This window comes from Tauraco erythrolophus, chromosome 6, assembly GCF_009769465.1.
Source record: "Tauraco erythrolophus isolate bTauEry1 chromosome 6, bTauEry1.pri, whole genome shotgun sequence".
NCBI classification, from domain to species: domain Eukaryota; kingdom Metazoa; phylum Chordata; class Aves; order Musophagiformes; family Musophagidae; genus Tauraco; species Tauraco erythrolophus.
Genome location: NC_141470.1, coordinates 12,889,139 through 13,033,317, shown reverse-complemented (window position 1 = coordinate 13,033,317; position 144,179 = coordinate 12,889,139). Strand labels below are relative to the sequence as shown.

Below are 144,179 nucleotides of genomic sequence, written 5' to 3'. Positions count from 1 at the left end.
TCTGCAAAGTGGGGAAAAGTTTCCCACTGTGAAACAAGCAGTATCTCTGCTGTTTCCACTGAAAAGTGAACCCACCTCCTCGCCGTCCTTCTGCAACTTGCCATATCATTTCTGCTGAACAATATTTCAAATCTCAAGTTGAAAAGAATTAGATGCAACTTCTATAGCTGCATTAAGGCCTCCCACAATTGCTAATATCTCTGAAGTGGGATAACGCTATTCCTATGTGGGTAGGAGAAAAATTTAGCTGTAAAAGAATGGTTACACAGTGGATTATTTGTGAAGTTTGTTTGTGCTTTAATAAAATTGCTTTACAAAACACTCTGTTTTCCATCTGGTGGCATTTTTAATCTAACAGTTTCATTGACATAAACATTTAGTATACCACCACCAAAAAAAAAACCACAACAGAAAACTAACATGCAAGGCGAACAGCAATGGACCAATTCAAATCCCCTTGGAATTTCCTTAGGAATCAAAAGCCACTTGGAGTAAACGTTTGCCAGCTCAACAATTTGAAATGTCCTATACACATCTCTCTAATAGCCTCTGTAATAATTGACAGAGCACAATAAATAGGGAAGATGCCAGCACATCACAAATTTGAGGCTGTTGAGAGGATTAAGCATAATCCTGTCTCACCAACAAATAAAGAAAATAAGAAATGGAACTGTGTTTTGTTGAATAGCACTGAGTCAAAGATACACTTATGACAAGCTTTTGAGGTTTTTTTGCTCCACAGAGCTTCACTGAGAAGGTCATGCATGAATTCTGAAAAAAAACGGCATTATTACTGAGGAATGCCAGGCAAAGCAGGAAATAATCTTTAATTAATTTGTGAGGAACTTTCATTTGGCAGACGCAGTCTGCCAAATAAAGACAGAACAGTAGCTTTCTTATTAAGCTGATAAAATCGACCAAAAGTGAAGAAATCCCATAGTTAAAAAGCATTAGAACAATGGATTTTTACTAGGAGACGTAATAGAAATCCACAGGGAATCCTGGCAACACTCATTGGGTTTTTTTTGTCCTGAAATCAAAGGTATTTCTGACAGAAATGTAAAGAAAGAATTTTAACATTTTCTGCTCTTCTAGACTTTGACTCAATATTTCATCTCAGACACTGTAAAACACAACTAGATTCAACTAATTATTCATTAATTCTACCAGTTCAAAGCACAATACTTTGCTTTTTCTTATTGGTATTATTGTCTTTGTCATTCTGTTTCCAGTTGCCACCTCTATCTCCCACCAGCTTGTACAGGCATTAAGAGATATTTTTGTCCTGCAAAAAACTTGAGATAATAGGCACTTCATAAATGTAATGTGTTATTTTAGTGAAACTGGGACAAATCGCACCGCTAGTTTCCAACATAATTGGCTACAATGGAAAAACTGGAGCATCCATAGAAAACTGGGACATGGTACGTGCGAGGTGCTAATATTTATTCTAAGGTGGCAGATTTGTCTCTGTTCATAGGAGCTCAGCCCTATATTTAGGGGTGTGAGCAAAAGAGCGTTAAAAGAATTTCATCTTTAATTGAAAATGTTACCTGGGAACAGGAAGCAATTCAGCAAATCAACGTTTGTTTTTCACATCCACAAGCCAAAATTTAAATCTAGTTTAAGCCTAAAGGGAAACAAGTTGGGCAATTTCAGCATAATCCCTTCAGAAATGTATTCTCTTCCCATGAATGCTGCTCAGCACAGTAGCAGCTCTGTGCAGGAGAAGCCGCACACTGAAACATAAGAACTGCTACAGTTTAGCTTAAGAAGGAGAGTCTTTATTGGCAGCCTTTATAATAATATCCTATATAAATTCATAAATAATCTTAGCATATTGACATCCTGTAAACAAAATGTGGAGAACTTGCCTAGGAGCTGCTTGCATTAATCTTCGTTCTATCCTGTACTGGCGTTTTTCCCAGTTTCCTATGCTCAAAGTTCACAATATCTCTTTTTTAAAGGAACACACTAACCCTTATAGAGCAGAGCCCAGAAAGACTGATTTGCTACCAGTTTTAATTTTTATATCCTCTTTCCCTATAACAAGTAGGTTTTGAAGGGAAGCTTCTAACGAGCCAATAGAAAATGATCTTTATGTGAAAAAACTTGGCATGCAAATCGGCTGACTAAAGAATGTGGATTTATTGCAGCACTGGGCCTTCTGGAGAGAGAATAATATAAAGTAGAGGTATGCAATGAAGCTAAAGCTTATGGTCCAGCCTCACTGATATGTATCAGCACTGGCCAACAGCTTTTTATTACGGGCTTTAAGCAACTGCCCAGGAGCTACTGTCCTAGTTAAAGTCACAGGACTGTTTTTGGCCACAGTCTGCAAACTCCTTGCCATGACCAACAGTAAATTTGCCTTCATGAAGCGGATTTGATACAGAGAGGAGACTCGTAGGACCTCCTCTGACGGAGAAAGGGAGAGGTGAGATCAGTGCCAGGCAGCTGATACCTGATGTGCAGTCATACTCATAAAAAAGTTCCTGGAAAAATAAAATATTGCATTCTGTGAGAGGAAGAGGCTCAAGGCCTTTGGTACAACAGAACCGCTTCATTCATCTAGGAATCTGTCACAGCAAAACACTTCTAGTCTGCATGCAGATCTACTGGCAAAATGGAACTCGTGCTGTCCTCAGAAAAACACCCTCCCTCTCAGTGAAACAAGCTGTCTAGGTAACAGCTCAAGTTCCCGGTGTACCTGTTCACAAGTGGACCTCCACCATCACTTTATGAGCCCATCAAAGTTCATCCCTCTCCACAACACAACACAAACACACCATCGAAGCTCGTTATATAGGTCTGACTTGTTTGCATCTACGAGCAGTCAGAGAGTCCTGGCACCTGGGTTTGGGGGGAGAAACTGCTCTGGGGTAGCTGTCCTGATGCCACTGAGAATAAAGTCCCCAGCTCTCCCTCTGCTGAAGTCTTCCACCTGTGCAGTACTGAGTTTTCTACCAGCACGTGCACGCCTTGCAAAGCTTAGTGCCTCACGTTTAAACAGACACTAGCGGGTTTGGAGGGTCGCTGGCTCCTCCAGTAAATGCTGCGGAAGGCAAGCAGGCAGACTGCATCTCCTTGAAACCCCTGGCAAAGGGAACAGGGCTTGCTGAGGTGTCCTGTTCAGAAGATGTCATTGTCATGTTCTCTAACTGAGCGACTGTGTCACCAAGTCAGAGGAAGAGGCAATACGAAGTCTGGTTTGGTGTGTGTATATAAAACTAGAGGGACGATCAACGGCGTGTCTGAGTAAGCCTATCCTAAAATGTCTCTCCAAGATCTTACTTTATACTTAATGGTGATGCTGTGAATTCATTTTGAGTTATCAGGCACCTTCTGAGATGAATACCTAGTTTCCATACTAATCAGCTCCAAGGTTAGAAAAGGATACTGCCTGCTGTTCTTGCTTATCCAAGCCAATTTACTGAAATTAAGTCAGTTTACCTGCTGGCCTACATGAGATACATTCAGTGTACTCTCTAACGATCCACAATACCAGACCCTGGGAAATTCTTAAACAGCAGGAGAAAAGACTAGTACTTTCTAAAGCTTTTCAAAGCAAAGTGCCCCTGTTGCAAGGCTGTTACCCTATAGCTCTTGTCATATGGAGCATTCAGATTACATACTGTGCTAATGGAGGCGCAACACTAGCAGATATTCTAGGTCAAGTTTCGTACGCTTTCAGCGCAGCTACCATGGCTTGAGTCTGGTAAATTTGAAAGAAGAGTTTATCCCTCACTGATACTGTGAGGATGTGAGGACAAGGCGAGATGACCACGTAAATTAAATACAATGCACCTTTTATGCACCAGAGATCAAGAATACCTTTGTTTCTAGCATTTTGAAGTTTTCCCTCTGATGCATGAACATAATTCCCACTGATATCTGTGATGTGATCCATGTCCCAATTCCCATTATCCTGGCACACCGCTCTCAGTGACAGGGGACACAGAGGACAAAGATAACAATAAAAGAGACATTATTAAGGCAGGTAAAACGTTCCACAAGAGTAAGTGTTAAAACATGTACGTTAGATGAATGAAAACAGAAACCATTTGCCTGAGGTTGCCTTTATTACTCGACTAAAAAGACATCTAGGAACAAAAAAAAAGATATTTCCACTGCCTTGGCATGACACACAGCCTGAACACACTCATTCACAGCTTTCTCTCATTTTTATACAAACACTATGGTTTGGTCTGGCCAAAGTTTCACCACCTAAGGCTCATGTAATTTGCAGTTTGGCTTTATCAGTTGTGCATGGGAAAGAAAAGATGCCAGAGCTAGGCTGCTCCTAACACCTCTCCTACTCCTTCTCCCACCTCACCTGGGCTTGCTGCACAAAGGATGAGCTGCTAAAACAGGTTCAGCGCCTGGTGGAGCACTTTGTGTCAAGGGCATTTACCAGCCAAGCCCAACATCTGCTTCACGTCCTCGGTGTTAGCACGAAATAAAGGGGTCACAGCCCTGCACACATCACTGGAACTGGGGCATGGTTTTGAGAACGGGATATACAACACAGTATTACCAACCTCGTATATTCAAACTTGGGTCAGTCCCTAAAAACAACAATAATAGTTTGGAAATCTTTTGATTTTTAAAAAAAAATTATCTGGGATTCTTTGTTTTCTGGGCTTTCTGTTTTCCAAGTTCACACTCCTGAGACCCCAACCACCCAGTGAGTACTTCATTTCATTTTCAGACAAAATCTGGCAGTCTGGCCTAATCACATGACTCGAGGCCGCCAAGAAAAAAAGAGGGACAAAAAAAGAAGAGTATGAAATACATAATAAAGCCTGAAAACTAGCAATATCCAATTCAGGATTATATTCTGCAAACCTAACAGCCAAAATTATCCTATTTCTAACACAGCAGAAAGCAAAGTTTAATAAAACCCCTGAGGTTTACATTTTACTTGGAGACAAAACCAACGAATTCTGGCAGGGTGAAAGGCCAGGCAGAGACCTTTACTTTATCTGTCACTTGTCATTTTTCAGAACATCTTTGTTTGTTAATGCAGCACTGAACTTTTGCAACAGTGAAATTTCAATGTATGGGAACGAGGACCAAGGGCAAAGAGAAGCACGTACAGAAGGGATCTCATGAAAGAGCTGCCAAACACACACAACGTAGCTTCAGAGTCTACTTCATTCTACTCTCATCCCAACCATGCAGTAAATACAAAAAACAGAGGAAGGATATCTTATGATTGAACACTGGCCTGGGGACATCTGAGTTCAGTTCCCAAATACTTCATAAACTTTCAGACTCGGTTGTCATCTTACAAATATACAAAGGAAAATAACATTTCCTTTCTTGCGCACTAGTTCTGTCCTTTTTCTTCATATTGGGAATCTACCTCTTAATTTATAAGAACTACTTAGCAAAAGGAAGCTCTGATCTCAGCAGGGGCCTGTAGCTGCTGTAATAGCAAACAATAAGTGGTGAAAAATCTGAACCGAAGCCCACCTCAAATCTTGGCAAAAGTTTGGATCTGGATCTGCCTTTAGGAGCAGGAACATTTCTGCTGTAAATGGACTTCTAGCTCTGAGCCAGCTGTGAGCAGACATCCCACAGCCCTTATTCTAGCAACCTCTAGCTTTTTGACTAAAATACTTAAAGAAATCTAAAAATACAGTAAGGAAAAAATCACGCTGCCTGAAATTCTACTTCCCCTCCTCTCAAATCCTATGCCTTTTATTCTGAAATGGACAAATGGCAAAAGCAACAACGAAAGGGTGATTATTAATCTTTGATCCTGAGTCACTTTCTCTCACAGAGCCCTATTCTTCGTCTCAGGAAGCGCGATACAAGAGCACTCCCGCAGCCTGATTAAAGGTCCAGGTATGGGGTCACACAATGCACAAAGAGAGCTGCAGAGTTTGAGAGAGCAATGTGTATTTAACGTCTGACTAAACGCAAGTACGACAAAGAACGAAATAATGAACATTCCTAATGATTGCCACAACTATGAAACTGCCACAGAACCTCTTGAGGTAATTGTGGTAAGAAATTGAGTTGCTTTTTAAGAACGAAATGACCAAATCTGTTTTGCAGAGCGTTAGCCCGGGTGATTACAAAACAGAACTCGCTGAGAATGCCAAATTGTTGGAAAATGGCAGCGTGCCCTTCTCAACAGAAAACAGCAAAACGGACCAAGGCTTTACTGGCTCACCCGAAAGCTAAGGAATTAGCACCGAAAACAACTTGAGTGAGGTAGCTAACAACTGGGATTTCAGGTTTGTCAGCAAAGAAATGCCTAGGAGAAGGGTCAGAGGTTACACCTGGAGGTAGGGAAGATAATGACAAAGTTCAGATAGGCATCAAACCCATCTGGTCCCTCAGAAAGCAAATCATCATTAAGTCCACTTTTGATGAGAGGAATTTGGCTTTAGATGCAAAATTCACTGCTTCCTAGGGAAGATGCTCAGTCCAGCTTTTATTTCTTCTTACCCTAACTGAAAAATAAGCAGAAATATTAAAAAAATATATCAAACTGTGCATTTTAAAAGACTCCACAAACAAACCAGCTGTTGCAGGAGCCTCACATGATCCTGGCTGACTAAAATAGCAACCCACCTGCCAGCTCTTATGACCCTTCCCTGTAAAATTGACTTTTATGACAACAACTTTTCTACAAGGGATTTGCAGTTCTCTGAAAAGCATTGAAATTGCAGATGACAAGAAAATCGTCTCCCTCCGAGAGCAGGCAGCGTGGGGAGAGCGGCAGTCTCGCAGCCAGCCCGCTTCGGGAATGGCATCCGTGTCCCGCCGCCCCGCGTTGGGCAGGAGCCTCTCTTTTCACCAAGACAAAGGAGGACGTGTGAGCATGAAATCCACTTTGAGCACTGTTCGCTCCACACAGTCTAAAGAAGTCTAAAGACTGCCTTGGCTTGGCCACCATGAGGAGCTGCATTTTGATGTTCAAACTGTCAGAAAATACCTTTCCCCCCCCTCCCTGTACCATTCATAGGATTTTTATGTTCTAAGTCACCTTATGAATCCAACTTAAGAACTTGATTCTCCCTATCAATAGAGTTTACAGAGTTTCCAAAAGGGAAACAGCTGTAAACATTATGGGAAATCGGTAGCTTTACTATATAAGTCCCTCCAGATTTCTGAATCCTTGGTCAGATATGAAAAAGCAACTTTCTTCTATAAACTCATCGTTTACACTCATACATAACACTACCAAATATTTAAAGTGATAATCAGGAAAGAACTGGCAAAACATTAGGACAAACTCAACATTTCATATGCATTTGACTAGATCTAACAGCGATTCAGGATGTATCAAGAACTCTGCTCAGCTTATCGGTCGATGAGCAACCTTCTAACTAATCTAAACATAAAGGCTTCATCTAAACGTAAACTCACATATTCTGTCAATAGGTTTTTTTAATCTCTTAAAGAAATTTTGATTAGATGGAATACAAAGGAGGAGTTTACAACTATTTCATAACAGAAACTAATAAAATAGCAAACGCTTTTAATTTAAACCTGGACTTAGTCAAGGGTATTCTGAGAAGTCCTAAAGTATGAAAATATATTGGCTACTAGATATTATAGGGACTGTTAATGCTGACGACTGTATATGAGTAGAGGAAAAAAGATTTTGTGACCTTGTTTCTGCATGTACCTGTGAAGAAAAAAAGCCCACAACCAAATCCCAAACAATCTCTGCTCGTGAGGGCTCATGAAAAGCCATAGATCTATAAAGCCCTGGCAATCCTTGGTCTCATCTTGCTCCATATTAGCATGTAGTTCACATTCAAATTTGACTTACAGCAATAAGTGGCCTGACCTCTTGTACTGAGGTACAGTTAGACAGTACAGATCATGTCCTGTGTGACTCACAGACCACAGTCAAATACTCTGTTTTACAAAAGGGGCGTCAAGGACACTCATCAGTGTGTCAGAAAAAAGCAGAACCATCATCCCTGATAATACAGACACTGTAAAATCCCTTTATACATTTTGTATAATCATTACTTAAAATAAGAACTGAACTAAAGACAGTAACAGCTACCAAAGATTAAGCTGAGGTATTTCAGTATGGTGGCTCTGCATTATGTTATTCTTAACCTTTTCCATTTTTTAGTTTCTAAAATAGCTGCTGCATCCATCTACTGTACTGGAAAATTCAGTAGGATGAATGGCTCTAAATTTAGGATGCAGGACACTGCAGCTGCGATAACATTTCGGAAGTGGAAGGCACAGTAGATACATGCCATATTTAGATAAGATAACTATTTTTAGTCAAAATGAAGCTTGGTTTTGGCTACTTTAGCAAGTGCACTAATTTGGCTAATCAGTTCAGATACATCTTATTCCAGCTCTCCTTCTCACCTACAAGATGCTGCATACTGTGACCCCTTCTCCCTATTTCTTTTCTGAAAACTATCAGGTAAAGCAGGAGAAAAGTAATCATAAACTTGTCACATTGCCTTTCTGCTACCCCTTCCTAAGCATCCAGTAGCAGATATTTGGAGACAGGCCAGCAGCCTGTCTAGTCCACTGTACCCTGACATAGTACAGCCACGCTCTCCCATAATTTTCTCTCACCCAACTGCTTTTGTTGGTCTCCTCCAAACGGATAAAATTATCTGCTGATCTATTTCTGCTAAGTTCAGCATTTTGTTGTACCACGAGATAATGCAGTCTACTGTATTTCTTCCACTTATTTCAAGCTTAAAACGTTGCTCCATGACCGGATCATTTGTCATCTTTTTTTTTTTTTTTTTCTCCCTGGCAACTTCTCCCCGTTTACATCCTTTCCTCCTTTAAACACATCTTGTCTTCAAAGTAATCTGTCCTGCTTGCTTAGGCCTTAGCCTGCCTTCTGCTGCATCTCGTTTTGACGCATACTTGCCTTGTCATTTTTAGATAGCAAGTTTTCTATCACATGGAAACAGATCATTGACGGCTTCAAGTGAAGTGGCAGTTTTAAAATCAAAGTCCAGGCTTTCAAGTGAGGAACTATCAGGCACATGCTCTAAAAATTTTAGTCGATAAAAAAAGATTTCTGTTACATTTCAGCGAAAATGAGACATTTTGATCAAGATCTGAATGCAGTTATTTTTTGTAATATTGAAACAGATTTTCATTAAAGAACCACACAGAAATTAGGGTTAATTACTTCCAAACCAAACCATACAAATTTCTCCAAATAAAGATTTATTTTTTTTTTAAGGGAAAATTGGCAATAATCTGTTTCAAGTACTGCTGTAGCTCTGGTCTCCAGCCAGGAAAGGGTAAGGAGCAGTGAGTCTGCCGGCACAGTCTTAATTTTCAGTATAATTGAGATTTGGGCATCTGCAGCAGAGCAGTAGTTTTAAGCTTCTCCAACAGCATGCAGTTCAGCAGAGTGAGTTACGTGTTTAAAAATGAAGAAACTCTGGGTGCTAATGAGCCTGATCCAGCACACAACATATCCACAGAGAACTATCAGTCTGTGACTCCACAGAACTTAAACTCAGCTCTGAAAAGTCTGGAGCAACCTCACCTTCCAGCGTGCTCCGTGGAAGCTGTGTTTCCTGAAGCTCTGAAGAACTGGCTGTAGCACACATGAATACACGAGCATCACCAAATTATACTCCCAGGTATAACAGTGAAACAGCACTGATTTCAACGGACTTATACTGGCAAATATGAGAACAAACATCTTTAGATTATCAGTAGTGTGATGAAATTTACATAAACTCCTTGAAATTTCACAAAGATTCCACAGTCACATCCGTTATGTCTCTATGAAACTTAAAACTCAATGCCTGAAATTAGGCACCATTCGTTATTTTTATCCCGTAATCCTGCTGAGCTCCCAGAAGATTTGTTGTACTGTATTTGAATTTCTCTTGCAGTACTTCCATGTACATTTTGATGGAAGAATTAAGCTACCAGAGGCACACTCTCCTGGCTTATTACACCAACACTGCTCTCTTGTGGCAGACACTTTAAAGTGAAATATCGATCTCCTGTACTCTACATACCACAACTTAGCTATAACACAATCCAGTTGGCAAAGGGGACATACGAAGCAAACCAGCAATAAAAACAGATGCTTAGATTTTTTTTGATAGATAAAAAAGACAAAAAGCAACAACAGATCATTAGATTTGCCTTCTCAGATATAAAATATTCAGGTGTTCATCCTCATGCCTATATGAACGCCAAGATTGCGTGCGGAAAGCACCGCTGTTGCAATTCGCTTTTCCAACCTGTTTTACCCAGACCAAACCTAACAGGCATTCTGTCCGTTTTCAAATGCGTTTCAGAAATTCAAATCTCACTCCTCAAAATGAAACATCATTATTTCCATCTTTTAATCCTCACAGTTTATTTGTAAGTCAGACACTTCCTTATTTTTCCTTCAAATCAGTAAAAATTGTTTCCCAAACATGATTCACATCAGCAAGCTAGTGAAGATAATTAAGTAAACAGCTTCAAGCATTAATTGTCTTGTGTGCCAACGAGGACACAAACTCAACGAACACGAGGACTAGAAAGTACATGTCTACAAATGGGAAATATTCCCAGTTTGCAGTTCATAGTTAGACATCTAAATCACCCTGTTTCTATGGTTTTTTATCTTTGTGGGCTCTGAAAATACCACCAATGCCCCGCTAGAAAACCTACTGGAGCAACTTTTCCCTAGATAAACATCAACCAGCAGGTTTGCTATTTTTTTCCTTTGCGCATTAAAAACACCAAAATAAATAATGTTTTTCTTCGTCATGGTTGGAAAAGAATGGATTGTGTATAGCATGCACAACACGCTGTACCATTAAAGAGCATAGGCACGCACAAGCACACGCAGCATAAAAGTCTGACGCTCGCATTCATACAGGTGTAATCACAAGACATTCATTTAAATCAGATGTAGAGTGTTAGTGACACTTCCCCAGAACAGACTCGTGGCACTAAAATGAATCAATAATAAAGGGCCTGACTGAAATCTGCAGAATTAAGACAATCCAAAATGGGGAAAAAAAGCTAAACATACATGCTCTGATGTGATAAATCATTGGATCATAATTTCTTTTTTTAATGCAATTCAATACGTTCCTGTAGTGATCAGAACTGAGTAGGTGGGATCACAGTGAAAGCAGGTGTTGGATTTTCACAAAGTAGTGACTCGCCTTTCCCATCCTCTGCTTTTTCCTTCCTTGACACATAATTTGACTTGCAGAACTCAAAGCTGCTTTACCTTTGTTAGTGGAAACCAGAGCCCTCTACACGCAAACCTCCCACTCTGGCCAATAGGTGTTTTGTCACTCCAGTCTCAGACACACCAGCTGCTCTTCCAACTTCCACCCGTTTTACAACCATGCCCTACCCGTAAAAAGGATTTGCATATGCTGCACCTTTCGTAAGCAAGTTAACGGAACAGTTTCCCCAGGGCAGCCCCTGGGAATCGAAACTTTCTGTTCACTCAGCTTTTTCAGAAAGGTCATGACATCAATGGCGATGCTTGTTTATCCTTCTTGTACCTTCTGCTCTGTACACGTGTACCACTGGACAAACAACACTCCCCTGCCAAGGCCAAGAACTGCACCTAAAATACTCAGCCCTTAGCAGCTACCATCGGGGAATTACGAGTTAGGGAACCCACTGGGCAAACACCCCCTGTAACTCCCCACGAGGGAAGACCAGCAGCACTACCGTTGCTCTGAAGCTCCAGGAGGGTGACCCAGAGTTGAAGGACAATGTCTCTCTTGGAAACCCTGCCCTGTAGGTGTAGACATGCGTGTTCAAGCACACGCAACTTTTTAAATTCACCACATAAAGACGCACGTCCTTAAAAAATGGTCCTGAGCTAAGACTGATTTTGCTTTGCCAGTGACAACCCGCCACACGATAGAACACGGGCATTTGATATTTCACTCAATTGTCATGTTTTGATTGCATCTGTCGCACACTGGTAGATCTTCAGGTTGAGGGATATGATGAGCTTTTAGATTTCTTTTCTTACAGCTTCATACTGTATGCCTCTACAGGAATGAACTTGTCAACTCAGATGCAAAATGAATGAATGGCTTTTAATCACTTTGATAATGTTAACGTTATTGCTTTGACAGGGCAGCAGCAGACACAGTTTGCTGATTCAGCCACTTGTATAACAATCTAATGGGCTTTTCTGACTAATGCCATGCTCTAAAAATATACACTGGACTAATAGATGAGCCTCCACTATACTGAAAAACAGGCTCATTAAGACAATTCCTCTGAAAAGTGGCATTTTTATGACAAGATACTGAAGCATTTAATTACCCTGTATCCTCACAGAGCTGAAAGAAATTAATTAGAGAGAAAAAAAAAAAAAACGTGCAGCAATGTAGCAGATCTGGAGGTAGGAAGAGATGCCAATAGTCAGTAGCGTAAAGGGGAATTTGAGAACTGCAAGACTGTTTCCCCAAAGGAAAGGCCACAGATTGCCTTCCATTTATGCAGAACAGAAGGCCAGTTTCTGAGGAGGCTTGTCATTACAGAGCAATTAATTTTCCCCGCTGTAGTCTGAGCCAGGAGACTATCAGCTGCTGTTAAAGGACAGCGCAGTCAGGTTTGGGAGGGCAGAAGAACCTTTAGTGACATTTGAGGTAAGGGACTTGTTTTCACTGTGGCGTTAGCTCGGATTATCCACCCTTAAGCTCATTCCCTGCTCTCCAAGTCAATGCGTAAGGAGAGTTCGAAACCCCGCTGGGGCCGCACCAGCCGGCAGGGCGGTTGGCACAGAGGGTTTAGCGGCGCTGCCGTACGTGGCTGCTGCGCCGGGACGCGGCTCCAGGCGACTCCAAGCGCAGCCCTGCAGCCAGCGGTGTTGGCATAACTGGGGCGACAGCACTGTGAGGTACCCGCGGATGGCACCGGTCTGCCATAGCTCGCCCTGCCCTCAGACGTGAAAACAAACCTCGTGCAACCCCCATCACTTTTTGGCCAGGGATTTGCTCCTGCCTTTGCTCCACTCTCTGACATAACTGTGCAGCAGGATGATAAACCAGACCAGAGAAGGCTGGTTTTAAAACATTTTAAATATTAAAAAAAAAAAAAAAAAAATCAACGAAAGTAACCCTTAATATGTTTTAGGATTTTTTTTTTTTTCTTCCCAAACCATATTGGTTCTGAGTCCAGCTTTCCACCCTGCTGCACCAGTAACCTTACTGACACGACAGAAAAGGGGGTGGAAGAGTAGGAAGAAGGGCCTGAGAAGGAGACTGCTAAATCCTGCTTAAGCAGGGCTGCCATCAAATGAGGAATCCCCAGCCTGTGCTGTCCGGGCTGCAGCATTAAGTGAGCCTCAAGGCACATTTCCTTACGGCGCTAACACTTCAACAGGCTAAAGACTTTTGCATGGGAGTGCAGGCTACCCTGGAGGCCAGGCTTTGAGCTGAACTCCAAGGTATGGTAGCGGTGAAGACAGGCCCACAGCCACCATGAGTGGAGCAGATGGAGGTTTTTTTTCCCCCCATGAAGAATGGCTTCACTGGCTACATACAATTCATCAGCTGTTCAGCACAGTGTGGTTTGGATCTCGCCTTTATAGCAAGTTTCAGCTTTAAAAGAACTATGGGCTGTGGCCTGCGTGTCACGCATGATTTGCCAGGGCAAAGCCTCCAGCCCGCAGCCGTTTCTAGCAGCTCTCTTTCCATCTATATCCCAGACACGTGTGGGCTGCGTGGCAGGGAGAAGAGTCTCACAGCATAGACGGCACCCTCAGCTGCCAGGACAGCCCGCGGCCGTTTGTCTAACCATGAAACAGGGCTGGTTTTTCTAGTCCTTTTCCTTTTGTCATTCCACCGTTTGATCCCTGTTCCGAGTCAGCTATGTATGCCTGTCTTCCAACCACGGTGACACAGCGCGACAGTTTCGGCGCCGGGACGGTCACACGGAGCAGCCCGCTGACATGAAGAAGCTGACAAGAAGAGCGCGCATCTCCCAGGGCGACAGGTTCGCTCTATCAAAAGCTGTGTAGCATTCGTTGATCTTTGCATTTAATGCTATATAAGTGCCTAAAAACTGGAGGTTTTTCATCGTTGGCACAAAAGCAGTGCCACGCACACCTGTTTATTTCAATTCTTTGGAGAATTTTCATTGGTTTTGATAACATGGTCCCAGAAAACACATGGATATCCAAGCACCCCTCTACTAGCTCTAAGCAAAAGCAGAACCTGAGCCACAGCGTTAGAGAGCACATGTAGGTATTGGTATCAACGGGAGATGTGTGGGGTAACAGGACACTGCAAATACCTCAGCCAAGGGCACTCCTACACGCCCCTGCCATCCCGCCAGATGCACCTGATCTGCACTCCCTGCTGGTGAAGCACATCTCTGCTGGTGAGGAACTTAAAAGTGGCCAATGAGGCATGGGGCACACGTCTGTGACTGACACACTCTGGGCAGACGGGTGGAGAACGGGTAATCAGCTCCGTGGGTAAATACGCTGTCTAAAAAGATTGGGAAGCAACGAACTAGATGGTTTCCCCTAGTGTTCCCTTACCTTTGGCTGTCATTGGGAAGTCGGCGTGCGAACGTCCCCGCTCGCTCTCATCCTACTGTCAGTGGAGCGAAGTAGCCCCGCATCTGCTGCGCATTACCGTCTGCATGGGAAAGGTGACCCTTTCCTGCAGCAGTTCCCTCTTTGCCAGAGCCGCTCTTCACTGGCACAGGCGACGTCTCCGTCTGAGGCGTACAACATTTTTATTACCTCAAACACAAAGAAGCAGCTGTTTAAACAATATACAGTGACAAGCGCTAAGAAACATATCTGACCACAAAACGATCAGCACCTCTCTTCCCTGCTTTGTAGAGGATAGGAGAAGGACTGAAAACAGCTGAGTGGACATAAAGAGCTCACAAATGCCTTATTAATAAGTGTGTTGGATCTAATGATCTGTGAAACTGAAATGAGATTATTTGGATTATCTCATTAAACAAGAATAATAGCAATAGTAACCAGGCAGTAATTAGGAGCGGGCCAATCCAAGGACAAACTAAATAATAGGGCCAAAAGACTCTTAATTAATACTCTGCAATTTTGTGCCTGTACTTCTACATCCAGAATTTATGTAGAAATCAAGAATCCTGGATAACCAAACAGCCTGATTTCAACAGCCAGAAATCAAGCCACTGGCTACCCACGCTTCTATGGATCACTTGGTCTAAAAAACAAACAATGATTAAACGAGGCTATTTTGGCAGAGCTGTCCTTGGGAAACAAAAACAACTAGCCAAAACGTAAAATTGTTTTCAAAGGCTCAGCAATTAACAACCAGCTCAAGGCAAACCTGCAAGGCAGGGGCAGAACAAGAATAATACTTAATCTCAGCCCTTCGTTTTAACTGCTGGCCATCACAATCTCTCAAAAAAAGCATGACTTTTCCTCAAAGTGTGAAAGTAATTCCTGAACGGTTTCGATGCGTAATTCAAGATGAAGCACCACATGGATGTCACCTTTTTGGTCTTATTTATATGTAAGTACTCAGAAGCTCTTTGGCTCAGGCCAAAGGATAGGACACTTCTGCAGCCTCCCAAGGACGGATGGGGCACGGGGGTTTAAATATGACAGATATGGTCTGAGTGGTAGTTAGGTCAAAAGGTCTCTATATTGAAGTCCAAAGTAATTACCATTGTGCAAAACCTGCTTCTCCTGTTGCCTTCCCTAAGTACTCTTTAATGAACGGGAAAAGCAGGCGATGTAATATACAGCGGAAGAGTAAAAGGCTTTTCCAGAGGATTGGATAAATGAATCTAAAAGTTAAGACAAACTGCTCGAAGGCCTGGCACCTGACACACAGCACTGTCCTCTCTTGGCTTTCCTAAGGCAGCATGATCTAGCTGCACTTAACGCTCCAGAGTTATTGAGGACACACCACAGCCCAACAACAAACCACGGATCGCATTTATCAAGGGAATTTAAACTTAAAAACGTCCATCTTATTGGTCAGGACACAAAATGTTTGTTTTCCTTTTAAGCCTTCACTTCCACATACTGAATTATTAACATTAGCAAAGAAAAAAAAAAGGGTAATTGAAGCTACTTCAAAGAAAGATGTTTTTGTTACTAGAGTTATTTTATTAAGAACAGAAACCGCAGCCCTGCCTAACACACTCATAGTTCTCCATGGAGTACAGAGCAATTTGGATCTTGCTTTTGTAGCAAGTCTGAACTATAAAATAACTATGTTTTTTAAAAATTAATTTTAAAGGTGACAATGGCTTGGTAGACATTTTAAAGATGAGAAGGGAAAAAATGAAAGCAAAACCAAGGGTGGCTCAATTGCCCTGAAGGATAAAGAGGCGGAGCTACCCCTGACACAAGAAAAACACTAGGAGCAATTCAAGATTGAGGGAGGAAACATTTGAATAGCCATAAAAAGCGAAAAATCACTGCACAAAAAAAAACCAAACTGCTTTGGGGTCCCTCTGAAAGGAACTATGACACTGGTATGTATAAAACTAATTATCCTAATTTCTTGGGTTTTGAACTGCCCCTCACAGGGCTGCAGTCTGCATGCCATGCTGGGCACACTAGGGCCACGTCTCTGGGCCACAGCGCGTTCCTCTTGGCTCTTCCCTCTTTATCACAGACCTGTGTGGGTCACAGCAGGGAGGGGAAAAATCCCAGAAAAGACATTGGTGGCAGCAGCCTCCTGCTAGTGGGACCACAAGAACTCATCTCACGCACGGGTTCCTGGATTTGTTGGGTCGATGACACCAACGCAGCATGGAGTGAAAGCCTGCTGATGTGTCGAGACTCCTCTGGCACGGAGCAAGCTGCGTGACCCATGCACCCACTCACTTCTGCGCTGCCTCGAGCCAGCTGTCAGGCAAAGCTGAACTCTGCAGTCAGCATGACAGCAAAGAGCATTTAACAGATAGCTGTGCACCAAAAGGGATCCTCTTCCGTCTCCCGCTCCTTCACTGCCTCTCTCCTTAGGTCAGATCTAGCGTCCGCAGGCTGAGCTGCAATAGTAACCACAGACCGGATGGCACTTTCAGCAGTAGCAGGATAACACACCAACATTGCTCTAACAGTAAACTGCACCCTACATGGCTAACGAGAGAACTTGGCGTCCTACTTGCATGGTGATAGCAAACGAGGGTGTCAAAGATGCCAGTGGCAGGAGGGGGGAAGACGATCCAGTAACAGAAAACAGCCCTGCACCTCATGGACAGGGAACATATCTAAATTGCACATATACGGAGACATTCTTCTTCACACGATCTTCATCCCTAGAGCAAGTTTAAGCCTGCATCAACATGTATGAGGTTGGCTCTTCTCAAGCCATGGAACTAGGGAAGGCTCCTGGCACCAGGAGCTAGCCTGGGTGCAGATGGCTGGAAGGCAGCTCAGCTCCCTGCTTTGGAATCTGAGGCAAAAAACTAGATGGCCAATCCGTTTCCCCTTCCTCCTCCAGAAAGACAGAGATGCTGCATTTAAACAGAATGCTGTGTGTATGAACTATGCAAGGGTCAGCGTGTGCCCACCAGACACGGGAAGTGCAGTCATCGGATGGGCCACATTTTGTGTCCTCTGGGGAGAGGTAATACAGAGCCAGGCACTACTTCTTCTGACAAAGACTTTTAACCTGGGAATGAGGTGTCTTTAGCAGATCACCAGGATGCATTAGCTTGGGAGGGAAGTGACAGAAGAATTGGCACTCAGACTACCCCCGCTACCTACCTGGCGCAGTTGAGAGAAAGCTCCAAATAATGCAGATCAGAACTCCAGGTGCTTTAAGGCACTGTCTGATGAAGTCTCTGCATTTTAAAAAGTGCAGGAGTACCCAGGGACTAGGGAGCAGAAAAAAAAAAAACCACTGTGCAATTGTCACTTTTTTGCGGACTTAAAAATGTGGAGTGATGCTGGTGCTGCAGACCTCCAGGACAACAGGGCACCTAACGCTTCCTCACAGCGGCCATATCTTCCCATCAAAAATATACAGCATGAGGGAATCTCCTACTATCTCCCAGCTCACATGAGAAGAAATATTAAGACTAAGAACATACTGATGGCCAGTTCTTTTCTTTTACACACATCAGGTGCTTGTAGCTACTCTGTCACCTGACGCTAACAGAGCTTGCTTTCCTTCACTGCAAACGTCTTTTTAACTCAAATGTTCAAGGATTAAAAGTCAGGATGCATGGAGGAAGGCTTATTAACAGGGTATTCTGACTAATAAAGGTTCTGCATTTTAAGACTGGCTGACGCACATGCAATATGTTCTAGTGGGTTTTTTTAAGCAAAAATTCTTGCAAATTTGCACGAGCCCAGGAGATTGTGCTTTCTGCAATCCACAAAGCATCTCTTGGTAAAGTTCCCATGCAGGCAGATGAACCAAATCCAGTCATATACCTCAAAGGTCTGTGTAAACACTCTTCCAATCAGTACTTCAGCAAATCTGCTTTATTGTCAGTGTTGACTCTTGCATGACTTTCACCACCACCACTGCAGCTTTCTGAAACTGCTGTTTAGCTTCTTGTGCTTCCCCAGGGCGAGCCATTGCAAGGAGCACAGACTGGAGTTCAATATATGTGCTGTTATAGCAAGTACTGTCAGGTAAACCTCAGGTTCATCATCCCAAGTGCTGTTCCACTCAACTTTCACTACGAAGTAAGCGACATGGGCAAAGTACTCCAGTTTAACGTGGTTGGTGACGATGTGGCACATTAGAGCAAAAAAGAAAAATATGAGCACGTATGTGACAGCAAAAGGAATACTTTCAACCTAAACTGCAAGCTACATAAACAGTACTAAACTGCTGTATGCCATGGGATTATCCATCATTGTGATGAACTGAAGCCAAAGCCTGTGTTTTGTTAAGCCATATCTATCATCGGTATCTGCAGGATGACATTTCCGATTACAGTTGCTTTCACACGAGCTTTTCAGTTTTGTTGAGGAGACAAATCTAATTGCTGTTTAATACCAAACAACACTGCAGCAGGACGTGATTGCTTTGCTTAAATAACATTGTTTCATTAAACTGCTCAGATTCTACCCTATTAGTTTGATCTTCGGATCAGACCAGAAGCAAGGCTGACAGCAATCCTTATCTGAAAAAGAATTTCTTACTAGACTAATTTGTGACCCTCAGAATTTTATTACACAGCTGCAGAAGGTACTGATATTTGCTAAGAGGGGAAGATAACAATTTCCAGAGATCACCAAAACATAGGCTTTACCTACGCTTTAAGGGGAATCCTGTGTATTAGACAGCTAAATCAAGGGGATTATTGTGCAGTATTTTATCACAGAACTCCTAAGTCAAGAAGCTTCAAAACCAAGAAGTGACAGTGTCTCAACTGTAGCTCATGGCCAAACTCCTAAATTTTCCTGCTTTTTAGATCTTCCTTTGCCACGTCCAAAGTTGCCATACATAGACAAGATAACAGTAAAAGACCACAACACAATCTGCTCTGAGCTGGTAGAAGTACAGAGTTCTGTGCCCCACAAGAGTACAAATAGGTAGACAAAGCTCCGAGACAGCCTGGCTCCACTTCCCTGATGCTCTATGGAGGAAGGCAGGCCCAGCCTACTCCCCACTCTGAACAGACAGAGTTTGAGGAATTGTTCCCTCCACTCTCAACTTTGCACATACATCAGTGCAAAAAGGGATTATCATAACAGCTCACTGTTGTCCACTAAGAATCACACTACGGTATCATGTGGCAGGAGCAAATGCCATGGTCCATGTCCCCAAACGCCTCTGTGAGCTGCCTCCATGCTCAGCCCTACACCACTCCCCACATATGCCATTTACATATAAACATCCATATTTGTTTAAAGTGTGACTGTATTACAGGCTCACAGGTAGGACACAGGGCTGGGATTTAGGACATCTGAGCTCCATGCCTACCCCTCCTGCTGCCCCAGGCAAGCTATTTCACTGCTTTATGCCTCTGTCTCCCTGGTAAGGGTGGGGGATAGCCTTCTCTATTCTTGCATAAACCACTGAGATTTATGCATCAAAAGTACTGTGTGAGAGCTAGACACGAGTGAAATGTTGTTTCTGCAGCATCAAAGTTGCAACACTCGCATCTGGTGAATTCCAGAAGACAAAACGCTTTCTCCAGCAACTGTCTATTCCTAGGTCATTACACAACACTCGCAAGTGTAAGAATAGTACTTGGAATTTGGGGCCACTGAAACACTGAGTCACCTCCCAGCACACCACAGAAATCTTATTTGTAAGGGCTTTATTTGCTTATCGCACATGTTTTTGAGATCCTAGCTTGACTGAACCTAAATGCTAGTTAAAAATATTTTTCTGGTATTGCTTTCCAGATACAGTGCAGCTTAACTGCAGAATGCTAAAGCAAAAGAGAACTCAGATCTGACTCTACCGCTGAAGAAAGTTATCAGGAATGACTACTGAAGTGAAGTCTAAGGAGGTATTTGTAGCATGAGTTTGAGCTGTAAATGGAACACCCAATACAAAAGATAGGTATTACTGCATCAGCAGTTTCTGAAAATTTATCAATTTAGAGTCCTAGTTTTGCCCAGACTGGCAGAGCTGCGCAAGATGGGATGGACTTTATTTTAAGAAAAGGAAGATGATGTTGTTTCTCTGTAAAAAACCCCCGACAATCAAAAAACCCAACAGAAATAACCTCACAAGGATATAAGCTCTTTTACAGCTTGTATTTCCCAACAGCTTTTGGTGTGTCCCAGTGTCCACTAACATGCATTATATTGAGAGACGTTTCCACTTCCTTTCTTGCAAATCTCGAATGCCTTCGCCATCAGAACTGATCCTCTGAGGTTTGGATCCTTCCCAAGTTCATTTAACCTGATTAATTTTTAATGGCTGTCACCGGTTATTTCACCCAGTCAGTCAACAGCTTCTACAGTTCAAAACACCAGCCACCCTCTTCCCACTCCGGCATAACACAGGGCTCAGGATCCACGGAAATTATTCATCTGCATCATAAAGAACTTGAAGGAGCTGTAAAAGAGATTGATCCCTGACAGCTGCACTAAACTTGAAAGCCCCTTCCTGGCTCTGAAGAAGGAGAATTCTGACCTGAAAAGGGGTCTTGAGTGAGCAGCCTCAAAGGGAATAAAATATTAGCCCGTAAAACCAGTGCTCACTGGGAAACTCAGGTGATCTTTTAATGTAGGTACACCTCTTGCCTCAGGCACAGCCAAGGTAATTACTTGCCACACAGCATCTCAAGCTCCAGGCTTGATGTAACAGGCTGTACTTCACCTCCTTTTGCAACTAAGCACCGAGCCAGCCTCCAGAAATTAACTGCTGGTACTTCTTCTCTAGTGACCAAGCCCTGTAGGACAATGCTACCTTTTACTGTCATATCCAGTACATACTGCTATGCCATTAACAGTGACCTTTTATATGGATTCAGCTCCAGTTACTGCATCTGTGCTGGTTAATGTCTTTAATAAACCCTGTGGTGACAGGAAAGAACCCACAGTACTCAGCAACGCTGTTTGTTACAAGGGTTACAGATTTCTAACCAGGAGTCAAATTTATCCCAAAAGCAGGAGGGGGTGGAGAGGAAAGACAGAAGCCTTCATTTAGCCAGCTGCAAGTATGTCCAGAAATCCTTGGGAAGCAAGAAAAGGACATTCACAGGCATCCCATTTGTGCAGCAAACATTGCTGAACCATCTCCTGTTGCCAAGGTATGTGCTGGCGGAGGGAGGTTACCAGGGCACGACGGCGTATTGTCATGCAAATGATGCAGAGTTATTGAAGGGACTCCCCAGCAACAGAGCACATTTTTTCCACTAGTTTGATCTCAGCATTGAAAAGGAAACAAAACAACTGCGTGAACGTGAAGCAGCGTTGGCCTAAGCCAGAAACACCAGCTATCCCAGAGCCGTGGGGTACCAAACCTGCCCCTGGTGAATTCCGTAGGCACTACTGCTCCTTATTTAAATGGCAACTGGGGAACGAAACCGGCCCTTGAGTTCCGAGAAACACGTGCAATGCTTTTTAACTACGTTGTTTTTCATGATCTGTAAGTAACACTGAAAACGGTGGAAGAAAATGACAAAAAAAAAAAAATCACAATACATGTTTCATTCATGTTTTGCTATTTGGAATTAACTCGCATGCAATGATTTTGAGTGGAAAACTGTAAAAAGCTTACTGGCAGAAAATGCAACTGAGAACACTTGTTGAGAAGCTCAGTTTTTAAAAAAAAAAACACAAAACAAAGCAGAGCATACACTTGCAGCCATATGTTTATAAACCAAACAAATTTCTCAACTTTTACAATTGTTTTTACTATAACTGGGTTGATAATTTTTTTCCCCTTTTCAGGTAAAGAAATCCATTCTTTTCAGCAGTGGTAATGACTTATCAGCAGAATAACTGGTGTTTAAGTTTACTTACTTGAGATAGATTATTACAAGTTACTTATTTTTCACAGAAGTACTTGTAAACAGGAACTGTATATTAGGAAAATTCACAGAGCTAAGAGATGGTTTATTTGCCTCAATGGAGGAACCAGTCACACGCCACAAAATACTTCAGAATGAACAGAGAGATCTAACACTCAGTGTCCTCTGGACATGACTCAAAGCTTTCCCTAAGCCCCTGTCAGGATTAATCTTTCCCCTCCCTTAGTCACCTCAAACCCTCTCCTGAAAACAAAGGTAGAAACTGTGCACGGCATCAATCACCTACTGATTTAAACATAGGACTAAAGACTCACCTTTCTGGACTTACCATTTCAGGATGAACTGCAGAAGTGAAGAAAACATGAAGTCATTTTCAAACAGTTGAAAGCTGCCCTAGCTATTCTCCACTGACTCAAGTCAGGGTAAGCTAAACTCATGTCTCCTAAAGGGAGGGAAGAAAATTGACTTGACTGATTTGCAAAAAAAGGGGGAATTTCCTTAATAGGAAGTCAAACACACAGCCAGAAGTGTCAGTGCAAACACCTAGAGCATGAAAACTTGGAACAAAGAAAAGCAGGTGCAGGTCAACGCCAAAGAAAGGCAACAGAGTGAAGAGCTTCATGCTCCCAAGAAAAAAGCCTGAGTAGAAAGGCCTGGGATCATGCATGGAGAACCCAACAAATATCCCAAAGAACGCCCTTGTCCCATCTCCCTATGCCATGCCCAGTGGAGATTTTGTTGCTTCAGATATGAAATAAGACAGTTCCCTCCTCACCATCCTCAGCGACCCAGCAGCGAGCGCAAGAATCACCATTCTCAGCGCTGTGCTTACTCTAGGACAAACCTTCCCAGGGAATGGCAGCCAACCCTGGCTACTGGAGGCTCTGCGAGAGGAAAGGGTGCCTCAGCAGCCAGCCTTCAAAAACGGTTCTTCAGCAGCCAAAGGGAAGCAGCCGCTGCCATACACCCCACGGCCCTGGAAGAGCTGCAGTGCTGGCAAGGGCTGAAGTCTAAGGGGAGGCTTTCGTGAGCCAAAGTCACCATGTGAACGAGCCTGGTACGGTGCAGCAAAGCATAGCGTGGCCACATGGCAAGCGAAGGGGCTCCCATGTATCATGGCTAGCTATGCAGGCAGAGGTCCTGTGCCTGCACCTCTCTGAAGAAGGAAGGGCAGGCTGTGCTGTGCTAGAGGGGCCAAGAGAGCTGGAAGCGGGGGAGGCTGTGTGCTCCTTTCTGCTATGTGCCCTGGCACCAAAGCATGAAAAAGCTCACACTGGGATAGTGGGGGAAAATAAAATTAAAAATAAAATTAAATTGAAAATAATCTGATTCGTGCCTGCTGAGATCGCAAAAAACACTTCAGGAGGAAAAAAGCAACACTGGAAATTCAGAAAAGGTTGCTGAGAGCGAGGCAGAAAGAGGAACATGGCTTCTGAAGGATAAGCCAAGGCAAAAGAAACCATAAAGAGACGAGATGCAGCAACAGGAGAAAGCAAGAGGGCAGCGTGGCCCAAAGCCTGCAGAACACCCCAGGCTGCTGGAGAGAGAGAAGCCAGGGTGGCACTTGGAGATAAACATGGGGCAGTGCTATTCATGTAAAGAATTAATTTGGGACAACTGTTTGCAGATCTGGATTTATTTCCATTATCACACCTCTCCAGCTAATGGAAGTTATAGTATCTTTACCCAAAGCAGCAGGAAAGACTCCACTAACTCTACTGGGCAGCCGTGACCTGTACTGCACCTGGGCAGCTGGATCACCAGCCCCAAGCTGCCCAGGGCAGTCTTGGTGCTCTGCTAACATGGCAGGAGACTCAGGAGACTGCCTGAGTCTCACTCTCACCCTGGCACAGTCCTGTACCACAGCCCCAAATGGCAAACTTACCTGATGCTTCCATGGGACCATGATCCTCCTGGTCCCACACTCCTCTCTTTAGACACACTCTGTAGGTCCGCATCCTCCATGACATTGCTTGACGTCAGGCTTTGCAGAGGTCCACTCCCCAAGGAGAATTTAGCCCTGCCAGTGCCTTGGTTCCACTGTTCCCACACCTGGCCAGGCACCCACTGCCCTGGGGCATACCAGTCACATGCCGTTGGGCAAACAGGTCCCACCGATGGTGTACTTCCGGTAATCAAAGGGGTAAGGGACTGACAATCTTGATGAGAATGGCAGCTTACTTAAGCTAGCCTGTATGACTTACAGGAAACACAGAACCTTTAGCAATGTAAGCAGTAGAAATATACGTGCATAACAGTACCATCACAACGCCATTACTGTTCTTCGACAAGAGATTGCCAAACTCTACAGGCAGTAAATATGGTGCACCTCTCTCTGTCTTCGCAAGTACCTTCAACACCTGGACCTGCCCTTACTGCAAGCTGAAGATGCGTCCCTGGTTAATTTCATTCCTCACAGCGCAGCACAAGACAGTTATTTACATGGCACACCCCCTCCCCTCTGAGACAGACCCCGCCACTGCAACAACCCCTGCCCTTCCCTTCTCTTCTGGCAAAAGCCAGCAGCTTCCAGCACCACTGAATGGGCGAGACGCCAGGAGTGCAGCACGGTCTGCCTTCAGCCCCACTAGCAAACCAGTGCCCGAAAAGACACAGAACAGATTGCTCAGACTGGAACACCTCAGCAGCACAAAAATGCCAGAATTGCATAAGCTTCGACACGACTGCACTGACAACCACTGCATCTGTTGACACCACGCGTACAGTACTGCAGTTCTAAATACCTGCTCACTGGCTTGGACCATCAGCCTTGACATTGGTGGCACTATTTGCAATATTTAACTTTTCACAGTAACGTTTCAAAGTGCCATCTGCTGGTGCTTCCGTTACTTACATATTGCTACTTCACAACAATTAGTAAAAGTGTCCATGTGCTTTTCAGTCAACAGTACCTCCAACTCCAGAGACTCGCAACTTTTTCTTTTTTTAATCATGAAAGTGGTTTATTCCATCTACATCCCAGAACACTTCATTATCATTGTGAGAGCCTGGCAAGTACTCACCAGAAGCTTTCGGAAATGAAAGCAAGTATTTTGACAGCATATGGAGGCTACTAATTTAAGATGGACCAGACATTAACTCTTCAGAGTTCAACGGAGTGCAGTGCTTTTCTTAAAAGGAAAAAGCTACCAGCCTGTTCTCCACATTTCTCAAGCAGAAAGATGACTCTTAAGGTGAAAGCTATTTAGAACCTGGAGACAGAACCTCAAGTGACTACACAATAGTTTCTGCCCTTTGGGTTTAGGGAAAACTACCTCAGTAAAGATGTAACCATCTGAGGAGAGCTAAACTATTGCCTGCATTTATCCAAATCTCAAATATTCTTCTTAAAATTACTTAAAAATGACAGCAACAGTTATTGTCAGGTACTGGTAGAGGTCTGCTTAAGCTTTCCGCACAAGGAACAGACCCGCATCACCTGCAATGAATTAATCAACCTCTCCGATTTTGTTTCCGTTTCCACCCCCCCTCCTCCTGCCTAATCCTTTCTGCATTTTCTACATTTCCAATTCTTCCTCCTGTCATTGTTTTCTTCCCCGGTTCTCCAGGCAGGACACACAGAGGCACAGCCCCACATGAATAAAACACATTTGCTGTAAATGACTAGGTCAACATGAGGCTATCAGATCAGAAGTCCAGTTTAAGCACAGACACAAATCATACAACTGGTCTAAACAGCAACAATCACTACCCAGGTTTCATACTGCAGGACAGCAACATGGAAACCATGGCCACACATCTGCTCCACCTTGAAAACTGCCCATTTACATGCAGCTTCCTGAACTGGGCAAACATTTGTATGACACCAACCATTTAGAGACAACACAAACTTAGTTAATGAAAATTTATTCTTTCAGTAAGTCATAGCCAGCTCTTATGCGACCAGGGCAGAAGCTGTCGATGATTCACTAAAAAGAGAGAAGAAAGAGAAATATTAATTGCAAAGGCAGTTTTTCAAACTAGTTTCCAAAAATACTGCTTCAGTTCAAAGCTTTAACTACCAGAACTGAGCTTAATCACTATCTATCTAAAATTTCTTATGGCACAAAGAAAGATTTCACCCTTCCTTTTAAAATACAAAGATAACAGCACAAACTCATATATTCAAAAACCTGGCTAGTCACACTTGAGTCTTTTCAGAAAAAGAGCAGCTCACCCTGACATCTGTGGGAATTTTACTATGTTGGCTAAATTTTCCTAGAGGAAAACTACAAATGACTTTCATTTTTGCCACAGCTACTAAGCCGCTTCTTGATACATTTTTAAAGTAACATGAACTATAAAAGCATCTGAGTGAGAGCAGAGACTGCATTTTGTATAAAGTACTACAGAAATTACCTACTAGTGACTTCACTTGTTGAGACAACGATGGTTTCCAAGTGTTGAGACAGTCATTTTACCCAGCAATAAGTTCCATTAATTTATCAGTTAATATTTATGAAAACAGCTATTTTCTTTGCTGCCTGGTTTACCTGTACGCCCGATCAAAATGCACTCTTCACCCCTGGAATAACAGCCTCAGCGTACTGTTTACAAAACCTACAACGCACCTCGGTGAAAACAGTAACAAAAGACTTACTACTTCCAGTTGGGCGGCAGCACTCTCTTGGTCTTGTAGTAGCGAGCCAACCTATGGATTCTGCTTTCGATCAGAATCAGGCGGAACTTGGCATCTTTATCCTTTAAAAGAAAGACACGTCACAAGCAAGCACTACTTTGATTTCTCGATGACGTACAATTCAGATGAGCTTTAATAAAATAAAAAAATCCACAGCTACTGACACAAACTCCGCATCCCCCTTGCCAAAGTCTCATGAGTCTAGCAAAATCAGAAGAGGACTAGAAACGTGGTTTAAGCAATGCTTTTAAGATCCTTTTCACAGACAATTATAAAGACCATTCTCCTTTGTCAAAATGTCTCCTCAAACCCTACATTTACTCAAAGGGGGTGGCTAACAGGAAGTGCACTAAGACTCTTTGTTTTGTCAAAAGATTGGCTCCTTATTCTTTTCCCAACTACAAGATAGAAAAATACCCAATTCCTCTATAAAATGAGTATCTTCAAGCAAAAACCCAGAATACTCTACTTCGCATTACATTTAAAGATTAGAAAATGTTCAAGCTGACAGTGACAGCAAATGAGGCAAGTATTTTCTAGGGCAGTGGGCAGGGTCCTCCCCATGTACACACAGCGTCCGAATCAGCTGCATAGTTTTAGAATTCGATCTAATAGAAGTCATAAAAAATGACTGTATTATTAAAAAAAAAAAACCACAACACAAAACCAAAACAAAAAATAAAACCAACAAAACCAAAACACAACCCCAAACCCAAATGTAGAGTACCTACTTAAATTATCACTCACCTTTCTGTTTCTCTCAAGATGTTTGCGAACAGCAACAGCTTTCTTGATCAAGTGATAAAGATCCTCTGGAAGATCTGGGGCCAGTCCCTTCGATTTAAGGATTCTCAAAATCTTGTTGCCAGTGACAAAGCGAACCTGGGCAACACCATGGGAATCCCTCAGGATCACACCTGAAACAAACATTTACATCTCACACTGAAAAGAAAAACCTTACGCAAACAGATCTTAAAACTGTAAGGTTTGTTTCACAAGATAACCAGAAAAGGTCTTCTCTGAATTAAAAACCTTTCTGGTGGAAACTGAGCAAACGGCAGATAATGAGTGAGCAAAATACAACTCACCAAAGTTGAAACACTTTATCAGGCAGTACTTAACAGACAACTAACCCATCCATCACATTTAGGCAGGTAACACACCAAGTGCTCCAATATTATTGGGAAATTTTCAACAAGACTCATTAAAGTTAGGTATTCGATCCTTGTTTACTCTAAAAAAAATCATACTGTACCATAGGGATCATTAATATTCTCAGGATTACCATAAAATAATAATTAAAAAAATCATTCACACAGCACATAATTACACCGCATAGCTCAAGACCACAGACTTAAGCAGAGGTCTAGAGTGGTCCAAACTACCGAGAACTAGTCGATTATGCAGCTACAGCGTCTGGCTCAGTAAGCTCCTGAACATGAGGCTGCCAACATGTTCAGGATGAGATGTCTTAGTCTTTTTCCAAGAAACTAGGCAGACTAAACTTCCCTGTAACACCTATCAGTGCCTGTTCCTAAGGACAGGATCTAAGATTAAACAGATGCTTCACATTTTCTGCTTGGGAAAAAAAAAAAAAAAAGAAAAATTGAACTCAACTACTTCACCAAATATGCTTTTTGCAAGAATGAGGCATACTACATTTTTAGCAGGATCCACACAGTGAATATACAGGTACACCAGAAATCCTGTATTTTCTTAGCATGTTATTTCTACAGGTTGAAGGAACAATTACGTTATTATAGTCAGAAAAACGTGTTTTGTCTCCAGTTAGAAGCAATTCGTAAACCGTACCGATTTGCGAGGGAGTCAGGCCCTTTTTAGCCAGCTTGTAGATCTGTTCCTTTACATCGTCAGAAGTAAGTTTCAGCCACTGAAAAAAATTAGAAAAAAAAAAAATCAAACAAAACAACAACTGATGAACGCTAATTAATACAGAGACATAGCCTAGCTCTATGAATGTTTTTTATAAAGGGCAGGAGTAGATGCTTTGTAAGGCTTGAAAAAACAATCAAGAACTGAAATTGCACTTCTAACAACACAGAAACTTTTGTTACATATTATGAACTTCTAGTTCTAGTAAATAAAGGTAGTGGAAGGCAGGGGTGAAGGAAGACAGCCTATGTTTGTTCAAAATACCCATATAGCATTCACCCGCTGCTTCATCATCACTTTACTTCAACTGCCATGCCAGAAGCATGAATACAAACTTAGAGGAAAAATAATCACTGCCATTGGGAAGGAACTCTTTAATTGGGCCTTTCACAGAAAGGTAAATTTAGCCATCTTTGACAGAAAGAATCATTTGGCCATCTCTTAGTAAAGCATCTACAAAGATTAGTGAAAATCAGACTTTAAGTACACAAATTAATTAAAAAAATTAAACAAATGGATCTACTGAGATAGGACTGTGCCTTTTCTATTACTTCCATGTTAAACTGTGCTGACAGAGCCATTGCTTCCGTGATTATTAAGGGGAAGAGGACACCATGAAGCTAGGTAATCCTCACTTTTTCAACAAGCTACAAAAGGCACTAATCGGTTTTTCTTCCTTTTTAATGCTGTAACATTACGAAATAGAAAAACACAGTGAAAAATATATTTGGCACTGCTCTACAGATTACAATTCAAAACAGAATACAAATAAAACTAAGGAAAAAACACAAGGTTTTTAAAAACAAGTATAGCATTTGAGCATCCTAATCATTATTAAACTGTTTAACTATCAGCAGTACCTCAAGCAGCTTCAAATTATCTTACTCTAAAACTTAGTCTTGTGCTTTAATTTGTTTCCATTTAACTTTTTCACTATGCACTTTTCCATACGCATCACAAATTGATCTTTCTGCCGACAAACAGATCCACCAAGACAGTCTTGCAAAGCAAGATGGATTAAGCAGGTGTTCATTTAGCTGACTGGTAAGCCTTTCAAGTGGAAGTACCCTGAATAAACGGAAAATTGCTGAAGTTAGTGCTCTGATCAGCAAGTTACTGTTGCAAATAGTTTGGAAAACAGTCAGTTCATTGCACAATGGCAAAGGTCAAATTTGAGTGCAGAGAGATTAATTTAATCTCTAAGAACTATCAACACAGAGACTAAGACCAGTTGAAGTAGCGCTTAAATACAGGGAGATACAAAGAAGAAAACAGACTTTTTCTACCTTTTCCTTTTTTTACTAGAAGTTCGTAATATGTAAAAAAATCACCTGGCCAGAAAAGGATACTTGGCTTTCTCAGTATCTTAAAGATCACAGGCTAAGGTAGTATTTTACCAGGTCATAATTTAAAAACGATGGCACAAAACACTACAGCCCTCTTCGTTTCGGTGCTTTTCCTAGACACTACGGGAACCGGACCCTGCACGGAACGCCGTGAGGCAGGAGCCCGGGCCTGCCGAAGCGCGCGCGGGGCAGGGAAGTCACTCACCGTGGGCACACTGCGTCTGTAGGGCAACGCTGACTGGGACAAGCCCTTTCTGTAGGAAGGAAGCAGATCACAGGCTGAGCGGGCCGCGGTTACGGAGCTACATCGCCGCCCCAACCCCACCACAAGGCCGCCTGCCGCAGGGCCGCCCCAGCCGGCGCGGCCGAGGCCTGCGCCTCTCCTCCTCGCGCAGCGACAGCGTCGCCCCCAGCAAGGCCGCACCGGAGGCAGCAGCCCGGGCACCACGAGCACGCACCTCCCGCTGCGGGCCGCGGAACCCGCGCCTCAGCAGCGGCCCGAGCTCTTTCCCACCCTGCCACCAGACCTCCGCAGCCGCCAGCCCGCCCCCCGCTCCCCACACACGCCGCGCTGCTCCCCCAGCAGTCTTTTTGCTCTCGCGTCCGCCCACGGCGCCCTTTTAGCACCCGCAACAGTCCCGCGCCGGCCCCATACCCCAGCCCCGGCCGCTTACCCGGGAGCGTGCATGCGACCCATGATGGCGGCGGCAGAGAAGAAGGAGCGGCGCGAGGCAGCGGCCCTTCCCTCCCCACTTCCGCAGGAAAGGGCGTCCCGGCCCCTAGCCCCGCCCCGCGCCCGCAAGCCAGCCAATCAGCGCGCACGCCGCCACCGGAAGGCGCAGGCAGCCGTGAGGCGGGGCGTTACCGGCGGCGGGCGGCGAACCACCCCCCGCCCCCCCACCGCGCAGTGAAGAACAGCACGCTTTTTTTTTTTTTTTTTTTCCCCTCAGAATAGTGTTTAATGTACGTACAGGATAGTTACGGAGTCACATTTAACCCGTTCGGGACGGGCCCGACCGAGGGCGAAACTGTACATCTTTATTACCGAGCTCGCTTGGTTAAAGTGTTTGGTTCTTGCAGAGATCGAGGCAAAGGCAGGCGAACGCTTTGCTCGCCCTACAGCACTCTCGGGGTCACAGTGTCCGGGGGGGCGGCGGCGCGGCCCGGGGGCGGGGGGGGGAAGGGGAGGGGGGTTCTACATCCCCCTCGCTGTGAAAATAGTGGAAAGAACTTCTAGGAAAGACCGCACGTGCTTCCAGAGACAGGCAGCTGCAGGTGGTAGAAAGGCAGAAATAGGTCTCAGTGCAAAGTCCCAGGTTAAGGGAGAAGGGAAGAGGTCTTCGCACGAGCTGTCAAGGTCTGCACAGACAACCGTATTTCTGGCTGCAGGTCACACGTTGCATAAAAGATTTTCTTACCATGAAACAGGATATAAAAAGCTGTTAAAACTACAGTTTCACACTATTCAGCATACTGGTAAATTCCATCCCCACTGAATGTTTTCCTCTTTCACATCCATATATATATATATTTTTTTTTTTTTTTGTACGCAGTACATTAAAGTCTTATTGCAACAATTACTTCTTTCTTAATTGAGAATAGTGCAAAGAGGTGCAAGCTCAGGGCTGTTCCTCTACGCGTGAGGAGAGGCCAAGGCCAGATCCCACAGACAAAATAAAACCCAAGACTATAACAAGCTTCAGCCAGTGACTATTTTCAAAAGGAAGGGAAAGGCACAAAATGAGCTGAGCTATGAAAATTAAATTAGAAGTCGGGACAAGTGCTAACAACAATACAGTACTATACATTTTTTTTTTCTTCAGAGTCCAGACAACTGTTAAAACTGCAAATCATTTTTTAAATGATTTTAGTTTATTTGTATTTTGTGCTGTAAGACACTGTGCTTTAATAGCAAACTGCAAAAAAGGCAGTACATATTGCTTTTGTTTTATTTCACAATGGAACGTTTCACAAAAACAGTAGTCTACTTTCCTGTGTTTAAGTGACTTGTGATTCTAATGATGGAATGGAGTAAGTCTCAAAAGCATCAAGTGAGCAGGAAATATATCTAGTTAGTTATATAGTTTACTATTTACAGGCTATATATATATGAAAAATATGCAGAAGATGCCTAATAAAACTGGGATCTGTTAGCGCCCCTTAGTATCAACCCAGTTTCTAACATTCAAGATATTCTTAGCTTTTTAATTGTATTAATTGCTACGAAATTGGACCGTGACTATTTTATTTTAGGCACCAGGAGATTCAAGTTTACTTCTCTCTTCTGTATTGAAGGGAGATTGGTCAGTAGCAGGGGAAGGAAAAATCAGATTATGAAATAGGTATATAGGGTAGATAGAAGGCTTTCCCTGTATTGTGTCTTTGTTCGTAGTTGCATATTTTACTTCAAAATTTCACTCTAGTCAGTCAGTGGTGATAGTCTGTCTTGCTTCAAGATTTAGTACTAAAAGAAAAGCGTGCAACTTTATTCTACAGCTTTGTTTAGAGAGGACACGATCATCCTAAACGCCAAGGTGAATAAAAAGGCTACACCTGTAGTGCATAAACACCTAATTAGGTAACCAGTGGTATTAACGGGAGACAGTAAGTGACATTTGTACTCCTCTGTCACAATATCGTTCAAATCTAATGTTCCTTGGAATTAAGTATTTCTGGTGGAATTAATTTCTTAGTGGGAGTGAGAAACAGTGTTGCTGTGATCTGTTAAAAAAAAAAAAAGTGACCAAGTTCCTCTCTCAAGGCTCAGTTAATGAAACTCATTTCTGGCCTGCAATTCACCCAGCAGTTGTGGTTTCCAACTAGAGGCCATCCTTTAACCTAGAGGTACAGGTACGTAATTTAGGTGCAATGGCCACTTTGGATTTAGTGTCTGAATCTGTTCCACATTTATTCACTGCAGTATTTAAAAGTTCTAGAAATTAAGACATTTCGAAACACTGAGAAGCTGGGCACATTTCCTACAGCACCAGATTCAGCCACTCTTCATTCAAATTTTGAAGATCAGGGGTAGAAAAATATAAGTTGCACTAACTGTGAAGATCGGAATAAGTGATGGGATTTGTAAATAACACATCTCAGGAAAAGACTTCCAGTAGGACCTGCAAGGTATCAAATATGAGAACACCCCCCCGTTCTAAGGAGCTGAAAGTTAATGTGTATATGTATTTAAATACCAGAAATGAGGTAAGAGAAGCATTTGAATTATAAGGCACCATTATTTACACCTTCCATTATTGGCACTCACTCCACTAAGTCTTAAAGAATCATGAATCCGGAATTAAAAGCAACACTAAGGAATTTTTCCAGCCCTTCAACCTTCATTTCTACAGGTGTTTGTGAAGCCACCAAAAGTTTACCCGTTGCTGCTTCTGTGATGTCTAGTTCGTAGCAGGAATGTAATCCTGAAAACATGTCGTCACTGCTTTGATGCTCTCCAGCATCATGCCATGGACGACAACAAAGGCAAGAAAAATGAAAAGCAAACCCACGCTATATCCACGGGCCTAATGATTAAGTTATGGTTAAACCAACCAGCATGGTCAAACTGTTCACCTCACTTTCATGGATGGTTTAAAAATCCCCTCCTTTACCCACAACTCAAACATTTACAATAATGCTTTGATAACATCGCATAAGCAAAAACCAGGTTTTATAGAAATCCTTCAAATTGGGCTACATGAACATTGGTCCAACATATCTGTTGAAATGCGGAGTCTCTTATTTTAAGATGTACAAGTTATCTTCAAGTAGGAAGATGCACAAAGCACAAGTGAATACAATTGTTCTGGTCTTACTCAGGTGCAGAAGCGAGTTCACAAATACGGTACAGCAGTTAGTCGATACCAGTTAACAGTCTCCTTGCTCAAGTTGAAGTCCTTTAGCGAGAGTGTAATTCCACCCAAGAAAAAGTTCTCGCGTAACGATTCTGCACTGAGCACACTTAACTGAAGTTCTCTCTGTTTCAAAGTCTCCATGCTATATCCACTGTACACAAGCTAGAAGGTAAGAAGTCAAGAATGTTTTGGTTATCCAAATGAAGTTAAACAGATTGCCCTTTCTTCTGACTGCCAAGCCACCAGTAAGATTGTCTTAACTGCACATTATCAACACTCAGTATGGGGCTGAAGTACAGTCGTTATTTTATTTTGTGCTCCTAATGTTAAGTGTCTTAAAAGGACCAGTATTTTTAGATGGAAGTACTGTTTACACGTCAAGACTTCTGAACTCATTCTTCTCCACATTATGAATCAGTGAACTTGGGCCAGGGGGATCTTTAGCTTTAAGATTCCTTTCCCTTTCACCATCACTCAGTCTGAGAAATTTCTGCTTACTTGTAACAGTATGTTTACCTACTCAGTTCCTTTGGGTTTTTTGATTTTTTTTGTTTGTTTGTTTTGTGTGTGTTTTTAAACAAGGCACAAAGTTTTTGAAACAAGTTCCTTTTCCATTACATATCTTCACAGGTTTTTTTTAGACAATATTTTAATTACTGCTTAGAGTAAGAGGCAATAGTAAACCACAGGGAATTACTAGATAAATTTTAACTTGCCATTTCATTGAAAGTTGGATTTCTTGTCTTCCGGGAGATTTTGGTTTTGCGTTTGGATGTTTTGTGCGTATCTGGAAGTAAGTATGTTTTTACGTAAGGATTTGGATCTGCACCATCTTCTGTAACCTACAACCCAAAACCAAGACAAGTTACAACACTAGTTAGTGCACACCCATTTGAATGTTCAAATACCTAGATTTTGCAAACCGAGCTAGACAAAAGCAGCAGTTAAGTTGGCGGCTGGAAAACCGGAAGGAAGAGAGATAGTCCCACTTGCATCAACCTAAGTCAAGAAGGTAATTAACAAAATGGAAACAGGTTTTGGCAGTCAGCTCAGTATCTCTACTCACCAGGTCCTTAATGTGCATCACCATGATAAACAGAGTGCTATTTCTATATGATATGGACAGCTTCACTTCTCCTCCCACTTTGCCTGAGGTAGGACTTGATAGACTTGCATCTGAAAAAAGATATACAATTATTTCCTCTGCAATTTTTATACATTTTCATCAGTATGACACTGACTGATTATATATGGGGGGAAAAATATAAGCCTTAGACCAAGTTCAGTTTCTGATTTTATTTTTCGTTCCCTAATAAAAGGTCAAAGCCACAGGGTTTAAAGATTTTTGCGTTCTCTTTTAAGAACCAACTTGGAGGTTTAGAGTGAAAAAGTAAAGACTAGAATAATTTAGTCAAGTCGTAAGCAAGCCCAAGCGATCACATATATCATTGGAATTTTTCATATGTCTTTATTTCCTTGAAAGTGTATGAAGGCACATTAAGACAGTGATGCAAAGTTTTCAATGAGAGAAAACTATGATTAATCAAAAAAGATTAAAAAAAATAAACCACATTGTTAAGGTGTCATACTATAGTCATCCAATTTATAAACACCCCCCAAAAACATTACCTACCTGTAGGTCTGGCTATTCCATCTATTCCTTCCACTTTGTCATCACGAAGTAATGGATGGAAAAAAGTATAAACAAGATCACACTAAATTTGGAAGAAATGTTACATATTAGTTTGAGCATTAACAGGCACCAAATCTGAAAACCTGCATTGGATATGCTTAAGTTATTTGAACTCACTTCTGCCACCTCTGGAGAGCTGTTCATCAGACTCTGTATGTAGCTGTTGAGCTCCACTTTTCTTTTAGCTGCTACATCTTTTATATGGGTTCTTCCCAGAACCATCTTATTAGGAAAGCTGTATACATGGGAAGGACAAGATAACAGTTTTAAGTTAATTTCTCTGACGTATGTAGAGTCAGATTTCATTGTTGTTTTTCCATCCTGAAGTGCTGACATCCATTTTTTTAATGTCAATCACAAGTGAAACACAGCGCACTGACAGGTAATGACATCATAGAAAGGCAAGGAAACATTTATAGGTAATTGTTCTAAGTGATACGACACACATATACACTAAAAGACACTGAGTTGCTCCTCTGGCTCTCCTCCATAAAACTTGGAGACAACAGTTTTCTCCCTTAATTGCCAACTTTGAGGTCCAGTTTGCCCCTCAGCAGTTTTGTCTCCAGTTCAAGCTATTTCTTCCTCCACCCTGCTGGGAGCAGTTTTGTTGCTTCCATTATAATAGTGAATAGTGAGTTAGGAACATACCCTGGTAACTTCCAAAGAGGAAAGAGAATGCCAAGTTTGTTGTGGAGCTCCTGGAACTCATCAAATGTTCGGAAGACAAATGTTGGCTCAACTTGTCCTTCTCTCAAAATTCTCACTACGTAGATCTGCCCAAAACACACAAAAAACCAAAAGATAAAAGTAGTAACAACGTTACAGAACTGACTTAATATCATTTTCTTGACAATTAACTCTATGGTAATCCTTCTCCTGCATACATATCCCAGTACCAGTATTTGCATTTTATAGTAGAATTATTATAAATAGCCCTACTGTAACGTAAAGTATCATCACATGATCTTCCTATAACATAGATCCGCACCTGACAGAGGGATAAAGGTAGTTACGGCTAAGCTGTCTGCATTCTCCCTTTTAAGCCTCATTGTAAGTTCATACCATATAACACACGTACCAAATTTTAACACATCAGTGCAGGATTACATCTAGACACGTATCTGTAGGGCCAGAACTACGACAAAGCTTTTCAGGTGTGGACTATGAAAGAAACTAATGCTTTTTTTTTTTAAAAAAAAATCTAATTCTCTCAAGATTCTAAAGGATTCCACTTTTAAAGTGATAATTTGGTGGGCAGATGCAGATGTACCACATTACACAAAAGGAATTTTTAAAAATACTGTGGGTACAGTCCCAGGATGCAGTTATTCACATCATTATGAAAGGGAAATGAAGGTTGAGAAATTGCACAGAAAAGTCAATTCAGTGGACACATTTTATGGGCAGACGAGTTAAATGTGTATCTAAAAAATATGGAACTGGGAAGATGTTTAAAAATCTAGCCAGAGGGAGTCTACATCATCTTAACAGTTTCCTGGAAGGTAAGAGGCTGTTTTGGCTTAGACCAGGAGTGATTCAGTACAAAGATCCTCTTCATTTCTAGCATTTTTCAGCTTTGTTCTACCCTCCCTAGCTGGTGTTTTACCAGATTTAAACATATACAGCAGATGCAACTTGGAAAGAGATGTACATTTGCATATATCAATATACATCACTTTTTAAACAACTTGAGGAAAACGTAACTGGAGCTGACTGTTTGGGGCCAAACAAACAGCAGTAGAGAAATAAAAAAATAAATAAATAAATTGAAGATAGTTGCACATCTGCCTAGGTATATGAATATTAATACAAGTCATGAAGTGTAACTCAGGTCTACCAAAATCCTGAGGGCAAGTTGTAACGCTGCCTCTAGTAAGACTGACGAGGGGTGTAGGTGCATTAATAAAGGAAATTATGTTTTTACTTAGGAGGAGCAAATATAACTTTAATGGAAGGTCAGAACAAACCCAAAGTGTTTGACTTAATGACTCGTATTCAGGAAGGAGCCATTTTACAGAAAATGGCTACAGAAGCACATAAATGTGACTCAAATCCTCATTTTTTATACATTATCTCCACCAACGCTACTTCTGTCCTTTCTGCTTCCTCCTAGATTCTTTTGAAGAAGTGTCTTAATTTTGAAGAATATTATTGAATGCCAATACCAACCTGTGCTCTAGCACTCCTGTGGTTGGTTTACCCTGGCCAGCAGCTAAGCACCCACACAGCTGCTTGCTCACTCCCACCCCCTCACCAACAGGACAGGGGAGAGAACAAAAGCAAAAGTGCGAAGACTTGTGGGTTGACATAAAGACAGTCCTTGGGAAGGGAGATGATGCAAAGAATCTCTCACCACCTCCCACAAGCAGACCCATGCCCAGCTAGTCCCCAAGCAACAGGCACCTTGGAAGACAACATCCTCCCACTCCCCTCTTTCTTCCTCTATCCCCAGTTTTTATTGCTGAGCATGACACTATGCGCTATGGAGTACCTCTTTGGCCAGTTTGGGTCAGCTGTCCCTGCTGTGTTCTTTCCCAGCTTCTTGCCCACCCACAGCCTACTCAGTGGAGCCGGGGCGAAGGGGCAAAGTGGAAGAGAAAGCCTTGACACTGCACAAGCACTGTTCAGCAACAGCCAAACCACTGGTGTGTTTTCAATATGGTATTAGTTAAACATCCAAAACACAGCACTGTGTGGGCTGACATGAAGAAAGGTAGCTCCATCCTAGCCAGACACAGTACAACTCTGGGCTTCTCCAGGAAGCAAGGAAGCAGGCCCATTCCCATCTAGAGTTCAATTACAGGTTTTCTTTTCACTTTCAAGTCATCCACAGTGAGGCTTAGTGTTGGGTGTCAACGCTGGTGTGAGTTTCTAGGCTGCCATCGTAGCCAAAGCGACCAGACTTCAGAAAATTCGTCAGCTCATCCTAAATCTGACATTAGTGCCCAAATGAACAATAAGTATCTATGGTTGAATTTAGTAAGTCTCTGTCAATAGAAGGAACCTAGTTGTCTACCACAAAGCTAGCTGCCTAAGGCTAAACAAGGCAGGTTTCCCCTGGACTAATTCTCTGTGATTAAGCACTGAACTTATGGCAACAAGGAGAACGTATCTTGCTGGAAGAAAATGCACAGTATCTTCACTGAGTGGAAACAGATTCCACATACTTACATAATGTTTATCTGGGTTATATCTCTTCTGATATGTAAACACAGACACTTGTTTGATTCGGCCATCTTGTTTAAGAGAATATGTTTTGGCAGAAAATGAGAGGATGGGTTCATCATTAGAAGGTAGACCTGAGAAACGCAGCTGAGCCAAATTGTGAATGAAGAAATTGAACTTTGTGGCAACACTTCCCAGACTGGATTCGATCAACCTAGAAAAGAAAAAAAATAAAAACCACAAAAGTAGTTCTGTCAATGAATCAGACTTAAGTCAAAGAAAAATAAAAACCAACTTCTTACTGTCAGAGAAACAGTTTTTAAACTAAGTGTGATCAATGGGCTATATAAATAGCATCATATCAGCATTTAATAGAAGATTCAATATCCAAACTTTGGAACAGGTTGTTATCCAAGAAGTGATTGCATGCATACTACTGCAGTTTGCCCCCTACATTTAAAACGAAACACTAACATATAACAATTCAGTTAACACTGAATATATACACACCTTCACTTGCTACACTGGAGCATCATCCCTCCCTCCCCAGTGTGCAAAAAACACTTCTTCAATGACAGAACTTCTTTGCATGCATTAAAAGGTTTCCATCATATACACTGCTATTAAGCAATCTAGGATGTATTCAAAATGCAAGTCTCAAACAGCCAGACAGAATTATCTTCTCACAGTATTTCAAACAAGTTTTTGCACAAGGTTTTGCTTAAACATGAGGAAGAACTTCTTCCCAGTAAGGGTAACAGAACACTGGAACAGGCTGCCCAGAGAGGTTGTGGAGTCTCCTTCTCTGGAGATGTTCAAAACCCGCCTGGACCTGTTCTTGTGTGATCTGATCTAGGTGGTCCTGCTCTGGCAGGGGGATTGGACTTGATGATCCTTTGAGGTCCCTTCCAATCCCTGACATTCTGTGATTCTGTGTTACTCTTAAAGGCAAAGTATTTTAGCACAAGCATTAATCTTACATGAAAGTGATCTTATTTATGTAGTTCACTGGTTAACTGATATTTTATGATTGCACAGGGTAACTATTCAACCTCTACAGACATGTTTGTGAACATCCATAGTGCATTTTTTCATAGCAGAAAGCTCCCATTAAGAGGATGATGCTGGCAAATATTTTAGTTTTCACTTATCCAGTACCTTGTAAAGAAAATGGTAGCTTCTGCATCTGTTGTTTGGGGCTGGAGAGCATCTTGGACATACTTCAAGTCCTGAACCCCACTTAGTTCTGGTAGCCCAGAAGAAAGCATCTGCAAGAAATTTAAATTTACAGTTTTAATGCAATAAAATCAATATGATTTTACATTGAAATGATTAAAACTTAGACCCTCAAATTCATTTGGAGCTGCACTAAATTGCTAAGTGCTAACAGCGGTAGCGAACAATTACTTATAATCAGCAGTTATTCACCATTTCTGCTGAATTAAAAGCAGTTTAAAAAAAACACTTTGCAGTGCAATTTATGTTGTCATCCTAGTTTTAAATTTTCAGGAAACAGGTAGATAGCAAAAACACTTAAAAAATGCCAAAGACAACCTTCCTAAAAAGTACAACTGATGTTTCTGGCTTTTAAAAGCAAGCATTAAGAGTTCCTGCAGCATAAAAAGCATAGCATTTAACACAACGCAACACGACAGATCTATCAAGTTTCAACTGAATTTAATAAAGTGATTACCAATGAAAGCAGGTTAAGGAAGAGGCTTGCATGTTTTCTTATCAAATTGTAAGCTTGGCAACAGAGATCCACAAACAACTGAAAGCGAATAGTGGGTTTTTCACCACCATTAATGACATAAGCCATATCTGATGTTAGCACAAAAGGAGCTCGATCCCTGTTCAAAAAGCACAGAATTCATAAGTCAATTATAAGGTCTATTCACTCTGTCACGTGCCTCCCCCTCCCCTCCATCCCCACCCCGAGGTAATCATATTAAATAATCCATTAATGCCGTTTTACTTTTTTGGGATGGTTCAGCTGCTTAGTGCTATCTCAGATTCCCAGCCCATTCACATGGTACTGGACCTACAGCAGATCTCCTGGAGCAATGCTTGGAGGCCAGATTACCTTACAATGCCTTCCATCCCTCATTTCTGGAAGCCATAACACACTAAAACAAATGGAATGACTATATTATCACCTGACTAAAACATAACTCCTCTATCCTGGATATAAATTATCTTCCCAACACAGAAGAATAGTAAATACAAACTCATTGTTCAGCCTTCTCCTATAATGTTGACATTCAGTACTGTTTTTAAGCCAGTCTTTTCTCATTTGTTTCACACACAGATATTCAGATGACCTAAAGGTTCTGGCACTTAGTTTCTCATTCATTGATAAAGTTTACCTAATAAGCATGCAATACATAATTGCATGAATAGCTAAAAGGTGAAACTACAGTACAGTTTTAACCAATACTTCTGGAAAAGCATGACACCAAGATTTGTGTTAGAGTTAAGGCTCCCAGACATAAATAAAAAATTATATTAATCTTTTCCTGGGCCAAAATACTTGGCTTTCATATCTATTGTAAAGAAATTCCCATCGAGATTTGCCAAGTGTGAATAGCACAAAGCTCTTAAGGAATGAATGCAGTTTGGAAGCACTGAAGTTTAACGATGTTTGGGAGACCAAATTCCTTATTTCAATCTACTAGTAGCTAGAACAGTAATTTTATTTGAAAATTATGCCTGTGTGCTTTCACTTAAAACAGTTCCAGATATCAGAATATAGAAATAGGAAGCTGGAGCTTTTTCAAAATTAATTCTAAACAGGTAAGTTCGAATGCATTCTGGAACCTCTATGGTTAAATTGGAAGATGTTGGCTTCATAACGAGAACAGTAGATAACAGGAATTCAAAAGTTAATGCTTAGAATTATAATGCTTATAGAAGTACACTAAAAATAACTTCATTCTCTACATTGTTTAGCTACAGAAAATACCTTTTAAAGCTGCCAAACATCTGTGCATGACCCAAAAATTTTCCAAAGTCAATGTGAAACATATGCCCTGTGTTTCGAAGCATTATGTTATCATTGTGGCGGTCACAAATTCCCAACACATAAGTAGCTACGCAACATCCTGCACAAGAGTAAATGAAGTTTTCTGAAGCCTGGGAGGGAGAGAAAAAAGTGAATTGAAATCAAATATCAGTGGGAAAACAGCATGCATGCATTCAACAGTCAGCCTAGACAAGGGTAAAATCCAAGCCAGACAAGACAGGACCTAAAAATTTGCTTTTTTTCCAAAAGCGTTTTCTTTAAACAGGTAGCTTTAAAAAAATCTTTAGATATCACACTTTCCAGCAAAAATGGTTGTGTTTTTTTTTTAATAAATGAAAGAAAAGAGGAGTTAAAGACAAATCACAAAAAAATAGACATGTTCGCAAAGAAAAGGGTACAAGACTTATTTTTTCAATGTGTTGTAACAGCATTGTGGCCAAAAGAAAATATTTTTTTTTTTAATTCAATGTGCTTGTATGAGAAGAGGCCACTGCTCCTAAACCACATAAAGAGCAGCTACCATTCCTGTCTATCTTAAATTTGAAGTACATTTTTTCTATGTCTAATAAAAACCTCTTGATGTGAATCCCGAGAATTCATCTGGCTCCTTTTTAGTTATATAAGGGATTTTCATTTGCTCTTTTTCAAGTATAGGAAAAAATTAAGTTTCCTAAAGATACAAACCAAATATTTCAATGGAAGATCTGAAATAAGGTTTTCATTCTTTCAGAAGACGGTATTTATCCCTTTTAAGAGATCTTCAAAAGAAGCACAGCACTGAAAAAAGTTACCTTTTCATATTCCTCCTCTGTAGGATTATACTTCCGCAGCCATTCTGCCAGAGGCTTGTCTTTAAAAGAACCTGTCACTCCATATTCCACTTGAATTTTCCTAAGTGTATCTGAAGCAGGAACAAGCTCTACCATGCCTTTATATAAAACATAACAAAGTGTATTTAACCATCTCCTTAAGTTATACTGCACTTTCATTATTCACCAGAAACTTTCTTGACAATGATGGATTTTATAATCTTAGAATAGCTTTTTTCAAAACCCAGTTAGGTGTAAAAATAGTGCTACTAGTCTACTAAGTGTTTCCACAGCCCATATTACAAAGCATACGATGAAACACACGTAGCAATCCAAGTCAGGCTTACCTTACTACAATTAGTTACAGTTGCTAGAATGCACATGTACATTATACTTTGAATAATTACTTTCAACTACATAAACTAGTTTTGGCGCCTAAGCAGTAACTGCTGAATATTTTCATGCTGATGTTTCTCATACACTGACGCTTAAGTCATCTAGTAACTTTAACTGCTGTCAAGTGCTGAAATAGACCAGATTGTTGCTCCAGAAATAAAGCAGTGGGCTTTACACGTGGCCTTATTTTGGAGATACCATTTACTAAAAATATTTGTACAGATAAATCATAGAAGGAAAACATTTATTTGATTAACAGAATTTTACTTCTGTCTTGGCAAGAGCCACTAAAGGCAAATCTGTAATTCACCTCCATTCTTCTTTTTCACTTTAATCCTTCAAATACTTTAGGAATACTACTATTAGCAGCAACAAAAAAGTGTAACATGATAAGCAATGAAGTCATCATTCAAAGTAGGAAGAAAAGCCATCTGTTTCTCTAAAAAGCAAGCCTTACACAAATAGAAGCTTTTTGCTTAGTTTTGCCAACCTAAATTTCCAATGTTTCCACGTATTTAAGTTTCCATCATGCTGTTCTAGCATCTGACTGAAAAAATATCTAAGTTATTGTTTAGCCTCTTAAAGATCTTGTGGTTCCTACTGGCTAGCTCTAGAGAACTAGTGAAAACCAGTAAAAAGCATGTTCAAGGTGCAGGGTGGTATTTGCACTCAGAGTTCTGCGACCTAGTTTCAAACTTAAAAGACAGCCTTATATTCCAAAGGAAATTTTACCAGCATATGACATGAATTCTCTGAGATAGTGTGTGTGTGGGTGGGGTGTTTCAAAGTTTTCTTCTTTTTGCACGTTTCAGTACATGAATCCTACTCCCTGACTCAACTACAGCAGATTCCAAACACTTCAGAATTCCAGTTTTGACTTGAATACTCTCTACACCGTAACTAAACTTTCAGAATCAGGACTGCTATGGCACCATTCTTTGCTTGTGTTGCAGTAAGGGCAACAAGAGAAACCATAGCTTTTATCATTATATTTACTTGTTTGCACCACTGTTCATTGACAACAGAAGGCATAAGAATCTCAGGATTCGAGAGAAGAAACACATTTAAATGCAACTCAGCAATCAGGAAATTCAGAACAATTTAACTTGCTATACTCTTCCTTGCATGGAAGGCTTCTGGCCTTCCGCTGTTTCTCGGGCCTGCCTGTCCACAGAAATTTTTCACTATCAGTGTGACAAGAAACTGAAGTGGTGGAGCAAAGATTATAGGCAGCATCTGGTTTTGCACCTCGGTCCTTTCCAGTTGAGAGACACTTGAAGATGACCATCCGTAGATCCAGTCCCTCCTGCAGCCAGATCTTATCCATAATCTTAATCATTTGTAAAGCCAACATATCTTGTCTCAGATCTTCTCCAACCTTAAATGGAAAAATAAGAGTTTAAACTAGAGGGATAATATGCTTTCAGCAAAACTGAACTTCAGATTAATTCCTTCACGTTTCTAGGAAGCGATATATTACGCTACTTACTTTTTCATAGCTATGCCCTTGAAAGGGGGAATAGGGTACATCTAAGCTTTCACATGCAGTAGACTGACTTTCACATTTTACAACCTGTTCAGACATTGGTTTCTAGAAAGACAGGAGCAAACTCTCAAAATAACTGAGCTTATTGTCTAAGCTAAAGTTAATTGAAATCAATGAAATACTGATTATCTTCAACTTTTTTCTCCACTGCATATTTAAGGCGTACCTTAAACATCACATTAATTTCTTCTCCCAGAGGGTCTGCATTTATCAGCGCAACTTTCAGTGGTACTGCATTGGAGCTGAAGAAAGAACAGGCCTACAAATAGATGTAGTGTTAATACTCAAAGCAGACTATTCCTGCTAGCCTAGAAAACAAGACATTCTGACAACAAGCAGGTCTGACACACAATGTGCCTATTCAGATGTCTAACACTGCAATTGTGGCGGATACGTGCTTCCTTTGAATAAAGAGCCCTTTGGCTCTTAATCAGTGAATTCTTGTACAGAAGCCAGTAGTTCTGCACAGCGATGTGTTATACTTTTTGAAGGGAAGAATGAATAAAACATGGCTAAATATTTTATCAGCAGCTTTTTTTGAAACCTAGAAGATATTATAAAGAAAAACGGCTATTTGCACATTTCACAGTATTTTCTTATTTATCTGCTTTCAAGTACACACTCATGATTTAATAGTTACAGAAGAGAAAGAAAGCAAGAGGAACAGTCTCTCCACTCAGGATTAAATCCAATGTTCACAGACCTTTAGGTTCTCAGTCATGCATGATGATACAATCAAGGTTGTGGTTGAGCAGATATTGTCGAACTCTGCAGAGTTCTGGAAAAATAATTTACCTGCTTCTCCTACATTACTTCTTGCTGGACCTTCACAGTAAGTTAAAGCTACTGTCTGCCTCCCTGGATTCAGTGCATCTCTTGGACACAAACAGTACCAGGTAGTTTCACTTACTTCATAGTATCCACTCACTGTTTGAGCTTTATAGCCTTGCTCAATTTTCTCTTTTGGTTACTACTGCAAACAGATTTTTTCATGCACTTTGAATAGAACCCTGCTTTACTATAACCAGGATTTCTGGTCTCCAAAGAGACATAGTCTGAAGAAATAGTAAGTTATTCCAGATACATTTGTTTTAAATACAAGTACCTTCATTGGTTTTACACAAGTATCTGTATAAACTTTATCTTTGCTCAGCTAATTTCTCTGCCTTGTTTAATCTGAATTTTTAAATAAACCCTTTGCCCTCAGCATAAAGAGCTTTCAAGCACCTCAACTGAGTTTTTTTATTTGTAAAAGCTTTGCCTACATGTAATTTTTACACAAAGGTTTTGAAACGCTGAATGTGTAGTACCTTAATATTTAGCTCTTTTGCCACAAGACTGGGATTGAGAGGCAAACGGCATTTGTTCTTCAAGAAAAATAACTGCACATGCTCCATACCGTTTTGCAAGGCAGCCTGTAGACAAAAAAAAAAAATTCAGCAATACTGTCCCAACTGAAGCATCTACAGAAAACTTCTGGACAAAGTTAACCTGAAACCAATGTTATAACTCCTCAGTGTCAAATGAATGCTAGAAATGGTAACTGCTATTTTAGCTATTAAAAATGCACAAGCATGCATAGGCATGACACAAGTTTGTGGGTGTTTTTTTTTGTTGTTTTTTTAACTGAACCAGATGATAGCATCCCACTTTATCAGATAAACTGTAAATTCATATTATTAGCATATAAACAGATATTCCATTCTTTTGCATAATGGGATCACTCTTCAGCAGTAATATCTTTAAATCCAGTCCCAGTTTATTGTACACAGAAATCATCCTACTTTCTTACCTTATCACCTCACACAATCTTATGTTGCAGATTACAATAAATTTGACAAAAATATCAACTTCATTAAGCCATTAATTTGTTAAAACAGAGCAATAGATTCACAGATCTTCCTATATATTACATATAGCATTTTACTAAACTCAGACTAAAAAAAGCAATTAAGTGGATTGTTTTGAGGGTATACTCAGCCTAATCTTACTGAAGAATATTAGAAATATATACACACCTGCCGAGCAGATCCACTTGTTTGCTTTACTCTTTCTGCTACCATTCCAAAAAGTTGCACTAGTCTGGTCTGCTTCTCCAGCTCTTCCCTCAGCCTTTTTCCACAGATTGAAAGAAAAGCTCCAAGAATTTGCTCATATCTTACACCAAACTTTGTATCATACAGTGTATCCTTAAGAAGCCTGAAATAAAGGATATAAGTTAGTTTTTCCTACGAAAAATACTGCAAACAATGCAATATTTAGACATTAAAACATTTTAATGAATCAATACTAGGTTTATCTCAAGTTACTGATACACAGGATATAAAAAGGCAAGAAGTTTGTGCCTCGTAGAGGAACTGTCTGTGTTTTCATGAAAAAAACAGGATCCACATTTTGTTTACTCTACATTCATAACACTCATTGTTATGAACTACAATATTAAGAAATAATATTTTTTGCTGGAAATAGTAATCTCATGGGAAACATATCACATGAACAATGGAACAAAGAACATCTTACCAATACAGGTAGTGTGCTATTTGAATGCTTCCCAGCGCCCGAGCCAAAAGAAATCTGACAAGAGCACTGTCAAGGTAAGTTTCATACTTCAATGCCTACACACAAAGAAAACAAAATAAATTGGGTCTGAATTTAATTCTAGATGAAGACTGAGATTTTATGACTAATGCACAGACAGAATCACGACAAATCCATAGGATGGTCACAGAGCGATTATTTACTCAAATTGTTTTCCCTACTACGCATTAAGGTTGTTAAGTATAGAGGAACATCGTTGCACTTCTGCTACTAGCAATCAGTAATTCCTTCGGGTTTTCAAGAGCAAAAAAATTCAAACTTCAGTGTAGGGAGAAAGTCTTACCTGCACGAATTGAGGGAGGAAATCTGTTAGCTCATCATCACTTAATGTGTCTATCCAATTCACAGCTGTATTTCGTACTTCCTGATCAGCAAACCTAGAAAGTCACCACAAATCCTTGTTAAGTTTATTCTGTTCACATAGAGGTGTTATTTTTTTTTCTTTTTTGAGATCAGCTAGATACAAAATAAAAAAAAAACAGTGACTTTAACAGGTCAATAAAGGACCTACAAGTTTGAGGCCCTTCATTACCTAAGATACAAACACATGAGCATGTTTGGGACAAGCACACTGATCTCTCAAAACCTCAATCTTGATAGCTTGGCTGTACAGCTTTGCTCTCCTTTTGCAAATTAGATTTCAGAATCCTAACCACACTTGCTATTCTTTCACTACATGACTTGGTAAAGGCTATAGGAATAAAGTAAGCACATGTTCTTGAATATTTAAAGAAAATTTAGCTTTTGGTACAAGAAATTCAGCAATATTTTCCACAAGAACGCCATTCAGAATCTTCTACTGAAGAAAAGTCACTTAATGCACAATGCACAGAGAGAACTTATTTACGTTGTTTTTCTTACTTTGAATCAAGTAGTTCCAGCGCAGCTAAGGGTGATAAAGGAGGCCACTGCTGAAGTAATGAATATATTTCTGGAAGACTTGCCCAGTCCCAGTGAGGAGCACTAACCAATATTTTTGGTAGGCTACTAGTATGACTATGGCAATAATGTCTCTTGTCCCACAAAAATTCTTTATCTTCTTTTGATAGCCTACAGATAAAAGCATTTTAGTTTATAACACATATTACAGACCATCACCTGAATAACCCTAATGCTACTGGTCATTGTATATGTACAGATAATTTAACACACAAAATGGAATGAAATCAAAACACGTATTTCCTCCACAAAAGTCAAAATGAGAAGCAAAATAAAGCCTCAAACATTATGGAAACAGTTGTTCAAAGTTATATTTTGTCCTGCCCAAATTATAAGTTTTAGCATATTCTGAAATAAACCAAAATGTTAATTTTAGCTGTAGATGAGTGTGAAAGCCTGCCAGAAAAGCTTTCATGGCTTATGAACAGCCACTGGTCCCTGTAACTGAAGAGCTGCCAAGCAGGAATGGCATATATAACAGGCAGCCAAAAGGGTAGCAATCTTGTAACAGGACAATATTATGACACCAGCCACGGAAAGCACAAGTAAATTCATTAAGTCAGCATCATTATTTCACAAGTTTAATTCAATCTCTTGTTCGAGTCTCAACAGGTCTTCAAAATATACTAGAACTACATTAAAGAAATTTAAGAATAAAGTAGGCCTTCCATACCCTAGCCAGAAATTATCACATAGAAAAGAGACCATAGCTAGAAGGAGATGAACATACCCTATAGTGCTGTCCTTCAAGAGAATGGCAAGGAGGCGTTCTCTTAATGGTTTTTCTAATGTTTCTATGGAATGATGCACAGTAGTCTTTGCAGCTTGAGGAATTTTATATTCAATATCAAAAGCATGGGATGGGAAGTCAATCTGAAAAAAAAGAAAACAACAACCAAAGAGATTAAAGTTTCCCCTTCCAGCAACCTCGGAAGTTTAGGCATCTGAAGTCTTTAGTTCTACACAGGTAACAGTTTTCAGATAGTTTCCTGAATATTTTTTTCTACCTCAATTCTTCTACATAACTATGATCTTTAAACATGTCAACTGTGTTGTTGCACGATCCAGTAGTTGGGAGTACTCAGACGTGAAGTGAGAATGCTTAGAGCGGAGACTAATCATGGAATTATTAAAATCTGCACCAGTGGTTTCAACTCAAGCAACCCTGACCACGTTTTGGGACTGCTAAGCCATGCCTAACAAGGTGCCTCTTCTTCCAAGAGAAATTTGGACTCTGAATTTAGAAGGAGAAGTGCTTATGTTCTTACAAGAAACTGGAATTGCTATTTTTTTGGGTCTAGACAACTCCCATCTCTGCATACACAGACTGCTTTTTGGAAAGATGTTCTCTCCCAGTACTGATAGCATGTACTACCAAGGCATCTTCAATTTCTCTTACTTCAAGATAGTGATTCAATAACTGACTTGTATATACTTAAAGCAGCTTTCCACTCTTTGCCTTAATGTTTAGTAACTCTATTCTAGAACAGCTTTCAAATATCACTTGGTAATATTTATCCTCTTTCCAAAATATTAATTGATCTATTACCACTCATGTAAGAGTTACAAGTCACAATATTCAAACAAAACACAGTCAGATCAAGTCAGAATTATATATAACCTGCAATACTATTCTGTCCATATTTCCTTTCTTACTGGCCATCCCTGATGTATGCGGATGTGGTGAGGTCCAGAGTTGCAAGAGCTTTGTCCCACAAGTTAACAATCTGAGAAAGAAAGCATTTACAGGTATTAGTGTCACAGTCTGTTTACTTCAACAGAATATTAGCTATTAAAATACTATTTGGAGAAGATCAATGGTCACTACAAGAAAACAATCCCGAAATATTAGCATGGTATAGGAGGATAGTTCAAGACGAGTATGTGTTTCTACTGCAGAGATGAGAATTTATTTTATGACAAGTATTTCAACATCAATGTTCAGAAAAGAATACAGGAAATCAAACTGTCTCAGCCAATATAGTTTGGAGCTTAAAAAGGAAATTACAATCAAGTGTCAAATGAAACGATTTCTTTCACTGGATGTGTTCTGTACTTTAAAACACTTTATACAACTTTTAGGTGGAAGAGGCAGAGCAAAAAGTTCAGTGCTGACGCAGTTGATCCAGCTAAATTAAGTGCTCCCTTATTTCTTAAGGGAGAAAAAGAATACTTTTGCCTCTGAGAAATAAACTGAACACAGGCAACTTCTTACCCTCTCAGAAAAAAAGGCATGTGAATATTATAGACATTGCCATTTGCCTAGACTTTCCACATTACCAGATTCTGCAAGCACATACCAGATGATGTTTGTATTTGCCAGTTTATTCCCAACATTAATACCGTTTCTTACTGTAGTAAGGCACAACTGAGGATACTTCATATACCAGCTAAGCGCTGAACGTTAGGCACAGAAAACGTCTGTCTTTCAAAACACAGTCTGTAAAGACTGCTTGCAGACCAAGCCTTTAGTATATTTTGAAAGATATTTTAGGGTTTACATTTGTTTCAAAGAAAGAACAGTTCTTTATATGCAAATATTGATTAACTTGGAGTTCATGATGCCAACAGAAATTACTAAATCATGTCACTAAAGCATAACTGAACAGCTGCTTGTTCTTAATAACTCTCCAGTTCAATATACTTGCTGCAGCCTTCTGTCTCATCCACAAGCAAAGATATTTTAAGGCACTCCACACACACACTTCATCTGGAGGGATTTTAACTTCACTATGGATTCTTCCAAAGCACATATATGACCTTTTATTCTTTTTATGTTTTAGTTAGTTACAAGCTTTAGCTCCTGCCTGCTATTCATGCTATTGTCAACTGTAACTGGACTATTTGGCTAGAATATTTAATTACCTAGGTCTGGATTTAATTTATGTAGACTGCAAGTGGATTAGACCACCAGCATCTCTACAGCTGCCACATACAGGCCATTCAGTAAAGCCTGGTGTAACGCAAATTCTATTGTCGTGCTCCACATAAACACAAAATACAGTTTCCTCCCCAGACTAACCACTATGAGAACACCACGCAGCATGAAGATAAGATAAATTTGCAATTCAAGTTAAAAGAAAAGCTGTGTTTTCAATCAAATCCTGTGAAATGTGGTATTTAGATAGGAGACTGAAATGCAACACAGAAGGCTGAAGTAAGTATCATTTATGAAAAGAAATCCAAGTTTCAGTGGAGACTGAAAGCAGCTGCAGGCCATCTTTGCAATTCAGACTTTCCTGCACTCTAAAGCATCCCCAAGCTGTTGGAATCATCACCATACATCCCCCAAAAAGTGAAGTGGAACAAGCAGAGCCATATCTAGAACCAGAGGACAGAAATCACATGCAATAGACATAAGCAATATGTAGAAGTAACTGTCCAGGAAAGACTTGGCTGTCTTTCTGCAGCCTTGGTTGTCTTCAATAATTTAAGCTTCCAGAAAGACCTAGAAGTCAGAAGCACACGTAAATAGGAAATCTTAAGCATAAATCCTGAAGCTACTTCGCAATGGTGTGATCACTTCTGCAACATCATGCCTAATTCTGGTATCTGTGGTTCAAGTCTACTGGTTAATGTTTCATTGAAACATATCACCAAAGTGATAAGCATTTTGGAATACACTTCATAATGAAGGTTTCCAGGACAAGGCAACTTGAAGTCCAGTAATGCTTAACTGAGGAAAGTTATAGTAGGCTTTTCATTCTTAGTGAGAAAGGTGTAACAGGATCCAGCCGCCATACTTGAGGGAAGGCTGGTTCAAACTAGAAATATGTCATCAGTTTAACACAGTAGTTAATTATCCCATTGATTTAGTTTTAATTTAAGTAAATCCAGTTCTGAATCGAAAGGAATAATTTCAGAATATCCTGGGATCTCTATTACTCAGAAACATGTTGATGGAAGAAATGGCTTATTTTTCCTATCTATGAAAATACATCTGTATTTTAAATTATTTCTAAATTTTAAAACAGTATGTTGATTCTCTTGCTTGCTTATATATTACTACTCCATTATCAGATTTAGGATTCTTTAAAAGAATTTAAAAGAATTAAAGAAAAAAAAAGCACAATATATCAAAATTCTGCAGTCTGGCTCTTGCATATGTAAACTTACGACAGCGTTGAATATTTTGCAGCCAAGACAAAGATGCCTCTAAAGAAATACGTAGAAGTACTGTAGAACTTAAATTAAAGGTCATATTTCTAAAAGTTTAATCCATCACCATATTTTGCTATACAAACAGGAATGGGTGAAGATAAGAGCTACTGCTTTCCTATCTTAAGACAGTTTTAAGGCAAAAGCGCTTCTTTCCCAGTGACAGGATGGAAGCATAGCACATTGTTCACCTGCTGTCAGGATTCTGTTCCTATTTGTATTGCACTAGACACTATTCCTGCTGAAACCAAGGCTTGCTGCAAACTTTTTGCAAGTTGCATTCTTTCCCACCATGGCTCAAGAATTAGCTTAGAACCAGCTGTTTACACTTCATCTGCTAAAATATGTGACTACTGACTGAACTGCCTCTACACAATATAAGGTACATTTAGATCTTCTAATGAGATACTAGAACTCATGCAATGTCACCTACCAAGACCATACTCCTTCAGTAGAAGGGAGGGCATCAATTCAGTAGACAGCGACTCCCGCAGATACTTTACACATGACTTACAGGGCAACATCTGAATGTCAGTGGATTCCTCAAAGGACAACCTGAGTTACCCTTACATACTCTGCTGCATACTTAAAACCAGATGGTACTAACATGGCCTCTTTTGGCCCACATTACTATGAAGAACTCCTACAAATAAAACCACCTTCATCCAAACAATCCTCAACTTCCTCCAGCAGGTTTTTTCAGCCAGTTAGATGGAAATTCTGTAACACAGGACTGTGTCTTGTACCCTGTTTAATTGAAGGTATTATTTCTGTAACAATATAGTTTATGATTCTTACCTTTATCACAGCCTACTACATTCAGGGGCAGAGAAACAGTTTCTATAGTTAGGGGAGTGAAGTAAACTTTATATGGAGTAAATCATAATAATCTTACCCATATTTTGGATGCTTACCGCCTAAAATCAAAAAGAGGTAGAGAAACCTGACCCAAAATTTCTGGGCCCTTTCTCTGTTTATTTGAGTCAGGAGAACTCCCACTACTTTGATTTACGATTCCAAACAAAGTCAGACATAAGACTGATTCCAAAGGCAGCTGTGAAATCTGGATGGGGAAAATTATTCTGTAAAATAAAAGTATTAAAAGTAAGTCAGAGGAAAGACATTTGTTAGCAAGTTACAGGCTTATCCACATAATCCATTGATGCCTCTTGCTTTCAAAAAGTTAATTAACATTGAAGAGAAAAAGTGTTAAATTTCTATGCAATTATATTTCACTCCACTATCTCCTGTATGAGTACTTTGCAAAACCTGCTCAAGTACACTTCTGCATTGTAGCCAGATTTGTAACAGCCCTTTTTAATCTTTGTCTATTAAATCACATTCCTTACACAGAACCACACTGTCCAGCATAACCAGTCTTCCCACTCTACTCACTAGGAGGACACACACAACTCCATGTCAGCCACCTCCCAATCTCTCAGATTTAAAGAGTGAGCTGACAGTAGTTTCCTATCCAAATGAAGGAATCTATTAAAAGCTACTGAAAGCTAAATTCACATGGTACAAAAACAGCACTCCTAAAAGAAAGCAGTTGAGGGGTGTACACCTCACGGAGCAACTCAAACTCATTTTTTTTTTAAGCCTGTTTTTATTGCTTAAAACATTGTTTGATTTTTCCATAACATCAAAATATCACTCTAAAAGATATCATGGAGTATTACTAAGCCAGTTACACTATAAAACACTACAACTATATTAAGCAGCTTATAAGCAATCTAACATATCTTTCACTGTAATACACTAGTACTTGCCAGGAAAGATCTAACAATTAATCTCTTGCATCATTGGGGTAAAAAAAGGCAGCTGGAGTACTCTCTGAAGGCAGCAGCTATTCTAGAACCTGGAACTCTCATTCCTTGCCTGAAATAATTTGTCACTGTAGGCTTTCGGGGCATTCCTCAGGGTCTATCTCCAACCTTTAAAAACAGTCAGGAAAATTTATATAGGGCAACATGGAACTCACGTGATGCTCTAGTTATGACAAGCTGCCTGATAACTATTAAGCGAAAAAGAGAAGGTGTGCATAGATAATAAAATATTTTCCCCTCTAAGTTGTCAGATATTACCAGCCAACCTTCCCCTATTTCTTCTCTGCAGGCCCTTCCTTCTTCCTTTCTACCCTCTTCTCCTGCTCCATAAAAAGAAACTGAAGTCTAGTAGCTCAAACCAGAAGACATTCTCATATGCTATAGACAGATACTCTTAAGCACTTACACATCTGCTCTTTTATAGAAATAATCCTAAATTTGATTTTTAAATTCAGATACAAAGTTGTTACAGTGTATTTGGAACAAAAAATGATTCAGCATTAACGTTAACAGAAGCGAGTTGCTTTTTCCTCCCCATTTACATAATTCCAGCACTTCTTCTAAGCAAGCTTTATTCATCCTTCTTTAAGCAGCACAAGCTGTTCCCATTATGAGGAATGCTATGACCTTCCTAACTCCTTATAACTGTGTACTACAAACACATTAGTTAGTACAGGGCACTTGTCCAGCATTTCCATTCCCACTTTTAAAATGAGTAGTGAAATAATGTTTGGAAAAATATTTATGACTGTGGTCAATATGTCTCACATTGTTCTTTCAACACTTCAAATGGAGTCAGAAGCAAGAGTTGCTTGAATAACTGTATTCAGCAGCTAGCTAGGTAGGTACTAGATAAAACAAGTATTTTAGTGAGTTTTACCATGCTGAAGTCACTTACAATTCATCCCATTTAATCAAGTAGAAGAAGTTCTTGTATGTGCCAACCTTCTTGGACTGAACAGGTTTAAACAGATCTTTTCCATTATGGGTCAGAGAACAAATCAAGTAGTATTTTTCATAACTGGACAAGGAAAAGAAAGTAAATTAAACAAACAAAAAAAACACCACTATAAAAAAGATGAATTTTACAATTATTAAATTACTCACTTTGATACCCAAACAGGGGAAATTCCATGAGCAGCAAATATTGTGAACTGGAGATGTTCTGTGGCAGTCCATGCTTCCTTGGTATTCTTACTGTCTTTTGGAGAAATTGCTGCAGAACTGCTACACGAATTCATGTGGAGTCGCAGGAGGGCCTCAACTGCTCTTGTCAACTGGTCCAAGCTCGCTTTCAGAGTGTTTTCAGGCTGTAGTGAACCTAAATTTTAATTTATCTTTAATTTGTATCTTCCTAAAATAGCCACCTGAAAGCAGTTTTTAAACAAAATTGAAGAACTTTACTCACCAGATGAGCTCTTGCTAGAGTCATTGCCACTTTTTAAGGATACCTACACAGTAAAGATAAGAACAAATTTCAATACCAAGGATCCACATCTGAATTAGGCTCATCTTTGGGGTTATCTAATGTTTTTTACTGAAAGCTCCTTAAGAGTTAACTGACAGCATTAGAATTCCCCTATCATCCAGCAACTATTCACCAAGTTCAAAAGCTCATGTTTTCTCAAGTCACAACTATTTTGATACTCTTTGTGAACTCTCAAAAGACACAATACATAGAGAAACCTGAGAAATATTCCAAACTTTTGAGTAGAGATAAAACTCAGGCAGAACTATTACAGTTGAAAGCAGAAACTGTCAGCTCTATTACCCAGTAATTTAAGCCTGAATAGCTGTTTTATGGCATTTGTTGAGGTATCTTTTGTATGCAGAGTTACTGTAAATTTACTGAATAAAAAAAAAGGTTAAACAACTGAGAAAACTGAACAGTAAGTACTGTCACTTTGTACTATCTGCTGTGTTTGCTCCTCGGTCTGTTGAAGTGGAAGTCTAAACATGATACAGGACTACAGCAATGTCTAGTCTCAACAAGGGCACCGTTGAAACCAACAGGTAACAAACAAATTTACTCCCTTCTAATAAGAAGGGTTTCATGCCAAATTCAACTTCTGATGAAACTAAAACTGTTAATGAAAACTAAGTTTCTAATTTAAAACCAAAACCCAGTGAATTCCTAATACTTCAGAGAAAGCCTAAGAAGTTTGCCACAACTGCTGCAGAAGAATGAAAGTTCTCCTTACGCTTTTAGTGTATTAATTGAGCATCTTGTCAACATTCAAGTTTTACCTACCAAAAAACTTCACATTCTTATAAAAACACGCAGAAACTTACGGGGGGGAAAAAAAAAATCACACATTTTTCCCCTTTTGGAAAAACTGCCATATGTTTCCACCATACTTATCAGGTAGTTCAAGTACTTTGGATGACAGGATGCAAACTGTTGAAACAGCACTACGCATGTAATTTTCTACTTGACAATTTACTGTACTCTTTTACTTTTTGGCCACTTCTTCCAACGACAAAACAGTTACTTAAAAATGTTTAAAAAAGTAAAAAAACCCAAATGATATCTTACATAAGGTTTAGATGCAACTAGCTCCAATCTTTACAGCAATTTCATTTCTGAAAGCAATTCTATATGCCTTCATACACATTACTGTTTAAGCCAGTGTTAATCACCAGAGATCTAGGCTTTTACTGAAAAAGTAGTACCTTTTTCAAATTCTACTGGGATAACGTTATTTTTAGAAGATATTTTTACACTGTAATCTGATTATTTCTACAGCTTTCTCCTATCAAAAAGCAAACATTGAAGAAATATTTGATATGCTGAATTTCACTAAGTTATCACCACTCAAACCATACCACCCAAATCACAGAGGATGTTGGTTGGGTCTGGGAGAGTGAAGAACCACCCAGGGTAGGAGTAGATCAGGTCCAGGAACACCTAGAGAACCTGAAGGTGCACAAGTCCATGGGACCTGATGAGACACATCCATGGGTCCTGAAGGAACTAGCGGCTCAAGTTGCTAGGCCACTAGCCATCACATTTGAGAGGTCCTGGCAGTCTGGTGAGGTTCCTACAGATTGGAAAAGGGCGAACATAACCCCCATCTTTAAAAAGGGACCAAGGACAACCCAGGAAACTACAGACCAGTCAGCCTTATCTCTGTGCCTGGTAAAATCATGGAACAGATTCTCCTGGTAGCTGTACTAAGGCACATAAAAAATAACCAAGTGGTTGGTGACAGCCAACATGGCTTCACTAGGGGCAAGTCGTGCCTGACTAATTTAGTGGCCTTCTACGACAAAGCTACAGCGCTGGCTGACGTGGGTAAAGCAACAGATGTTGTTTTCCTGGACTTGTGCAAGGCGTTTGACACTGTCCCACATGACATCCTTGTCTCTAAAACAGAGACACGGATTTGACAGATGGACCACTTGGTGGATAAAAAACTGGCTGGATGGTCGCACTCAAAGAGTTGTGGTCAATGGTTCAATGTCTACATGGAGACCCGTGTCAAGCGCTGTTCCTCAGGGGTCTGTTCTGGATTCAATGCTGTTCAACATCTTTATCAGCGACATGGATGATGGCATTGAGTGCACACTAAGTATGCCGATGACATCAAGTTGTGTGGTGCCATGGACTCACATGAGGGAAGAGATTCCATCCAGAGTGACCTTGATAGCCTTGAGAAATGGGCCAGTGCTAACTGCATGAGCTTCAACAAGTCAAAATGCAAGGTCCTTCACTTGGGTCGGGCCAATCCTAGGCACAAATACAAACTAGGCACAGAGTGGGTTGAGAGTAGCCCTGAAGAGAAGGATTTGGGGGTGTTTATAGATGAGAAGCTCAACATGAGCTGGCAGTGCGCTCATGCAGCTCAGAAGGCCAACCGCATCCTGGGATGTATCAAGAGAAGTGTGGTCAGTAGGTCAAAAGAGGTGATTCTCCTCCTTTACTCTGCTCTTGTGAGACCCCACCTCAAATACTGCGTCCAGTTCTGGTGTCCCCACCATAAGAGAGACATAGATCTGTTGGAGCGTGTTCAGAGGAGGGCCACAAAGATGATCCAGGGGCTGGAGCACCTCTGCTACGAGGACAGGTTGCGGGAGCTGGGATTGTTCAGCCTTGAAAAGAGAAGACTTCGGGGGGACCTAATAGCTGTCTTCCAATACCTGAAGGGAACCTACAGGAAGGCTGGGGAGGGACTTTTCTAACAAGAGTGTCCACTGATAGGATGTGGAGAAACCTTTTGGCTGCTGCAGCATCCTGTGAAAGTTCTTTCCCTATGCAGGCTAAGAAACACCTGTAGCTCGTTACACTGGGAAAGTTACCTTGAAACAGGTGCTGTAGCATTCAGCCAATCACTCTGGGAGATGGATGGTCAAGTGACCAATAGCCTTGACCCATCTAGCAAACCATGTGACTCCTGACTATTTAAGGCAGGGCGTTTACTCCTAAGGGCAAGGCATTTCCTCCTGAGCCTTGGAGGAGTGTGGGCCTTCCTTAGAGTAGAGCCTAAAGCCTTTGCATTAGAACATTGGTCTGCTTGGAGCCACCTGAAGCCTTCCAGCTGTGACAATAGGACAAGGGGAAATGGGTTTAAGTTGAAGGAGAACAGATTTAGATTAGATTTTAGGAAGAAATTCTTCAGTATGAGGGTGGTGAGACTTTGGAGTAAATTGCCCAGAGAAGTTGTGGATGTCCCCTCCCTGGAGGTGTTCAAGGCCAGGTTGGACGGAGCCTTGAGTAGCCTGATCTAGTTGAGAGGCATCCCTGCCCATGACAGGGAGGTTGGATTAGATGATCTCTAAGGTCCCTTCCAACCTATGCCATTCTATGATTCTATGAATTCTCCACAAGAATTTTAGTTCTTGTAACAACTATATTTATTTGGTCTGTGCATTTTGCAAGACTTCTGCTCAGCATTACAAATATATCACTGAACTGATAAAGCTGAAAGTGAACAGAGCAGCACATGAATTGCTGCTCTAATAAGGCAGCAAGACAACAGAAATAACATCACAAGACTTTAGCTTTTTTTATCTGCACACTTCTCCATTTAATGACTGTTTTTGACAACGTGACTGGACACCAGTTCTGCTCAAGTGAATTGCTAATTGTAAGGCAGTTTTATCATCAAAATCTGTGCTATTTGAGAGAGATTTTATTTTTGTTCACATGGTCAGAAATGCAGGAGCATGAACTGTTAAGATTTTTAAGATGCTACTGCTATTCACAATAAATACTGCACAGAAAATACAAGATGCGAATTCCTCCTTTAAGTATAACTGCACTGATTTTAAAGAGCATGAGCTAGCTGTCATTTTCCTTTGGACAGATTTAGTAGCAACCACTGTGACACAAGTCTGTAGTTATAGTGCCAGAAAATGGTATTTTAAACCCAGTTTTTAAAAAGTCACTATTTAAAACCAGGAAAGGATTTCAAGAGCAAACGATTAATGTATTCACAGCAAAGAGATGTTAAAATAAATGAAAGATATCAGGTAAAAAAACCCACACAAACAACATAACCCTGACTGAACTGCTACTGGTACTTGCAACTACCAAAGATTATGAAATAGTTTTTATCTATGTTAAAAGCATACCTTAGAATGCAATTTATGTTGTGAAAGTTTACCTCAGCATTTTTAGTCCTTGGAAGATTAACAGCCCTCCGTAGCTTCTTTACCGATTCCGTTATTGCAGAAGTCTCTACGCAATCCAGTGTAGAACAGATTTTTCTGACAGTCTTAATTACGTGATCTACTGCTTTATGCTGGTTCTAATAAGGAACGTATGAGAGAACAGATTGATCTGATTACAAATGTGAAACCCAGTACTGTTTTTTTAAAAAACTTTTTCGGAATTAATTGCCAAGAAAATTTCATTATGAGATGAATATCTCAATTATATTAAATTGTGGTGTGATTTGAATAAGCAAAAACCTCAGTATTGAGAACTTCCTTATAGCTCAGTTATCAACGCCAAAAACATAGGAGTAGTATGGATTCTAGAACGGTGTCTCAGGAAACGTTAGGTGGTTTCCAACCATAGGTTTTCTACCTAAGCTGTAGGCAGACAAGTATTTTCTAGTAAGATATTAAGCTCAAATTCCCTCATGGCATAAAACGAAAGTGTAGTTTTAAAAATTATATTCAATTAGTGTGAGGAAGGAAGGAATGCTAAAGAAGCAGCGTTTCAATTTCAGCCCTCTTAAAACAGAGGTTCAAATTACACTTACACTACAGCATAGCTTCCATAATGGAACATTATCTTTTTTACTTCACTTTAATATACTTCTGAAAAAAGTTTGTTGCAACTTTTGCCTTGCATGTTATTTAATTTAAATGGTTCTTCCAGATGAAGCGATTGCAAACTGTCATCTTGGAGAAGGAAAGGAAGGGAGACGGCACACTCAACAGGAATCTTTCTTGAAAGGAATAGATCAGCTTCTTATCAGAGACTGAAAATGCTAGTAGGCTGCTTAAGACAAAGTCAAAATGCTCCTAGTATTCCCATCCTTCTTCCCTTCAAATAGAAGAAAAGCCACTTAATTTAAATCTAAATTAATTTAAATCTAAATTATCCCAGGTTTCTTGGTTTTTATTTTTTAATATAAGCAAAGTCTTAACCCAATTTTAAAGAACACATGCAGAAAAAGAAAATATTTGCTTCAAAATAACTGTTTGCTGTTTAAGGGCTTAATGTACAGGTTTCTTTCACGATCACTTACAACTAAATAAGAGAGATTAGTGCAATATCCTCCTGGTAAGACAAACTGATTTCCCATCCCCACTCCTCCCCCAGACATACTCTCGTGACCGTCCTACAAATGCATAGCAAAGAACCATTTGCATAGAAAAGGTTTTGGATTGGGAGTTACCTGGCAACAATTAACTTTGTTCTGGTAATAAAGTAACCATGAAGTCGGAAGAGACTGTAAATATTTAAGCCATGTCTTCCAAGTGTTAGCTTTGAAAGTAACAGCTGTTTTGACCCACGAAAAGCAAAGTTCCCACTGCCGTTTTCCTCACAGACTCTCAAACTAATCTCAGTAAAAAGACAATAGATAACTTTTAAAGTGTCCAACGATGTGATATCAAAAGCTATGTACAAGTTATTTACGGATTACTTTACCTTGTTTCACTTTGATTAGCAAGCTTCAGCTACTGAGTATGTACAGGAATTCATTTCAGGAAGTAAAACATTTCAAATGCAACTACTGCAGATATTTGGACCTAATCATCATCACCTACAAGCTATATCTCCCATCCTCAAAAAGACTGTAGAAAGAGTAGAACGCAAGTCTGAATTGAGATGTTTTGCATTCTTCACCTCAGCCTGTGAAATCGCAGTTAAACAAGCAAGCTGAAGCAGCTGCAGAAGCAAAGCAACACAAACAGCACCATATCAAGGAGCAGCAACATCTCACTCTCCTCCAAAGAGACTGTGTGCAAAACTACCCTTGAGAACATGGTGAATAACCATCAAGTGAATTAAACAACATTAAGGGAACATGCAAATAGTGGACATCAGCTTGTTCAGACCTGCATTCCTGGAGAGGCAAACAAACAGCAGAAATGAAAAGTGGTGTAATTAAGTCATTTAAAGACTGTTCTTACAGAAACTGTTTAGGAAACATAGTTATCTAGTGTTTAAGAATTTAAGTCTCCAACTTATGCTACTATCAGGAGTTAAAATAAACTACTCCTTTTAGAAATAAGTAAAGCAAAGTAATCTTCAGCTAGCTCTTGCATCTGGGAAATCACTCCAAACAACGTCACATGCAAGCTGTTTTAAGCTACCTATCACACACTGAAATATAACATGTTTTTGACAGTGTATTTTAAATTAAACCAGTAGTGCAGAATAAGACGTTATTACACTTTTTGTAAAACTTACTTCTGTGTTCCAAACATGCTTCAGTTACAGCTCCCATTGCATGCAACTATTACTGCTCACTTTTGTGTGGATTTTTTTTGTCTGGATTTTTTCATGTTACCAGTATATTATTCATGGCTGACAACAACTGACATAGCTTGGATTCAGATCTTTTCCTTATTTCTCTAAATTAATCTCTTCCAGCATTTTTGAGGAAAAGGTTATTTTGCACCCCAGGTCTTGGAAGATACATTTCTAGTTGTGATGATTAGGTAATAACAAGTTTGCGAGAAAGGCTAGGAAGAAAAGAGGAAAAGCAACCTAAAAATCCACGATGCCAATGCCAAGTTTACATTTGACAGCTTCTTCAGATTCAGTTTCCCAAAGAACATCTGCAAGTCTTTTTTCCAACTGTCCAATATTATCAAGCTCTCTCATGCTACTTTTGGTTCAGCAATAACGTATGATGACCTTACCTCATTTTTAAGAGCTATGTTAACTTGCTTGTGATACGTATCGAGAAGCTCTTCAATGGAAGACCTGCAAGAAATAATAGTTATTGAGCACAAGTGCAAGAGCATAACATAACCTTGGCCAGAAATTCAGCAATGGGCTTGATTACTAAAATAATCACATAACATTACCTTATAATAGGTTCTCTGAAAGGCTTTTCTACTTTGTAGAGGTGTTTGGTTAGATGTATGGGTGTTCTGTCATCATCTTCCTGCAATGAAATATTAGATACCAAGTCCAGTTCTCGTCTTTATATAATTTGTAATACTGTTTCAGAAGTTTCATTACTAATACTTGTGGAGTAGAAGGGGGAGATACAAGGTGACCTCTTCAAAGGGGCAAAGAAATAACTAATTAATGAAGTGTGTACACATTGGACAGGGGGAAGAAACCGCAATCAAGTGCCTAGCTATGCAGATATCAAATATTCCTTCCTTCCTCTTTGATGGTCTGATGCATATCTAATTAAACTCAAAAACACTTCTTAACTTTTATTTAACTCTGAAATTTGCTGCTTCTCTTTCAGGCCTCAAGTTTAATCCAAATGCTCGCATGCTTTTTCCTGCTATAGTACTTGGTCTAATAAGAGAGATCATCCATATTTATATTATTTACCTTGTGAAAATTCAGTATGTATTTCACTTCCTCTTAGTATAAGAGAACATAACTCCCACCACCAAGCAAACATACTAATTTGTTAAACATACAAAATGGTTACACCTCAGATCTGTCTACTTTGATGCAAACTCCAAATCTTTTGAAGATTTATATTGCTACTGCGCTTTAGGAGGTACTTACTGTTCGTGCCAGATCTCTGCATATTCCACTATGGGTCAAGAGCTGCAGTTTGATTTCTGTGTCCCACTTCCGACAATTCTGAATGTATTCATGACTTCCTACGCAGTGCTTACTGTTAAACAAAAGAAAGCTATAGTTACACTAAAAACATGCGGTATTTTTCAAAAAATTCACATGGAATATTTAAGGCAACCTGTTGGCTCAAAATAAGGAAACGGTGAATCGACCCCACATCATACTTCTTGATCTGCCTTTTACTTCTGTGGAAGTTTTAGTATCCTATTACATACACCTATGCTTTTGCTTAAGCTCTTCACTGCTGTGGCTAACACTGAAACCAAATATTCTAACCCAGTAAACTAATGGCTATTTGTAAACCACTAGTTTTTGAAAGAAAAAACAGATTATTTCAGATTACTAGAAATCATAAAAGTACATTTTTTTCCCTTGTTGCTGGGATTTGAAAAGCAGCTGAAAACTACAACATCCATCTACAGAAATGCTCTAAAAATCTGCATCTGAAAATAACCTGTTTGTTTTCAACACAACAGAAAACAGATTTCTAGGAAGCTGTTGAGAACCTACTTTGCTGTATCCCAGAGCAACTCCAAAGACTTTTGATCTTTGTGCAAAGTGTGACTCTTCTACATTTAAGATTTCTGCTTTCACATATTTAATCATTACAGATATACTTTCCAGTAACTGTGTCATGAAAAAGCATGATGTTAATATTAACGAAAGAGTTTGCTTACTTCTGTAAAACTTCTTCTTGGCCACAGACTTTCAGGATATAGCTGTCAATGTCCACTTCGTTCAAGTCATCATGCACCCAGCAAAGCGCCTGCATTATTATAAGCTCAACAGGGGAACTCACTGTTTAAAGAGATTACATCTAAAAGTTAAATATACATCCACAGCAAGTGATATTAACCATTGTGCACTCACAAGTTGTATTTATTTAATGAAATTTATTTTTGTACTTGTAGGGAAGACTCTTACACTTCTACAATCTCCTAAATTTCATAGTTTGAGATCTTCGCTTTTTTCCACAAAGAAAGGTATCTTATAATACCTGTATGTAGTTTAAGAAATCAATAAATCCTCTTTAAATTAGGATACACTGTAGTCACTTGACTAAAAGTACAAAAACAGTCTGCAATCTGTTTTCCAGGATTTTTTTTTAAAATGAAATAGCTTTTTTGTTAGTTGTAAAATGGCCTTATTTAGCAAGGACTTCAATTAGCTAAGTGATCCCTGAGCTGCTTAAAGTTTAAAAATCATTCGTTATCTGAAGAGTTGGAGATGGGACTTCTCTATTTGTTCTGGTTTTGGGGAAGCAAGTATCAGCTGCAGCAGAGACAAATCCTTTTCCACAGTGTACAGATCAGATCTCAAGTAAGCCTTTGCAAAAAGCAACTCTTAACTACCAGTACTTTCACATCAGGCTCCAAGCGCTTTTTTGAAAAAAAGGTCTCTCTTCCATCCAGCAACTAGAGAGCAAAAGAAATAATTCCAGCAAAACCTAAAATCCATTCTCCCACAGTCAGCAGCTGTCACCGAGGAAAAATACATAGGCATGTTTTACCACAAATGTTTCAACTACAAAATGCTCTCTACACCTCCCTATTTTCTGATCTTCTCCTTTAGAACATTTGCATACAGTGTCACTAAGTGCCTCAAAATTCTGTAAAAAACACTATATAAAAACATTTTATTTTTTCATCAAGTGGGGTTTTTTTTGCCCTCCAGGGACTTTCCTAAATTTTCCTGAATCTTCTTTTTCTTAAGAAACATTGCTACTACAGTGGATACAGAGAGGTAATGCCACAACAATATTTTCCACAAGATAAATGCAAGTGCTTCATCTCATTAACAGACAAGTAATTATTAGAAGCACGGAGGTATTTGATAGCATATGAAGAATGAGCATATTGAATTCAAGAACAAGGAACAATAAATATGAATTCAGAAACACTATTTAACTCATTGTTAAGGTAATTGAACTTATTAATCTAGAGCAAAACTGCTGTACTATCATCAGCAGAGAATACGGTGTTTGATAGAGGCAAAAAAAACCCCCACACAGTAACAGTTAATGGGCTATGGTCCCAGGCTGCATTGGCAAAGGTCTGTGAGCCCTGCAAAGTCTAGTGGAGCAACACAAAGATAATGTTACCACCTTTTCCCCACCCTCTGTCTTAGTGAAAGACATTCATTTCTTCCTGGCACGCAATGACTGCTCAAGTACTTCCACTTAAAGTCTAATAAACCAATTCAAAACAAATAGGTATACCCAAGTAAGCTCTAAAGTTCATGTTTCCCTCCTGGGTCCTTTCTACACATTGAGTCATCACAACACTGAAAGGCTGAAGTTCCTTCTGAGCAGGACTGAAAGCTATACTGAAGTAGTTCCAGCATTAGGATGCTAAGGTATTAAACAATTTCACCAAGAACAGACGGAATTAAAAGGAAGAGAAGAACTATAAATACACCTACCACTAGTCACAGTATGAGCTACAGATACCTATCTTTCACTAGCTACAGAAGACAAGTAGTTTAACTGTGATTAGCTTCAGTATCAGGAATGAGGAAGCGAGCAGAAAGTGTGAAGAATAAGACATGTGGGGCTAGAATGCAAAACAAATTCCAAGGTATTCACAAAGCTTCTAGAAATAAAGGACTGAAGCCATAAGATTTTAGTTACGCTACTAAAGCCTTTTGTGGCATAACGTTTTAATTACACTACTAAAGCGTTTTGTAGGCAAGGATTAAGCCTGTAGTATTAGGAAAGTTTAATCTTAAGGATGAAGAGCAGAAACCCTTCCTAGGCTATACTTGCAGTCCACCTCATTTCTTAACAAGAGAGTATTAAATCACAGCAAAATAACAAGACCCAGCAAATTACTACTGAATGAAAACACGCATTGAGAGCTTGTTTTCCAAGCAACTTCATATCTTTTGAGAAAACACACCTCTAACATCTATACTGTTACAAATAGAGAACCAAATAAAAAAAACAACATACCACAGATTCACTACCAGGTGCTGGGAATGGGAACTCTCACAAGGGCTGAGACTACAGCAGCATAGAGGCTAAAAACTAAGTTGCTCAGTTATATTATCACCAAGAACTGCCAGAAGTTGACAGAATCCAGAATTGCAGCCTTTAGTCCAAACACGCTGTGTAGTCTTGACTGCACAGACAATATGAATTTATGTACAAGAACAAGTTAAACCTAAAGTTACACCCCAAATTAATACTCCTGGTTACCCATAAAAACAGGCCAGCTAGTTGTAGCACACTGTGACAGTATTATTTTAGTGTGTGTTCATAAGCATATATTGAAGTCAAGTGATAGATAATTTCAGTAGTTACTCTTATTTCCCAACAGCAATTTGTCTAAATATTTAGATAGCCTGCAAGAATTTATTTAAACATCTGTTAGAGTGCTGAAATAAAAAGTTTAAATTAAAGTTAAGAATTTCAGTCTTGGTGTCATCGTCCCCTCAATCACCATAAAGGAGGTCAAACCCTTGAAAAACTCTTTTAACATTCCCTCTATGGATAGAACAGCACTTCCGGTTCACTCGGTTTTCCCTTTTAAAAGCACGGTTAATTTTGTCAGCTTCTAAATATTTTATGATGGAGGCACTGACCCAGGCTTAGGTTCTTTCTTCAGTTACCTTTTCCAAGTTCCCACAAGCGATCCATGCATCTGAGACCCAGGGATTACAAAAACTGAAAGCCATTGGCCCAGACTGAGCACACAGTCTTAACCTCCCATTCGAGTCTTACAAGCAAACTCCAATTTAAAAAGCAGAAACATACCATCACACGTAAAAGTTACTGGTTGCTGGAATTCTTCGATTTCTATAGAAACCTTGATACTGGCAGTCTCCCCACTTATATTTCTTTGCAGCATGACTGGACTCAGCACAAAGCCTGGGTTTGTTTGCTGATTAGCATAAGGAAACTTGGTCCTCAATCTGAAAGTAGAGAAGGTTTATGAAACATTGCAATGAATAAGTCTAAGACTAAAGTAAAATAACACGGTAATAGCCACAAGCCAGAACAGTAAAGACTACCTTTTGCTCTTTATGTAAATTCTACGTACAAAACACCATTTAATTTTTCTACTTTCAACAGAACACTGCCCACAATAATTATACAAGTAGTACTTGGGGCGGGGGGGTGGGGGTGTGAATCTAGCTTATAATAAGACAGTTTTTCCACACAGCTTAAAAATTTTAATAGGTGAATGCTTACATGACATATCCAGCTTCTGTAGAAACTAAGCTCTAAAACAGTTTTAAAAAAGCTAATCCATGGCATTTGCTAAAAGTAAGTTTAAAAGGTGTAATTTCTTTTACGTACAAAACACCGCAAAATTCTTTACATGTTTTAATTTTTGGAAGTCTAATCTGAACTTAAGATATTATGTAGAAAGTAGTTACTTCAACTCATGAAAGTTGAGAAACAGGCCTAAATTAAAGGAAAAAGGTTTTTTTTAGGACACGAACAATATAAAATATTCACCTAGCAATAAACAGACAGTACTGTGATAGCTACTTTTTATTTTCTGCTATTTAACATAGACAAAATAATTTAACCTTAACCTTCTGCCAATATTAATGTAGTATTATAAGAGATTAAGAACAGAACTCATCTATAATGGTCATTTATTTCATCATTTTGATTCCTGACAATAGCATGAATGGGGAAGGAAAAAAAAAAAAAAGGAATCCCTCTAGCAAGAGTTGTCCAGTCAAAAGTCCATCAGTATTTTAAGCACTGGGTCTTGAAAGAAAGGGCAAAATTAGATTTAACCAGAAACTTTTGCAACAAGCCTGTTTTATGTGAGCTTTGTCTTAATGTTGTTCATCAGGAAGTTTCACAGGTACATGACTTCTCACTGGTTTTACGGAGTTTGCTTTTCATTTCATAAACATTCCTGTTTTTAAAAAGGATCTGTTATCCTTCAGATTCAAAGACCTTTATCTCCCCAGTTATTTCTTGGATTCTGATCTTGAGAGGAAAAAAGGCAAGACTCCTAATTTGTCTTCTCTGAGAGGAAAGCAAAAATAATCTCTCAATAAATTTGGCAGTAAGCAAAAAAACAGAAGGAGCATTCTGGGTTATCAAATCACATCTTCTTCGGTACGTCCTTTAAGAAACTTAACCACCTGATCAAAGCAGGAACAAGTTTGAAGGTTTTATTTGTTAAAAAATTCCAGTTGTGGAAGCAATAAAAATGAGAGCATTTAAGAGTTAGAAAGCCCATGAGTGACAGGATTTAGTGAGGTGCATCAACTAAGAAAAAAAGACTTCAAATTATTTCAAAAGAAATTGTATTTAAAAAGAGCCAGATGAAGGAGATACAGATATACGGAAATAGCAAAAACTAGTTTGAGGTTAAAAAAAGTACTATAAAAACAAGGAAAGTCACAGGATCAAAAGAACAAAGAGGAGATATGATAATCCAAAAACTTAGTACTGAGCACCTCAACAATTCTGTTGCACTCTTGAAAAACCAAGACAAAACCAAGAAAAACAGGGATAAGAAAAGGGAAAAGGACACATACTGAAATCTGCCCTATCAAGCAAAAAATGTAGCACTGGCCCTGTCAACCTAACCAAAAATTAGTTACTTAGCTTTTTTTTTTTTCATTCTGAAAGCTAGTTTGTGTTCAGTAATTTCTTACTTCGTAACTGCTTGAGAAAAAGCTGACAGTTCTTGATTCTGCCCTTCAATTTCTTGGAGAAGCACGTTTTCTGTCAGCATGCCAGTGGTCCCATTGTCTTTCTGCAACTCAAAGATAATACAGTATTTAAATAGCTGCAAACATATTCCTATAGCCAAAGCTATGTGTAGATAATAGATTTTTGAGCGTTTGAGGTTTACTATTAGTTTTATGTCTACTTCTATAAGGAGAAAAATGTATATCATTACTAAATTGAAAAGTAAAGATTCACTGGACCAGTGAGTGACTCCTTTACAGAAGGTAACTTAGCTGATGATGATGCTGTCAAATAAGATTAAGTTGAAACGATAACAGTTCCTGAGCTCTCAGCAGTGACCTGCATTAGAATTTGACTAAATTTTGCTGAACCAGAGGAGGAAGACAGACGAATGGTTTTTCCTCCACTTCTGTGATTCAGCCTTCAGTATAGTCCCAGAAAGAACCATTACACATCAGTTCTGCCCATGATTACCTTTTCCTACAGAGCAAGAAAAGATAAAATTGTACACTGGAAGGAAGTAGCATTCAGAACACTAAACTCAGAACTAATCTCGTGGTATCAAATCACTGCTTCTAAAACTACTGGTTTAATCCCTAATGCCATGTGCACCCACCAGCTCTCAGAAAACATAAACCACAATCTTTAAAGTATCCAATCTAAAAAATAATTGCTAAAAGAGAACTGCAGTTTCAAACAACAAAATCAAAAAAAAAAAAACAAAACAAAGAAACAAAAAACCAACATCCAACACAAAAAAAACTGCAGCAGTTTTTAATCCATATCTGTTTCTGATCCAATTAACAATACAGCCATAGAAATGCTAGTGTAAGCAAAAAGCTGAGAGCAGCTGGAAGAACCAGTGGGGTTGAGGTGGAACTCAATCATCTGTGGTCTAACAGCTACCAGCAGCCTGAAGCACTGGCAGAACTCCAGTCAGATACTCCCCGGAGCAAAGCTGATCTTGAAGAGTTTGCTCATGTCCAACCTAGGGTCATTGTGCACAGAGGATAAAGCCTTCTGACCAGTTACATTTTACATCCAGAGCTTTTACAATGCTTGTAGAAACCTTTAACCCACCCAGAAGTCCAGGCTTATTATTAGTTGACAAGGCTGGCTGAGCCAATTTCATTACAGCGTAACAGACAATATAGTCAAACTACACTGTCTCAGAAAAGGGGTCAAATGTGTAGCATGCAGAGCTAAGGACTGTCGGGTCTCATAGCACCACTTCTGCTAAACTTCTTTAAGCAGTATAGCATAAACTTGGAAAGGATAATACACACAACCCATAATTGTCACTTGATTCGCATTTAAACATAGTTATTTCAGCTAAAATATTGGTTTCATGAACACTCATCAGATCGAAAGGATAAATTCCATATAATTGGGGATTAGCTGTACCACAGGAGCTACCTTTTGAGCAGGAAGCTGCAAAGCCACAAAACCTGGAATGAGATGCAGGAGCACATATCACACCTTATGTTTAAAAAAGTTCTTCCATTCTAACATCTCAGATGAGTTCAACCACAAAAATCTTTCTGGGTGTCTGCACAAGACCTGCTGACAAGCCTGTGCAATTGTATCTAGTACCTATATTCTTTGAGCAATTACACCATAATAAAACAACCAAAAAATCCCACACGGAAACAGGAAGTTAACATGCCAAGTGAAAAGTAAACACCTTTGATAAAGATTCAAGGAACTGCTGGTCAGCACTCAACACAACTCATTTCAAATCAAGAAGCTGGCTATACAAATGTTATTTTCTCTGTTTAAGAACTCTTTTTGAGGAAGTTAACTAATACTACAATTGAGTACTCAGAGCACTTTGCAACTCTAAACAGAGTATAAAAGCCCTACACGGAGGATTACTTAAAACATTAAGTCGAACCAGTGACGCAACATTGCCACTTTATGCCACTATGTGACACTTTTGAATTATTAACAGCCAAATTTGCAGGTTATTCTGCTGTTAAAGAAGTTTAGGGAACTGCAAGGCATTTGTACATCTGCAAGCTTAGCCAGGGTAAACAATAAATTCTAATGTCATGAAGAAAGGAGAAAAAAAAAGTTTATTTGGTTACCCGTAGTTGATCTGAGGGTCACATTTGGCTATGGAGAGAAACTCGATGTTATTACAAATATGTATTGCTGGAAATTACCTCCTGGTGGCAAATTAAGAACATTAAATACCTCCTTGTTTTTTCAGTTGAATTTCAATACTAATCTTTGATCAGTTTTTGGAAAAGAATTCCAAGAGGACAAACTTTGACAAACTAAGAAATCTATTTAAAATCCACTGGACTCAGACAATTAGAGTTTTGAGCAACAAGCAGGATTTTAATTTCTTTAACTTACAGATGAGCAAATCTAAGAGGTGCAAAAGCTATCAAACAGGAAATAACTTGTAGGAAAAGACTTCAGGCCAAACTAGACAAGTAGTTCATATCAGCACAGCTTGCGAAAATAGAAGTGGTCTGCAAATACAATTACTCTTGACCATAAAAACCAAACCCAAAACCCAGTAAGTTACCAAAAGTCAAGTTAAATTAAATTCCACGGGTATATCAAGCCACAAAAACTCTTCAGCTCTGTGGAGAGGAAAGGTAGAGAAGACAACACCTAAAATAAGACAAAAATGAGGATTTTTTGCTTTCAGAAAGAAGAGTGACAAACACTGAGGTATCTAAGGGGGAATACTGAATATATAGATACTTCATCAAACAGAGCAAAACTCAAAGCAATCTATTGATTCGAGGGATTAAATACAAGATGGTAGAATCAAAATATATGACTAGAAATTTTTACTAATAATTTTGTTTAAAGTGGAAGTGAGACAGGTTTATTCAGGGGAAAAAAAATGATCCAGACTAGTTAGGATGCACGATTTCAGGATATAATTTGAAGGAAATACATACCTGGAGGTAAATGGGATAAAATACAAAAGAATTGCCAAACGTAGAGGCTAAATAGCTCAGCTTCCTACTGTACCAGATGGAAAATTATTTAAACTAGAAAATAAAGTAGTAGCACTAGATGGGCAAAAGAGAAAGTGAAAGCCACATGTTATATGAAAAGGATATCTGTTTGAGAGTCTTGCCTTTAGATCTATTTTATTATCTTCTTTAATAACTCAGCACAAGCAGCAGAAACATCCCTGCTGGTAATTTACAGTCTTGTATCATCAGCTAACTTTATAATACAGCCTAGAACTGGAGTATTATGCCAAAACTAGTTAACCACAGACTGGAGGAACACAAGTGGAAAGTAAATCTCAAATCTTCAATTGGGCATTCGCTGCAGGAATCTGCTATAAACGAAGAACTTGTTTGAAAAAGATAGTGACTTAAGAAAACCAAATACATTAATTGACTACATAATCCATATGTGCTGTTGTGACACCATCATGAACAAAGCAAATGCAGTAAATGTACCAAGCAGAATGCCTCTACCTGTAATGAGGGTTTACCCATGCCACTGTACAAGGCACATGGTACACTGGGCTCTCTCATATAGAGAGCTAAAATTCTCATAAGCCATCTTCTTTTTTTTTTTTTTTCCAAAGTGACAGGAAAGAGAAGTTATCACACAGAGCTTGCAATGAAAGCTGATGGAAAGTCACTGTCTCTTGTAACATGTTCAGGTAAACATCAAAATGGTTCTTTATCTTAAATACCTGCTGTTCCATCCTGATGATAAGAGTATTTGCTAAAAACTAGTTACGAATGCATTTCTGCTTAAAAATCAGATGACTGATGAGGACAGTGAGGGTCTGGAAGAGTCTTTGAATCAAAAGTAGCAGGAGGAAAAGACCACATGTAAAAGGGGAGCTTTAGCATTTTATGAACCAGTTAACATGTGATCCACAAATAGCATAGGATTGGACTTGATGAACAGGAAAGACCTTTTTAAATCCTACATTCTTGAAAAAAAACCCAAACACATCAGGAATTTATAAAAACGTATTTCATTCAGCAACAGTCAAATATGACTTTCTGCAGACAACTTCTCAGAAGCACTGACCCAATACAGCCTACTATTCCAGTCAAAACTTACATTACAGCCAACCAAACACCACTGGAAAACTGACAAACACATCACTAGATAACATGACAAACTGAAGAAGCAAGCTGCTGAAAAGCCCAAATTTACATGAGTGGAAAAAAAAAAAGAAATTAAGTTAGACCCAAGATCTTCACACATGTAACGTTAAAAACGTGATCCCTTGAAAACAGAGGTAAAGGGTTTTTTTGGGTTTAGGTTTTTTTCAGTCCTTCTACTAAACTTTTGCCAGAATACTGACAACTAGCCCAGAAAAACAGGAAATCCTTCAATGAAGGGCCAAAAATTTCACTTCAATGGAAATTCAGACAGTCCTTTAAGCCAAAGTCTAGTAAATCTTTCTTTTTCTGAGAAAAAAAAAAACTCCTCAGCTGGGGGAGGAGGGAAGAATTAAGGAGCAATTTGGAAAATATCCTTGACTGATAACAGCTGGTTTTTTACGGCATGTCCCTAGTCTATTAAAAACACCTAGAAAGACAATAAGACAAAGATTTAAAACAGCTGAAATCAAAGTCTCCAAGGCAAATAAAGCTTTTACTCCCCTCCCTCTAGCCAGTTTCTACAAATACAATTTTTCCTGCCATTATCACTATTGCCAGGATGTTGACTTTTCCACTGAAGACTTCTCCTTCAGCTTTTGCACTCTACCAAAAAATAAAAATACAGAAGTATTCTTATTCGCTTTCTAGGAGATGACTAATATTTATTATTTTTTTTTTTTTTAATAATGGAATTACTACAAAATTTAATTTAAAAGATAGGAAAGCTTGAATAATCTACAGTCATTTACTGGACTTGGAAAAGGGCAGGATGCACTTACAGGGGCATAATTAACCAAATGAGATTGCTACAGTATTGATCATCTGCTGTACAGTTTAGTTTGATACAAACTACGTGCATTCAATGTTCAAGACGATGAGTGTCAAGTAAAGCCTCTGTTGACATTTTTGTCTTGAAATTCTTATGAAAGTAATCCTGATCCTAAAGCAGAAGTCACCCTTTTGCTCTGTCTGATAAACGTAACCACACAAAGATGGTTTTCCTTCTTCCAGTACAGAAGTACAGAGTTTCTGACTTAGCCATTCTACTTTCCAGGACAGTATAACCTGGTTAAGATCTCCCTAGCATTCCTCCACAGAAGGAAAGATTGCTGCCTACGAAAGAGAATTATAGTGGTCCTATATTGAAAGACTGCAAGTGATACTGGGAGAGCAGAAGAGAGTTTTGACTATGCTGCTGTTTTATTCTACGTTTTACATTTAAAAAAAGCTGACAGGTTCAACTATAAGGTAAAATTTTTTTTTCAAAATCCAAGATAAAAGCTGCTCAAGATAAAGCTTTCAATGTCTAACTCATCATCTTTTTATTTCGTAGTATCATGTGAACTGCTCATTAAATATTTATCAATGTGATTTAAATACTTAACTGTTGTAAGTATTATTTCCATTTCTTTTAGTAGTGTGTTGAAAGACAGCAGTTTCCTCAGTAAATGTGGTAAGATTACACAAGGTCAGAGTTATTCTGGGATTTAGTTCAGTAGTAATGTTCAATTTTCTGAATATCACCAATACATATATACACCAGTAACATTACATTATTGGGAAACTGCTCAAGCCAAGTAATATTTAACTAACAAATCCAGGCCTTAAAGTGTCCTTAAAATACTGTGATTAATCTTTACTATTATACTGCAATTTAAAAATATTAATTTACAAACCTGTGATGTTTGGCCTTGCAACTTTGAAAGTTGAGTTGTTCGCATGTTTAAGGACTGGCTCCTTGTAACTGTTGCTCCAGAAGATTTCCCATTAACTTTTCTTTCCAGATGACAAGTTACTAACAACTTTTCTTCTAACAGCACAGCATCCCATGGATCTTCAGCAGTCATACTTGAAGCCCTCTCTCCATCATTCTCTGCTGTATTTAACGTCTCCACAGTATCCACTTTTGGTTTACTTAGGGGATCCAAATCCAACCAATCAAATTTACTAACATCCCTGCAGCTTTCTGAGGCTGGTAGGTTAGAAACTGCAGACTTTATAGCAGTCATTTCTAAGTCCGTGCTTGACTTCCCATTTTTCAGAAATTCCGAGGTGCTTGCAATTTTGTCAAACACTTTTGCCATTTCTGGTGTAAGTACTGGACGATACATAGGTAGGCTTCCTTGTGGATGGAAAGGTGTAGTAGCTGCCGATGGGTATGAAATGTATTGCGACTGTCTTGGAAGACCAAGATAAATAGGTTCTCTAGAGCGATAGGAGGACATACTTGGGTGGAATCCATTCTGAAATACACCAGTCTGTTTTGTGTAAGAAGCTGAGGGGTAAATAGGAGGTAAAGTGCATGTCACAGGTGCTGGTATCCCAGGTGCCCACTGTCTCCTCTGACCCGTAGGCCCAAGATAAAATTGTGAAGACACAGATGAGCTCAAAACAGGACTTACTGGTAACGTAGGTACTTTACTAGATTCAAAACTGTCATCCAGCAGCAGTTTCTCTAGTTCAGCGTGAGTAAGCTTCTCTATGTCAATGGTACTTAGTTTATCTTCCATGCTTTTGGTATCAGACTCTGGAAACACCATGAGATCATGGTCCTGTTTGTTATGAGTCTGTGCGTTTTGTCTGGTGCTGCTTAAAGAATGAAAAGTTTGTTTATTACCAGCTACACCTCTTTCTTTCTGCATCTTAGCTAATGCCTCAGCTTCCATCTGCAACGCCTCCTCCTTGTCCACATCTTTTGACCTTGCTGCTGCCAAAGAAGGTGATGAGCGCTGTTTAAATCCATTGCTACTGGATATCTGGGCCATACCGCAAGAACAGATGTCCATTTAAAGAAGCCACACTTCCCTTGTACTGGTTGTCTGCCCTCAGCTTCGGAATAGATTTAGCAGATCTGGAAAGGAAATAAAACATTAGAAACACATAAAAGAAATCATACATGGAGAACTACTAAGCCATACAATCACCAATTGACAAGGTTGCACATGTCCTTCAGAAATCCAGGACACTAAAATTTTAAAGAGATTGGTTTTCTTTTTTTTGGGGGGTGGGAGGGGGGCGGGGTGTCTTCTTGAAAAGAGAAGTCACACAATTAAATTCACAGCCTTTGAATTTTGAGAGACTCATTTACTTTTCTTACTAGTACTTACCAGTAGGTAGTGTCAGAACTTGTTTTTTTTTCCTCCACTAAACGTAAGACACAGAAAAGCTACATTCAAGTACCTGTTTTCAGATTTGAGCAATTCTGCACAGTGAGGTTCAATCTCAGAAGCAGAAATCATTGTAAAGACTATACAAATATCTAGCATTGATAAAGCACATTATCAAGAGGACTTCCACTTTACTTCAATATATTACAAAAACAACAGGCATATCAAACTGCTATACCATGATTATGATGGTCATAGTGATGCTGAAGGACCTCCTTTCCTTTGCAAACATTGTACTTTACACTCTTAACAAGAGAAATAATGCTTATGAAATGCTATTTCTTGGACAAGCAAAATAAGCTATTTAAGTGCAACTGCTCATTAAGTAATCCCTTTATCAGCCCCTTAAAGGAAGGGTCATTCACTACTAGGTAAGGGAGGAAACTCTGAAAGGTCACTTCTGCTTAAGGCCATCACCAAGAAAAGGACATCTTATAATTCTCCAATTCCAATCTTGTGCTCAGTACTATTACATAACGTCCCATATTCACCACGATATCTATGCCTCTCTATTAAAATTGTCTTACAAGAGATTACCACGAGAACTATGTTATTTTTCAATATTATTTCTACTTTATTCTACAGCTTTTACACACAGATAGGTTACAGTTGAGTCCAGGGAATTAAGTGTCTTCCAGCAACAGCTAGTATGCATACCAAGTAGCAAGATAAAAATCATGAATAATGAGTTTCTGCTGGGAGAGTTACATAAACAGCAGTCCTCATTAAAACACAGTTTCTCCGAACTAGATCAGCCCTTTAGATGTAAATCATCATGGATTTACGTCATGCAACAATCTACAAATTAAGAGTTCTCTACAGCAAATGTAGATAACGCAAAACTCTATGCTCCCTTGCTATTCACACCCATTAGAGGCTTAAGGTTTTCTTTTTTTCCTTGAATCAGACCAGAGATACATGCTTTTAAACAAACTGACTGTACTTCTGTGGACCTGCCACTAACAGCAAGATTCTTAACGGATTTCTAACAGATTCTTTAAATTTTTTTTGACTCTGGTCAAGATTGATTTATCTACTTCATTTCAGCAGCTTATATTGTGAAGGTCAGACATCTTTATAAGAGGTTCTATACATTTCAGCTAAGTCTGAAAACATAAATTCAGGTAAAACCCTTCACAAAGCAAGATTAAACCACAACTGATGTTAGAGAAACCAAGACAAGATTTAAATGAAAGCGATTGTCTTCAGAAAGACTGAACTTACACAGCTCTGAAAACCATACAACTAAAGTCCTGGGGTAATAAAGTCTTATGTAGGAGCTTTGGAGGTCAGTAGTATGTATCCATTCCATGAGATAATGATATTCAACACAGCTGCAGTGTTGAAAAAAAGCAGACACCAGATCCTCTTCCATGCAATAGATTAAGCTGCAGGGTTTGACATTCATTAAAGCCACAACTATTGCCATTAAAAAGAAGTCCTGTCCTATCTACTGCCTATTTGCACAGCTGAGTGTTGAACACGATTGGGGAATTGATAAAAAAAACAAACCTCAAACTTTTTTGCTGCATTCCTTTATAGCCAGTGCAGGTCTCTGGTCTCACTTAACAGCACCACAGTGGCCTTCAGTGACATTTGGTTATTCACCTACCTCCTGTGAGCACGACAGTCATTCTAAGCCTTCTCCTAAAGATGTACTGAACGTTTTGTAGATGATCTAAGCCTACTAGCCACAGACAACATCCTAACAAGAGGTCTAATAGACTTTACACCAGCTGCTCAGACTGCCTAGATATCCAAGGAGGCTTTAATCTCTTTATTAATTTATGACTGGTTAAAATTGCTATGTCAAATTTTCAGATGAAAGAATACTCTGACATAGGAAGTCCTCTCAATAATTCCTACTCATCTTTTCCAAGAAGGAGCAGCATGACATAAGTGCAGTTTTCGGAGTCTCGCTGTTGCCTAAGGATTCTATACAGCAGCAGGATTTCTTTCCTGAATTTTATTCAAAAAACTAAAATGGGATCATACTTTCTGAGACTATTCAGAACTGTTTGGGCTACAGCTTTGAGGAAGATTATCAATGCACTCTGGTGCTGCTTGATAACTACAGCAGAATGATTTTTCTCAAGGAAAAAATATTATGTGGTCTTCAAAGTAACTATATATAACAACTCTGGCTCCTTACAGAAGGAGAAAACCTTCTTTTTCTGCTGAAATTGACAGCTTTGATCTCCATGCTCACCAAGCAGTCTCCTACTCGCAAGAAGTCTCTGTTCCACAAAGTCACGACTGCAGATAAACATACATTCCTGAGAGCTCAACCATGGTAGACAGCTACTGCAACACATTCATTCATAACACCTAGATAATCCCAATCACTAAATAATTGTTTATTTTACAATTTCACATACAGTGCTGCATTTTTGTCAGTGTACGATTGCACACTTTCACTGACAAATCCAGTGACTTCTAGTATTCAGGACAGAAGAAGATTATTATTAGTGGTTATCTGAAAAGTTGAATTTTAATTTTTGCAAGACAGTCTCATCAGCATACATACACTTAATTTGACTGCTGTATTTCAGTCCTGTGCTTGAGGAGATTCTAAAATCAAATTTGTATAAATTTCTGTCAAATTTTACAATTTTACTGCAGTTTTCAAACAGTCTGAAGTATAAAACTGATTTTAAAAAAATCTGATAAAGTTGTAATAGTTTTAGCAAAACTTTATCCCGCATGCCAGTTTTAAACAGCAAATTCACATGATAAAACAGCAGAAGAAAAGCTCCCTAGGCATAAGTGTGATTAAAATAAAGACAGGCCTTCTTTTAAATGCTGACTACACAGCAGTTCGCACGTAAGAAGTTTAGATTTGCTTTGAGCTTCTGACTTTGTAGCCAACTAAGTTCAAAGGCAGAGAGGGAGCAGTTGTAAAACTTCAAGTTTTACAAACAGAAAGGCAAATTCCATTTGGACCATCCATCAGCAGGGAACTCCTCTCAAACACTCAGAAGAATGTTTCAATTCAGATCCCAGAAACAGGAAAAACAGATACCCGAACCATTACTTACCATACCGTAGGAATTCACGAGAAGTTTGCAACAACTGAAAGTCATCGAAAGACCGAGAAGTAATCCTTATACAGTCAGGATTGTTCTCATCTCAACTGCTGTACACTATTTTAAGTAACAGTAATCATCAGTTTCCAACTGTCAATCTGTTCGCCTTCAAGAGCACAACTCACTTTCCAAACACTTAAAGGATGGGTCAAATTATTTCCTTTTTTTTTTTTTTTAGGGAAAAAAAAGGAAAACTAGAAGCAGCTTGGAGAGATAACAGAAATTTGAAAGTGATAAAATAATTTCCTACAACGCTTATTTCTCCCCTAAATTTGAAATTAAATGGACACATTCACACTTTCACTGCCCTAGTAGCTTCAAGATTTGTTTAAAAGCAGTTCTAAAAATCTCAACCACACAATTTACCTACAGCCTTGATGACAGGTAATCTGTCTCTTGCAGTGCAGCTTAGTTCACTTGAAGCAATATTTTCTTTAAGTATTCTGTCAGATATGAATCTGCAGGCCTCCTTCTCTGGCCTCAAACTAGCAGAGTTTCCCTAAGAGCAATACTTCCTTGGTGGCAATTTTGAATAAATGTGTTTAGAGTCTAAAGTTAATTTCCTCAGTCAAATACTCCTGTATTGCGATGTAATTTTATTTAATTAGGTATTTCTCATTATTAATTATTTCAAAGGAGTAAAATGCTCTTTAGAAAAAACAATACAGCAACAAAACTCTATTAATAATCTCAAGAACCAGCAAGATGTCTGACGATCTTCTTCAGATCAAAGCCTCTACATGGTATGAAAATCAATTTCAAACCAGATTTTCAGTAACAGAGGCTTACATAAAAAAAACATATTTACGTATGCACTAATCTAGCAAATACATAAAACTGAACGCTGAAGATCTTTTTTCTGAGGAATTCATAGGTATTTGGTAAGAAACTTCAGGATCAATACAGGATACTACATCTCTACCAGGACAAAGACTCCCAAAAAATTAATTAGTTTCCTATCTTAATGAGCAAGGGATGAGATAAATCCTGTTACCTTAAGCAGAGGTAATCTCACCATCTGCTCATGTACATGTTAACATTCTTCTCTACTTAAGATGAGTTGCACAACAATTTTCTTTTCAAAAAACCCAAGGCTTTTAACACTCTATATACAATTTGTTCGAGTACTAAACAAGCACAGAACATATTATCCAGTAATTCATTCTTAAGAAATACTTTATAGTTATGACAAATCAGTGCACATAAATTCCCCGGAGTCCAAGCACTAAATACAGAAGCAAAGATAACAAGTCAGACCATTTCCTATATTCCTTATAAAGCAATGCCCTGACATACAGTAGCCAGAGATTCCTCATAAGTGTAATTTTCACAATAAATCCACGGTTATTTTGCCATTAATTAAAAAAAATACTTGAGGCATTTGCCTAACATTGAATGATAGTTAACTTAAACATTAACAAATCTTGCCTGCATATCAGAGACAGCAGCAGTTTTATGGCATAACAGGGAAAACTTAGCAAAATAAGACAGCAGTAATATACTATGGAAAGTACTAACCATCTGGAAATGAATTCATAGCAAGACATTTGACACAGCAGGAAAACTCCTTAGCAAGAAAAAACATAAGACCTTCAATGTTCAAAAGCCCTCTCTGCCAGATGAATTCAGATTGCTACAAATGGAGAAACAACTGCACAGGTACTTCAAGAAGTCACATCATGAGTAAGTCCAATATTTTTAAAAATACTGTTAGGCTTAAATTAAGTTTTCCAATAATGCATACATAACTAGTCCTGAAAGGCCAGTGTTCCTGGTATATAGTTCGATTACATTGTCTTTCCACTAAAAAATTAGTAGCTTCCTTAATCCAGTCATTTTAGCAAAATTAGGAAGTGCCCCCTTACAGATGAGATACTACAGGTAACCAAAACATTGAATCCATTTCATTTCCAGTCATAGTTACAGCATCTTCAAAGACAATTTCACTATCTTAAATACAGGTGCAATTTTTAATTGGGCACAAACTGAACCAGCGCTCATTTCTATTTTGCTCAAATCATTCAGCTTGTGAATACCTAAGCAGCTGTACCAAGACCAGCAACTGTACTTCTTAACTTTGATTCTGAAAATTCAGTTACATCTAAAAAGTACAATTTCATCACAAAAACTCTGATCTTGAGAGCTAGGTAAGAATAGGGCGTTTCCAGTACCGGAACAGGAAACCTCCAGGAACGCTTCAAGGTCTTTCAATATTGGCAACAGATCTCTCAAAAAATCCAGCCTTGGCTGTTTCAGTGCTTATAAGAACACTTATGAACTCTTCTACTTAAAACCAAGTTTCACCCATGACACCATGCAGAAGGCTTATTAGATAGGGCATACTTTGTAACTGCAGAATCTTGACATTTTTTGATCCATGTTTCAAGAGAGACAAAGGGTGCAAGCATCCGTCATGATGTTCCAGCCAAACCTTAGAGTAGGTAGCTACAGCTACCTATAGATCATAGGTTTTCCATTGCCACAAAGTACTCTTCCCCTCCTTGAACCAGTGGTTTGCATCATTAGCCACTGCAAGCCTCTTCACCAGTAGATGTGGATATATGTATATTCGGTACAGTATGTCTGCAAGCTTCTTCAGCACATTCGTGCTTTTATACTCCTCCCCTCAAATTCTGAGCCAAATCAGCATTTCATTTAAGTCTGTTGCAGAGATAGGGGTCTTAAAGGTAATTAAATTCCATATAAGTTTCATAAAAACAAGCAACGCGACACCACCAAGAACACTAGGTATCACAGCTAGAAGAAAGCAGTAGCACGAGCTCGTATTATTGGACACCATGGATGTATTACCAGGATAACCTTTATAAATGCTTGAATCATGGCAGGAAGTCCCTAAAGCAAATCAGTTGAAGACACAAATCAACAGGAAACCTGATATCGGTTTCATCAGCTGTAGAACTACCCACCAACTTTTTGTACCTCCGTATTTCTCTCTATTTTGTTCTCAGCTCTCTAACAGGTGTAACATACCTGCAATTCTGTTCCCGTCCAATGTTTTCTGGATGCATGCACCAGAAAAAGCAATAATGAATTCATTCTGATGCACTTGGCCAAGATTTTTTTTTCCATGCCTTACAGCCAAGCCTATTACTAGCATTGTTTGACAAAGGCTAAGAATTTTAGTTCTGTTGCAATGTTTCTCCTTACAGAATAATGCTTTTGTATCTACTCCTTCTGTTTCAGAAGTTTGCTTTTAAAAACTTTTTACTGGTTCTTTTGCCTTTCAGTCTCCTCTAAAGCTGTGCTATTCTCCATGTCACCCTTATGATTCACACTCTTTTCAAAGGGTACTGGAAAACACTCATACAATACAAAATATTCCACACAGAATCAGCATTAGCTACTGGTTTAAGATTTGGGTTTTTTTTATTTTTTAAGTAATGCCATTGCCCCAAATGTTTTGATTCCCCAGTTGAATAATTTGTGTGGTAATCCATGATTTGCAAAATAATTTTACTCTGGAATACCGCTTTCACTGAAGAATTAAGGCTGGAAGGGGCCTCAGTGGGTTCTCTAGTTCCATCACCTACTCAAAGCAGGGTCAGCTATGAGATGGTAACAAGGGTGCTCAGAGCTTTATCCAGGCAGCAATATTGTAAAGTTTTAGTTATTCATAAAGTGCAGGCCCGATCACAGGAGAGTGTGACAAATTACCTAAAGCATCTAACTATACTACTACTTCCACTGATCCCAAAACCAGCGGTACCAATCAGAAGGTAGGCAATGTTTTAAATCATATAACCAGATCAATCAAAAATACAGAAAGTATTTAGAGGGTGGTGAGGACAGAGAAAACAAATATTTGTACTATCTGCTTTAATTATCCAAATAAAGATGCCCAAACACCTTCCATATGGTTTTATAGCACTCTACAGCACAGACACCATGATAAAACTCAGATTTTCTTAAGTTACACGCCTGAAGTAAGCCCTGCAAATACCCTCCTAATGTAACAAAGCATTCAAAACACAGTAAAACGCAGGAAGTTCATGATGCAACATCCAGTGGCGAGTAGCACAGGGGCGTGAAAACAACCCTCCCTCACAAAGATCCTATTCTATTCCCTGTGCAGCAGCGCACAGTACACACCTTCGACAAAACACAACCACAACCATTAGTGGAGTAGGGAGATAAAACCATGTTACCACAGCTCTGCCCCAGATCTAGCTCTGTATTACTATATTAGTACCAACCTGCCAGCCTAACCAAATGCAACTCTGCTGCAGTAGCCAAATTACTTCCACTGCTTGCTTCAGTGCATGAGTTTCCCCTCGGGCAGGAAATTTGCACGGTTTCAGTTACAACCAGCAGACGCTTCTCAGTCACAAACCTAGTATTTATGAAAGTATTAAGCAGAATTGTTGATTATTAATTGGCAAGACAAATGCACTGTTCACATGTTCCTTTTTGCTTTATATATTAGAAAATACTAAATGCTTATTAGCTGCATTGATTCAATGATTACTTTTTTTTTTTTTTTTAAACACAACACTGGTAGAAAACCAAACAGGACGGCTATACTTAGTGAGACCAAAGTTTCATCTTGTCCTTGACTCGTCTCTAAGGCCGGCTTCAGAAATGCAAAGGAAAAAAAGTTTAACCAAGGGAAGCATGTAACGACACTTCCTGAAACACTTGGTCTCCGCTAATTTGCCACTCAAGGACTTCCTGAATCCTGAGGTAACTTCTCTGATATTAAAGACCTCTGATGGATTTTTCCTCCAGCAATTTGTCCAGCTGCATACTGAACTCATGTAAACTTTCAGCGCTCACCTTGCAACACTGCACTGTCACCACCCTCTGCTTTTCTGCTGTGACTACACTCTAAACAGACCGTATCAGTTATCAATGACCTGTTCCTGATGTGTCTCCTCTAACTATCAACATCAACTACAATGCTGAAACCGATGAGCTTCAAACCCTGCACGGACCAAATCACCCCATCTAGGTCATGCAGTAACCAACCTCTGGATCCGAACTAGCGACATACTCAACACAAATACCATCAGGCTCTCATGCACTACATACTGCAAGTTTCCAATTACGGGTGTTTTTTCTTAAGCGATGTTTTGTTTATACCTTTAATGCCACACACCTGAAAATTACAAGTTACACCAACTATGCAGGCATACCTTCTGTCTCTACTTCAATTTCATCAGTGAAAGCACTCTGAAGTGACCACCATTTGGAACAAGCCAAGCTTACTCTACGTAAATAATTTCAGGTTGCATTTCTACTAAGGTATACATCAAAATAATATTTCTCATAACTTATGGTTAAATGTGAGCTTTGAGGAAAATGCTTTCTTCTAAATCTTTTATAGATTAAGCGAGGTTTATCATTACTGGCATGCTCTGAAACATTTTCTCCTTCACTTGTGCACTTTGGAAACAGCTTCTGCATTCTTCTGCAAAACTGACATCACAGCAACCTTCCTGTGTACAAAGGGGCTGGATGAATGCTGTATTGGATGACTGATGTTATTGACCACTGCTGATAAAAACTGAACTCTGGTTCTGGTAAGTAACTACACATCCACATTTCCTACTTAAAAATAGAGAAGTATGTTTACAGTTACACTTCCATGAAGAAAACAATGTATATTTGTGCTATGCTCTCTCAAGTTTGTTGTACTACTGTAAAAATAAATAAATAACATACCACAGTAATTTCTGCACTAACTACAGACACTAAAAGGCAACACTTCTAAAATAAAAAAGGGAAGATCATTACCTGAATGCCATTAAGGCTGACCTTAAAACATATACAGTATTTTATGAATTCTAGTCATGTTAGTATTATGCTTATGCTGTCCTTCCTATCAATGTTAATTTATTGCAATTTTTAAAGCTTCCATAAAATACCCTTAAGATTGCTGAACAGCTTATAAAGACAAACAACATGCAACCCTGCTCTAATCTAGCATTTGTTTTCCTAGATAATCCCATACTGGTCTGGTTTCAGTCCCACATCAAAGCCTAACACAACAAAAAAAACCCCAAAACATTACCTCAACATTTTTATTTTTTAAGCAACTTTTTAATTCAATTTTCTTCAGCTAGGTAGCAGATATAATAGCAGCACTGGATACGAAACATCAGCAGTTTCAAGTTCACTTGGATTGAGAATTAAGAAACAGAAGAACACAAATTCAGAAAAGATTTTTTTACTTAACATTTTGAAATACATCAGTTGCTATCTAAGGTGTTCAATTTTCTTTGTTGCCACACAGAGAGCTACTCAAACAAGACAAAAATAACTAAACCATCAATTTATTTTTATATACACTGATTAACTATACTGATGAACCTCTGAGTTCTTAATGATGAAAATACTCCAAAAGGAAAGAGGATCAAGTTTCTAAATGAAGATTACTATTATATTGTAATTAAGTAGGGCAAATCTATTTTCTTAAATCAATCAGGATTTTAAATCTTTCTTGAGATCTCCTATGTATTTTTTATAAACAAGTATCTTTATGTAAAAGACTGTTCAAATACAGCACAACAGTTAAGACGACGGGACTTGAGGCAGTTTATTACTTTTTTGGAGCTGTTTCCCCCCACCCACCAAAAGGCCATTTAACTTCAAATTTTGCTACCTTACTTCTCCCTGTGCTTTCTCCCACTGCCTTTATCTTTCGTGCAACCTCTTTCACCGTCCATTTATTCTCATTAGTTTTGCTTCAACTTGGTTTCAGTCGGTTTCTTTTAAAAGATTAACTTGGTGGGTATTATAGTCCCACTTGCTCCTCACTCACTCCCATAAATGCAGTAAGTTAGCCCAATTTAAGCAACTTCTCTTCCTCCCAGATGCACAAATGAAGTTTTTTCCAGCCCCACTCTCAGTGATGACGGTATGAAGGACACAACTGCCTTCAAAGCTCACAAAACCAACCAACAAAATACTTTTGTCTGCCAAATTTCATTCCCTCTGCCCCATTTCTGCTTCCCCTTTGGATTCTTCATAAGTCATCCATCGTTACTACGCTTGAACAAAGTTTATATTCTAAGTAGCAATTGCACAACATCTTTTACAAACACCACACATTTTTTTCTTGAATTTTCAGTTCCTTCTGGAAAATGAATTGCATTAAACACGCAAGGTTGTTTCTTAAAAGCTCTGCGTCTCTCCCCTACCCCAGGTCAGCCTAACTGCACTATGCTCTAGGACCACGATTGCAATAATTAATACAATGATGAGAAACAGCATCAGAATCTTTCTTTTCTTCCAGGGTCTTTTATTCTTTTCAGTGTATCTTACTACCATATTCTCTCTCCCCCATAACAGCATAGCTGTTAGTGGGAGGTTACTTCTGCTACCAAAGATGCAAGTATACCTTCATTATTGCATTGAAGCAGAATAATAAACTCGATCGAGTTGTGAACAGTAAGCCAGTTACTAGTAGTAATACATGGAAGCGTGTATGTGAAAAGCTTCCGGAGGAAACAGTACAGCTGCTTAAGGATCAGCTCTGTAGGCAGCCAACTTGCGAGGAACCGCGGTACCGCACCAACCCGAGGTTACTTCACTCACTTAAAAAGCCAGCCAGAAGATGAATAAAGCCTTCCCGAGTGCCTCCTGCTCCGCGCCAGGCGACAGCTACCTGCCGCCCCCAAGACTTCACCCTCAGCTACAAGAAGCACTCAAACCCGGAGCGCTCTGGAGCGCCAACAGCTCCTCCGGACGCCTGGAATTACGGCTCCGTGTCAGAAGCAGCACCGCTCCGGCGCTCCGAACAACGCAGTTAGCTCATGAAGTACTTTTATCAGGCGGCGCCTCCGCCGCTGCCGCCGCCTCCCGGCTCGCAGGAGCCCGCACTGGCACGGAGCGGCGGGGACGAGCCGTGCGGGCGGCGCTGCCCCCGGCCCCGCTGCCCGGCCGCCGAGCCCCGGGCCCCCGCGGCTCGCAGGTGCCGCCCCGGCAGCGCGGGGGACACCGGCCACCGCCGCGCCCGGAGCCGCGCCGAGGCCGAGCTGGCAGCAGCCGGAGGCCGAGGGGCGCGGCGCGGAGACCCCTGAGGGAAAAGAGGGCGAAGCGCTGGAAAGGAGCGGGGGGGAGGGGAAGCAGAGGGCACCGGCAGGGAGAGACAGGACGGGGGTCGGGGAGGAGAGGAAGCGAAGCCCCGGCCTCATCCCCACGTCCAGCGGCAGGCTCCCCGCGCCTACCTCGGAGCGCCGCCGCCCCGCGGCAACGGCCATTTCCCTTCTTCCCTCCCGCGGAGGGAACGCGGCAGAGCTGGAAGCAAAACCCCCTCCCGCCGCTTAAACCGCCGCCGCCGTGCGCTCACTTCCGGCCTCGGCCTCGGCCCGCGGCGCTGGCGCGGGGGAGGGGGCGCGGGCGGCTCGGCGCGGCCCGGAGGAGATGGGCGGGAGCGGGGCGGGGCGCGGCGCCGGCTGCCTCGCTCGGACCCTGCCCCGGGCGCCCGCCCGGCCGCCACCTCACCTGCCGCCCTCGCCGCCTCCCTGGGGCCGGGGCCAGCGCCGTCTCCGGCGGGCGGCGCCGCAGGCTGCGGAGCCCGGCGGGCAGCGGGGGTCTGCCCCCGCCGGGGAAGCGGGCTGCTCGCGGCGGCGCGGCCGGCGGGGTCCGGCTGCAGCCGTCGCCGCTGCGACGGTCGGGCCCCTTCGGCCGCGGCGGCGGGGACTGGGTGGCTGTGAGGTGACTCTCCGTCATTTCCTCCCCTTATCGCCCGATCTTCCTAGGAATGCTCGGCATGACTGGAAGCTTGCACAACGGACCAGAAATGTCCGTCTGGGAGGCTGGAGCCGAGCCGCGGACACAAGGAGCTTCCTCTGCCGCTGGCCGCGGAGGAAGGGTCCTACCCGTGCCCGCCGGGAACGGAAAAGACCGCAGGAAGAGGTTGAGAAGTGGCGCTGGTGAAACGAGGGTGCTCCGTAGCACATGGGGTTTCGTGGTGAAAAGAAATACTTTCGTCACGTGCCAGCTGACGGCTCCAGCGGTTTGGAACAATATGTTCCACTAAACGGAATTTTGCTTAATTTAACTTCAGAAGCTGCTTCGCTGGCCCCGGCAGACCCCTCATGTCAGCTCCAGCCTTCCCGACATACCAACACGTTTCAGAAAGGCAGTATTTTGGTTTGACCTTCACAATGGCTTCAAAAGAACACAATGCTTTGAGTATGCTCAAAAGTATTGCATGTGGGATTTTATACAAAGTTTAGACAATGGGCCTTTCATAAGATCAAAGTAAAAGGTGTAACGAGCATTTAACAATACGATTTTTAATGTAGATGCAAAAGAATTCCAGAGGGAGTAATTTTATATTCCGTCCATTCAGGGGATACTAGTTAAAATAATCAAAGACTCCAGTTTATGCCTATTGGTATTTTATTCAGCCCTTTTAGCAGACTGAGGTTCCAAAAAATTCAAAAAGCTTAACAAAGCATAAAAAATAAACAAATCTTGAGCTAGCACCATTTGCAGTCAATAAAAGCCCTCACAGGTGACTTCAACAAGAGCAAAATGGAGACTTGGAAGACTGACAAGAAGTGTGCTCCTGTAGAAGCATCATAGGTGTGACACTTTAATTACACAGATCAAAAAAATTACCAGAGTTGTTATTACCCTTGTTATCTCAGCTATCAAGAATTTTTCAGGTTGTCAGTTATTAAGAGGAGAAATCTATCTTTCCTAATGCCATGCCAGTATTTACAATCAGTGAGCCAATTCTGTTCCAATTGTGAACACGGAATGGACCATCAGTAGGAAGACATCTACTTTGCTCTCAAGGTCCAGGTTCTTTCCAGACTGTCTGGCCAAATATGCGTTCTTTTTGGATTGAGTTTTACATTTTTTGTCCTGGCAATCATTCTTCCTGGCCACCTCTTCTGCTGGGCTCCTGTAGCGATCCTGCCCAGGAAAACGCTGTATGTGGAGGAGTCAGTGACCCACACAACAACTGGCCAGAGGCCTGTGCTGTGCTGCCCATACAGCTGTTGGCCTTCAGTCCTGTCTTGTGCTGTCCCTCGGCGGCAGGATAAACTTTGCGGCTCCTTGTAACGGGAGTGTGAAGGCAGCTCCCACTTGGTACGGGCGATTATACCACCTGCGTGTCCTTGCCTTTATCTCAACGTGCAGCAAGAGGTTCCCGTGTGAACTCCCTTTCTGTTTGGCAGTAGAAATGATGGACAGAATTGTTTTCCTGTGAGAAAATCCTATAACGGCAGACATGGGAAACCCTTTTCTACGCATGGGGTCTGCAGACCGTGCTGCACCTGTTTGATGCTGCACAACTGGAGGTTCCCAGCATCAGCAGGGGTGTAGGATTGTCTATGCTGCCCTCTCTTCTTTTATAGCGCTGGCTCAAATAAACAGCAGTTTAAATGGTACTTCACAGAAGCAGAGTGCCTTTCTTACTGGGATCCTAATGGACCAGCAGCTCCTGGTGCAAAACAGTTCCCACAGTGCTTGCACTGCTTTGTCCCTCACACACGGGTCACAGTAAACTGCTTTGGATTACACCTCCAAGCCACTGGCCACAGAGTTTAGTCCTGGGACAATGACTTTTCTATGTTTCAGCCATCACTAACCAAAGGAACATTAATCTACTTAGCCTCAATGAAATGCAGCTACCATATCCAACAATTTCAACTAGATCATGACTATTTGATTGACCAAATCCCATCATGTTATGTAATACATGACAGTAGAATGAGGTCAAATGAGTTGTAACAATCAAGATAGGAAAGATGATTTGGTTCATTCTATGGATTAGTGCAGAATTTAAGATTATTATTAACCCTATCAGTCTCATGATAACTGTAAGAACCTCCTGTGACTTTCCTTAAAATTATTTTCTTCTTGTCAAGAAATTTTCCTGCTATTTTGCATGTATTTTAACAACTTAAGCCCATCCTTTTTAGCAGCATCTCATTTTTGCAAAATATTCGAGGTTATGAAAGATTGCATAAAACCCAAATTGCACTTCACGTTAAATAGGTACTGATTTGCTTTTATCACACTAAATGACAAACTATAAGTATGCTCTTCCTTCCTTGGCTCTCACCCCTTTGCACTGAAGAGCAACTCCCAACACTGGTACTTTTGCCTCTGCTTTCATAGTTTCTCAGCTATGTTCAACACTAAATATATACCAATTATCAGGTGTGTTCTAGAAGCAGTACCAGCCAGTTTTAGAAATGGCATTTGTGTATCAGATGCCACGTAGCATTCTCCATAGCTTGACAGCCAAAATACTTCTGCTTTAAGAGAGATAACTCCTTGGCACTGGAAGCCCAGCTTCTAGGTGAAATGACACTATCCCCTAGATAGTCGAGTTAACGAAGGGAACAATGACATAGCCTGCAGACTTGCTTATGAATGGATAATTACAAGTTACACATTCCCGCATGAAAGCATTACGTCAGTTTTAAAGCATTTCTTACACAGGAAGTTATTAATATGTCCATGCAAATACAGTGCACAAGGTGTGTGTCTCAGCAGTCTCACTACCTTGCTACTATATATGTTGTCTGTGATATGTTGACCAAATGCCACAGTTGCCCCCAGAGTTTTCAGGAGACACATGGTAAAGCTATGCCTTTAAAATAAATAAAAAAAAAAGAATCATGTTGCAGATAGACAAGCGGTAAAAATCCATACCATTTTACTAAGTAACATTTTTATTTTTATTAAAATTTGAATTGCATACTACAGGCAGAATAAACATGAGAGAATTTGGTCAAATATTTGGAGAAAGCACGTGCTGCGCTCAGTACCCTGATATTCAAAACTTTGCAAAAGAATTCCAACACCATATGCGCAAAAATCAAATCAACCTGTGTAACTAACCATACTGACACTGGTGTTAACTGAAAATATGTCAAACTGCAGCTGGCAGATGCCCTTTAAAATGATACTTGGGATGCAAGGAAGCTTGATCAAAACCCAGATCAAAAGGATGGCTACATGTAACAAAGCATAACAAATATGTTTTGGTGAAGATAACATGTGGGAAGTTAAAAAAAAACAAAACCAACTAACAACCCCCCAAAAATCACTTTAAAAGCAAAACTGCCCTAATTTTCTTCTCAGCCTAAAATGCATTTATGTAAGCCCTCCAAATTTAACAGATGAACATCTTGAATTAACTTCTGGAATTGCTACTTGCCTTTAACTAATTGGAAGGAATAAACTAGATGTCTATTGTCACAGTATCCTTTTGTGAATGAGAAATCGTTAGTAGAAGCACAGGGATTATTAAAGGACAAACGTGTTTCCTCTGACAATAGGAAGAAGCATATCGTACCAAGGACAAAAACCCTCTTTGCAGAGACCATGACGTGTACCAGAACACAGTACTTTGTGCAGCACATGTGTTCCACGGAAATTCCCAAACATTTGTTCATTGGGCTGGGGATTGCAACACAAAGCTCACCACCATCCTGCTGAGGCACTCTCCTTGGCACAGACCACGTGTGGGTGTCTCTCTGCCTCCCGAAGCAGTCTGGGGGTACAGCACTGCAGGGGCTCATAGCTCGGCAGGGTGGGCAATGCTGCATTTTGGCCAGCTGTGAGCATCCATCCTGGAGCAGCCAGCCTCGACATCGCGGTCCCAGCGCAATTCAAAGAAACCCCATGCAGTTATAACTGGCGAGCTATGCTCAGCACTGTAGCTATTCCCATATGTGTGGCCTTCAAAAGCCTTATGGCCTGTGACTTATATTTATAGAGCAGTTTAGAAACTCATATTTGAAAGAAAAAAAGCTTAATTTGAATTATAAAGTACACAGACTATGCAGGAAAAGAAAATTATACATCTACATTTATGACTCCAACATTAGGCTGCTCTTCAGGATAGCTACAAGATTCACTGATGTTTGAATTAAAGGCTAAAAAGTTTAAATTTATCTTGTTATATTTTCTTAAAGATGTACATATGAAGAAATTACGTTAAATATACTGAGAAACTATTAGCTTAAACAGAGTAAATACTACAAAAATCTCAGTCCAGTCCTCAGCTAATCAAGACAGGTAGTTCTAATGCCCTCAAGATGACTCCTATGTATTTAAAGGCAACAAGTTTTAAGTCCTAATTCTGGAACATCTGGTAATTTGAATCAAAATTTCAAGTATGAGTTTTTAGTCTCTATAAACTTTTTTTTTCTCTGAAAACCAGCAGAGGGAGACAGGTTCTGTTTTACTCCTAAAGAAAGCAAAAGGTTGTATTACTTCCTCAAAAACGTACCTTTTTAAAATTCAGTATAATTTCCCAGATTAGTCTCACAATGCTTTTTCTTGGTAATTTTGAACTTTATTTAATACTTACTTTTGTTGTTCTGAGTGTTTATCCAAGCTTAAATTGCTCTTGCTTATATCTGCACGTTTATTCAACAGTATGTTACTACTAATATTTCATTGTGGATATCTTTCAGGGAGAAAGGAGATACCGGTGTTACTAATGAATGAAAGAGAAAAACAGGCCATGGTTATGTTTTTATTGTTTCACTATTATGCAACAGCTTGCATGTGTTTTCAGCATGTGTGAGGTCTGCATCCAGCTCTCAAAATCTATACAATCATTTCAGCTGATGAGTTACATGTTCAAAGTTCAAACATAAGAAAATTCTGCTCTGCAATCAGAAAATACTGCCAACGGTTTCAAGTGCAAGTAAAACCTTCTTTTGGGTTAATTTCTTAGGACTCAGGTCGTATTTCAGTAGATGGGAATTTAGGCACTAGAAGCCAAAATACTACTGCAGATCTTGGCACAGAAACTTAGGTATGTCCCACACAATTTAGGCAACATTCTCCACAAAATGGCATGACAGGGCATATATTTGAAATTCATAAAAGATTTTACATGTTTCCTCTTTTTTTCAAATAAATTATGTCTAGAAGAGCTATTAGAATAGGGAACTGAAGAACAGGAACAATTTAACACATTTCACTATTTGTGTCACTGTAAATACTTTGTGATAACTTTTTATCTATATTTTCATATAGCTTCCTTTTACAGATGGTTTATGGAACCAGAGAAGAATAATAAGAAATGTTTTTTGGATAAGATGTGTTCTATGTGATATGCTTGATTTCTATCATTTGAAGGCTTTAAATAACATGAAGCTTCTGAACATTCCTAAAAAGGAATGGAAGTAGAAGTTAGAAAATGCATGCAGAAACTGTGTCAGTGCTGCAATATACTCAGGAGGTACCGTGGGATAGTTGTTAAGTCTGTAGTATGCTTTGGTAAGGACTATTACTGTAAGAACAATGCCAGAAAAACCTGAGGGAGAAACCGTGGGCAACAGGATGCGTACCTGGAAATAGCAGTCATTCCTTGGGTAAAGGTAATTAAGGTAATTGGGAAGACTTCTGGTATTTAAAATCCCAATCACAGCAAGTCATGCTTAATCAGACATCCAAAGGCAGAGGATCATAAAACTTCATATTAACTACTCACCTGAATTATCCTGTATCAGAGAATTAAAATCAAACAAACAAATAAACAAAACAGAACCAGCATTACCAGTGGGAATCTTGGAGCAAGAGACTTCAACAGTGATCTCTTTAGCAGGCTGCTAAGAAAGAGGCTACAACGTCTTCTCCCAGCTGCCCAAATTCCTGAATCCCATGAAGATCCAAGCCCTCACCAACAAAATCTGATCTTTCCTTTCTGGTAAGAGCAAATTGCATAAAGCTTCTTGTAGTAACCCTGTGTTCATCAGTAACACAACTTCATAGTTCTTTAAGCATTGCAAGTCAATAGAAATATTCTACTGTTAAAAAAAAAGAACCATTTCTTATGTTATGCCTTTATTTGTAGTCACACAGGGTATATTGCTGAAAAGAAATTATCCTATCGAGTATATTCAGCAAGGTAGTTTTCACATCCCTGTCCAAGTCTAATTCTGTCATGGCTCTGGGCCTTAATCTTTGTATTTTGGGATACATTTTTTTTTTTTGTAGTGTTCATAGAGGAAGTTAAGCGCACAATGTGTTTCCTGGAGGACATCTGTAAAACTGGTTTTCAGGTTAAGGATCAATGATTCAAATTCAACAGATTTTATCTAATGGATGTTCTGGAAGCAGCAGAATTAATTTAAAATGCCTGAAATCCTTGCCAAGATGCTTTAATTAGAAAATAAGCATCTTCTACTTAGGAATGACGGTTATGTAAGAGTAGAGTATTGGCACATTATTCAAAGGGATTTATTGCTTGCCTTTGCTGCTTACATTCATAAGTAGAAAGACAGCCGTGCTTGAGGGACAAAACTGGATGTTGTTTTAATGAAAATGACCTCCCAGTTTGGTGGAAAACTTCTCTGATAGGATTGCAGCAGTCAATCTGCAGCAGAAAGAAGCCAACAGCATTAATACGTGTCACAACTCACTTAAAACAACTTGACACAGAGCCCATGTGAGTGGGAGGAAAAAAGTACCGTGTGTTCATATATGCATTGCTCACTTAGAAACTTCATGGAGGAGGAAGACAGCTAATCAGAATACCACACAGTTCTGGCCTCATTATGAACCCTTTCTTTGCGGATACTCCTCATCCATCAGAAGAATTCTATCGAGTGTATCAGGAACTCTATCAGGATCAAGCTTATGCACCCAAGTGTGGGTGTGCAGAACATGTTGGGAATGTCACTTCTTGTCTTCCAAGGTGTCAGAGAAATCACCTGTCAGCAAACCTTCTTGGGATCCACAGTCATCCTTCTGCAGTGAAGCAGTGACACATCAGTCCGTGAGAAATACACCACTCATCCAAATTAGGAGCAGAGCTCAGGCAGTATTGAAGCATTTGCAAACACAGTATTAATGTTAAGAAAATTACTTATTTTCCAAATATAAATGTAATATTAAGTTTTAAATAGTAATGGTCCTTTGGTTGAGAAATATACTCAAACATAGCTGAAGGATATGGAAGAGGATAGGATAAGGGAACGGCACTTCCATGTAGTGTCATCGGCTAATTCTGCCTGTGATACCACACCTCATTTGCCACAGTGCAGCGACTATTTAAGTTTATGCATATGTGTGGTGAAAGTATATAGTAGTCTAGTGACTCTTTAAAACTGCTTAATTAAATGTTTTTTAGCTACCTTATTTTAACTAAATTCCAAGGCTTTCGGAAAAAAAATGATTAAATTGTGTATATGTCACCTTCAAATAAATTGTGTATATGTCACCTTCAGATACTCCATTAGAGTACTGCATGGTCTTTTGGAAGAGCAGAAATCCATCATGCAAGCCAGGAATCATATCACAGTAGCATTAAGCACGATCTTTGCAACATCCCACTAAAACCAATGGATGAATCCACCTGCAATGTTCTGGCATCCCCCAAAGGTACCTGGCTGAATCCTTGACCTGTGGGAGACTATGTATTAAAATACCAAACTAATGAAAAGCTAGGTCCTCCAACTACTTTGTCATACCCTGTGAGCAAGGTCATCCTGTCCTTCTTTGTCTCACATTATTAAAAATAAGTTCAACTCTAACCTGGTCATTAGATTATGAAGTAAAACGCTCATCTCCTATCTAATATTAAAACCCTTTGAAAATCCACAAGGTTTAAGTCAGAAAAGCCAGAATTTTTCTAAAACCAAGTAGTCTTTAAGAGATTTAAAACCTGAATAAAGATTAACATTCAAATTGGATATTAGGAAAAAATTTTTTACCATGAGAGTTGTAGAACACTGGAACAGGTTGCCCAGAGAGGTGGTGGATGCTCCATCCCTGGAGACGTTCAAGGCCAGGTTGGATGAGGCCCTGAGCAACCTGATCTAGTTGGAGATATCCCTGTTCCTTGCAGGGGGGTTGGACTAGATGACCTTTGAAGGTCCCTTCCAGCCCTAACCATTCTATGATTCTATGATTAACATGATAGTCTTATAAAGTGACCCTACCACGCAGTGAAGTATTATAAATGTATTTCCTGGCTACTACATTTTCCTACAGCAGCAGAGAATATGCAGTACTGATCATCTCTGATCTCTCTCTTTGGTTGAGAGAGACTTTAATAGCTTGTTCTAAAGAGAGACAGAAGTGGACCTTTTTCAACTTAGAAAATGTAAGGAACATTCCCAGCCTTTTAGAGAATTCCCTGGGTATCTTTGAGTATGCATACAGCTTTCACTAAAGGGGGAAGATACAGATTTGAAACAGATGTTTCTTCCTTTCTTTCTACAATTATTGCTATCACAAATATTACAGTATGGAACAGTCAAGCTAAAAATCCTATTCTCAATTATTCCACTTCTACGTGCTTAGTTTTTCTCACACCAGAGTTTCATGAGCTTTGCAGTCATCACACAGTTTTCTAAGGAAAAGGACAGATAACCCAACAGCTGTAGAGGGCTTACACTGAAAGCATTTAAAGAATCTTTCTTTAATCTAATTTTAGTGGAAATTAAGTTTTACTCATTTTCTATTTGCACTGAAATTAACAGGGTTGATCTCACGGATAACTAAAACATTCCCCGGAAGTTTGGAACCTGTATGTGCCGTCTCAAAAGCTAGTATTATGTTTCATTCAGACAAAGAAAGAAAGACAGAATGAACAAATGACAGCAAAACGCTGAAACTATCTGTTTCTGTGACAGTGCGTACCATAGTTTGTTAAGACTCCACCTGACCCCTCCGTAAAGGGGATTGGCAGCAAACCCTGGAGTATATTCAGTCTCTGAAAACCAGGCCACATGGTGGCATGTGGCTAAGATCAGAACTCAGGCATCCAGCTCTTCCATAACTATTAGATTGCTTCCTGAAAGTCCCTTTTAACCCTAAATTACTTTAAAAATACTCATATTTTTTAAATCCCCTTTCAGATATCACAATTCTGAGAACTCACTGACCTTTTGGAGTGTAATCACCAATAACATTTTACCACTGCTGTATTTCTTTTCCTTGTTTCCCTTCTTAAATAAGCATAAAGATTAAGGAAGCTTAAATAAATACGCTAGGTTATTTCACCACCTAGCATTTTAGTGACCTAGCCCAAGTCATTTAGAGTCAAGTGAGGACCCTGCAACTCATTAGAAACCATTAGTTCATCAGTAGAGAGCAAATGTTGTATTAGGCTAAAGAGTACTAATAGAGCATGACTAGCACCTTTGTAAATAAAGGAATATAAAGATAAATACAGTTTGCCTAATGGCAAAAGGCCAACAGATGCAATGACAGAGGTAAGCTTGTATTTAAAGTTTTGGGTTTTTTTAAACCCATGCTTAAACTGTATATCCCTCTGTTCATTAAGCACTGACAATTAATGTTTTGGGCTGTTGTAAATGAGGATTTTAAAAAAATCTGATGCTCATGTTTTTACTGGCTTCAAAACCTCTTAAATTAGTAAATCACTTGATTGCAGTCTACTACTAATGCTTAGTGGTACAAAAGTCAGAATATTTTGATGCAAGACATCAATTCTTGCCCAAAATTTGATTCCTATGAGGGACTCTGTCTGCAGACCTTAATATGAAGTGAGTTTTGTCTTGACCAGATGACAAAGCGTTAAGATTGGATTTGAGTACTTAAAGTTTTGCGCAGTCACTTCTGTTCATAAAGTTCCTTAAAATCTCAGAAAATAGTATTAATTTTAAAATAACATGGCAAGCAGAATTTGTTTCCATCTCTGCAAGTACAGCAATTCCACTCAACACGGAGAGTGATTTGCTGGGTAGGTTGGAGAAGGATGACTCTTCAGGAAGTTTTGCAGGGGCTCCACATGTCCCTTTGCACAAGAAATTTTGGGGAGAGCCTCAGATGTGCCAGAGAAGGATGGATGAAAAGGATATGTTGTGAGACAGGCCTTCCAGTCCGCTGGTAATGTGGCAAGTGAACCTGCACCATTTCTTCGATTAAATTATACATCTGCAGCCTGAGGCTCACAGAAAGAGTTTGAGAACACTTTTACAACAGATACAGTTTGTTTAGGCAAACCAGTTTGTCTTGGCTTCAGTTCACCAGCCTGCAAAAGGGACGTTACCTAACTGCGGTTTTGTGAAACAAGAAACAATTGCAGAGTGCTTTCAGATAGACTGATGAAAGCTTTTACTTTGTACGTTACACATTTTTATTGGTGGAGGGAATAGAATATGGAAGGATGTGGGAGTGAGGCCAGAAGATGTGTCAACATAAGCAAAGAAAGTAAGGTCTAGCAGAAGAATCGTTGTTGTCCTAATCTATTTTATAGGTCAGTCTTTCTCTCAGACATTTCCATCTCCATTACCCTTCACAACTGTAAACACTTGCAGCAATTGCAACAAGTACACTAAAAAAAGGCAATATTAGCTACCTTTAATCCAATGCCAACACCAGAAAAGTAGGCAGCAGGCAGCTAACCAGTTCTAGGAAGCTCTTAGGTGTTGATTCACAGGGCAGTTTTTCCACTTCTGTGTTGTATCAGTTGATTCAGAATATAAGCTTCTGTGATTGCGGGTTGTTTTTTTGGGGGAGGGTCCCGTCCCTCCCCTCCTCCCCCCGCAATGTGTCAGTTGCTCCACAACACGGAATAACTTTTTTGCTTCACAATCTATGAAACCTTTGGCTTAACAGTTACCTATTTCACAGAATAAGTATAAACACTAACCCCTGTAAAACATTTCCTATTAAAACTGTTTGTAAGAAGAAACAGTGTTTAATTACAGTGCCACGGTCATTTAGTTGTGCAACTGATTTGATGTTTGTCTTCCAAAATTATTTTAAAGGTATTACTTTTATATTCATATCACTATTTAATTCCTGCTTCTGCAAAAACATATTCTTAAAAGCGTGTGTTAGTTGCAGGAGTGTGTAGCGATCTTGTTTTTCTTTCTCCACAAGGTTTTCTGTACCCTTTGCTTCAAACTGTCCTTCCCTTGCTTCTCCTCTGTGATGTCATTCAGGTCAATCACGTAACTCTTAATTCAAATTAGATACATTTGGTAAAATTACCAGTTAGATACCAAAGCAAATGTCTATATAGCACCTATCTTTTTAAATAAAGCTTAAGCTATGCAACAAAATGTTATACTGATCTGTGAGTTTTCCTGCTCCAGGATATGTAATTTCTTTTGAAAGAGCTTGCATTATGATTTATTTCCATTCCTCTGCAGTAGGTAGAAGCCTCTATTTCCATTTTCTAGACACATAGCTTGGCAGAGGCAAGAAAATTACAAACAGTGCTCTTCTTTCAAATATTCTCACCCAGTCTTATTTTTATGAATACTTTCGGAGGTGAGGAAAAATGTTTGCAATGCAGTATTAAACATGTATGAATTGACAAAGAATAAAGACCAACAGCTGACAAAGTACAAAGGGTGACAAAAACAGAGTGAAATAATTTTTAAGCTACTTTTATGTTTAACTAGGGTTTATGTAGGTCAATACAAAACATGCAAATTCCCCCCGGCACATCTTTTGTAAAAATCTCTTTCTAAAATTTCATCAAAGAAAGGAAAAGTCAGGATGATTTCCCTTTCTGTAACAAAGTCGCCCCTTGCCACAGATTATTTACACATCTTGCTTGGAATACTACTACTGAAGAGAAAGCGTTTCATCTCTGAAGTAGATAAAATGTTTCCTGATGGCCAGCGTCCAAAGCAAGGCAGGATGGAGCAGAACTGGCAACGATATCCTCCCATTCTTGTAACATTCAAATTACCTCAGCACGTTTTTCAGGAACAAGATAACGTTGGGGTCCAACAAGGACACCAACAATATTTTTTTGCTAAATATTGTTCTCTTTTTCAGTATGAGGAAACAAATGCATGTCCAGTTTATAACTCATTGTTCCAATTGGCACATAGATACATTTTTTTTGGTTTATTTTCAACTTCCAAAACTGTAAATATTATCAGCACTATTCTACAGATTTCCACAATCATGCACATTTCCTTTCAGCATGATCAGATGAAACAGTGGATGGAGAGTCTAGAAAGGCTGGCAAAACAGCTTCCAGACCAGAAATGCTCTTACTACCCTTTCACTGGAAGATTTGGCCTTCAGCACATTCCTCACAGAAGAGCAGCAGGCAAAAACAATAGCCACTAGACAGGTAAGGGACTGGGAAGCAAGAGCCACCTCTCCTCAAACATCTCTAGGGAGCACAAAAATGAAAGGTCACAAATTCTGGTTTAAATCCTCCACTTTTGTAATTCCTGAAAAACACTCAATACCCACATTCACCTGCATGCTTGCTCACGCTCCTGCACGCTCACGCCCGCTGGCACACTCACCAGTATCTATGCATCCTGATGCACATTTACATTCACTCCCACGCCCTGGCTCCTGCTCTGCCTCACGCCCGTGCTCACACATACTGACTCACGCTCACTTGGTCCTACAGCTGCACACTGTTGCACTCACGTGTGCTTCCCCCACCATCCTTTGAGATTTTTCTTGCCTGAACAACTAATCATTCATTCTTCGGCTATGAGTTTTGTACTTTCAACACCAAGTTCTGCTAATGACACTGATTATTATTTTCTCTGCAGTTAAAGACAAATTCTCACTAGGAACTAAGCATCGCAATTTTAAAACCTAAAGGAAAAGGAAGACCTTTGGTCCATACAATTCATAACAACACAAGGTAATAGCACTTCTCACCCACGAGGCCTAAAGATCAGAACTGTACTTTTCACAACATGCACAGGAAAGTGTAAATTGTGCTCTGAACTTCAATGTCTCAAAGATACACAAGATCCCACCTCATCTTCCTCCACAAAGCAGTTAAAAAACCAAGCTTTTTAATTCTGATTTGCAATCCAGCCCAAAAGGTGGGATAACTTCACAGAGACAGTTGAGAAATTGAAACAACAGGCTGAGAGAGTTGGGGCTGTTCAGCCTGGAGAAGAGAAGGCTCCGGGGTGATCTTACAGCAGCCTTCCAGTACTTAAAGGGGGCCTACAGGAAAGCTGGAGAGGGACTTTTTACAAGGGCATGTAGTGATAGGACAAGGGGCAATGGCTTTAAACTGAAAGAGGGCAGATTTAGATTGGATATAAGGAAGAAATTTTTCGCTCAGAGGGTGGTGAGGCACTGGAACAGGTTGCCCAGAGAAGTTGTGGATGCCCCATCCCTGGAAGTGTTCAAGGTCAGGTTGGATGAGTCTTTGGGCAACCTGGTGTAGTGGAGGGTTTCCCTGCCCATGGCAGGGGCGTTGGAACTAGATGATCTTTGAGGTCGCTTCCAACCCAAACCATTCTATGATTCTATGAAACACGCAATACCAAGGAAAGACAGGTAGCAATGTTCAGCATGTACCTTTGAATCTGCCACCTGATTTGATTGCTTTTTTCCTGTGTTATGAGAAATAGTGACCATTTCTATTTACCTCCAGCATGCCACTCATTACATTACAGGAGTAGACCTGCATGTCATCATTACAATACAGCTGTACAATGGATTTATGCAGCAATATACTAGTCATTTGCATTTTATGCTATCATTTTCCTAGCAATTCCATTATTCCTAATACTTGCTATTTTGACCACCACTGAGCATTGCACTGATGTTTTCAAAGAACCTTCTTATTACACATGCACAATCTGAGCAATAAGAGAGCTAGTCTAGAGCTTGCCATTTTGGATGAAAAAAAAAAAACAACACCCAAGATCATCTTTTCTTCAAGGCAAATCAGATCACATTACTAACATATCATTTGCTGCTTTATCACCCAGCTACTGGGTATCAGATCTAAAGTAAAAGGTCATCTTTTAATTTTATTACTCTAAGTAACTCCCTGTCATCGGCAAACTTCCTCACATCATTTTGTACCCTCTTTGGGATTATTTATGACAACACTGAAGCACAGAAGCCTGGTACAAATTACTGGGAAACATCACTGCTGACTTGCCCCCATTAGTCCAAGGTTTATAAAAAAAACCTAATAAATAAAACAGAAAACCTAAACACCACAAGAATAAAACCCCCGTGTTGACTCTCCCTTTTCTCCCCTACAGTAACTGAGTGATAATCACATACATATGACAGGACAGAAGTAGATGTAATTTTAAAAGACAGGCATTATTTTAAATTATCACCACAATTGTGTAAATATCTGGTAGATACTTTGCCTTAAGTTCAGATGCTACTCATTGGCTTTATGATGACAGTGGCATTATATAAACTGCCGATGACTTGAAAAAATATGTAATAAAATTCTGATTTACACAAGAAATCCAATCAAAAATTGCATCAGGAAGAAAGTGTGACATTTTCCTTTAATAAGACATTGATGGTACTGTTGGTTCCACATGACATTTTTGTGATATACATACACTGTATGTCCTTTAACACAAGCCTCTTTTTCTACTTTTTTTAATATTTCCATTAGTGGAAGAGAAGCCAAAAAAGTGTAGCGATACACTTGCTGCAACCACAGTACCCTACCTTTTACTTCTTGTTTTTCTTGCTGTTCATTATTACGTGGTTTCCAAGCCACTCTTTCAGTTCAGAGTACCAAAATAGATTGTATCAACTTAGATGTCTTATGTCCTTCCTTCTTAAGCAAAATATCGTTCCTCTTCTGTCTTCTCTTTGTGACTTTTCCATGTTGCTTCAAGTCTTAAATTATCCTCATGTCCTGTACCAGTATTCATATTTTTTTACACCTTTAAAATGGTGAAACCCAGGGGTTTTTGAAACTAGGCTTTCTTCCTCATTTTCCTCTCTTCTTTACTCTGAATCTATTATGGGTCTTGCCTCAGTTCTAACCAGAAGCATTTTGGAGACAAGATCACATCTGTTTCTCAGACCACACCTCCTTCTTTGTTTCTAAAGGACCTTGCATCTTTACCAGGTTTTGGTAAATGTGCATGTAAATAATCCTCCTCTACAGAATAAAAATTGTCTATTTCTTTTTTGTAATCAGTGTAGAGCTGAAATTTCCAAGGAAGCCTTCCTTCTCCGATTTCTAACCTGAAGTCCTGAGTCACTGGCTTGCTCATTTAGAAAAATATATTTTATAAAATCTTACAGAAATGTAAACAAACACTCAAAAGGAAGTAGGCACATACCTAAACATATGATTAAATATTTTGCTACACCAAGGCCTAAATATTCCTGTTTCCAAATAAAGTTATTTGGCCAATAAATTTCTGTTTTAAGAGTTGCCGAATTTAAATGCTGAATCTGATCAAGCATGTTTATCTTTAAAAAACATGTCCCATTGAAACACAACCCTCTTTGATCAGACTAAGAGTTATTATTTTTGTTCTAGAGTGGCCACGTTACTAAAATTCAGTAAATAAAATTTTATATTATGAAAACATTTATTTCTTCCCATCCTTTCCAACCCTTTCTAAGACCACAGCATATTTTATTTTTCCTTTCACTTACAATATACAGAAAAAATATTTTTCATAATTTAAAAATTAGAAAATCAGTCTGAAACAAATACATTAGCCTGAAATCTTCAGCAGAGAGCCAGCTAGGTACACGCCCAAAAAAGGATAAGTAGAAGATGACAGATAACATAGGATAGCTTTAGACTTACAAACTTTCATAGAAAAAGTGGACAAGAAGCTCAATATGAGCCGGCAATGTGCTCTTGCGGCCCAGAAGGCCAACCGCATCCTGGGCTGCATCAAGAGGAGCGTGGCCAGCAGGTCGAGGGAGGTGATTCTCCCCCTCTACTCTGCCCTCGTGAGACCTCACCTGGAGTACTGCGTCCAGTTCTGGAGCCCCCAGCATAAGAAGGACATGGACCAGTTGGAGAGGGTCCAGAGGAGGGCCACAAAGATGATAAGAGGGCTGGAGCACCTTTCCTATGAGGACAGGCTGAAAGAGTTGGGGCTGTTCAGCCTGGAGAAGAGGAGGCTCCAGGGTGACCTTATAGTGGTCTTCCAGTACCTCAAGGGGGCCTACAAGAAAGATGGGGAGAGGCTGTTCAGGAGGGCCTGTTGTGATAGGACAAGGGGTAATGGTTTTAAAATAGAGGGAGGTAGATTCAGATTGGATATTAGGAAAAAATTTTTTACTGTGAGAGTTGTAGAACACTGGAACAGGTTGCCCAGAGAGGTGGTGGATGCCCCGTCCCTGGAGACGTTCAAGGCCAGGTTGGACGAGGCCCTGAGCAACCTGATCTAGTTGGAGATATCCCTGTTCCTTGCAGGGGGGTTGGACTAGATGACCTTTGAAGGTCCCTTCCAGCCCTAACGATTCTATGATTCTATGATTCTAAGTGCTCTCTTGTGTCTGAGCTGTTCAATACGTCACAGAAATGGGACCTGGAGCAGTATAAATAGATGCAGTTACACTGGTAACTCATCTTTATTCTAGAATTTGGGTTTTGGTCAACATTAGAAGACAATGGATTTTTTTCCCTACCTCTCCAAATGAACTAGTGTAATGGAGTTATCCTCAAGAGTTGCAATAAACAGGTTCTTGTTATATGTCATTGAATAGATGACTATCACCACCAAAACAGGAATAAAAAGTCTCTAATAATTAACCAGAACAATCCATCTAGGTTTTTGTTCCAATTAATCACATGACATGACCAGAAGCAGATCCACCAAGGGACCAAACTGCAGACACTCCCAGTCACACACACACACACACACACACACACATTCCCACCTCATGGCTGTGGTCACACTGCCAGATGTACCTCAGATCATGGGAAGGGGCACTGGCATAGTCCCAGAAAGCCAGGGACCCACCCTACCCAGAGGTTCTCCACCCTTCAGTTAAAGCAGGTTCCAGCCTGACATGACATAGCCACACAGTATTTGGAGAGAGAAAAATAAGTAGCATAACTAACTAGGCTATAGTACTTATCAGCTTGTGATTGAGAGTGGGTGAAAACAATCTTGAAACAGTCAAAGCAATGATAGAAATCTCCACTCCAAGCAGCAGGCCTTACAACAGCATGGGACCTGCAAGAAGGGAAAAAAAAAAACCCAAAACCAAACAAAACAAAGATACTATCAACTTTCAGCTGTTGGTTATTTGCTTCTAAAACTACGAAATCTTGCTGCTTGTTTTTTCTGCTAAGGGGTGAGGTATCTCGAGTTTAGCATAGAACAGCTGCTATGCTCTAAGAGCATATCATGGTTTAATTCACAGCAAATTATTAACGAATTCATACTTTTAGCTTACGAAACAACACGTTAGAAACACTCCCTCCTCCCAGCCTGGAAGGGTTTCTTAAAAGTGACCGCAATTTTCAGCTCTGAATTGCAACATTTGGATTAGTGCTGTACAAAGTCTTTTGTTCTAAATTTCATTTCCTGGAAAGGGTTGTACTAGCTCAAAGTAATATACTTGCTACTGCAGTTCTACAACAGAGAGATGAATCTTCCCTCGGTAAACTCATCTCAGTTGTACAAGGAATAATATATCGGTCCCATATATCAGCTACTAGAGTAAGACCATCTATGGATGAGTTAACAAGAGAAGATCTGGCAAATTTTGAGGCAAATATTCTTCCCTACTTAAAAGACAGACTACGCAAATAAAAAATTGCTAAAATTAAAGCATAACTCCTCCACTCCCTTTTTACTCAGGATACTTGTACCAGGGCTTAAATGAAATAATTTTGTTGACATAAGACCTAATCTTCTTACAACAGGAGACGATGCCCACAAAATATGTTACTCTGGTGCAGAACAGTCTCCTGAAAGCCAGGATATGGCCAGAACTGCTAAGCTTGTGGAACCAATAACTATATTTGGATAAAGAGTTTCTGACTGCTTACATATAAAAAAAAAAAAAAAAAAAGGATAGTATTAATCGGGGAGGACATGAGTTGTACTTGTTCAAACTGGGGAAAGATTCCAGGCAGAGGTCTACAAAAGAAAGAAAACTTATGGGCCATACACTAAGCTAAGTAGAAACTCATGTAACTCCTCTGAAACCAATGCCTCCTCAAGGAGACATAAGCCACAGCAGAGTCTCATCAGTGAATTAATTGTACTCTGGCCTGCTACTTTCATACGAAGTCAACAGCCCTTCCACACCAGATAAATTAGGCACTTAACCATGACACTCTTAACTTTACAATGACTATTTTATTTCCATTTCAGGTCTGTGGTTATGCCTATTAACTCATTGCTGTTGGGAAACACAGTAGAAGACTTCAGTTCTGTGGCCAGCAGGTACCTGTACACATCACAGGAAACCACACGTTGTGCTAGTTGAGCATGAGTTTTTCAATACCAGAACTGCCACGGCCACAGAGGCATGGAGAATAAACTCTGTTCTCAATTCTAGGTGGTTTGTTCCTTACTTAAATGGAACAAGCTATAATATGGCTTCTTCTGTCACTACTGATTCTTCCAATGGACAGAATTGGGTGAGGAAGTACTTCAGCACCAGCCTTGAAGTTATCAGCTTACTCTATGGTTAAAACACAAACTAATGCTACAAAGTTAGCCTTTCTACCCACTTTTACTCTGAGAAAATGATGTCTGCTGCTGCCAATGACAAAATTAACATCTATCACTGTGTTTCCCAGAGCAGAGAGACAGAAAAGGGAGATTTAGGAGCCACAGACTCCTTCAGAGACATTTGACTACCTAACTCTTCATTCTGCTGATGGCAGTTTTAATATCAATAGCCTTCCACCAAATAAAAATAATAGCAAAAAGTATCAAAGGTACTCTGGTATATAGGAGCCCTCTTGAAATCCTACCCATTTTTACTAACGTACTGGAACAGCTTAACAAAATGGTAGCCAAAGACAATCCTTTCTTCTGCTCTGCCATTCTACGTCCAGCATTAAGAACAGTGTTTCTAAATTTCAGAGTGTCATGGTTTTAGGCCAATCCAGCAACTAAAACTCACACAGTCTCTCCTTCTCCAGTACAGTGGAGAGGAGAAAAATATAATAAAGGGACTGAGGGTTGAGACAAGAACAGAGGGAGCACCCACCAACCATGGTCCCCGGCAAAACAGACTGGGTTTTCTTAAAGCAAAACGGTTTATTAATGGTTACTTAAAAGGACAAAGGGAAACAAAACCGGTTACTTGAGAGGATAAAAAGAAACAAAGCCAGATCTTAAAACCGACACCTTCCTTCCCCCCACCCCTTCCTTTTCCTCCCGGCTCTACCTCCTCCCCCCAGTGGCGCAGGGGGCAGGGACTGGGGGAGTGCAGGTCAGTTCATTCCGTGCTGTTACTGCTGCTTCTTTCTTAAAGGAGGAGGAGTCCTTACACCCTTTTCCCCTGCTCCAGTGGATCCCCTACTCACGAGGAAAAATCCACAAACTTCTCCAGCGTGAGTCCAGCCCACAGGAAGCAATCCTTCCCCACGGATTGCCCCAGTGTGGGCTTTACCACAGTCTCGGATTCTTAGGGAGTTGCAGCCACTCGCTCCAGCGTGGGTCGTCACGCAGACTCCAGATGCCTCTCTGCCTTGTCGTGTGTTCCAACACGACCGTCCTCAGGCTCAGGCATCTCCTCTCCACAGGCTGCGAGTGGGTCTCTACTCCACCGAGGCCGTCCTGGTTGCAGGGGGGCCCGCCTGCCATCTCGCCACCAGCTGCAGGGGAAACTCAGCTCCGGCACCTCCTCCTGCTCCACCCTCACTGACCTGGTGTCGATGCAGCTGTTTCTCTCAGATCTCAGTCCTCTCCGGGTGAACTCAGCCCAGTGGGCACCTGGGGAGTGGGGTGCCCCCGAGTTCCCCAGCCAGCTCTGCCGCCACCATCCTCAGTGGGCAGCGCCGGCCCGACGCAGGCAGCTGCCCGGCCGGGAGCCAGGGAGCGGGGGCAGTGCCCTCCTCCCTTTTCTCCTCGCTCCTGGGCAAAGCACCTTTCCCGGTTCCTTTGTCCCAACTTAAATAGGGCAATTCGCAGAGGCGCTGATTGGCTCAAGCCTGAGGGGGATGGCAGTCCTATCTGGTGGCCAGAACCAAGTCTAACCCGGTTCCAAAACCAGGGAGGTCACAGGGAGCAAAGCCCCTCTCCTGCCACCAGAACCCTGCCCCCCCCATCAAACCATGACACAGAGTAAGGTAACTGCTTCCGTTGCAATACTAAAATCCTTAGCAGTTTTCAAATCTTGCGGCTTCCTGCATGTTGAAACTGCAGTAACGTTTAAGAATCCAAACAGCATCTTCTAAACCATCTAAACCAGCAATCAAACAGCTTTAGAAGCTGTGTGGCTAAAGCCAGGGGAGATCCAAGCTAAACGGACTCAAAAAACCAACATACAAACCCAGAAGGAATTTAAAAAAATATATAAAAAAAATATGCAAGAGCCAGAAAAAGGAGAATCAGTCTCAATAAGCCTTAACACCATCTTGTAACACGCAACACAAGAAAAATTGCTTTAGAAATTTAAATAGCAATATAGAAACTGATTTAGAAATAAAGCAGGAAATCATAACCGAGCAAATTTTGTCATTGCATTACAGTGAGTGCATTTTAATCTAGCGGCATACACCAAGATGAACTTTGATGCATTCAGACGTGCCAGAACTTCTCATGTACCTACCAGTGTCAGTACAGCAATTGCGCTACTGTCTGGGTGCTCTGTTGGTTTACGGGACGTTTGTATAAACTGGCCATGGACATTTTTACCATTGTATATTCTAGATCAGCCATTTGAGAGCTTGACATCATGCCTGACTGGGAAAAACAACGTTGGATATCCCATATTACCATTAGCATCAAGGGCACATCTCCACACAGCTTTTTTTCCTCCTGATGCCGATATTTGTTTAAAGAATTTCCACCTCTCCCATGCTTCCTTCTTCATTGTTGACAGTAAAAGCAGAAAAAAAAAATAAAGCATATATTTTAAATACCCAGCAGCAAACTGAGCTATCCTACAGCCCTGCAAACACCTGTTCAAATACAGAAGACAAAACAGTATGGCAGAGCAGCATGAGGTAGGCTATAATCTTATCTAAGCTGCAAAAGGTGAGGATGATTGTGTTCCCAGGAGGTCAACTAAGTCAGTTACGGCCAAACACCACCCAGAGCACAAGAGGTTTTCCTTCCTGCCTCAGCCTGTAACTGGCTCCTGACAATGCGTGGATGAGGATGCTGGGTCACTGCCACACAGGCAGAGCATGACCTCCCTGCCTCCAGCCAGCCCTGCTTGTGGAGCCTGTGACATGGCAAAAGGCCTGGTCCCAACCGGCTCTCCTTGTGCAACTTCATGGTTTACCCTGATAAAACGCAGAGCCACAAATTTAGAGGTTCTTTTTACACATATTTGTCACGTTTTCAACTGAACTTTTAGTGTCATTGTATGTTTGTTTCAACTGTTGCCATCAGAATGTTGCTATTTAGTTTTTTGCTCTAAGTTGTTTGTGATTACTGACATGTACATATGAATTTACACTTCATAAATTTCAGTGCTTTCAGGTCTCAAAAATTAGAGTTTACAAACTAGTAAAGGATGCTAACTGACCACAAAACTCTGTTTCTAAAGTGAAAAATACTGTAGAAAAATTATTTAAGAGTATGGAACGGTATTTCCTTGAGAGAAAGGTAAAGCTTCAAGTAGTACCCGCCTTACTACTTTAATAGTTTTCTATTACCACAGATGTCATTATAGACAGTTTACATCCCCATTATTCTTTCATGCGCATAACCCAGAAGCTACAATTTCAACCACCACTTTGGACTCCAATTCTCTTTATAATTAAGCATTCAAAACTCCATGATAGCTTTGAGTGTCTTGCCTGTCAGACCGCACAAATCCCTCAATAATTTATTTTTCCTCTCATTTGTCTGAACTATTGCAACAGTTTCTTAAACGAAACTTAAATAACTTGTAGAAGTTTATTATTATGTAAATTGGAATAACAGAAATACAACGCAGAGCAATAAAGCTTTTTCAAGAATGCACAGATGTCAGTACCTCTTTATTTAAATGTAAGCACAGGCTCACAGTATTGAAACATAACAGGTTACAACTAGAATTTGTGCTTATTTCAGAAATTATTACTTTTTACAGGAACTATAGAGTATTTGCTAATACAGCTCGTATTTACCTATCCACTAAAAAGAAATTTTCTGAATAATGTATAAGCACTTTTAGTGCCGAGAACACAGAGAAGATAGTTCAAAAATATAGGTACCACATTTCAAAACAGGGCGGGAAAGGAAATTCACAAATAAAATCCCGAGCTTACACCAAAGCATAAACAAATGTGCAGGCTGAAAAGCTTTCTAACTTGCTTAATCGGCATAGAAGACAAGATTTCCCCCCCCCCTCCTTTTTATCCTCGTTTCTAAGAAGGGAAAACCAAGTCTGAACGCATTAAGGTTCAAACGGGTGAAAAGAAGTAGCAAAAAGAAGAGGAGCAGTCATGGAAAAGGATACCTGAAAATACGTTTTCAAACTCTTACGTAACAGCTCACGACCGGACACGCAACAGCAACAATTTACTGCAACTAAGAGAAAGTTTGCACGAAACGCCATTCCCTGTAAGGGGAAAATTTTCTCCAGAGGTACCACAGGAAGCGACAGGGCTCCCAGAGAGGACATGGAGGGGAAACGAGCTACCAAGAAGTAGCTTCTGTCACCGGGAGCAGCAAACTTTCGACGCCCTCGCTGCTCCCCGCCGCAGACGCGCTCCCGCCGCAGAACAAACGCCTTTCCCTTCCGCAGGCGAGGCGGGGACCGGGGTGTTCGGAAGGCGGCACCGTACCCCCGGCCCGCGGGCCTGGCCCGCCTCCCCGCAGAACGAGGTCTCCCTCAGGACCTCCCGCCGCTAACCGCGGCGTTTCAAAGCGGCCCGGGGCCGGCAGCCGCGCGGGGCGGAGGCTGGGCTCGGGCAGACAGCGGCCCCGGGGCTGAAACTCCCCGGGGGCCGCCCAGAGGCCCCCCTCGGACTAACGTGCCCCCGGGGCTGCCCGCCCCGCCGTCGGCCGCGCCGCAGCCCGCCACCCCCCTCGCGCGGCGCAGGTACGTGCCCACGTCACCACCTCCCCCGTGACGCCGGAGGCGCGCGGCCGGGGCCCGCCCCCGCCGCTACCGCCACGTACCTTCTCGGCGCCGGCAGCCGCGGGGGCGGCGCGTCCTTTCGTGCAATCTCGCCTCGGCGCCCGGCGCTGCCCAATCAGAGTCATCCGCGACGCCCGGGCGGGGGTCAGGCGCGGCCAATCCCCGCGCCTTGAGGGGCGGGACCTGTCTCCATGGCAACACGAGCCGGGGCCGCTGGAGTGCCGCGGGGCTGTCGCGCCGCACCGTAGCGCGCTCTACCGTACCGTAACGTACCGTACTGTACCGCACCACACCACACCGCCCCGCGGTGCCGAGCCCCTCAGGAGGACGCCTGGCGGACGCCCCCTTCATCCCTGCGCGCAGAAGACACCTCGTCCTTAAGAAGCAGCGACTCGTCTCACGCCTCAGGGGGACCGAAAGGTAGCGCCGCCCGTCCCAGGCCGCCTTCGGGGCGGCGGTGCCCCGCGCTGTGGCGGAGGTGGGCGGCGGGAGGCGCGGCCTCGCGGCAGGGCAGCTCCTGTCAGGGAGAGCCGTTGGGCGCCGCGGGGGGAGGGGGCCGTCTCCCCGGCGGGGGTCTAACAACCCTCCTTCCTGTCAGATTGGAAAACGCGGAGTAACGGTAACGCGAGGGGAAGCGGCGCCGGGAGGAGGACGGGCGGGAGGAGCGCGGCGGGGCGAGGGGCTCTCTCCTGTGTGGGGAGGGGATGCGGCGGGGGAGGGAAGCAGCCGAAGTTCGGCCGGGAGTGTCCCGCCGCCCGCCAGGAAGGAGGCTCCCCGGGTCTGTCTCCCTCCCTCCAGCCTTTCTGCACCGGGGCCGTCGGGCAGAGGCGGTGGCTTCTCAGGAAGTAACACTTCCCAGCCCCGCTGATGGACACCTGAGCGGTTCGCTTTAAAGATCGGGAGAAATTAATGCACACCTGGCAGCGGCAGCTGGTAATTGCACAACGCCGGAAAACCTGCTTGATCCAGGAAAGTAGCCTGGTCTCACTAGAAAGGGTATAGCTTTTCGGCGTTGTGCTTACCTCAGCACCCCTGGAGGAGCGAGGTAAAATGCTCTAGTGTCAGGCTAGCCACTCTACTCAGGAAATATTCCAGAAAAGGAAAAAGTTGAAACATGGTTGTAGAGAGGTAACTGTTTTGTTTTTTTTTCTGAAAAGAAGATGGCTATGGTTTTCACAAGCGATTGCTTCTGGCAGCACTTTTTGGTAAGCCTGTAGGAGAAAAAGCCTCTGTTATTTGAGTTGTAAGTATTTGCTGTTGAGAAATAATGTCCAGCGTTTTCAAAACTAGACCATCATAGTAACAACGGTGAAGCACCAGTATACCACAGTATCAAGTTCAATGTGGAGGTTTGCTCCGGGTCTTGTTTGTCATCTTGTTTTCTCCCGCTCTAAAGAAAAGACCTGTAGTTGGTTCAGTATTGGTGCAGTTCTACCCTGAATTGTGTATTTTGACTCTCAACTAAACAGCAGCATGGGAGAAATTCCTACTCTAAAGACTGGATGGGAGATGACAAGCCACTCAAAAATTGTTTGAGACCAGGTTTTGTTGAAACCTTTATTGACCTTTGCTTAAGACTCACAAAAGGTTTATGGGAGAAGCCCGCAGTTCGGTGAGCACCGTAGATCCACTTCTATCTCTTACCGTTAGTTGGAACACAGTGATCTTGTACAGTCACAGTGTGACAGCCACAATGGGCTGCAAATTATTAACCTCATTACATACAGTAACTCCTAACTGTCATTATGTATTTTCTCTTTTACTTGCTACTGTAATCTTTTGGACAGTGGCAGTATTTTATTTCGGAATAAAAAAGATAATTATATATAAAAAGTAATAACATAAGTCTATCTTTAAAAAAATGTGTTATAGTAGAACAATGTGAATCTCATTCACTTCTAACCAAGCTAATTTGCATAGACAGAAAAGGGGGAAACAAAATCATAAATTAATATTGCTCATTGGGTCTGCTTAAAACTTCCATTAGCTATTGGATGCAAAGGTATCTAATGTGGGCATCTGATGTAAATTTCCTTGTGACTTGGGGCTATAATATGGCTTGACAGATCATTATTTAATATGTGAAATTACATTCCGAAAACTCCATCAAGCAAATAAAAACTAAGCAAGAACAAAAAAGATTATCATTGAATAAGATGAAGTTTCCATACCTTGGCTGTGTAGTAATAGTAGTATTGCTGAACATAAAATTTTCATTTGTATAAACCAAGTTAAAAGGTTTTGTGTCAAAAGCTGCCCCCAAGTGATATGTGTATAACTTAAATTGTAATTGTGGAAGGGGAGAGCAGTAGTTCTGTGAGATAAGACAAATGGTAAAATATTGTTATTGACTCAAATGTCAGAGGTGTGGAAATATTGACCCATGCTTCTAGTGATATACTGACTAAACAAATGCCGCTTTACAAAAGAAAGATAAAATCCTTCACTGTTAAGTTAAAAGCCCGTATCAGTGTTGCCTTGATTTGAACTCCTGTGCAACAAAGGCGTTTATCTAGTGAGGTATTGTGCTCTGTTCGATTGCTCAGTGAGCAGAAGAGATCTCCGTGAAGTTCCTGCTAGATACGCAGTAGACACCAACCTTCTGGATAGGGCTGTGTTTGTGCGTAGCTAAAAACATGGCCAGGTACTTAGGCCAAATGGAACGAAACCACAGGCAAAATTAATGTCAATTTCAACAGTTTTTACTCTTACTATGCAGGATTTGACAGTTGGAAAAACGAAAGACACTCTTTTATTTGAACCATTTTAATCATATTCAGTTGTAAATATTGTTCTTCATCATAGGTAATTCAGGAAATACATAGGCCCTTTTCATGATTACATTTCTCATGCTTTATATTCTTTATAAAGCAAGAGTGGGACATTTGTGTTTATTTGGATTACTAAGTAAGTAGAAATCAATGGAAATTAACAAATTATGGAAATAAATCTCCTTAGGCAGGTACAACTAAGTGCCTAAATATTTTTCTATCTGGCTCCATATCATTAGATCTAAATTTATTCTTGTTAGCTCTTTTGTGTTTTCTTTCCAAAGGGGAAAAAAAGTACCTTGAAATCCTGGGGCATTGAAGCTTTATTTTTGCCTCATCGTTTGTTGTTAAGTAAGCGCAAAATGCGTATTTGTAGAATAATTGAAATACTTTTTGATTTGAGATTAGGGTTTGAGCAAACACTTCGGTTGCCTCTGGTGGCATATTAGAAATGAAGCTGGTTTTTATGCCAGCACTCTCACAATTGCTGTTTGGATTTATACTTGTGAATTTGTGAGATTCCAGGTTTGCCGTTGTATTTTGTTCTGTATGGAAACTGAACTTATAATACAGGAAGCTATATTTGTACTGGTAATTTTTAAAAAAAAAATTCTTTTGACGTTGTTAAGAGTTTTATCAAGTATGCATTGAATTCAATACAAGTTCTTGCTTGAGTATTGGTTTCATAAATCTTTTCTTTTTGAGCCAACTTTATTGAAAAGAATTGATAAAATCATGCAAGTTCCTTTTAAAAACAAGACTGATATTTCAGCATTCTTCAGTTAGTAAGATAGCTTTGTATACACTGATATTATTTTTCTTAAACAATGACAGGGAAGTTCCCTGGAGGCAGGTAGTATATAAATATGTATGTGTAGTTGTGTGTGTGCACACCAGTTTTTAAATAATGAACCATTAACATTGCAAGAAGAAGAAAACATAGTTGTCTTTCAGACTTTACTTATGACAGAGCTAAGGACACGTAGCGGCAGGCCGTCTGTTGTGCTTCAATGCCATCTTTATTTCTGGCCATACGGTTGTGTTGTAAATAGTACTTCCTTCTTTCCCGCTTGAGCATTCATAGTTTGTGTTACCGTATCGTGTGCCTCAGCATTTGGGTGACTCATTCAATAAAACAGCTGAAGTGTATTTTTTGAAAAAAAAAAAAAAAAAAAAAAGGTTCTGTCAGCATATGTTGTACTACACACAGTTGAGGCATGCTGTCTTTTCTGAGATTCTGAAAAAAGAAGCTGTTTTATCAGCCAACTTTTAACTGTAAAGAGAACGAAGCAGGTCAGTGCGGTGAGAAAAATGTAACAAATACAAGTCACAAGAAAAGAATTCAACAAAGTAAACAGGATGAGAGGAAGGGATTCTGCTGCCTTTATGTACTTAAATAATACTGGTTTATATAAAACTATATTTGAAAAAATAAAGAATGTCTCCTGGTGCAGAGAACTGAGTGGGATGTACTCTAACAAAAGATTAGGACAGCGTGTCCAGGCTGAAACCTGTTGGATATTGGCTACAAAAAAAAGAAGCAATATCTGAATCATGGTGTCAGTGGACAACTTTGACACAGGAGAAAAAATACTTGAAGGATAGTGAAAGGAAAACTGTTGCTGCTTGTGTGAGTGGGGCATTTACTGAAAGAGAGGAGAGGGAAAAATGATGCTTGTATATTAACTTTTAAAAGCATGAATTCTCATTTGGGAAGAAAAGCATGCAAGTGTTTCTGTATTTTGAAAGATAACTTGTAGGGGGAACACTTGCAGGTTGTAGCCATTTCCCTTTTCAGGTCGTTTTCTGCTCATGTCTTCAATAAGACATCTATATCTAGAGGACCACTGACCTAGTGAAAAGACATCTGCACCACAACCAGAGGTTTAGATGCATTAACTGTAGATTCACCGACTTTCATTGTTGGCTAAGGTATTATAGCTTACAGTCTGTGCAGCAACTCCTCCTGAAAGAACAGGGAGGAACTAACACTGATATTTCGGGTGTTTCCAAACAGAAAATATGGCAGAAGAATAATCCATTTCTGCCTCATTTTAAGCATTTAATGTATATTTTTAAGATTTTATGAGCTAATCAATTTGTATCTTTGCAAATAATTTTAAAAGAAATGGAAAACTCAATGGAATTAAACATTCTCTATTTAAACTGTGATATATGGATGGGTATATCACTGTTTTAGAGAGGTGAAAACAGATTCAAGATGCTAGATGGCTAGCTCAAACTGCTGAAGGAGTACTTTACATAGTTCAGATATATTTGTAATATTCTCATTCTAGTTCTGAGGTTAGAATATTCTTAGAAGTTTGAAGATCAGTAGATGTATTTTATCTCTTTCCTGTGCTTTTTTTTTTGATTCAGCACTGCATGTGAAGATTGTTCACTTCTGCAATGTACAGCATTGAAATAGGAAGTCACACTGCAGTCATCACTATAGAGAATATTGCTATCATCCTGCACGTCTGCACTGACTCTCACACAAGTTTAATTATTTCTATATCAGATACGGCAGGCATATATGAAATTTTATGAATAGGCAGGCTTAGTTGTGTATTCTGTAAGTCTGGATTTGTGTTTACATTGCCCATCCTGGTACGCATGGGTTTGGTAAGTGCAAACGTGCAGTATGACATTTCCAGTGTTGTGCTTCATAACCATCTGCTGATCTTCTACATGTGCAGACACTACACACCATTCACTGATATCACGATATGTTTTTGCCCATCTCAGTTTTAGAAAATTTGACCTTGGGTGTTATTTCTTTAAAAGTATTTGTGCTTTGCTAGGAGGGTGATGGAGATACCAGTACCAGCATTATGCTGTTTTCTGGGCAATAGGCGTTAACTTAACAAAAACTAAATTTTCACGTTTATATTATAAACACCTGGCAGTTGTGTAAAATAGGTGTGCTAATGCCATGTTTAGCTGCTTGTGTTAATGTTGCTAGAACAAACTTTAGAAGCTGCATTTTGTACTTACCTTTCAAAGCCCATAGCTCTTTATAATTCAAATGTCCAATCCTGTTCCACTGAAGTTGATAGGAATTTGTGATTAATGGATCAAGATCAAGGTTGCTGGCAGACAGCCTGCTTCTTTTCTCTTCCAATTGTATTTTTCTGTTCATGCAAGTACATTGGTGGCTCCATTTTCTGCTGACTATCTCATTCTTTTAGCTCTTCCTCTCTTTTTTAAAAATACTTTATACTTTTTTATTTTTTGTTTTTATTTTTTTGTTTTCCCTGAAAGCTCAGGATATTGGCTTTGTTTATGAACTACAGTGTTTTTCGGTTCTAGAGCACTACTTTTATGATTAGTTCTCTCTATGTATTACAAGTAGAAATGTTTGTTTATCCCTCTAGGAAAGATTAGATTGGTTACTGATGCAAGCAGATTAGAGTTGTGCTACCTTTTCGTTTAGGTGGGCTACATACCTTTGACTAAAACCAATACATTTCCAGATGACAATTGTAACATTAGCTCTGTCTATCTGTTTTTAGGAAAGTAAGCAGTGAGCTGAGCAGATTCAGGACAATTTATATTTCTATTAAACTATATAGCAGTAGGAAGATTAGTAATACTAATAGGTTCAAGTGATGCACCCATGGCAGGACACGAGGATGTATGCTGTGCATTATGTGGCACTGATGACAATGATCAAATTGACACTGCGCCTCTTCTGCAGCACTGCGATTGTCTGATGACTTAGTGGCTCCTAGTCCTTACAGAAGATGCACCTTTGCTGATGACAGCAAGCTCTGTGTGGTCGACAATGCTGGAGGGAAGGGATGCCATCCAGAGGGACCTTCACAGGTTTGAGAGGTGGGCCTGTGTGAACCTCATGAAGTTCAACAAGGCCAAGTGCAAGGTCCTGCACATGGGTTGGGGCAATCCCATGCATAAATACAGGCTGGGCGAAGAATGGATCGAGGGCAGCCTTGAGGAGAAGGACCTGAGGGTGTTAGTTGATGAGCAGCTCAATCTGAGCCAGCAATGTGCACTTGGAGCCCAGAAAGTCAACCGTATCCTGGGTTGTATCAAAAGAAGCGTGGCCAGCAGGTTGAGGAAGGTGATTCTCTCCCTCTATCCTGCTCTCATGAAACTCCACCTGGAGTACTGTGTTCAGCTCTGAGGCCTCCAAGATAAGAAGGACACAGAGTTGGAGGGGGTCCAGAGGAGGCCCACAAAGATCAGAGGGCTGGAGCAACTGTGCTATGAAGACAGGCTGAAAGAGTTGGAGAGTTGTTCAGCCTGGAGAAAAGAAGGCTCCAGGGAGACCTTAATAACAACCTCCAGTACCTAAAGGAGGCCTACAAGAAAGGCGGAGAGGGACTTTTTGCAAGGGCATGTAGTGATAGGACAAGGGGCAATGGCTTTAAACTGAAAGAGGGGAGATTAATATTAGATACAAGGAAGAAATTCTTCACTCTGAGGGTGGTGAAGCACTGGAACAGGTTGCCCAGAGAAGTCGTGGTTGCCCCATCCCTGGAGGTGTTCAAAGTCAGGTTGGATGAGGCTTTGAGCAACTTGGTCTAGTGGAAGGTGGCCTTGCCTGTGACAGGGGGTTTGGAACTAGATGATCTTTAAGGTCCCTTCCAACCCAAACCATTCTGTGATTCCATGAAACCTCATCCCTGGGTCAGACACATAGATTCACCCTAAAGTGCATCCAGGAGTGGGTTTCTCAAAAGTCAGGAACTGTTGAAGCTAGCTGATAAGAGGCTGAGAGTGGAATGAACTCTTAATAATAAAGTGTTTAGTGGAACAAAAGCTGGAACCCTGTTTTTTCTGTCATTCTGCCTCTTGTCACTCTTCCCTCTAGTTGCTGATCTTGAGAATCATGCTGAGTTTTTTTCTTGCAGCTGATTAATTTTAGATTTTGCAATGGGCCTGGTTTCTGTCTTCTAATACATGTCAGAGTAGAATGTGCTCAGTGACTCAGTTGTGACTGTCACACTCTAAAGGTTGACACATGTCTTAGTCACCTGCTTTTATTGAGGGAATTTTGGTGAGTATAGTCTTGGACTTACAGAGACCTAACTACAGTAACTCTGTCTTCACTAAGTAATTATCTTTTATTCTAATATATAGTATTTCCAATTTACCTGTCATCTCACAGATTGTGTAAACAGTTGGGTTCCTCAAAATACTACTGGAAGTCCTGTGTTAAGCATAGTAGTCTACAAAGTCAGCTGCAGTGACAGATATTTTTTATTTATTCATTTTGGTCTTCTCTGCTTTTAATTCTTCCTGGTACTTGTGGATTTTTTAGTGTGTTTTTTCAAAAGGGCTACAATAAAACTACCCTATGCACAACCTGAAACAAAACTGCCTTATGGGCAGTAGATAGCCTTCTTTTCGGAGCAGCTTATTACATGAAATAGATGTGAAGAACATTGTGATATCATCCAGTCCTTCCCATTATGTATGACAGCCAGCGTGTAATTGCAAAGGTTGGCATTTCCAAGGGAACTCAAATTGCCCATGAGGACAAATCCCACAGAAAGTCAGCAGACACAATGGCACTTAGGTTTGATTAGGGCTTTTGATAAGATAAGCTTTGCTCACTTCTGCAGAGGTAGGTTAAGATTATGTGGCTCCAGTTACCCATCCCAAATTCGCTGGACATTACTGCTCCCCTGTCTGAGCTTTGGTAGACCAACATGATAGCTTATACCTCAGTTGTTTCATTTCAGCATGGACATTTTATGTATCAGTTTTCCTGAGTAGCAAGGGAAAAAGTCCTGAAAATTTAACAGTGTGCCCCACTTCGGCCTAAACTGACAATCTCCATTTGCACAATTTTTCATGTTACTAGAAGTTGTAGGTCAACAGCTTTAAAAAGATAATTTATGTCTTTAAAATGGATCAAAGACCAGGTGTCCTCAATGAAAGTGTTGGCTTCAGTACTTGCCAAGTAGGCAAAGAATGAATCAATGCCATAACTGTGGCTAGAGCTTGGGTTTCTGGCTTCTCTGCCATGGTTCAGCTCACTACCTGACCTGTTGGTCTTACATGAAATGAAGATGCTCAAGTAATAGCCACACAGGATTTTCAAAACCACTTGTTTACACACCTTACACAACTAGAGTGGCTTATGATAAATTAATTTTATTTTGTAATTTTGTATATATGAAAATATTTTGATTGGGAAAACATTTGTCCATCTATCAGGGGTCTAAATATTTAGCATTATCAGAAGCTACATTTTCTTTAAACAAATACTTGTTACATACATAACCTTTAAAAAAATAGCATTTCTAAAAATACTTATAGTTATTATACTTGTATACTTTATAAGTCTTTTGGGTTTTATTAGTTTTGTTTCATATCCATTGCATACTCGTGGTCTTTCACTTACCACTTTACTAGACTGCCCCATTCACGCTATGCTAGAATTTCAGCAAGGTGGATTTTTGTTATACCTGTACATTTTTTTTACTGTGATGCTCAGTGTTTAGAGAACTTATTGCCCTGGCTGTTTGCCAGAATCTTTCAAAGTAGATTTTGAGATTCAGTTCTCTCCTATTCATTTTTTAAATACACTTAATAGACAGATACTGAATTGTTTGCCTTACTTTTACTTTTTTTGCTGCTTCTTTCATCTGAAAAGAAAAGTACAATGGCTACCTTACAACTGTATCTCAATCTGCTTTGGAAGTGAACCACCACCTTGCAAATACTGTCAGTCCTACCTATAATATTTGTAAGCCTTTCTTGTTAAGAAACAATGCTCTGATAAAATACGTAGCATAGCCTAGGCCTCCTAAGGCTCTTCTATTTCAAATGGGATATTAAAGGACTGGAAAAGATTCAGGAAAGACTAACAAGCATGATCAAAGGTCTGGAAAAGCTTCCGTAAAAGGAATCCGAAGGTAAGCTGGCACTGTTTAGGCTAGGGAAGCAAGGACTGGTGTATTATCCCTGTTGGAGAGCTATAACATGGAAATGGTAGTTAGGAATAAATTGTTTACATCTCTTCAATGCAAGATCTCAGGGGGTCATTGAATGAGGTGAATGACAGGTTCAGAGCAGAGATGGTTCACACAGGTGTTATCTGTGGAACTACTTAGGACAGGGTGTTATAGATGATACAAACTTTTTATGGTTCAAAACTCAATTGAATAAAGTACTGAAATAAAACCCATTGAAGTAAAGAAAAGGTGCAACCTGAAGGTAAGAAAGGCAAAAAACCTCTGGCTGAGGCAGTCTAGGAGAGACAGTGAGTATCACTGTTCTCATGTCCTTCCCTAAGGACTTGCTGTTGCAGACAGGAGCCAGGGCTAGAGGGCCCTTTGCTCTTACGGAGCAGAGGTGTTGTTAGGCTCCTGGGGAAGCATATTGAATTATAAATGTGATGAGGTCTCGTCATGTTGTAGGTAGTCGGTTACAGAAACATTATTTTCTATTTCTGTCCAACCTGCTGCATAGGTTAAGCTACTTCCACTTTCCATTCGTTCTATTCAAGCCTACATGGTGATCTAGCTGTGTTCCTGTGTTGACAGGTATATCAAAATGCCTTGGTATGGATAAAATAACAAGCAACAGAGAATGACTCAACAGCAGACATGGTGATCTAGTTTGGGAAAAAGAGGACAAAATTAGGTGATCTTGTCCATGCAAGACAGAAAAAAGTTAAGCGATAGTAGGGTGATGGTTGTCTGCCAGCTAAAAGAACTGGTGGCCTGCATCACATATAGACTTATTGATGTTATCCATGCCACTGATACATAAAATGAGCTGTGCCACTAACAGATACAGACTCCACTGATAGCTCTAGGTCAGCACTTCCCAGCTGCAGTGTTGATCTGCCCTGGTAACCTAGCCTGGCCTGAGGATCCAGTAGGAAGACAGGAAGGGAAACGTCTGGGCAAGTCCATTAACTTGGTGTTCTGGTTTATAGAAGTCATCCCGTTAGTACTCAAAAATATTCAGTTTTGGCATCTACATTAAAGATAGGAGACTTGGAAACTTAGTATTTGTTAGTTATTTCATAAATCCTGTTGAAATTACAAACCTAGGCACAGCATTTATACAACAATATTCTGTAATTAAAAACATGTGAAGTACTGGAACTTCAGCATTTTTAAAAGTGATAGTGAATAACTAACTCCTTCATTCATCAGCTCTAGAAAGTCACTGCAAGCCAACAGCTTGTGTAGAAATTAATTTACTAGTTCCAACAAATCAATCTGGGTTTGGGTTTGTTTGTTTGTTTGCTTGCTTGTTTTAAAGGAGTGACCTAATCAGACTTGCTGTTGTGGATCTGACGGTAGTGCTGACATTGAATCTTAATGTGCTTGATATGGCAGCAACAATAGCTCCTGCTATCCCATCTAGCAATGATCAGATGTTAGTCATTTTTTAAATGAAAGGAACAGGTATTTGCCATAACTGAGCAGAATCCGTTTAGGCTCTTTTTGCTGAAGATGTGATTAAGAAAAGCCAGAGAATTCTTGTCATTCTTGAGCCTTTGACGTATAAAGCAAAAGGTGGATAAGTGGATATATTACCTCCAGCTATTCCCTCATCCCCAACAAAAGAAAGAATACCCCTGTATATCTTGTAGGCATTTCCCATTTTTTTTCTTAATAAGAGTGTTTTCTTTTACATAATATGTATTTGAATAAAGGGTGTCAACAATGCTTAATATTAAGTACGTACCATTATCTACATTTATTGCCTTAGTAAAGGGACAGCTTATCCGAGAAAAAATAATCCTTCACTGTCAAGTACCAGAGTATGGAGTGAGGAAAACTGGCACTGACACTGTAATTACAGTTTGTCCCTCCCACCCCCCCAAAAAAACCAGAGATTTGTTGCTGGTGGGTGTACGTACTTTTGATAGAATTACTTGCATGACTAGTTAAAACACTTGTACAAAAAATGTCCTTGTAGCAGATATACTTTTGATTGGTTTGACTGCACATTTCTTGAATATTATATCTTTTTCTTTGACATATCTAAGCTAATTTTAGACAGTATTTGACTGGCAACTTTCACTTTCCAGGAGGTGATTTATATTACAAATATAACATAGGAGTTTGCTCAAGCTTTTTACAGAATATCCAGAGACTGTGAACTGTCATAGGCTGAATTGGCTGAATTGTCTTGAGTTTGTCTTTGTTGTCAGATGCTGGATTACCATCATTACTTTTTTAGCTGGATTTCATGTACTCACATTGTTTAAGTATTCCATCTTACCAGTTTCTGAATGAATTGAGCTATTTTCAACCAAATTTTGGTAGAGGGGGAGAAGACAGAGCTTGGTGCTCATTAAACTATGTGTGAGTTAGCCCCATATAAGACACCAAAGAAAGTCTAGGGCATACTGGCTTAATAAAGCCCCAGCCTCAGCAACAATTTCAGGTGGTGTGAACACTTTTCTCAACAATCTCCGCCAAGTGAAATACAGATATAACATGGATTGTAAAATATTTTTCCTGCAAATGAATTTTGGAGGGGATCTTGACTCCAAATTAGGCAAACTATTCCATTGCTGAAACATAAGAACTACATTACTACAGTAAGATCTGATTCAGTGTCCATGATTATCTTTAGGAGTTTGCCAATAACTTCAGCAAAGACATGATCAGAGTAGGAATGTCAGTAGTTGTTGTGCAAGACTTGGCCATCCTAAACAAGCGTATGAGCATTGGATCTTCCCACCGGTTCCGCAGAGCCATTGATAATACCTCAACATGTTAAAAACTTCTCACTGTTTATAGTACAATTTAGGTTTGCCACACAGCTGGAAATAATCTGACGAAATCTGCTTGTGTAATAATGGCTTTTAAAAGTTAAAGCTGTATTTAATTCTTTGAGTTTCTGTGTTCCTTGAGAGCAGTAGAACCCGTGGGAAGTGGGTTATTACAGATATCTACGTAGGAATGTCAATAAATTCTAATGAGTACAGTATGATAACACCATTTATGTTAATTTTTGTGACTTGGTCTTATTTCAGATGAAGTGGCTATCTGTCCTGCCTCAACAGTGTATTTTGCTGATGACATGTCTCCTAATGGCCTTGGAAGCTGTACCTATAGACATAGATAAGACAAAAGTCAAAGGAGAAGGCCATGTAGAAGGGGAGAAGGTCGAAAATCCAGTAAGTGTAATGAAATTTATCTAATTTAAGTATTTTTTCCTAATTGTTAGTAATCTGGTTATAGAAAACTCCCTTCCTGAAATTTAGATGTTCTTTACTGGAGTTACTTGCAGGAAGGAAACTAATATTAGCCAGTATTGTCGTACAGTCTACCATCTACTATGATAAGGTTCATTTAAATTTGTTCTCTTTATTTTTTTCCCATAAGCTGCTAAAGGTGAGGTGGTGCATGGAAGGAATTCTTTAGCTTACAATAGGAACAAATGCTTACTGTTCCACAGAGGCTTCTTTCAAGTGATTGAGCAATGGCTTAGGAAATTCCACTCAGTGATTCCAGTTTAGTGTTTCAAATAGAACAGTAATGAATAAATTGCACTGTTTTGGAAAAACCCTAGAAACTATATTGTGGCAGATGCTTGTGTATGACGTGGATTCCTAAACACTTATCCTCTTCCTTATCAGTTACTGAAAACAAATGAATTCGTAAGAGTAAGTCGTTATGGGGCAATGATGCAAATCAGAAAAACTCAAGATATGTAAGAGAGTATAATGCCTGTGTTGCTGAGATTTGAGTTTCAGTTTAATCATTGTATTTAAAAAACGTTTGGTAGTATATTCTTTTCTCAATTTCACATTCTTTTTTTGAAGGATACAGGACTTTATTATGATGAATATCTCAGGCAAGTAATAGATGTCTTGGAAACAGATAAGCATTTCAGGGAGAAACTCCAGACAGCTGACATAGAGGAAATAAAGGTGAGTAAATCCATCATCATGAGCCATATGTCGTATTCTTTCTTCCTTTTCTTTCTTCATACTCCTCTCAATTTTGTGAGCTTAAATTTAATCTCATCTTTATTTACTTAAGTATTTAACTCTTATTAGATCTTTGTGTTTAGTCAATGGACAGGAGAAGTTCTGTTCATTAAAGAATATCCCATAGCATAAAAAAAATCCCCAACAACTTATGCTTGAATGCATAGTTGCTGTCTATCTCCTAAAAAGCCAGTTTCAGACTCCATACAGGTAGGTAAACCTTCATGTACATCAAGACAGCTGCAAGCGTAGCTCTCACTTGCTGTTGCCTGCCGAGTTACTGGGAACACTGTTTTGGACATACAGGTGTATCTGCCTTCTGAGATTAAGGCAGTGTCACAAATGAATATGATGACATGGAAAAGAATTACAAGAAAGTCAGATTTTAAAGACTGAGGAAATGTGAGGAGGAAAAGTCAGTGTATATAGGAATAAAATAGACCTCTGGCTTTCTCTGCTGCTGTCCTTTCCTTTGTGCCAGTCCACATATAACTCTCTCCAAAACCTCAACCACATTCTTGTCTTTTCTGCTTTAGTTACTGGCTCTAGGTGGTGGCTGTTCTCTATTCCCTTTTATGAGCTAGAAATTCAGCAAGGGACAGGTAGGAAATAGTCTAAAGTGATAGACATAAAGAGGAGATCCTGCCTTTTGCATTTGCTTTAATCCCTCATGTTGCCATTGGCAGCTTTTGTCTCCTTTTTCTTCTGTGGTACATCTAGTGTAACCCTTGAAGGTTACTATCCATTTCCAGATCCTGATAAACATTCTTGCAGTACAAATTGGTGGCAGTTGCTGTGCTTGTACCTTCTCTCAAGTCTTGCCGCCGTCATCAAGTGGATGAAGAACACAGCACTTTGTGTACATCTCAGTTCTTTTGAACTAATTCGAGAACGTTTGAGTAAGAAATTTGTCGCTTCTTAAACATTATAAGGTATTGCTGCTTTAAGGTCATGCTTTTGCTCTTGGAGGAGCAAGATACTTAGAAATTCTCTTTTCAGAAAGCTTTTAGGATTCCTCCCTGTTTCTATCACCCTAAGCTTAAAAATAATTTGAATCTGCTCTTTGAAAAAATGTTGAGATTCTTATAATGTGGGCTAGAGTATTGCAAAAGGCTGCAACTAGTCTCCTGTCTTTCAACCCATGTCTAATGGGAATCCTAAAGGCTACTTTCCTCTAGTTTTAACGCATAACTTTTGGTTTTTAACAGAGTGGAAAACTAAGCAGAGAGCTTGATTTAGTAAGCCACCATGTGAGAACACGGCTGGATGAACTAAAAAGACAAGAGGTGGCAAGATTAAGAATGTTAATTAAAGCTAAAATGGATTCTGTCCAAGGTAAGAATACAAAATTTAACTAGGTGAGTTAACAGATACAGATGGGATTGTGTTGGAGAGGTGTCCAAAATCCATCAGTTACGCTTTGTTTGTTGTCAACAGTAACAACTATAAGCTGAAAGTGAGTGTCATTTCCGAGCTGGCCTAGGACCAGTAAAGACCTGTCATTATAGGAAATTGGAGAGAAGAGAAAAGCCATCTGTATTTTATAAATAACTAAACTTGATTCTGGCAGTGGAATTTTCAGATACTTCTAATCTTTTTCAACTTTTTTTTTTTTTTGTAGCGCATCAATTTATAGATTACCTACTGAGAACTAGTAACGTAGTATAGGACTATGTTTAAGAATACAACATGACGTAGCATTTCATGTCTTTACAGGGTAGAAATTTTTTTTTTTTTTTTACAGTCAGTTAACACAAAAGTTTTCTTTTTTCTCTTTTTAAGCCCCCTTTCCACCAATTAAAGTTATTGTACAGATTCATAACAAACATTAAACATTTCAGTTCATAAGATTATTTTCCTTATTTGGGGGGCAGTTTTAAGCTTCTGAATAAAGAAAAAGATTTGGAGTAAAAAAAAGTCTCCATAGCATTTTCTTAATTACTGATGAAGTCGTACAAGCTCAGGCAATTCCTTTTAACAAATAAAGTATACAGGTTTGTAATGATTCTGATTGCTGTATGTTGGTGTGGGAAATGGTGCGATCCCTTTTTATTTCTTATTACCAAAGAATTTTTAAAGTTTACATTTAGAACTAATTCCGTAAATTTCTTATTGATGGTTTCTTTTCAAAGATAATTAATTGCTCATAAACAGAGATCCTAATGATGGACTGTATGATTTTGTTTCTGAAATGCTGTTTTTCACAAAGAAGCTCCAATAAAAAGGGCTTAATATGCCTATACAGATCGTTTTATTACTAAAAACATTTGCAAGTTGTAGGAAGGGATCACATTGAATTGAATAAGTAATGTATCAATTTCAAATATTCCAAGAATAAGGCTCTGTCTTCTGGACTAAGCTGAATTTAGAGGTGGCAAGTAGACTGAAGAAGTATGCATATGCAAATATGTGTTCATGTGCATGTTACTAGGGTCAGGAAAGCATCAGATTAATTTGGGAAAAAAGATATTTACAGTGTAGTACCTTTCCAATGAAGTCTCTAGGTGCTACGACAGTATAATTACAGAGTTGGCTGAGGTGTCAGGTCACCTTTCTGTCCTTTGGTTTCTTTTAATGAAAGTTCTAGTCCAGAGAGTGCAGTCCACTGGTAGCTAGACAGTGCAAACCAGCAGTAGCCCGTCCATAGGAGACAGAGCATTGCATCACATACCTGCCAGACCCCATGTTCATCTTCCTCAGGTGGCTCTTTAGCTGTCAAGAACCTCATCTCATACTCTTATTGCAGGCAAACGGTCCAATGACATCATAGTAACAGTCATAGCGAGCTAGCTGACAGCAGCTAATCATACCTAATCGTCTACATAGTAATTTTGTGTATTTTGAAATTTTTTAATGGTTTAATGGACTGATTGCTTCTAGCCCTCTCTACTTCCATAAATCAGGAGTAACTAACAGAACATGCTTTAGAAAAATAATTCCCCCCAACAGATCAGATCTGTTACAGTGTAAGTGTGAGATCTTACATTTGGGAAAGAGCAAGAACAGATTATTCCAGTTCAAAATATTCAAATGACTACTAAGATGTGAAAACATTGGGAGTGGGAAAACATTTTGTAAAGTTCATAATCAGCCCTACCAGCAAGTACTTGTCACTACACACAACAAGTATGGCCAGATTAACTATTAAATACAGCTGCATCTGTAGACCTATGCAACATCTTGGAACATGTACAGAAGAGCATTCCATAGTAACAGCAGGCAGAGCTGTTTGATTTCCTTTTATTTATTCTGTTAATCTTTTCCCTGTAATACCACTTAGTATCTTGGTTTTCTATCTTATCAAAAAAACTCCAAACAAACCAAAACACACAAACCCCCATTTTCTTCCCTCTCAGATGGATCAGGTTTAAAAAAAAAAAAAAAAAAAACACAAAAAAACAAAACAACAAACAGACTTGAGATTATGTTCTGCATATATTCAGTCCTGATCCAGATGTGGTTTTAAACGTTGCACCAAGATCCCACTAGACTCATCAGTACAGGACAGAAGAATGTTAGGGCTTGAGTCTCAGATGATACAGTAAAGTAGCAAGTAAATACTGTCAAATTGAATGAGTTTTTTTTCCCATAAATATAAGGAATGGAGGAAAATGGGTTTGGAGGCAGGGCTTTTTTTGAGTGTTTTTTTTGTTGTGGTTTTTTTTTTTTTTTAAAAAAAGCCTATTATTACACTTCAAAACCAGGGTAAGGTGCACATATTTCAACAGAAATTATGGTCTCACCAGGGAGGAATGATGGTTGAAATCTGCCCCAGCGCTCACAGTTTTGTCTCGCAGCACTTGGTGTAAGACAGATAGTTTACCAAAGAATAATATGTTCAAAATTGTGTTTTCCATTTTTTTTAAACAAATAAAGTATTCTTTGCTAAGCCATCTAGTAGAATCTTGTCAAAATTGTTATACATAACGTATCAAAGTGTATGCTGCTTAAGATAGCATATTACCTAGCATGAGCAGTCAGAATCCATGGTAACAGCGAGAAAAGCCTGTTGTAGAAATGTGTTTTGTTGTTAGTGCATTGTGTATTGATATTGTTAGGTATAGTTCCTGTCATAAGGAAGAGAGAAATGTTTGCAACTTTTAGACACAGGACTTGACTCTCCACTGCCTTGCACTTCTGATTTTGCACAAAAGAAATTTGAATGTCTGCTTATCTGATTTGATACAATTTTATGCCATATTGTACATACATCTTTGACCAGATATAAGTAGTTTGCAAAACATACAGGGCAATGGAAGAGTCAGACTTCTCCCAGTTCAGGAAAAAGATGCAAGTTGTTAGCTCTGATACTACATATAACTTCAACTATCTCATTTATATAAAAGGGAATAAGATGTTTTTCTTAGTTTGAGAAGCTCAAATTGATTGTACGTTTCCTTTCTGAAACACAAGGCTTAATTTGCGCGTGTTAAATTATTGTGTGCAATGCAACACTGACACATCAGAAGGAACGTAGTGCAAATTGCTATCAAGTTGTCCAATCTCCTTCAGGAAAAGCAGCTTTAGAATTGTTGCTATAGTTTTTTCAGCAGGGGAAAAAATTAGTCAGTCCTCAGGGAGCCTCAGGTGCTTACAAGGCACAAGCTCCTGTATGAAAGGTTTTAACTTCTGATCTCGCTTGATTTCAAACTTACTGTAATGTTTTACATGTGTACCTTGTTCTTTCAGACACTGGCATAGACCATCAGGCTCTCCTTAAACAGTTTGAGCACCTGAACCATCAGAATCCTGACACGTTTGAACCTAAAGACTTAGATATGTTGATCAAAGCAGTAAGTGCTAGATATAAACTACTATGAGGTTTTTTGGTATTAATTATTATGCTTTTTTTCTGGTAAAGGCAAATCCTTTTCTATGTACCACTTTTAAAATAAATGACATGTAGCTTTCATTTTCAGAGAAAACTCAGTTATCTCCATTGCACGCTTGAAAACTGTTGTCATTGTGCACTGTGCCGAAGATCCCATAAATTTTGGGGTGGCACCTTAACAGGACTTGCATTCATGTGGCAGTACAAACAGTTATAATAGAGTTCATCTTTCCTCAAGTGTATTTTCTGATTCTAATTCTAAATTATTTAAGTGTCTCACAGAATGACATAAAAAAATCATCTCTAAACTAGCCACTTGAATTTTGGGATCTATTTTTTATATATATATATATATATATATATATACACACACACACATCAAGCTGCAAAACTACAGCAGAGTAGAATTAAGATACCCGTATTAGAAATTGCATATGCTGGGCACGGCTTTCAATGTCTGTTTAGCAGATTCCGTCTCAGTCACAGGTGCGGAGGTTTTTTTCAGTGCTTGTTTATTAAGGGGATGCAGTTAAGCTAAGCTAAGCATGGCTTTTTTCAGCTACTGGAAAAAATACACTTCCCAAGGGGGAAAAAGGCTTTAATCTCAGATATGATTTAGAGAGCACTGCATGTCTGAGATGAGAATTTGATAGTTTTTACATTTTCAAAATAAATGAAAAGATAAGGTGTATTTTAAGCTTCCTGTAATTTTGGGGGATTTTTTTTTAGCCTTGGAAAATGTTATCTCAGTTTTCTGTAAAACTGTTTTTTATATAGATGTTATAAAGTTTCTTGACATTTCTGATGGGAAAGTTCTGGTTGGCTAGAAGAAGCATATACTCAATGTGGCAGTTCTTTCTCTTCTATATTATTTTTCTTCTCATTTCTCAGCTGAGATATTGACAGAGTGTAATTGGCATTTTAGGGGGTCTATGCTTTGTAATCGTTTTCGAAAAGGTACAATGAATCTGAAAACTAAAATGTAAATGATGAAAAGACTACATCAGGTTGAATATGTTACTTTGAAAAGCACTACCTTTAACCTTGAGCTGTCTGAAAATGGTATGTCTCTAAACTCTATACAAGTACTTGTCAGAAATTTCTCCCCTCACACCCTTTCTGCCCATATAATTAGGTTTTTTGATTTAATCTCTATTAAGGTACGGCAAACTAACTCCCATTATTGATGAGGGCACTTCTTTCATTAAGCTGTAGGATAAGCTACAAATACTCTTATTCTGAAATAAATGAGTTCATGGCACTACTTAAAGCTATGCTTAATTAGTATGAGACATGCTTAAGTTAATTTATTATTAATTGATGAGAAAGGATACCTTGATGCCTTCTTACAGCACTGGGTAGTTGCAAAAATTGTCCAGCAGTTGAACCCTTGCAAATTAATTTCTGTGAAAAAAATGAAGTGAGGAGGGATGTTTTTGCATCACTATCACGTGAAAAGAAACTCTCACCTAGTCTACCTCATGTATAAAAGCAGAATGGCAATACGGCCAACATGGCCCACAGATCTGAACAATGCAGTGTTTTTTCATAGAATGGCATAGGCTGGAAGGGACCTTAGAGATCATCTAATCCAACCTCCCTGTCATGGGCAGGGACGCCTCTCAACTAGACCAGGCTACTCAAGGCTCCGTCCAACCTGGCCTTGAACACCTCCAGGGAGGGGGCATCCACAGCCTCTCTGGGCAATCTATTCCAAAGTCTCACCACCCTCGTACTGAAGAATTTCTTCCTAAAATCTAATCTAAATCTGTTCTCCTTCAACTTAATCCCATTTCTCCTTGTCCTATCAGTGGACACTCTTGTAAAAAGTCCCTCCCCAGCCTTCCTGTAGGTTCCCTTCAGGTATTGGAAGGCAGCTATTAGGTCCCCCTGAAGTCTTCTCTTTTCAAGGCTGAACAATCCCAGCTCCCACAACCTGTCCTCATAGCAGAGGTGCTCCAGCCCCTGGATCATCTTTGTGGCCCTCCTCTGAACACGCTCCAACAGATCTATGTCTGTCTTATGGTGTGGACACCAGAACTGGACGCAGTATTTGAGGTGGGGTCTCACAAGAGCAGAGTAAAGGAGGAGAATCACCTCTTTTGACCTACTGACCACGCTTTTCTTGATACATCCCAGGATGCAGTTGGCCTTCTGAGCCGCATGAGCTCAACTGCCGGCTCATGTTGAGCTTCTCATCTATAAACACCCCCAAATCCTTCTCTTCAGGGCTACTCTCAACCCACTCTGTGCCCAGTTTGTATTTGTGCCTAGGATTGGCCCGACCCAGGTGAAGGACCTTGCATTTTGCAGTTTTTAATGTCATATGTGTTAACATAATTGTTTGGCATAATCATATGTATATATATCTCTATATTTTTAGGCTACAAGTGACCTGGAAAACTATGATAAGACCCGCCATGAGGAGTTTAAGAAATATGAGATGATGAAAGAACATGAGAGGAGAGAGTATTTAAAAACACTGGATGAAGAAAAGAGGCAACGAGAAGAATCCAAATTTGAGGAGATGAAGAAAAAACATGGAGATCACCCTAAAGTTCACCATCCTGTAAGGCCACAGTCTGTTCTTACATGATTCAGTGGAAACTTTCCTTTCCAGAGAGAAAAAGCTAATGAAGAGAAGGTTATCTCATTTGTTCTCAGCATTTGTCTCTTCTCATTGATGTGGGAGCAGAGTGTGGGAACAGTGTTGGGAGCATCACAAAACCTATTATGTGTACTCCCATTTTTTCTGTACAAGTATGCTATTTGCTGACAGAGTTATTATTGACAAAGAAGCTAAAACTCATGAGGAAGAAGTGAGAATGGTATTCAAAACTGTAGCGATGCTTTCGTGGTATGCCTGGCCTGCATGGAACTGCATCACAGCACCTCTCTTTCTAGAAAAGGCAAACTAATTTAACTCCCTTCAGCTATTGTTTCCAGATGAGTCTGTGTGGCCATGACTGATGGATTATTACAGGTGTTCCTTTCCACACAATATGCATTTCCTTGACACTCCCTGTTTCCTTGGGCCTTTCTGTCTAATGAAAGTAGTAGACCTGACCAAAAGGGAATTAAAGAAAATTCCATTGATTCCATTTGCAACATGACTAATCAGAAAACAAAGCCTTTCAGAGAAACTGTAATGCAGAAAAACTACAATCATTTTCTGAATAGTTTTTCTTTGTAACCAATCTATAGGGAAGCAAAGATCAACTGAAAGAGGTGTGGGAAGAAGCAGATGGACTAGATCCGAATGAATTTGACCCCAAAACATTTTTCAAATTACACGGTAAGAGGTTTAGTTTAATGAACATGTGAAGTGACTTTCTTTTACCTTCTGCTGAGGGCAAGTTTGTCTTTTGCTACAGTGAAGTCATACCTCAAGCAATTTGGATGGATCTGAAGAGTATAGAGAAGAAAGTATTTATGTCATTGTTCATAAGTGTACTGCAAAGTTTGAAGTGGGGTTTGAAAGTTGGAAACAGAGCTTTGTTTAACTACTCATAAAATCATACAGCCACTAACCAGTAGCGATTGCTCAGGGAAGTATGGGTACTTAGAAGGCTGTCCATAGCTATAACTTTCCTTACACGCTACATACTAGGAATAAATCCTCAGAGGTGTGTGTGGGAAAACCTGCTTTCTCATCATCTCTCCAGATAAGTGCCAGACTCCCCTTATCTTTGGAGTGCTCATAGAAGTGCCAAGCCTCTTCAGAGGTTGCAAGATTCCCTTAATAAAACAAAAACCAAAGTTACCCCAGTCCTGCCTCTATATTTCTGAGCAGGGTGCAGCGAGAAACAAAAAATAGTAGCAGAGATGAGGATGTATCTCAATGGGCATTTTGCTTCGAATGTGATTATATAAACTTGTAACTTTATATCCTGATATTCAGTGCGTCATAATAAAGCACCCTTCAGCAGATCCTGCCTAGCACTGGGCTGTGAAGAGTTGAACAGTACACAGAATTCAGCTAATCCCAAAGATGATATTTTAACTGAAGAAAAGTGTTCCAGCTTGAGTCTGAACTTTTATCTTGGTTTATAAAAATATATAAATATCCTTATTGCTTCTTTCGAGAAAGAGGTCTTGAAAGACAATTTTCTGAAAATTTTGGGTAGTTTTTTTGTGCAAGTCTTGCCAAAACAGAAATAGCTGAAACAACCTTTTTGCCTTAGAGCTTAGTATATTAAAAAAACTTTGAAGCAATTTAACAAAAATATTGCATAATAACACTCATTTGAAGTAGACATTCTCTTTCAATTTCAGAGGTAGGATAACAATATTCAGAGTACAGTGTAGGATAAAAAATGGATTGTTAGTTATCAAGTATTCTGCTCTTTGCATTTGTCATGAAAAGTCATTTGACAGTGATCTTTACTCAAGTGCTGCATATTTATACAGATTTTCACATAATTCTGTCGTTTTTTGGGAGAGTCATACTGTTGGTTAACAAATTTTTCTATAGATTTTTCTTGCTCCTGAATCTATTTACAAATTTAGCTGTTAAATTGGGGCAACTTGTTCTCAACAACGGTTTTCAGCAATTGCAGTCTGTGCAATCCTGTTGTGACCTATTTCAGTTTGCTAATCTACAAAGTAGGGAGATTGCTTCAGACTTGCCCAACCACCCAAAAATGGCAATACGCGGTTCAGCCAATGCCTGATAAAAACCTAAACAGAAAAAAACGACCCACGAAACCAGCATCTTGTTAAATGTGGTTTTTAAGCCATGTGAAATGTGTATGCTGATACTTAACTCGCGGAGAACTGTGACGTGTTACTTTCTGTACACACTCAACTTTTATCTTCAACGCTTCTTTTTGTAGATGTCAATAATGATGGTTTCCTGGATGAGCAAGAATTAGAAGCCCTGTTTACTAAAGAGGTAAAAAAGTTCAAAATTAACTTTTTTCAGTAAATGGTTACAGGGATGTCTGTATTTTTTCCAAGTATATTTGAGGGCTTTGGGCTACAAGTTAGCGTATTTGTGCCAAGTTTTGTGTATCCTTAATGTTTCTACAAAAGTGTAAAAAGATCTCAACAGGGAAAATAAAGTAGTTAAAGCATAGGACTCAGACAGCAGAGATCTAGTGCTCATTTATTTCTCTGCCACAGGCTTGTCTGAGATTTTGTAATTAATCTGCAGGATAGCTACACTTGTATAAATTGCAGTGCAGAGAGCTGCACTTCTCTGGCTAGATGCAGCCTGGTAAAGGTTCTGAAGCTGGGTATCTGTGCTTATTCAGTGCTAAACTAAAGTCATAAGCCTTGTTGAGAGAGAAAGGGTCATGCTCGTGCAAATTGGCTGAAAGACAGCACATTGTGGAAGCAGCTACAGAAATTTCACATATTTTGTATCTAGCTAGATTGGAGCACATGTATATCTGATAAAGCAGACATGCTCTTAGTTGCTTTAAACCTTTGTTCGTTGTCTGTGAAAACACAAATATTAGTAGTACTTTGCCTCTCAGAGGGGTAAAGATAGCAATGTACTGAAATTCTAGAGTGATGGGAATTGCAGAGTCAATGAGTAAACGAAGGCCCTTGGTCTTCATTCTTCCAGTAGGTCCTGTTTTGGTGTAGCAGAAAAAAAACAAAACCCTAAACTTCCCATTCAAAGATCCAATACTATGTCTGTCAATATCTAGTCTTACAATTTTTTTCTAGATTTCATGAGTAAGGAAGGAAAGTGTGCTATACAGTGTATCTAGAAGCTTATAAATTCAAACTACTGTAAGTTTTTGAAGAAATTAAATTTGAAACTATAGATTTCTAACAATACTTTGCCATAATTCCCTCTAATACAATGAAGATATATGGCAGTCTTTTTTGACTGGTATGTCCCACTGTTTTGCAGTTTTGTAGTTTAAAAACAAATAGTCTTAAAATTACTTACGCTAAGCAAGCAAAGCTTAATGACTAAGGAGGCTAAGTAGAAACAAATAAGCATAAACTCACCAGAAAGACATTGTGCAAGAAGAGAAGTGGACCATTGAATTAAGCACTCAATTTGTCTTGTGATATCCTGAATGCTTACTGGGTCAGCTGCATGCTCTGGTAAAATAGCTACTCTCCTGTTCCAGAAACCACATGGAAATTCTGCCTGTTTTGAATCAAATGTAGGATCAGACTGTGCATGCCGAGGTCAGTTTTGCTGTAACGTCCACAGCACTGAGTTACAGCAGGCCACATGAATTAACTGAAAACTTCATTCTTGGCAGTGAAAGGCTGACCTGTTGCTTGAATACTATGCTAGAGAGGAGAATTACACACATGCACACACACTATTGGAAAAATGGTGAACTTAGGTTTTTAGCAACATCTCATGCTACTGTTCCACGTATGCTCTGTCATTTGAACAAGCAGCCCTTTCTCCAAATTAACATTTGCTAATTTTGAATTTCAGCTAGAAAAAGTTTACGATCCCAAAAATGAAGAGGATGACATGGTTGAAATGGAAGAAGAAAGGCTGAGAATGAGAGAACATGTAATGAATGAGGTGGGGACTAATGTTCAGTAGAGCTGCTGATTTCCTTTTACGTTCAAGAAATACAGTCCTCCTAACATGAAGGTTGTCGAAGTACAGCAGAAAGGAGCAACCTGTCACATTGAATGCTGTTTGTCCTACGATTCACATAAAGTTACAATTTTCAAGCCCTGTCCCCATATTCTGATGTAAATGCCTGCTATTTTTTATATAAGAAGTTCCAGAGAAGGAATTGTGCTGAAGCCTCCATCTTTTGCAGATAACTGAGATTCAACAGAATTTCCCTGTGAATTTTGTGTCGAACAGGGAAGACTCAAAACGTGCTTTTGCACTTGGCAAATGGGTGAGATTTAGGTGTGAGAAAGAGGAGCAGAGCAATGTCTTCTTTCATGTAGCTCACCTTTGTCCCTTCAGAATAGAGCTCAGAGCTCAAGGTGTCACCTATGACAGTGAATTCCTTTACTAGTTCTGATAGGTTTTCATCTCAGGAGATGGAAGAAAGGGATCAGGATGCTTTGAACTACCGTGTTTTTCACTTGTATCTTTTCTGTATTCAACTACATTCCTTAAGCTTGAGGAATTGAGCAAGTCTGGTCTTCTAGTAGTCATAAGGGAAGCATTTCCTCCCTTCCCCTTAAAGATTCTAACACAATTCAGGTTTGTTTTTTTTTTTTTAGGTTTTAAAACCTGCCTATCCAACAGTGGAGATTACTCTGACTCACAGTTACAAATTATTACCATAAAGCTACAAAACATTTCTCTTAAAAAAAACACACATGCCACCATTAGCATTGGGGCTGTCACCACAAATAATGTTTCCAGTAAAGCCAGTGGATTTTGAAGTAAAATGTGAGGATTTACTTTTTTTTTTTTTCCATTTTTGTTAAGCTATAATGAGCTTGTGAGAGAAGTTTTCAGAAGACGTTGCAGGCACCAGGCACTCCCTTGAAAATGGGACAGTGTAAAAATAAAATGGTTATATTTGAAGATATTTGCATAATAAAATTAAACATTAACTGTACCAAAACCCGTCCTTTAGGTTGAGTTTAATCTTTTGCTTCAAATAGGTGGACATCAACAAGGATCGACTAGTGACTTTGGAAGAGTTCCTGAGAGCTACAGAGAAAAAAGAATTTTTGGAGCCAGATAGTTGGGAGGTAATGAGAATGTGTTCCAAGTGCAACATACTGTACTGTTACCATCACTCTAACCAGGAAACCAAGTGGCGTGTCTCCGACCTTTGCTTTTTTTCCGTCCTGTTTTGGTATGTGTGTGGTTAAGCGCCTTAGCTAAACGTAATGCAGAAAATGTAGCAGACTAATGTAGTGCAGATGTAATCTTTATGGTCCATGTACAAACAGAAAAGGTCTTGCGCCACCCTGTGGATTCTAGAAGTGCTTTTCCCACATGCTTTTTAAACAGAAAATGGACATTTTGCTCATGAATCACTTTAAAGGGAAGATAAGAGCTCAGCTGGAAGCAAGAGGGATTTTTTTTTTTTTCTCCTATCTCTAAATCTGTAGAATTTTTCTGAGAAACGGCTAGTTTACTGATTCTTACAGTGAGTGTACTAACTCTTTACAGTGTCATGTCTGACTGTTTTGATGGAAATTCTGAGGATTGTTTGGTGAACTGTACAATTCAGCTAATACTAATTTCAGTGGGAAGATAATATAAATATAGATGCATTCCTGCCTAAGTATTCACATTTGTATGCGTTTTCTTGCAGACACTAGATCAACAGCAGCTCTTCACCGAGGACGAGCTGAAGGAATTTGAAAGTCATATTTCTCAGCAGGAAGATGAACTTAGAAAGAAGGCAGAAGATCTTCAGAAACAGAAGGAAGAGCTACAGAGGCAACATGACCAGCTTCAGGCTCAGAAACAAGAGTTTCAGCAGGTACACTTATGAGAACAGATTTATTTATTTTTCCCCTTTTCTGTATCCTTATATATGTAACGGCTCATGACAATCCCAAACTCTGGAGCATTCTTTACCGTGTTTTCTCATGTAAGCCCCAGCCGAGTTCTAAGCTAATGGTACCACAGCATAACATAATCTAGTATTCAGTATTATAGCAAACAGTGCAAGCATCTCAACTCAGTAGTACACTCATGAACAAAGACTTTACATAATGACTACAAAATTTCTTTTAAGTATATTCATTTATGTCACATCAGAGAAAGTTGACAGATTTAAGTTTTTCAACTGTGGTATTTTATTTTTCACCAGGTTGTAAAACAGATGGAACAAAAGAAACTACAGCAAGGAAATCCACCTGCAGGACCAACTGGAGAACTGAAATTCCAACCCCGTATGTATCTCTCTGTCTAGATATAGAAACTTGAAAATAAGATCTCCAATGTAAAGGTCATCGTGTGTGGCTTACCAGCAGTTGGGCACAAGTGACATGACAAGTTAGGTTTAGGCAGTATGAACAACCAGTTGCTTCAACACCCTCAGGAGAAAATAGTGTCATACTAAATCATTGCATTTGCTCACTGGTGGCAACAAAATGGTCAGGTACATAGCACTTCTTATCCATAACACATTGTCCGTGTTTCTTTTGTGCTTTAAAGGGGCTCTGCTCTTCCATACATTCTAACTTAGATTTCCTCCCCCTTTTAGAAAGGTTGAAACTAATACAGCTTTATTGCCTTCCATGTTCATGTGCTAACATTATCAATAGAGCTCAAGAACTTTTTGACATTCATTTTAAACATAAGGCTTCAGATTATATCCAGGGAGCCTTTTGAATACTGGAAGCTCTTAACTGCTCCTGCAGGGCCAACAGTGGGATTTCAAACCTTAAACAGTATATTCAGTGATTACAGCACTCTTTGATGAGTACCCTGAAATTCTATCCCTAAGCCACTCGGTTTTGTGAAGAAAAATAATGAAATTTCAGTACCAATTTAATTTTGTCTTTCATTTGCTTCAAAACTGCCTGTGGGTAATTTCATTTTATCATCCTTAGTTCTGAGAGCCTCACTTCCCCTAACCTTCAGTAAAAACATTACATGTAATAGCAGATGCCCTGGGAGTTGGACTAATGAAACATCTTTTGATGCTGGCAATATTGTAGCAGATACTGTTCTTAACACATATATTACTTTATGTGAAAACTTTCTGCAAGGTCATTTAATCAACTGTCATAAGAATTCATTACATTAGCCAGAACTAGTCACTACCATTCACTAAGGCAAGATCCAAGTAGACAGCATTTCTAATCCGTAGACTGCTGGAACTACTAAGGGTAATTTAAGGGGGGGAGGGCAGGAAATCACAAAAATGCAGCTGCAAGTTCTGAAATCTTCAGCAAACTATGAAAATTAGTATTATTCAAAGGTAGGCAAAGGGAGAACTTTGTAAGTATTGTCGATGCAGTGAGGAGTAAAATACAGGAGCAAGTTGTTCCTTTTTTTTTTTTCTCCAAGCTCCCCATATTGGGATTAAAGGTTTTACAAACACATAATATATTTCAGAAAGAACAATCTCCAAAGAACCAATGTGTTATATAAGTAAAAAAATTTCACAGAAAACAGAAACAACTAGTGATCTAAGGGGAAACTCTGAATATTATAATAATGCAGTCTATTGCATAATCTCAATCTGATTTCATTGTTAGTCACATACAAAATTCTTGATTCCACTTACAAACCAACAAATAGAAGGTTTTGTTTGATTGACCCTACACTAGAAACTTTCCTCTAGAGACTTTTCACATTTGAGGCCAATTTAATTGAGAAGTTACAAATGGCTTTATTCTTGTTTTACAGCTGGGGAGCACAAAGTTGGAGATGCACCAAAACATCCTGCAGGAGGTGATCAGCCTTTACCACCAGGACATGTCCAAGAACCAGCTGCTAGAACTGATCAAGTTCATCCTTAACCACTTGTGCCTCAACTTTATAGCATCTTTATTATTTGGGGGAGGGAGGGTGGGGGTTGGGGCACGGGGCAGGAAATAAAAGTGAAACGTGAACTCTCCGCATTCTTCACGAGGTTGTAAAATCACTGAGAATGTTAGAGATGAAGTATCAATCAGAGTTGAATAATAAATTAAACTAATTTTCTCTCCAGTGCATCAGTGAGAAACGTAACAAGGGGAATCATTTAGAGGCTATAATGGAGGAGGGACTTAAGGAAACAATTTAATACTAAAGGTTTTCATGGCCGGGAGACTGAGCTGCTGAACTCTTCTCTTACAAAAAAAGGGAGGAGATGTCTGCCATTCTGTGTTTAGGCACGAGTCAGAATCTTCTCAGAGAGGAAGCAGGGAGCTGGTCTGAATGTCAACTTAGGTCTAGTTTTATGTAGAAATTCTTTCCAGAAATGCTGAAAGCAAAATATGGGGAAACAAAGACCATAGATAGAGGCCTGCTATTTCCAGCACTACCAAACCCTTTTTTCTTTGAGACCAAATAAAAATCAGACTTCTAATCCTTAATCACAGAAAATTTGCACTTTCTAAAATCTAAACAACGAATTATGTGGAACAGTGAATATTTTTCGTGTTTACAGAAGCCTAAGAATTTCACTGTAAGCCTTCAAAAGGAATACTGTACTTCTGGTGTATTATTGATCTGAACCGTCCTCTTTGTTGAGATTAATTCTGTGTAGCAGTTGAATACTCAACTGGCTCTTGGGACAGTACTTTTGTCCCTGTTCCTTTCATCAGGTGCCAGCTGATCTCAAAATTTTGGATGTTATTAAGTAAGCTTTTTATGTTGATGGAAATAATTGTGCAAAACAGAACAAGACTCATTGTCTTTTTCTGGACAGATTATCCTACCTCCTATAATAATACCAGATTTTTCAAAATGCACCATGTGCTTCAGAAAGCTGTTCTCAGACATGACTCTTTGACTTGTTAGGAGTCTCACTGTTAACTCTTATTAGTCTTTCAGCAGTTGGTCTAAGTTTATGAAGTGTCCTAAAACAGGGGTGCTACTTGATTGTATTATTTTGGTATTGAACCAGGATAGGTCCCTAATATTGTAAGCCAAGATTTTACAAGAGTGAGTCCATTTTCCTGTGGGTTTTACTATCATGTTGAAAAGTTGTGCAATTGTCCTTGCTTGTCATTCATTTCAGATGGAGAGTATCCAAGTGTAAACCCTGTTTAGGTTTTTTTGTTTGCTTGGGTTTTTGTGGGTTTTTTTTAAACATGGATTGTTCTGATTGTATGATGCTGGCTTTGAACTGATACACACACACCTTGGCAAGCATCCTTGGCGTTTCCTTCCTGTTGTGGCTAACTGCTGACTGTCATTAAGGGAGATCATCTGGGTTTTGAGCAAAGCAACAGAGGCAAGCCTCCATTACAGAAGGATGTTCCTTTCAGAATAATACTTGAATATTTTAGGCAAAGTCAAAAAAGACAGGAGGCAATTACTAACATTTTGTATTGACATTTGGGAAGTTTCTTACTCTGAAGAACCTTGATAGAAGCTAGGCATATTCCTTCCATGTTTAAGGCTTCTTTCATCAGGACCGAGCACAGTCTTGTTCTCCACACAATATAGCAGAACTCACTGCTGGAACAGATTAGGTTTCCTTATCTGTTTCATCTTGTTAGTTGTCATGTCACATTTCCTTCATTTATACCACTCAAACCATGAGACTTCTTTTAGATTTTTTTGTTGTTGTTGTTCTCTACATAAGTGGCTCACATTTGAATTTAGTTTCAAAGCCCAATCAATTTCTTCACTGTTTGTCATTTCCATGCAGTTCCAACATCAGTTTGATTATATCTTTGTCAGGAGACTAAAATACCTTTCAGCGAGTTCATCTGTTTGCTAAAGGGCCCAGACATAGTTACAGCTACATCCAGACAAACGGAGTTTCTCAGTGCACAGGCCCTGGCTTTGGGGTTGTGGCCTGATAACGGGTAACAGAGTGAGGAGAGAAATAAAGGGAGAATTACTCAAATGTTGTAGAAAAAGGGAGGGGAATTTTTTTTGTGTGTTTACCCCATCCCACATGAAAATTTACAAGAGTTACAGCCACAAATGTTTGTAGAGAATCAAGGACTGAAGCCTTTGGTGTGAAGGCATTTCTAGGATACAAATCATTCCTCCAGGCTGCATCTGCCTCCTAACATGTCGTTATATGTAACGACATGCTTTGTAATGCAGCGCTCAAGCTTTGGTTTCAGTGCAGCCTCTTACATTTTGATTGTACGATCCTGACTTTCCCTGCTGTTGGAAATGGGCATTATATCCCCCTTATCCCATTCACTTCGAAGCATGCAGAGTTTTGTAAAGAACTGTTGTAACTTGGGTGCTAAATCAGCTTCTGCATGCCACGGTGTAGTGAGTGTCAGTGATGACCGAGGAAGCCGCTTGTGAGAAGCCAGAGTTTTCACTCATTGTTTCATCATGAGTGAGCATTAGCAAGAGTTCCCTGTTTTTCATTTCAACTAGCTACTGAGGTGTGTTCAGAGTAAAACAGTGCACATCCTTCCTTCACTTGCTATCTGATACCTAAGTGGGGTTCTTGTCAGTGTTGATTTCATTGGTAAGCTCGCAGTTTAGCAATATGCTACAGACTTTCTGTTCATTTTTTAGTTAAAAAAGTTAAAGCATTGCATTAAATTATTGAACTGCTGAACACATCTTAAGTTTGTTGCCTAAATGTTTTTGAGATGAGAGCCCAAATTAGAACTTCATGCTTGTCTACCCTATTCATAAATCTCATATGCTTGAGTACCTTCATCACATGTCCACAAAGATAGCAAGGACTGAGTGGATATTCTTTCAAAATATGGTCTGTCAGGTCTGGTCCATCAACAGACAATGTTCACCCAATGCTGTCCATCTCGTCCTCCTCTGAAGTAGAAGGGTATTGTTTTTGAGGCCCAGGCTAAGAGAGGTCTCCATCTGAGTGTAATAAAGTCACCAAACTTTTTGTGGATCAGTTCTGAAGTGTAGTTTAAATAAGAATTATCTCACTGTGAGGAACAGCTGCCTTAGAGGTTATGCAATGTGCTGAAGTCATGCTTGCACATTAAATGTTTAGCAGATTTGTTGCTTTTTACTGTGTTGTTTTCGATGCCGATATCTTCTTTTAATTGGGTTCTCTCTTCCATAAGAGAGACTAAAAGTATTAGCCGCTATAAGCATGTTTCTGCCATGGTACCGATTTCTCAGGAGCTTTCTGAAGTTGGAAAAAAATTATTAAACTAAGCTTACAGCTAAGTGCAGAAGTAGAAAGCTATAATCACAGATAAGTAAAGGACTGGAATGTCATGGGCACCAGTGCTTTCACCTGTACTCTGCTTTTTATTTAGGAGGTGACCACAAGAAAACCAAATGTAACTTCATACAGACACCAGTTCCAAGACAAAGATACAGAGATTTGGTTTTGTACTTGGCTGGGATTTCAGTAGGAAGATGAAGGGGTAAGATTTGGTCAATGTTGTACAAATACATATCCTCCAGTGCAATATATGTAGAAAAATTAAAAAAGCCCCGCTCCATACTTTGTATAGATTAGTTTTTAACTGGATTAAACTGAAACTCAGCGCAGTGACAGATGTCTAGTGTTTTATTTTAAGGGGGTGGAAAGAGGTGGGTTCAGATCTTGTCTATATGCACAACTTTGTATTTCTGCTCAGAGGTCCTTCCTGTTTGCCCTCCACTTTTTGCTTTCTGGAACGATGTGAAATGGAATTTATAAAAAGATGTAAGTATCTTGCGTTCTTTGCTGGCACCAGCTGTCTTGCTGCAATAGCTATTC

The 144,179-nt window shown here is 39.8% G+C and overlaps 3 protein-coding genes across 6 annotated transcripts; 1 reads left to right on the top strand and 2 right to left on the bottom strand.

Moving 5' to 3' along the window:
• Nucleotides 1–26,224: 26,224 nt before the first annotated feature.
• RPS13 (ribosomal protein S13) lies at nucleotides 26,225–31,016 on the bottom strand. The gene is made up of 6 exons (XM_086612911.1): nucleotides 30,927–31,016; nucleotides 30,458–30,506; nucleotides 28,826–28,904; nucleotides 27,761–27,930; nucleotides 26,975–27,075; nucleotides 26,225–26,303 (listed from the first exon to the last, which is right to left on the bottom strand). Exons 1-6 carry the CDS (start codon nucleotides 30,947–30,949, stop codon nucleotides 26,270–26,272), a joined length of 456 nt encoding a protein of 151 aa, XP_086469037.1. The 5' UTR covers nucleotides 30,950–31,016; the 3' UTR covers nucleotides 26,225–26,269.
• Nucleotides 31,017–33,691: 2,675 nt separating this feature from the next.
• Nucleotides 33,692–76,069, bottom strand: PIK3C2A (phosphatidylinositol-4-phosphate 3-kinase catalytic subunit type 2 alpha). Of its 4 annotated transcripts, XM_086612905.1 has the most exons (33): nucleotides 75,186–76,069; nucleotides 74,947–75,104; nucleotides 69,128–69,228; nucleotides 67,254–67,411; nucleotides 64,177–64,297; nucleotides 63,425–63,536; nucleotides 62,758–62,837; nucleotides 62,590–62,653; nucleotides 59,871–60,014; nucleotides 55,673–55,715; nucleotides 55,372–55,585; nucleotides 55,163–55,285; nucleotides 53,350–53,517; nucleotides 49,899–50,004; nucleotides 49,008–49,150; nucleotides 48,200–48,388; nucleotides 47,622–47,715; nucleotides 47,261–47,355; nucleotides 46,759–46,939; nucleotides 46,051–46,155; nucleotides 44,907–44,999; nucleotides 44,443–44,572; nucleotides 42,781–42,917; nucleotides 41,930–42,099; nucleotides 40,661–40,817; nucleotides 40,126–40,235; nucleotides 38,974–39,181; nucleotides 36,451–36,575; nucleotides 35,917–36,034; nucleotides 35,740–35,821; nucleotides 35,173–35,282; nucleotides 34,823–34,948; nucleotides 33,692–34,268 (listed from the first exon to the last, which is right to left on the bottom strand). In XM_086612905.1, the coding sequence occupies exons 1-33, from the start codon at nucleotides 76,054–76,056 to the stop codon at nucleotides 34,086–34,088; spliced, it is 5,019 nt and encodes a 1,672-aa protein (XP_086469031.1). In that variant the 5' UTR covers nucleotides 76,057–76,069; the 3' UTR covers nucleotides 33,692–34,085. The 4 variants fall into 4 exon arrangements, with proteins under 4 accessions (XP_086469031.1, XP_086469030.1, XP_086469029.1 ...); XM_086612904.1 differs by having other exon boundaries at nucleotides 69,128–69,234; nucleotides 74,947–76,069; XM_086612903.1 differs by having other exon boundaries at nucleotides 74,947–76,069.
• A 35,546-nt stretch (nucleotides 76,070–111,615) lies between these two features.
• Nucleotides 111,616–140,361, top strand: NUCB2 (nucleobindin 2). Its single transcript, XM_086613315.1, has 13 exons — nucleotides 111,616–111,818; nucleotides 124,149–124,292; nucleotides 124,941–125,048; nucleotides 126,317–126,443; nucleotides 129,798–129,901; nucleotides 132,323–132,508; nucleotides 133,144–133,234; nucleotides 134,775–134,833; nucleotides 136,355–136,447; nucleotides 137,503–137,592; nucleotides 138,165–138,335; nucleotides 138,669–138,750; nucleotides 140,216–140,361. Exons 2-13 carry the CDS (start codon nucleotides 124,149–124,151, stop codon nucleotides 140,326–140,328), a joined length of 1,368 nt encoding a protein of 455 aa, XP_086469441.1. The 5' UTR covers nucleotides 111,616–111,818; the 3' UTR covers nucleotides 140,329–140,361.
• The last annotated feature ends 3,818 nt before the right edge of the window (nucleotides 140,362–144,179 follow it).

Bases quoted from the DNA above. Each gene is read 5' to 3' on its own strand.
- NUCB2 (XM_086613315.1), top strand. From the start codon at position 124,149: ATGAAGTGGCTATCTGTCCTGCCTCAACAGTGTATTTTGCTGATGACA. The intron at 136,448-137,502 runs GTGGGGACTAAT...TGCTTCAAATAG, and splicing joins GAGAACATGTAATGAATGAG to GTGGACATCAACAAGGATCG. The intron at 138,336-138,668 runs GTACACTTATGA...ATTTTTCACCAG, and splicing joins AGAAACAAGAGTTTCAGCAG to GTTGTAAAACAGATGGAACA.
- PIK3C2A (XM_086612904.1), bottom strand. From the start codon at position 76,056: ATGGACATCTGTTCTTGCGGTATGGCCCAGATATCCAGTAGCAATGGA. The intron at 48,389-49,007 runs GTATGTTCATCT...TTTTATCTGTAG, and splicing joins TTGAAGGACAGCACTATAGG to GCTATCAAAAGAAGATAAAG. The intron at 36,576-38,973 runs GTAAGTATGTGG...TGTTTTGGGCAG, and splicing joins ATAACCCAGATAAACATTAT to ATCTACGTAGTGAGAATTTT.
- RPS13 (XM_086612911.1), bottom strand. From the start codon at position 30,949: ATGGGTCGCATGCACGCTCCCGG. The intron at 28,905-30,457 runs GTGAGTGACTTC...AATTTTTTTCAG, and splicing joins ACAGACGCAGTGTGCCCACG to TGGCTGAAACTTACTTCTGA. The intron at 27,931-28,825 runs GTACGGTTTACG...TGTTTGTTTCAG, and splicing joins CCTGACTCCCTCGCAAATCG to GTGTGATCCTGAGGGATTCC.